The following is a 144179-nucleotide window of genomic DNA, read 5'->3' on the forward strand; positions in this document are numbered from 1 at the left end:
ATTATAGTTGGAAGAAAACCTTCAGCTATCAGGTGCAACCATTTCCTCAGTGATTATGTTAGTACAGTACAGTACTTTAATAAATTGAGATGGAGAACTCAGCAATTGACTCCATAGTTAAACTGCTGTCACATCTAGGATATTTTTTTTTTTTGTAACAAGAAGTAAGAAACTATCTCTTTATAATCCAAAAGTATTACTTTGTATCTTATACAATGAACCATGGAGAAGAAGTTTTGGCTCTTTGTGAGAAATCCTTTCAGATATTTTTCTGTAATGTCAAGGCTAATGATTTCTATATATTTTTTCAATTCAAGGCTGATTATTACTAATTTTTTACACAACGCAGGTTTTAGTTTCTAATCCTCCAATTTTCAAGTGGAGCACTAAAATCTCATATTTGGGAATCTCACAGCTTCTCAAGTCCGTGTGTGTGTGTATTTTGGGTGTTTTAACCACTAGACCTGAGATGGTGAACCTATGGCACAGGTGGCATGCCTAGCCATATTGGAGGACACACCAGGGATTGTCCTATATCAGCCCCAACTCACATGCGTGCGCTGGCCATCTGATTTTTGCCTTTCTTTACAGCAACCTTCACTCTCCCCAGGTTTCAGGGCAGCCTCCTGAAGTCCAGGGATGGCAAAACATGGACCAATGGGCCAACCAGAAGTTCATTTCCGAACTTCTGGTTGGCCTGTTTGGCCATTTTTCACTGTCCCCAGGCTTCAGGAGTCTGTTGTGAGACCTGTGTACATGCATGATGGGGGCAGCAGCATGGGGGTTGTGTGCATGTGTGAAGGGAGGGATCTTGCATGTGGGCATGTGGGCATGTGTATGGACACACCTTTTTTGGCACGCCAAAAAAGTGTTTGCCATCACTGCACTAGACCTGCAGTGTTTCCCCCAAAATAAGACCCTGTCTTGTATTTTTTTGAACCCTGAAATAAGTGCACTTATTGCCATGCATTCAAAAGCTCGATTGGGCTTATTATCAGGGGATGTCTTATTTTGGGGGGGTGAAAGAATAATTATCAGAACATTCGCTTGAAATCATTGTGAATAAGAAAACAGGGACATATTTATAACAGTTAACACTTAGGTCAACAGGCTAACAGTTCTCTCTCTCCATCTTGTTTAAAAAGTTTGAGTATATAGAAGCAGTAGTGCATTGCTACTGGTGTGGCAGGGGATGGCACAGTGGCTGCCAGATTGTGCAATTTGCGTGAGACTACTACCAGTGCCGGTCCTATGGGCGCCGCCATCTTTTTTTCCCTTTTTTTTTCTATTTTTGCTTTGTGCACATGTGCAGTAGCAAAATCTTAGGAGGGGACCCGGGTATGTGCAAGATTTGGCAATTTTTTGCTTCTGCACATGCACGCAAGCAAAAACTTCCTGAAATCTCTCTCTCTGGTGTGCGCATCCCCTCATAAGATTTTAGCGTGGCTTTACTTCTGGCACATGCACATGCACAAAAACATACTAAGGGGGCACAAACACGCATGTCCGCGTAGAGGATGCATGTGCACAAGACAACCAAAGCTGTGCACACAGCGCACCAGTAGCGGCCGATGCTAGAAACCCACCCCTGTATAGAATAAGGTGACCAGACATCCCGCTTTTGGCAGGACACTTCCGCTTTTGAGCAATTTGTCCCGTGTCCTGTGGCGTTTTTAAAAAGTTCCAATTTTTAAAAAATGGGATGTCTGGTCACCTTAGCTTTGGAGACTATAATGTACAATAATTTAGTGTGCATTCAAAGCGACAATAAAGTTATTTCTGCTTTATGTATGATCTGTATGATCTGTATGATTGTTTTTATATTAAGGGTTTTAATTTGTTTTAAGTATTGGATTTGTATTGTTTCTTGTTGTGAGCTGCTCCGAGTCCTTGGAGAGGGGCGGCATTCAAATCTAATAAATTAAATGAATGAATGAATGAATGAATAAAAAAATAAATAAATAAATAAATAATAATAAAAAAATAAAAAAATAAAAAAATAAAAAAATAAAAAAATAAAATAAAATAAAATAAAATAAAATAAAATAAAATAAAATAAAATAAAATAAAAATAAAATAAAATAAAATAAAATAAAATAAAATAAAATAAAATAAAATAAAATAAAATAAAATAAAATAAAATAAAATAAAATAAAATAAAATAAAATAAAATAAAATAAAATAAAATAAAATAAAATAAAATAAAATAAAATAAAATAAAATAAAATAAAATAAAATAAAATAAAATAAAATAAAATAAAATAAAATAAAATAAAATAAAATAAAATAAAATAAAATAAAATAAAATAAAATAAAATAAAATAAAATAAAATAAAATAAAATAAAATAAAATAAAATAAAATAAAATAAAATAAAATAAAATAAAATAAAATAAAATAAAATAAAAATTTCTAAAATTTCTTATGCTTTCTAAAAGTACTACGGGGAACTCCGGGAGCTGGAAGTCCCCACACACCTTTAAAGCCGCCAAGATTGAAGAAAAAGACGACGTGAGGGAACGCGAGAAAACCCATGTGACTTCCTCCCCCCTCCGCCTCTTCAAAGAAGATGCCCCTTGCCTGCCCGGCCCTCCTGCTCGTCCATGTGGGGGCCTGGAGCCTCCCAGCAGATGGCGCCGAAGCTGCCATCCTCCTCAGCAAGTAGCCCTGCACTGTCCAGGCCATGAGGAACCACACCACCACTCGCGACCGCTGTCCTAAAGGTATTTTTACACACACACACACACACAAAGGTCGTCCGTCTCTCCCCCCCCTCCCCCCGAGCAATGGTGTTCCTGCTTTAGCTAAATTATAATCTGGCCACTTTAATATAGAACAGACCTGGACATGAGGCTGGCTGCAGGCCGCATCCGTCCCACCTGCTGTCTGACCGATCCGTGGAGGTCAGGGTCCGCTCCAGTGCGAGGATGAAAGAGCTCACCACGTCTGCCAGGACTCCTCTGGTTACTGCTTTCCTGGTGAATCATGAGCAAAGCGGGAACTGGAGGAGTCCCAGCAGATGCGGTGAGCTCTTTCATCCTCGCAATGGAGCAGACCCTGACCTCCTACTGAGAGCGTCCGAGCACAGAAACCATGCAAACACTCCAGCACAGTGACTGTGGTGCACCGTGTTGCTGTATAGCAAACAATTAGGGGTCTGTAGAGTGGGTCCGGGTGTTTAGGTCAGGCCAGGGTCTGGGTCTTTACAGTATTGGGTAGAACTGAGTTAATGGGGGGGGCAATAGCCTAGCTCTGTTAAAAAGTGCTATTGCTAACATGTTGTAAGCCGCCCTGAGTCTAAGGAGAACGGCGGCATAAAAATCGAATGAATGAATGAATGAATGAATGAATGAATGAATGAATGAATAAATAAATAAAATAAATAAAATAAATAAAATAAATAAAATAAATAAAATAAATAAAATAAATAAAATAAATAAAATAAATAAAATAAATAAAATAAATAAAATAAATAAAATAAATAATAAATAAATAAAATAAGTAAGTAAGTAAGTAAGTAAGTAAGTAAGTAAGTAAGTAAGTAAGTAAATAAATACATACATAAATACATACATAAATAAATAAATAAATAAATAAATAAATAAATAAATAAATAAATAAATAAATAAATAAATAAATAAATAAATAAATAAATAAATAAATAAATAAATAAATAAATAAATAAATAAATAAATAAATAAATAAATAAATAAATAAATAAATAAATAAATAAATAAATTAGTCTGGCCCTCTAAAACCATCCCAATTTTCTCATGCGGCCCCATGGCAAAATTAATTGCCCTCCCCTGGTATAGAAGGATATAGATAGATAGATCTTAGATGACAGCTCATACATTTTCCAGAGCAAGGAAGCCTTTGACAGGTATCTCAAAACGGACATCGATATTCCTGTTGCTGAAAGGGGGGAAAAACCCCTTCACCTAACCCTGCGTGAGGCAGCTTTGCGCCAGGTGATCCCATGTGCTGCTTTTGTTCCTTTGCTCATTTTTTCCCCCAGCCTGACAATGGAGGGATTCAGCAGGTGTTAAATGTTTAACAGGCCTCAGGATCACACCTGGTGTAAAGAGCCCCCTCTCCCTATAGGGCTGTCAGATGGCAGGCAGCAAGAGTGGGTCCTTCTCTTGTGCTTGGAGGTAAGGCAGAGGGTCATTGCCCGAGAGCTGTGCTAGCTGAAGGTCTCCTCATAAATGAATGTCTGAGTCTCTATACTGGGAAGGGAAACGCCACATACCAGTGATGTCAAACCTTTTTTTCCTTGGTGCTAAATAGTGTGGGTGTATACTATTGCCCATGCACGAGTGCCCACACCCATAATTCAATGCCTGGGTAAGGCAAAAACAGCTTCCCCCATTCTCTGGAGGCCCTCTGGAGGCCAGAAATAGCCTGTTTCATGTTCTGTCGGGCTCTCTGGTAGAATCCTCCCAAAAATGCACAGATACATTTTCAGACACACACGTTTGAAAATTTAAAACAATGTTCTTTATACCAAAAATGCAAATAAACAGAGCACTCTTTTTGTATAGCAAAGAGCACTAATCTCCAAACAACTTGGTAATTTGTACAAGTCCCTTATCAGTTCTGAGATACTTAGCTTGCAGCTCTGAGGCAATTCACAGTCCTTCTTCTTTCACAAAGTGAAACACACTTTGCTCTGGGTTAGTTTCAAAGCGGGGGGAAATCAGCACACAAAGATCAAAGTCAGCAAAGCAGGCACGAAACACAATGATCAGATAATCCTCCACAATGGCCAAACCCACAGGCTGCTCTTTATAGCAGCCTCACTAATTACCACAGCCCCACCCAACCACAGGTGGCCTCATTTTCTTGGATAATAATCTCTCAGTTGTTGTTGCCTATGCATCGCTCTCTGCATGGGTGGCTGTATCATTAACTCTTGTTCTGAATCCAAGGAGGAGCTAGATAATTGATCTCCTTCTGAGGTGTCTGCCACACTCTCCTCCTCCTTGTCACTCATGTCTTCTTGGTCAGAGGAGCCTTCATCAGCAGATTCCACACGGGGCAAAACAGGCCTGCAGCATGTGGATGTCTCCCCCACATCCACAGTCCTTGGGGCAGGAGCTGGGCCAGAGCTAACCACAACATTTCACAACTTCTGGTGGGCCCAGTAGACTTGTGTTTCACCCTCCCCAGGCTCCAAAAGCTTCCCTGGAGCCAGGAGAGGGTAGAAACACCCATCCCCATCCCCCGGAAGCTCTCTGGAAGCCAAAAACGCCCTCCCAGAGCCTCTGTGCAAGCCAAAAATCAGCTGGCCGGCACACACATGCATGTTGGAGCTGAGCTAGGGCAACATCTTGCGTGCCGGCAGATATGGCTCTGTGTGCCACCTGTGGCACCCATGCCGTAGGTTCACTGTCACTGCCATATACAATGTTTGGTAAAAAACTGCTTAATCAATTTAGCCAAAATCTTAAAACATATTCTTCAAGGTCCAGTTACATGAACTTGAGCAGTAATGATTGGTTGTCCCTTTCAGATGATTTTGCTTTAGGTTTAAGCATCTTCAAGACCGCCTTCTACCACATACCTCCCAGCGACCAGTAACAGCCCACAGGGTTGGTTTTCTTTGGGTCCCATCAGCTAAACAGTGTCAGCTGGCAGATCTGCAGGGGAGGGCCTTCTCAGTGGTTGCCCCAACTCTCTGGAATCAGCTACCTCCTGAGATCTGCACCAGCCCCACCTTATTTGCCTTCTAGAAAGCCATAAAGACCTGGCTTTTCTGACAGGCCTGGGGCCGTTGACCTCGGGGGATGATTAGCAAGGTCAGCCCATGAATGTATGAATGGCTGTGGCTATTTTAAATTGAAACTTTTAATATGGATCTATGCTTGCTTTAGTTGTGAACCGCCCTGAGTTCTCAGTTTAGCTAACTGAGAAAAAAAGGAAATAGGTTTAGAAGTTGAATGATAAGGAGGTAGTAAAACTAATAAAGGAAAGCCATTTCTGAATTAAAGTTGTCTTAGGTTGACTTCACACATCGCCCTGAGCCATTTCATGGGTTTGTTTAATCTTGATTTAGCATACGGTTTGATTTTATCCATTGTGGCTTGTTCAACAAATTGAATAAACCAACCATGCTCATAACAATATGAAGTGCTTAAATTTAATTAAGGGGATCAGAATTGGCTTCCCTGATTTTAGCATGTTACAAAAGCGACTTCTCAATTCCCTCCTCCCAAAAAAAGATACATAGTCTATCTATAATAAGTAGTAGCCTCCAACCAAATATTAACCAAAACTGCTGAGATTTTAATATCAGCCAAAGCAAATCATCACCTATTTTAGCCTAGCTAATTTAACTACTACAGTAATCCCTTGTGGGGGATGCATTCCAAGACCACCTGTAAAAAATGAATTTCCGCAAAGTAGAGGAAAGATATTTTTTTATGTATTTAATGAGTATTTGGACTTTTAAAACCCACCCTTTGCATTAAACAGTCAATCTATGTTTCTCAGCTGGAACTACATGTGATAACCTACCAGTTTCTTTAATAGAGTACAGTAGTACTGCAGAAGAATTTTATGAATTTTTAATGGATTTAAAATGTTCAATGGATTTAAACCCCCTTTGAAAACCCGTGAAGTAGCGAATCCGCAAAAGATGAACCGCAAAGTAGCAAGGGATTACTGTATATCTCTACACCTTATTTACTTAATAATGTATAGAGCTATATAGTAAGGTATAATAAGTTATACTGTACTGTATTTGGCAGCATGGAATCTTGAAACTAAGTGGGTGGCATATAGATTAAATAAATAAAATTTGTTTGTTCTATTTACTGGAGTCACATCTAAAACCCCACTTGTTAAAGAAGAGATCCTTGACTAGGCCTCTCCAAAAATGTCAATATCAACTCTCAATGGTCAAAGGGACTATCCAAGGCATCATTGCTTTCATTAGTATTATCAAAGTTGCATTTATTAAATTATTTTCATATGATAAATGTTTGGGGGTCGATGAACTCTCTGAAGCTTCACAAAGGGGTCGATGAATTGAGGAATTTGGGGATCCCTGCCATAGACAAATGCTAATGTTGTGTGTGTTCTCTCCGTAAACCTTCTTAAAAATCAAGTTTTTGAATCAAAATAAATATTTTATTTACAGATATATTATACGCAATAATAAGATTGTTTAAAATAGAACACATCAAATTAACTTGCTAGGACATTGCCTATTGTTGTGCAAATCATCTTAAATCTGTCACTTGCATCAAGGATGAGGGTGGGATCATTCCGATTATAGATCGGGGATGTCAAACTCAAGGCCCACGGGCTGAATCCGGCCCATGGGATGCTTAGATCTGGTCCGCGGGGCTATCCTGGAAACAGTGAAGGACCGGTTCACCGTACCAACAGCTCGCCACCACAGATGTCCCCTGACATGAGTGATGTCAAACTGACCACGCCTACCCTAGCAACACCCACCCAGCTCCTCGTGATCAAAGACAACTTTGATGTGTCCCAAACTGAAATAGAGTTTGACACCCCTGCTCTCCATATATTTCATCATAATTATTTAAATAAAATAACCTGATTGTGTTGCCAGACTTTAGAAATTGAATTATTATTGTCCTCACGATAACTGGAACAAATCTGAGGCGTATGCATCCTCAATGGGAAACTCACTTGTATTTTAAGTGGAAACCTTTGCTCTGCTATCAACTCTTATACATGAAGAAATTGGAAAATGGTTTCTAAACAACTGCGTGAGGGCCAAAGAGAGAGGATGTTCTGTCGGGCTCTCTGGTAGAATCCTCCCGAAAATTCACGGGTACAAATTTCAGACACACACACGTTTGAAAATTCAAAACAATGTTCTTTATAACGAAAATTCACTTAAACTAAGCCCTCTTTTGGTATAGCAAAGAGCACTAATCTCCAAATAAACTGGTAATTGGTACAAGTCCCTTATCAGTTCTGAGATACTTAGCTTGCAGCTGTGAGGTAATTCACAGTCCTTCTTCTTTCACAAAGTGAAACACACTTTGCTCTGCTTTAGTTTCAAAGTGGCGAAAAAGCAACACACCAAGGTCAAAGTCAGCAAGGCAGGCACGAAACACAATGATCAGATAATCCTCCACAATGGCCAAACCCACACGCTGCTCTTTATAGCAGCCTCACTAATTACCACAGCCCCACCCAACCACAGGTGGCCTCATTTTCTTTGATAATAATCTCTCAGTTGTTGTTGTTGCCTATGCATCGCTCTCTGCATGCGTGTCTGTATCATTAACTCTTGTTCTGAATCCAAGGAGGAGCTAGATAATTGATCTCCTTCTGAACTGTCTGCCACACTCTCCTCCTCCCTGTCACTCATGTCTTCTTGGTCAGAGGAGCCTTCATCAGCAGATTCCACCCAGAGCAAAACAGGCCTGCGGCATGTGGATCTCTCCCCCACATCCACATTCCTTGGGGCAGGAGCTGGGCCAGAGCTAACCACAACAGAGGAGATGGGGGAAATCTTTATTAAAATGATGTGAAGGCAGAGAACATTGCTCTCTTATTGTAAGTTGTATACAAGATGTACCTGTGACAAATATAAACGAATAAACTGATAAAATCATAACTGATGCAATGAGTAGGATGACAGTTGCTAACAGCCATGAAATCCTAGTCTGAGTAAAACCGGTTTTCCCACCCGCAAAAGCCTTAAAGGAAGGACACTGATATCCTACAATCACAAAGTTCCTGGGGCGTGGAGAGTTGACAATAAACCTGGATACCTGCTCACATCCTCTTAAAGAAGAAACAACAGTGTCTGAAAAGAGACACCTTCTGTGAAAAGTAGGTATGAGGAAAGTGAAGTAGACCCAGAGACAGGGTTTTGAGCAATCGGTACTTTTATTCAGCTCAGAAAACAAGTGACAGCTCAGCAAGGTAAAGTGACAATTCAACGAGTACCGACTGACTCTGGCTGGAGAAACCGCTCCTTTTATATATTTGCGGTTCCCGCCAAAGCCAGAGCCGGCCGCGTCTGAGCCAATCAGGAGCGACTTCCTGCTTGGGCTCAGACAGCGCTGAAAGAGGAACAAACTATTTACAGAGTTACAAGGTAGCCATTACAGGATACAACACCCCTCCCCTCATAGTTGGACACATCCATCAAGAAAGCCATGTGACAAAGTCGTCCAATCGGTGGGGCCTCTGAGGAGCTCGTGCTGACCTGCGCAGTTCAATTTCTCCTTCGCCACCGACTGTGGAGGATGGCTCGCCGCTGTTCTCCCGGTGTTGCGGACTTGGCCTGGCGGGCCCAACGAAGGCTTCGGAGGACGAGGATGGTTCGGCGTCGCTGGATGGTTCCCCCTGGCCCGATAAGTCTCTTTGCGTGTCTCTTATTTCGGGCAATGTACTAAAGTCTGTTGAAGGGGGAGAGTCCATGTCAGCGGTTTGTGGCAATTGATTTTCTGTTCGCTTCCGGATGTGGTCTATGTGTCGTTTCCACAAACGACCATCCTCTAGTTTAACAACATAGGTCTTAGGTGCATTTTGCTTAACAATAATTCCCTTCATCCAGTTTACATTTCCATCAAAACTTTTTACATATACATTTTGTCCCAAATACATTTCTCTTTCAGGTTTTGTACACATTTGGTTATTATTAACACAGAACCTTGGGTTTAACCTGTCTAGTGGTGACCTCAACTTCCTTCCCATCAATAACTCTGCAGGGCTTACATGTGTGTGCGAGTTAGGGGTAATGTGTTGGGTGAGTAAGAATTGGTCCAAGTTCTGTTGCACATCTCCAGGGCCTGATCTGCGCAATGCCTCCTTTGCCACCCGTACGTAACGTTCTGCCAATCCGTTAGCCCAGGGCGAATAAGGCGAGATGAGGGCATGCCTGACCCCTAGGCCATCTAGGAACAATTCGAATTGCCTGGCTGTTAGCTGTGGCCCATTGTCAGACACTAAGAGATCTGGGCAACCATGGGATGCAAACAGTCTGCTCAATACCTTGATAGTGGCACTTGTGGTTATGTTGTTCATTGCTATTATTTCCAACCATTTGGAGAAAGCATCAACCACTATTAAAAAATACTGAGACCCCACTGGGCCAGCAAAATCAATGTGGATTCTAGACCAAGGACCAGCAGGCTGTTCCCACTCAGCCGGAGTTGTTTTGGGGGGACTGGGTCGTGACTCTTGGCACGGATCACACTTTGAAACCCAATTTTCAATATCAGCATCCAGCCCTGGCCACCATAAATGCCCCCTTGCCAGGCTCTTCATCCTGACAATCCCAGGATGACCCACATGTAACATTTTGAGTACCTTTCCCCTTAGGCTTTTGGGAATGATCACTCTATCCCCCCACAGTAAACAACCTTTTACATACGATAATTCAAGTCTTTTGTTTTTAAAATCACACAATTCAGGTTTCACAACATCATTTTGCCATCCCTTTAGAACACAGTTCACCACTTGTTTAAGGATTTGATCTTGCTGCGTGTGTGCAGCTACCTCTTTTGCTGTGGTTAGTGGGTTTTCCTCGAGTTCTATCATTAACACATCTGTGGAAGGAACAGGGTCTTCCACTAAGTCTGCTATGGGGCATCTGCTTAGGCCGTCTGCATGATTGATTTCCTTCCCTCCCTTGTGGGTGAGCTCATACTGATACCCTGAGAGGAAAAGAGCCCATCTGATTAGTCTTGGAGACATGAAAGGTGGAGTGGGCTTGTTGGGGGCTAGCAGGCCTAGTAAGGGTTTGTGGTCAGTGACTAGCTCAAAGCTTCTTCCAAAAATGTAATTGTGAAACTTCTTTACCCCTGCCACTAATGCTAGAGCCTCCTTGTCTAACTGGCTATAATTCCTTTCTGTGCTGGTCATGGTTCTAGAAAAAAATGCTATTGGGGCCTCTGTCTTATTAGGTAGAACGTGAGCTAGGACTCCTCCTATGCCGTACGGCGAAGCGTCGCACGTGAGCCTAATGGGTAGTGAAGCACTATATTGGACTACTACACTTTTAGAGGTTAATAAATTTTTAATTTGAGAAAAAGCTTCACGTTCAGTTTTCCCCCATGTCCAGCGGGCTTCCTTCTGGAGTAAACGATGGAGAGGCTCTGCTACTGTTGCCTTCTGCTTTAAAAAAACGGAGTAAAAATTAAGGAGGCCCAAAAATGCCTGCAACTCATTCTTATCTCGTGGCTCTGGGGCTTCTCTAATTGCTCTCAGCTTCTCTGTTGTGGGGTGGATACCTTCCTTATCTATTTTATATCCTAGGAATTCTATACTGTTGGTTCCCCAGACACATTTATCAGGCTTGATTCTTAAACCTTTGTCCTGTAACCTCTTAAGTACTTCCCTTATTCTTTTGTTTACTTGTTCCTGGTTTTCCCCTGCAATTAAGATGTCATCAAAGTATGGAATGGCCCCATTTACCCCTGACAATAGGCGTTCCATAATGCTCTGGAATATTCCTGGGGCTATGCTTACCCCAAACTGTAACCTCGTGCATTTGAAAGCCCCCCTGTGCGTTACAATTGTTTGAGCGTTTGCTGTTTGTTCATCGACCGGAAGTTGCTGGTAAGCCTGCGCCAGGTCGATCTTTGCGAACCTTTTCCCCTCCCCCAGGGAGTGTAGCAGTTGTTGCACAACCGGGATGGGGTAGGGGTGGTGTTGGAGTGCCTTGTTTAGGGTCGATTTGTAATCAGCGCAAACTCTTAACGAGCCATCTGGCTTCAGAGGGGTAACTATGGGAGTTTCCCATGGCCCCTGCTCCACAGGGACCAAAATACCTTGGCTAATGAGTTTGTCCAGCTGTATGTCTAGTTTGGGGAGGAGCGGCAGGGGGACCCTGCGAGGTTTTAGTCTGATCGGTGGGACCTTGGGGTCAATAGAGAAAGATATAGGGGGCCCCTTATACAATCCCAGTGTGGGGCTGAACACCTCAGGGAACTCTTTCACAAAGTTAGGCATATCATAACAGTTTACATTACACACACCCGAAATCTCGATCCCCAGTGGTTCCATCCATGCTAAACCCAGAAGAGAGTGTTTGGCCCCTGTTACAATAAGCATGGGAAGGGTACATTTAACATTCTTGAATGCGATAGGTACATTTGCTGTTCCCAGGACCGAGATTACTCCCCCCTGAAAGTCTCTAATCACCAAAGAGGTTTGATTTAGGTCAGCCTTAGATACATTAGGCATATACAGTTTAAATTTTTCCCAGGGCATGATGGTATATCTAGAGCCCGTGTCCAGCTCCATTGAGCAAGGTTGGTTATTGAGTAACAGTGATATAACAATTTTAGCCCCTTTTTTGGTTGCCGTGTTATTCACGGAAAATTGAGAGTTACCTCTATAGTAGTCGCGGTTAGCGGTTGAGTAGTTCCTTTGACCCGCGTTGCGGAATGGTCTCCTTTCTCGCGCTTGGGGGGTCTGGTTTTGAGGTCGCTGGTATTGCGGTGTGGCAAATGTTTCCTCTGGCGCTGTTGCTCTGCATGCGATGGCGATGTGGCCTCTCCGGTTGCAACGGCGGCATGTAGCGTCTCGGAAGGGGCATCGATGGCGCTGGTGATTTCCCCGGCAGCCCGCGCAGGGGGCTGGGTGAGTAGCTCTCAGGTGTCTCGGCTGGTCTTGCACCAGGAGGCAGTTGTCTCCGCTGGGAATTTGTTGGCTGTTGTCTGTTTCCACGGCGCTGGGAGACGCGGAGTCGATTTTTGCAATGAGTTCTCGCCTTCCGTGCTCTTTCAATTCTCTCGCCGCTGCGTCGGCTGCTTCTGCGGTTTGCGCCAGTTTAATCACGGTTTGTAGGCTCGGCTCTTCTTCGGTGAGGAGTTTATTTCTCACCGTGCTGTTTTTCATGCCGAAAACCAAGGCGTCGGTGAGGCGAGCTTCCGGGTCTTTAAACTTGCATTGGGCAAGTACCGTTCGAAGCCGCGTTGTAAACTGGCTGATCGACTCGGTTTCCCTCTGAGCCATCATGTGGAATTGATGCCGAAAAACCATGGCTGGTTTGGTCGGCTTGAAATGGCTCGCCAGTTTTTGTTGTAGGACGTCCCACGCTGTGGCTCTTGCTTGTTCCGGTTCGGTGAGAGTTTGGGCAAGTCTACGGATTTCTGCGCCGCAGTAGTTAAGGAAAATAGCCCGTTTGCGATCGGCTTCGGCGTCCTGCATTCCCGCCGCCTCGAGGAAGATCTCGAAGGTGGCCATGTACTCGTCCCATGTCGATTTCTCGGGATCGAAGAGTTCCGGAGCCTGGCCGATCTGGATTTTGTCCATGTTGCACGCGAAGTTTCTTCCGTCCGTTCGTCGCCAGTGAAGTAGACCCAGAGACAGGGTTTTGAGCAATCGGTACTTTTATTCAGCTCAGAAAACAAGTGACAGCTCAGCAAGGTAAAGTGACAATTCAACGAGTACCGACTGACTCTGGCTGGAGAAACCGCTCCTTTTATATATTTGCGGTTCCCGCCAAAGCCAGAGCCGGCCGCGTCTGAGCCAATCAGGAGCGACTTCCTGCTTGGGCTCAGACAGCGCTGAAAGAGGAACAAACTATTTACAGAGTTACAAGGTAGCCATTACAGGATACAACAGAAAGGATTTTCTATTAAAAGAGAAGGTGGTTTATGCAAGAGGGGATGGTCAATATATGGAAAACCTTACAAAAATTAGAAAAACAAGGACATCCTTTTCCAGCAGGATTTTTCTAAGCTTTTTATCTTGATGAACGTTACTCGACTGTTTTATTTCTTTTTGCAGCATAGATTAACCTTTAAACACAGAGTATGATCAAGAATAGTCCCCATAATATATATGCTAATGTTTTAACACATTTTTCTTCTGTTATGATTTTGGGGAAGCTTCAATATTCAAGATTCATTGGGGGCCTCATGAACTAAATATTACTTGGTTATTGATATTGTCCTGATCCTGGTATTAGAATACCAAATTTAAACCAACTTCTATAACATAATTTATTTTGCAATAATTAGGGTCTCTTGGTTTTAGGCTTTAAGACATAAGACTATGATATCCTTTATCTTTTAATTTACAAATATACAGTATAACTACTACGTATAAAACCTCATCCTTCCATTCTACAGTTTATAGAATATATGTGATGACTTTGCAGTACAATATACTGATAAACCTTGAACGTTTCAAGAGTTAAACTTTATGTATTTACTTAGCTTAATGTTGCATTGTTTTTTTTTCTTTCAGTCCATGTACACACACACATCCTGTACTTTTCTTGAGTCTTGGTCACAATTATTTAGTATCGAAGAACTGCCAGTGCAACTTATTACAGTTATTGGATAGGGCAATTAAAAAAATGAAAGGAGCTGCTTCTGGATTTATAGCATTTAATTTGGGAAACAGATTCTTTTGTCTTCCAGGATTCTGAATATGGGCAGATCTATAGCCATATGACAGCCACATTTGCTCTGGGGGGGGGGGCTTTTGGCTCTTCCCTAAATTGCAAAAGTTCAGCAGATAAAAGAGAGCAGGGCTGTGACAGAAGACATTCAATTATTTAATTTCTTGCTACTGCATGTGGTTAAAGCTATAGGAGCCCATCAGAGAAGCAGCAAGTGACAATCCTAGCCACTGAGAGCAGCATTAAAGAGACATTATAGTAGCCTGGGAAACCAGGGGCTGGTGTGCAATTAAGGAGGGGATGAAAAGTAAAAGCTACATTGTACATAGAGGAAGGTAACAGGGAGGGCTGAGAAGTGCACATTCTGGAAAGAAAAGATAGATTGTTACAGGATTGCCTGCTTCAATGAGCTCATGGTGCGTATAGTTGCCAGCTGACTCAATGCAAACGCAAACAACTTTGGCAATTCAACCTGAACAACTTTTTGACTTGTAGATTTTCACTTTAGAAGTTCACCAGGGGACACAGTTGGGTTCACACAACACAATAGGCCAGTGGTTCTCAATCTAGGGGTCGGGACCTCTTTGGGGGGGTCAAATGATGGTTTCACAGAAGTCACCTAAGACCATGGGAAAAAAACAAATTCCCCCTGGTGTTAGGAACTAAAGCTTCTATTCTGGCACCTTGGAACATATTTTTACAATCCGACCAATCAGGCGTTTACCTCTGACCTTCCTGCCAATCAGCTTAAAGCTCTGTTGGGAGAATTGGCATTAGACTTATGGTTGGGGGTCACCAGAACATGAAGAACTGTATGAAAGGGTCGCAGAATTAGAAAGGTTGAGAACCATTGCTTTAATACTATAGGTAGTCCTTGACTTATGATTGTAAGTTGTGATGGTTATAAATTGGGCCATTAAAACTAGACTACTATCTGGCTTAGGATACAGTATATGAACCTAGCAAGAAAGATGATACTTTTTATTTAGTGAAATTTATTATTTAGATACTGTAAAAGGCAAAGTACAGAGGGGGGACTAAATGGAAAGTTCTCCAAGGCAGTGTCTATTTCACAACAAATGAGGTTTATTCCAGATGACTTTCATAAAGGAAAGCTCAGTCTAGAACAACAATTTAAATCATGGTTGCAAAGGGCCTTTGTTTTGTTTTTACTTCATAGTCTTTATGCCAGTGGTTCTCAACCTTTCTAATGCCGTAACCCCTTAATACAGTTCCTCATGTTGTGGTGACCCCAACCATAAGTCTAGCGCCAATTCTCCCAGCTTTAAGCTGATTGGCAGGGAAGTCAGAGTAAACGCCTGATTGGTCAGATTGTAAAAATATGTTCCAAGGTGCCAGAATAGAAGCTTTAGTTTCTAACACCATGGGAAATTTGTCTTTCACAAGCGACCCCTGTGAAATGGTCATTCGACCTCCAAAGGGGTCATGACCTCCAGGTTGTGAACCACTGCTTTATGCTATTAGGACATAGTTAAATTGCCAAATACTCATTAAATTTAGGAAATAGAAATCAGAAATAGTCAGAGAGCTAAGCCAGCAGGCCAAATCTTTGGCAATGATAATTGCGGCAGAAAAACTGAACAGCCTTAATGCTAGAAGCGGTAAAGATGGGAAGCAAGGTTTACTACTAGAGTGCCAATGAAATATCCTCTCCGTTTTTCAGAAGCAGCATTAGAAAACAAATTTGGGGCAAGGAAGTGGTTTAAAATTTCTGAAGATTATGTATGCCTTTCACCCATCAGAGGGAATGCAGCTTAATTGCATTCATAGAATTAACATCCAGTGGCAATGAGTGCATTATTGGAAGATGTGAAAGACCAAGACGGACAGCTAGTCACAGAGAAATTCTACGCAGTGACTCAGAATTGACAATTACTGATGGCATGTAAAGAATAACTTGACTCCCAAAACATCTTAACATCCAAGTTCTGTGATTATATTATTTTGAATGGTCACAAATGATCAGGTGGGTTATTGTAGCGAGGTGAAAGTGTGATATGACTTGGTCCTGGGCTTCTTTTTTTAGATTGAAATTCTCTTTATCCCAGATAGATTAAATCATCTTATTCTGTACTATATAAATGTGAGACAGTAAGCCAATGAAATAAAGGTGTGTGTGTATGTGTGTGTGTGTGTGTGTGTGTGTGTAACACTGTAATACCAATGGCTTTTTCAGGAATTCTCAAGGTTTACTCATTCTGGATGTACTTTAATTGCAGGTATATTTTCCTATTTCTACTTTCTGTTTCAGAACCTTTTTAGAGTTGTCACTATGAATTATACTAAAATGGAACGTGTCCACCCAATTTTCTTGGCAAGGTTGTTTCAGTAAGGTTTGCCATTGACTGCTTCCTAGGGCTAAGAGTAACTAATTGACCCAAGGTCACCCTGTTGGCTGTTCGCCTAAGATGGGACTAGACTTCTCAATCTCCTGCCTGATGCCTTCACCATTATTATTATTATTATTATTATTATTATTATTATTATTATTATTAATATTTTTATTGATTTTTAACAATTTTTATATCACACAACATAAAACAGTGCATAGTGAATTGTGCCCACCACCCCGACACACACACATTCCCCACCACCAAATTGGGGGTGTTTCTTGTATAGTCCACTTAACCCAAGAGCAATATACAGTATCTGTTTACATATTATAGAGTGATTCCAATTTATTTCTTGTAGCTTGGTCTCGGATTCTGCTCATCATATATCTTCTTACCTTGTCCCACTGTCCCATCAGCTGTCCCAACTCAGTTTCATTATTATTATTATTATTATTATTATTATTATTATTATTATTTAGATTTGTATGCCACCCCTCTCCGAAGACAATAGCAAGCTAGCTCTCAAATAAAAGCAAGGAGGGATAAATTCTCCAAATAAGAAATTGTTTTCTATTTATATCTGAGAACCTTCCTATTTTTCTGGCCAAAATGCAGCAGTATGTAAAAAAAGGTTGAGAGAGTTTGATTTGTATGTGAGCAATGAAACTCATAGGGAGACACCCAACAAAATCAAAAGTATTATATTAACGCCAATGTGGTTTCACTCAAATAAATTAGCTTCAGCCTAAATTATTATTATTTTTAATAGGATTATAGGCTCGGGCAGGTCAATCATTCTCTCGTGATAGTCAAACTCCACTGCTAAAGTAAATTACATGAGAAAGTGCTAGTAGTATGTAGAGTGCAGAAGTTTTTACAGTGAAAGGCAAATTCTCTGAAAAGGTTGAATGCAGCCATTGTTTCCAATGCTCATGCAATTCTATTTGATTCCATTTGAGCTGCGATGGCATTTTGCCATCAATCATGTGCTCCAAAGGTGTGTCTACTCCATGCCTCGAAGCATGAAGTGATGTCCAGCACAGGCCAGATTGATGATTGAACCACACCGAATATTCTCTGATCCTTTAAAAAAAATCCAGAAAAGAATCCTTTGCTCCAAGATCCTTCCTTTGACATCATTTAGTATTAGCAAGTAGATTACATAGATGTGCCCATGACTTTATCCCTATTTCAACATGATTTGAAGGAAACCACTTTTTTTTCCTTTATAATGCCGGTACACCACAGCACTCTGAAACATTTGATAACAGGGCAAGTTGCTTCGAGAAGGGCAGCATAGAAATCTAATTAACAACAACAACAACAACAACAACAACAACAACAACAACAACAACAACAACAACAATAATAATAGAAATCTAATTAATAAATAAAGCAAACTCCATAGAGAGAGCTGAAATAAAATTGTGAAGCACTATTTTAAAACTAAAAAGGAATAAAGGACTGTTTCTGTGGATGACCTGTTTTTTAACCAGCTCCAGGAAGCCTATTTCCTTCCTGGTTAATATTATCTCTTATAGTTGCTATAGCCTTATATTCACGCACAATTGTTAAACTTCATTGTTACCTGGCGATCACAGTAACTAAGGAAAGTATCCTCTACATTTAACATCTAGTGAAACCTGTTCTTGGCAAACTAGGCCAGAAGCCTAAGCTGCCCCCTGCTGGGGTTAAAACCGAACAATTGCCACACAAAAATAAAAGCAGAATCACATATGTTTATAATATGAAAGGCAAAAAGCTCAATCTCTTTCCTTTGACACAATTAGAATCATTTTTCCTGCGATACAAAATGACATTTTATTTTGAATGTTATATCCAGGAGAAGGCCCTCTGCCTTTATGGTTTTGCACAGAGCAAAATCAGATCAGATTCTACTGCAAACGTCATTTCTCCTTGGACCCAATTCTGTAGAGGCATCTTCCAGCAGGGATATGAATCACAAAGGGCCGTCTTCCCACCAGTAATATCCACAGTGATCTTCCAGAATCTTCTGTGAGCTCCTACGGGGCCAAGACAATGTGCCGCTGCCCTTCGCTGGAAGTATTGGTCCCTTGTATTGTAGATGCTCTGTGCATCGAAAGGATGGGACTGACACCTCTGAAAGACAAAAATTCCTTTGAAAGTTCAGAACTTAACAACCATTGTAAATTATTTTTTAAAATGTCTCTACTTGTTAAAGAACAAGGTTGGGCAAGTGCAGAAAGGGAGTACTTCTCTGGCAGGTGAATGCCTTTCTTTCACAAAATTGTTGCGTGAGATTTTCCTTCAGCCTAAAGAATGTGTGAATTCATTATCCGTTCTGTAGGTCTCACATCTTTACCCACTGAATCCATGGTCCTCACTTAAGCTTCCTTCCCATTTACAGAGAGTCCTCAATTTCTTCAACACATTTCTACAACACTCCGTGGCCTGTATTGGCTGCCGATCAATTTCCGGTCACAATTCAAAGTGTTGGTCATGACCTTTAAAGCCCTACATGGCATTGGACCAGATCACCTCCGGAACTGCCTGCTACCTCACAAATCCCAGCGACCGATAAGGTCCCACAGAGTTGGCCTTCTCCGGGTCCCGTCGACTAAACAATGTCGTTTGGCGGGCCCCAGGGGAAGAGCCTTCTTTGTGGCGGCCCCGGCCTTTTGGAACCAACTCCCCCCAGAGATTAGAATTGCCCCCACCCTCCCTGTCTTTCATAAACTACTCAAGACTCACTTATACCACCAGGCATGGGGGAGTTGAGATATTCCTTCCCCCTAGGCCATTACAATTTATGCATGGTATGTTTGGTTTTATAATAAGGGTTTTTAGTTGTTTTAGTATTGGGTTGTTACATGCTGTTTTTATCATTGTTGTTAGCCGCCCCGAGTCTATGGAGAGGGGCGGCATACAAATCCAATAAATAATAATAAAATAATAATTTACAACCACAATTGAGCCCAAGATTTCTGTCGTTAAGCAAGAGAGTTGTTCAGAGAGTTTTTGTAAAACCTTCTTTACAACACGGTTGTTAAGTGAATCACTGCAGTCGCTAGGTTAGTAACACAGCTGTTAAGGGGATTTGGCTTCTCCATTGACTTTGCTTGTCAGACGGTCACAAAAGGGGATCACATGATCCCGGGATGCTACAACTGCCATAAATATGTCCAAACTTGACTGCAGGAAATACAACTTCTGCAACAGAGTTGTCAATGCCTGGAATGCACTACCTGACTCTGTGGTTTCTTCCCCAAACAAACTCCCCAAATTTTAACCTTGGGCTGCCTATTGTTGACCTCAACCCATTCCTAAGAGGTCTGTAAGGGGCGTGCATAAGGGCGCCATTGTGCCTACCATCCCTGTCCTAATGTACCCTTTTATTTTTATTCATATTCATTTCATGTATTCAACTCATGTTTATATTCCTATGTACTAATATGTTTTTGACAAAACAAGCAAACAAATAATAGTTATGAGTCAGTTGCAAAGGATCTGAATTTTGATCATGCGTCCAAGGATATGATGCAAGTGTCATAAGTGTGAAAAATGGACATAAGCAGTATTGGGTTCCTTACCGGTACGAGCCACTCTGAGCACTGGCAAACTGCAATGCGCGCACAGCTGGCGGGCATGCGCGCACACACACCCAGTGAGATTTTGCTTCTGCGCATGTGCCGGAAGCAAAATCTTGCGAGAGGATGTGCATACGTGTGAGATTTTGCTGCCATAAGCAAAAAATCACCGAAATCATATACACGTCCTCTTGCGAGATTTTGTTTCCTATGGATGCGCAGAAGCAAAATCCTGCCAAGACACGTCCGCCTGCACACCGATCTCCTGCATCGCACCGCAGTAAGTAGGAACCTCCGCCTGGACATAAGTCACTTTTTCAGTGCTATTATTATTATTATTATTATTATTATTATTATTATTATTATTATTATTATATCACGCAGTCCTAGGTGCTTGGGAAGTGCCCGACTGGTGATGAAATATGAAATCCAGCATAGTGATCTCGTTTGCTGTGTTGTAATATTATTATTATTATTATTATTATTATTATTATTATTATTATTATTATTAATTAGATTTGTATGCCACCCCTCTCTGGAGACTCGGAGCGGTTCACAACAACAAAACAGTACAAATCCAATGGTTAAAACAATTTAAAACCCCTAATATAAAAAACAATCATACATCTCATACAAACCATACGTAAAGCGGAAACGGCCCAGGGGAATCAATTTCCCCATGCCTGGCGACAGAGGAGGGTATTAAGGAGTTTACGAAAGGCAAGGAGGGTGGGGGCAATCCTAATCTCCGGGGGGGAGTTGATTCCAGAGGGTCGGGGCCGCCACAGAGAAGGCTCTTCCCCTGGGTCCTGCCAGACAACATTGTTCAGTCGACATGACCCAGAGAAGGCCAACTCTGTGGGACCTAACCAGTCACTGGGATTCGTGCGGCAGAAGGCGATCCCGGAGATATTCTGGTCCAATGCCATGAAGGGCTTTATAGGTCATAACCAACACTTTGAATTGTGTCCGGAAACTGATCGGCAACCAATGCAGACTGCGGAGTGTTGGTGTAACATGGGCATACCTAGGGAAGCCCATGATTGTTCTCGCGTTATAACTTAGAACGGTCACTAAACAAACTTTTGTAAGTTTCTGGTTACTTTCCTTTCCTCTGCACAGTCCTTTTCATGGACTCCTTGGGATTTCTTTTGTACCGTATACATGTAGTGCTCAACTTAATGACCACAACTGGGCCCAAAATTTCTGTTGCTAAGTGAATCATTGGTTAAGCGAATTTTGCCCCATCTTACGACCATTCTTACCACAGTTGTTCTAACTGAATCTCCGCAACTGATAAGTTAGCAACCTGGTTGTTAAGTGGATCTGGCTTCCCCATGAACTTTGCCAAGCAGCTGAATTTAGATCACGTGATCATGGGGATGATAGGAAGGTGGCAACTGTGGAAAAACAGTCATGAGGAAAATGGAGGGGGGGAGAGTCACTTTTTTTAGTGGCATTGTAACTTTGAACAGTCACTAAACGAACTGTTGTAAGTCGAGGGCTACCTGTACAGCCCAATGTACTGCAGGTAGTACAGGTACCTGTACTACCTGTACTGCACAAATCCCAGCGACCAGTTAGGTCTTCTCCGGGTCCCGTCAACTAAACAATGCCGCTTGGTGGGACCCAGGGAAAGAGCCTTCTCTGTGGTGGCCCCGGCCCTCTGGAACCAACTCCCCCCAGAGATTAGAATTGCCCCCACCCTCCTTGCCTTTCGTAAGCTACTTAAAACCCACCTCTGCCATCAGGCATGGGGGAACTGAGATCCTCTTTCCCCCTAGGCCTTTACAATTTTATGCATGGTATCTCTGAATGTATGTTTGGTTTTTACTTTAATGGGTTTTTAATTGTTTTTACTATTGGATTATTGTGTATACTGTTCTATTATTGTTGTTAGCCGCCCCGAGTCTCCGGAGAGGGGCGGCATACAAATCCAATAAATCAAATCAAATCAAATCAATAAAGAGCAGGAGGCAGCCAAAGAAGAAACACAAGAGAAGCCGATGCAGAAAGACATTTCAACCACTCCTAAACTCACCCAAACAGGCACCAGCTCTGCTCCTCTACTCAATGACATTTTAATTTCGAACCAGCCCTTTCAAAAGCCAGGAGCCCTTATCCCCTCCACTGCTGATCTACTCACTTTTGGGAGAAAACAGGAGAATGTGCAATGATTCTCGGCCGTGCTGTCAGCACTACTTCCCCACGGCTGGCCTCCACCAGAATGTTCTGGAGGGTGTTATCCAGCACCATTTCAGCCACATTTGCAAAGGCCGGCATCCTTAAAAAAGAAAGCACATTTCAGATCTTCACGCTCACTGATGCTGGGGTTTCCTATTTTGCTGTCACGGGACTGTGCCCACAGCACCGTTCATAATGACAGAGTCAACAGTGCAAACTCAGCCAAGTATGCATCACCCAAGATCGTTTCTTTTATTTATTCTAGGCTGCCCTGCTCCAGGGGATTCAGGGCAGTTTACAGAATGTTTTGGGGTGGAAAAAACCCCAACCCTGACCTTGGCGTGCTTAAAGTCAGCTACGTGGGAAATATATACAGTGATCCCTCGATTCTCGCGGGTTCAAACTTCGCGAAACGGCTATACCACGGTTTTTCAAAAAATATTAATTAAAAAATACTCCGCGGTTTTTTTTCTATACCACGGTTTTTCCCACCCGTTGACGTCATACGTCATCACCAAGAGTCACTTCTCTCTCTTTCTCTCTCTTTCCTGTCATTCTCTGCTTCAATCATTTTCTCATTTCTCTTTTTTCTCCCCTTTTTCTCCCCCTCTTGCTCTTTCTCTCTCTCTCCCTTTCTCACTCTCTCTCTCCCTCTCTCCTTTCTATCTCGCTCTGTCTGTTGCTCTCTCTCTGTGAGAACGCCTGCCCCGTCTCGCCTGAAGCCCCCTCGCTGACAGCTGGGACGAAAGTGCTCTCAGCTAAGGGACTGCGAGAAGGGCGGGGCGGGCATTGTCAAAGCGCTCAGAGCGGCTAGCGACCGAATGAGGAGGACGAGAAGCCGCAGCTGCCAGCGCTGCTGCAGGAGGACCCGTGCCCCAAGAAAGCCGGTGAGAGGGGCGGATCGGGCGGGCGGGGGGTAGCGGCGAGGGGGTCAGAAGCGCTGGGGTGGCCAACATTCAAAACAATCTTTGCCGGCCTCCGCACTTTCGTCGCTCCCCACCCCCAACTTCAAGCCCGGCTCCTTACGCGGCCTTGGAAAAGGGTGCGCGGGGGTAGTTTTTGGCTGTCCATAGCCAAAAATGGTGCATTTACTTCCGCATCTCTACTTCGCGGAAATTCGACTTTCGCGGGCAGTCTGGGAACACAACCCCAGCGAAAATTGAGGGATCACTGTAATGAGAAACTAAATTGATAAATAAATAAAATAAAAATGGGCTACTCATGAGAGATACTTTGGCAGTGCGTAAGAGTAAAGAATGTTTACAATTTGCTTGGCAATGTTCTATATTGAATGATTTGGAAAACCTCATCCAGGATTATCATTGTAAGGAGATATGATTGAAACATTTAAATATGTTAAAGGGTTAAATAAGGTCTAGGAGGGAAGTGTTCTTAATAGGAAAGTGAACACAAGAACAAGGGGACACAATCTGAGGTTAGTTGGGGGAAAGATCAAAAGCAACGTGAGAAAATATTATTTTACTGAAAGAGTAGTAGATCCTTGGAACAAACTTCCAGCAGACGTGGTTGGTAAATCCACAGTAACTGAATTTAAACATGCCTGGGATAAACATATATCCATTGTAAGATAAAATAGTATAAGGGCAGACTAGATGGACCATGTTTTCTGCCTTCAGTCTTCTATGTTTCTATGTGTCTATTATTAATAGCTTTTAACAATAGCACTTAGACTTATATACCGCTTCACAGCCCTCTCTAAGTGGTTTACAGAGTTGGCATATTGCATCCAACAATTAGGATCCTCATTTTACCAACCTCAGAAGGATGTAAGGTTGAGTCAACTCTGAGCAAGTCAGGATCAAACTCCTAGAAGTGAGCTGAATTAGCCTACAATATTGTGCTCTAACCACTGTGCCACCAAGACTCTAATACAGTGGTTCTCAACCTGGGGGTCAGGACCCCTTTGGGGGTTGAACGACAGTTTCACAGGGATCCCCTAAGACCCTGGGAAAAGACAAATTTCCCATGGTGTTAGGAACTAAAGCTTCTATTCTGGCACCTTGGAACATATTTTTACAATCCGACCAATCAGGTGCTTACAGTGGGGTATCCCTCTGACCTTCCTGCCAATCAGCTTAAAGCTCTGATGCAGTGGTTCTCAACCTGGGGGTCTGGATCCCTTTGGGGGTTGAACAACCATTTCACAGGGGTCGCCTAAAACCATGAGAAAAGATAAATTTCTAAATTACCAAAGCTTCTATTCTGGCATCTTGGAATCTACACTGCTCAAAAAAATAAAGGGAACACCTAAGAGGTCAGTAAGGGGTGTACATAAGTGCACTAGTGTGCCTTTCGTCCCCTGTCCAATTGTCTCTCCTAATCTCATATATCATATATCTTTTCTTCTTTTCATATAACTTCTCCTCTATTTTTATATCTTTTCTTTATCTATAATACTTCATGTCTATTCTCTTCAATATGTATTGTGTATTGGACAAAATAAATCATTAATTAATAAATAAATTAATTGATTAATTGATTAATTGATTGATTGATTGATTGATTGATTGATTAAATGATCAATTAAATAAATAAAAATACTTTGCCTGAACTTTCAGTTTAGAGAGGTTCAAATTGCCTCACCTGATAATGAATTCTTTCTCTTCCCGGGACTGTTCCTTGCGAATAATGACACTTAGGTTCTCTGAAACAAGTGAAGTGACTCTGGGAGATATGTCTTCACCATCTGTCCTACTCTTAGCACTGAACTCCGGGGAAGGAGTTTCTGGAGAGGTGCCAGAAGGTGGAGACTTCTTTTGTTTTGCTGACTTTTCACTCCAGAATTGGTAGAAGTAGGGTATGGGCTCTGTGAGGCTTCTGGCCACTGCTTCTTGGAACTGTGTCTCCTCCAACAAACCCCTGGAATATCAAAAAGGGGCATATATTGGAATTTAGTTTAAGGATCTTAAGATTTGTTGCATCATTGCCCATAGGCACCTGAAAAACTGGTAATATAAAAGCTAATGCATTCATCTATCTATCTATCTAATCTATCTATCTATCTATCTATCTATCTATCTATCTATCTATCTATCTAGCTAGCTAGCTAGCTAGCTAGCTAGCTAGCTAGCTAGCTAGCTAGCTATTATCTATCTATCAATCATCTATCATCTATCTATCTATCATCTATCTACCTACCTACCTATCTACCTACCTATCTATCATCTATCTATCATCTACCTACCTACCTACCTTTATCTATCTATCTATCTATCTATCTATCTATCTATCTATCTATCTATCTATCTATCTATCTAATCATCTATCTATCTAATCTATCTATCTATCATCTATCTATCATCTATCTATCATCTACCTACCTACCTACCTTTATCTATCTATCTATCTATCTATCTATCTATCTATCTATCTATCTATCTATCTAATCATCTATCTATCTATCTATCTATCTATCTATCTATGTATCATCTATGTATCATCTACCTACCTACCTACCTTTATCTATCTATCTATCTATCTATCTATCTATCTATCTATCTAATCATCTATCTATCTATGTATCATCTATCTATCATCTACCTACCTACCTACCTTTATCTATCTATCTATCTATCTATCTATCTATCTATATATATATATATATATATATATATAATCATCTATCTATCTATCATCTATCTATCATCTACCTACCTACCTACCTACCTTTATCTATCTATCTATCTATCTATCTATCTATCTATCTATCTATATATATATATATCTAATCATCTATCTATCTATCATCTATCTACCTACCTACCTACCTTTATCTATCTATCTATCTATCTATCTATCTATCTATCTATCTATCTATCTTATATCTTATCTATCCATCCATCCATCCATCCATCCATCCATCTATCTATCTATCTATCATCTATCTATCTATCTGATTGATGGATTTCTAGGCTGCCCTTCTCCAGGGGAATCAGGGCAGCTTACAGCATAAAAAGAATACAAAATAAACAATTGTAAAATCAACCCTAAAAGATACATTTGGAAATCCAAACATTTAAAACCTAATCTTAAAAAAACCAAAACATTAAAATCATTCAACTGACTTCATTTCATCATAATGATACTATTTGGCTGGAGCAGAGTGTCAGCGCTTCAACGGTCCCAGGCCTGCCAACAAAGATGTGTTTTTAAAACCTTTGCTAAAGGCTAGGGGGGTGGGAAAAGTGTGAATCTCTGGGGGGAATTGGTTCCAAAGGACTGGAGCCACTACAGAGGAGGCCTTTTCCCTAGTCCTCACCAGGCGACATTGCTTGGCTGTCGGGACCTGGAGAAGGCTGACTCTGTGGGATCTGACCGGCCGCTGGGATACATTAAGATGATTCATTTATGTGTCAGGGATAAAAGAAGGAAAAATGACTGGGAATCATCCCTACTTTTCCAGAGATACAGGCCAGGCAGACAATGGTTGCACTGAGTGATAATGACTGGCCCAAAGTCCTCCAGTGAATTTTATTGATGGAGCATGAAATTGAATCTGTATGGTTCATATCAGTTTGGTACACTGGACCTGGACAAGGAATCCAATCTCAATCCTATCAGGTCTCGCATTTCTCATAAATGATTTAAATTAACCTTCCTGATGAAGCTTCTGAAGGCATACAGGAATAATTGAAAAATAAATTATTTTCATCATACCATACATTTGATACAAATTCTAAGCCTGCAATCTATATATATTTATAACATACGTAGCTATATACAATAAGGCAGTGCATATATACCATCTAAATATTTCAGGACTTTTGATAGACAAGCCACCTACTTGATCACCATAGACAGCATGTCTGTCAGTAGCTCAGCTTCTTGTTCTGTGCAATTTTCTAGATCCATCCAGGTGGCATCTTTTATAGATCCTCTTCCAGTTTTGCTCGAAACTGAGAATACAGATGCCCTACGTACAGAATCTTTTCTTGTTTTCTTCATTTGACTGTAAAAAAAAACCCCATTAAAACTATATCTTAAAATGATCTTTCTACAACCAAGCAGGTAGGATTTGTCCTTCAGCTCTGTTTATTAGATATCCTCATACTACAAAGGCAATCAGATTGTTTTCCCCATTCCAATATTTCCACATTAAAGAAGCAATATATAAAACAGGTTTTATTCATAATAGTACAACTGAAGCAAAATTAAAGCAAGTGCAGTGGTACCTCTGCTTAAGAACTTAATTTGTTCCGTGACCAGGTTCTTAAGTATAAAAGTTTGTAAGTAGAAGCAATTTTTCCCATAGGAATCAATGTAAAAGCAAATAATGCATGCAAACTGATTAGGAAAAAAATAAAAGCTCAGAATTTGGGTGGGAGGAGAAGGAGGAAGAGGAGGAGGAGGACAGTCACTGCCGAAGGAAGAAGGTGAGATGAGGGAAATAAAAAAAATCCAAAACTTTAATGCTTAAAAGAAAAAAGAGGGACCCTGAGGAGGCAAGGAGGAGCATGTGCCTACCATACACCTGGCACGAGGCTGCCTCCCATACACTGCGCCAGAGAGAGAAACCCAGGTGGGCAAGAGGGAGGAACCTCCTGCTCCTTTGATTGAAAGGCGGCTGCTGCTGCTACCTGCTTCCTCTTCCTTCCCATGCTGAAGTGCTCCCCTCTCCTCTAGCTTGCTTGCTTTGTAACTGGCGCCATTCCTTCACTGTGGTGACTCCTCGGTTTGGCTGAAGTCGACTGGATTTGGCTGAGGCGAAGCCCCCCCTTTTGCTTTTCCGTACCCAGATTCTCCAGGAGGCAATCTCATGCCGGGTGTATGGGAGACAGCGTGAGGGAGTCACCACAGTGAAGTGGTTTATTCCCTCTCCAAGCGTCCAGAGAAAAGAAAATGCTTTGTTCGCTATGGACTGCCAAAGCCTACTAAAGCGCTACCAAAAGCCTCCTCTGGCAGCCCAGAAAAGTCCAAGATGGCCGGTATTAAAGGGGAATGGCAGGAAACTGGCTGGGCCTTCGTGCCGCTCTCAAATTTCCTGGGAAATTTTTCCGGGCTCAGGTTCTTAAGTAGAAAATGGTTCTTGAAAAGAGGCAAAAAAATCTTGAACACCCAGTTCTTATCTAGAAAAGTTCTTAAGTAGAGGCGTTCTTAGGTAGAGGTACCATTGTACTAAGTGGTTTTCGATGGGATTGTTGATGCTCTAGTCTAGCAGATTAGTTGCATTCTTGCAAGCATTTCATTACCAAACTAGATAACATCATCAGTGCTAAAACCTAAGTGATTTCACCTATCATAAAACATGCTAAATCAGATCAGCACATCTGGTAAATTGACTACAGTTAGTCCTAGACTTACAACAGTTCGTGTGATCACCCTTTTCAACCTTCGGACAAGCGAAGTCAACGGGGAATCCAGATCCACTTAACAACCATGTTAGTAACTTAACAAACGCAACAATTCACTTAACAACTGTGGCAAGAAAAGTCATAACATGGGGCACACTCACTTAACAAATATTTCACTTCGCAACATAAATTTTGGGGTTCAATAGTGGTTGTAACTCAAGGACTACCCGGATTGTGCCTTGTAAATTTATGGCTTGGTCCAACACAGAAATCTAGCCTATACGGCAGGGGTCCCTAAACTTGGCAACGTTAAGACTTGTGGACTTCAACTCCTAGAATTCTGGCTGGAGAATTCTGGGAGTTGAAGTCCACAAGTCTTAATGTTGCCAAGTTTGAAGACCTCTGCCCTATGGTATATTGAAGAATTCCATAATAAACTGTGGCTTAGTGTACGGCATATCAGAATACCTCCGGGACCACCTTCTGCCGCACGAATCCCAGCAACCAATTAGGTCCCACAGAGTTGGCCTTCTCCAGGTCCCATCGATTAAACAATGTCGTCTGGCAGGTCCCAGAGGAAGAGCCCCGACCCTCTGGAATCAACTCCCCCCGGAGATTAGAACTGCCCCCATCCTCCTTGCCTTTCGTAAACTTCTTAAAACCCACCTCTGCCATCAGGCATGGGGCAATTGAGACATCTCCCCCGGGCCTATACAATTCACGTATGGTATGTTTGTGTGTGTGTCTGCTTTAATAATGGGTTTTTTAAAAATGTTTTTAAATTATTAGATTTGTCTTGAATTGTTTTATTGTTGTTGTGAGCCACCCCGAGTCTATGGAGAGGGGCGGCGTACAAATCTAATGAATAAATGAATGAATGAATGAATGAATGAATGAATGAATGAATAAATAAATAAATAAATAAATAAATACATCCAGCTATAAATAAATAGATTACGAAGAGCATCACATAAAATCTCTACGTGGAGAATCAGCAGAGATCCAACATCTCTAACTGGAGAAGTGACAACTGGAGAAGGCAAGGAAAACAATGCGTCTTACCGGTAAAGGAAGTGCTGGGGCAAGTCACTAGAGAAGTTGGACAAGAAATCATCGATTGTGTGGGACCTGGCTGTAAAGCCGAGGTGCATGAGAAAGGGCTTGGGTAATTCGGGCTTGGGCCAAAACCTGCTGGCTTCCTTGTCTCTTCCCTTCCTCCTCTCACTACGGCTGGCAGGGGCATTTGGCTCAGTGATGTTCTTAATAGGAGGAAGAGTCTGTTGAGAAGAAATTAAAACAAACCATTAAGCAACAGGAACCATCTACGAGGGTCGCCCAGAAAGTAATGCACCACTTTTTTTTTCTCAGCCTAAAGTAATGGTATGAATGCGAAACTTTAGATGTACATTATTTGAATTGTCAGGATTCCATGTGTAAATTTTGCATTTCTTCAGACAGATAGTGTAGCTGCAGCAGTGTTTTGAAATGGCGTTTGTAAATGATGTATGTTACAAGCAGTGTGTCATCACTGAATTTCTCACTGCCGAGAAAGAAACTGTTAGGAACATTCACCAATGTTTGTGTACAGTTTATGGAGAATCTGCAGTCAACAGAAGTACAGTTATTCACTAGGCACAGAGGGTGAGGCCATTAGAAGACGGTTCGGCAGAGCTCCAAGGCTTCGTGACCAGAACAAGGAATGGTACCGATAGGGCATACACACCCTTGTGCCTCGCTGGAGGAAGGACATAGAACGGGATGTAGATTACGTGGAAAGATAGAGAGTGTAGAAGAAACATAATTCTTTCTTGTGTGTAAGTTTCATTGTGTTCAATAAATAATTGTTGCAGGGGGAAAAATGTGGTGCATTACTTTCTGGGTGATTCTCGTAATTATTTTAACTTGTAACATTCAAGCATCTTGCTAAGTACCGTAATTAAATGGGAGAAGATAACAGAAGGAATGGGTAGATAGGTAGGAACTAATTTCATTTCATTTCATATGTCTTTCCTATTTTTAGAATTGCCCAGGCATTATATGCAGGCATTATTTGAATTGCCCAGGCATTAAATGCAGCTCATTTCCTCCCTTCTCCCTCCCTCCCACAATGCCCTAGCTCAGAGGTCTTCAAACTTGACAACTTTAAGACTTGTGGACTTCAACTCCCAGAATTCTCCAGCCAGCCATGCTGGCTGGAGAATTCTGGGAGTTGAAGTCCACAAGTCTTAAAGTTGCCAAGTTTGAAGATCTCTGCGCCCAGCTGATAGGCTTCCTACTCCAAATATCTTTGAAGGGAGGTTTTTGGTTTTTTTAAACATTCTTCTCTTTGTATGCTCTGCAAAATGTTTTGCTTATTTTATTGACCCCTCATATTTTTTTAAATCAACATTTTCCAAATTTTCTTTTGCTGTTCTTATATGGGGAAGATACCCACTTTGGGGGGAAAGGTTTTTGCCTTCAACTGCATCTGATCATGCTTGCTGGGCACTCTGATATTCTCTTGGAGAACCTTTCTGGACACTGTAGCTGAGATTTTACTATCATTGTTTTGTAAACATTGCCAAACATTTAGAGACTGACTTTCTTGACCCTTGTTTTCAATCTTCTTTTCATTAATCTTTTTTTTAAAGCTTGATCTTCTGAAGTCACATTAGATCAAGTTGGACGTTTTAGATACACCTGAAGATTTTTTTTAACCTCCCAATTGGTTTAAATACACCTCTGAAAGAAAATACTGGACTGTACTTAGCATTCGGATCAGTGTTATAGTGTATAAAACATTGAAAATGCTCCTCTTGTTAGCTTTTTGAATAGATTTTGAGTGCTTATAGCATCTAGGAATTTGATTTCTTAGTTGTCCAGAAGATTCATATTTCCAGAATAGAATAGAATAGTATGGAATGGAATAGAATAGAAAAAATAGAATAGAATAGAATAGAAACATACAAACATAGAAGACTGATGGCAGAAAAAGACCTCATGGTCCATCTAGTCTGCCCTTATACTATTTTCTGTATTTTATCTTAGGATGGATATATGTTTATCCCAGGCATGTTTAAATTCAGTTACTGTGGATTTACCAACCACGTCTGCTGGAAGTTTGTTCCAAGCATCTACTACTCTTTCAGTAAAATAATATTTTCTCAGGTTGCTTTTGATCTTTCCCCCAACTAACTTCAGATTGTGTCCCCTTGTTCTTGTGTTCACTTTCCTATTAAAAACACTTCCCTCCTGAACCTTATTTACCCCTTTAACATATTTAAATGTTTCAATCATGTCTCCCCTTTTCCTTCTGTCCTCCAGACTATACAGATTGAGTTCATTAAAGTCTTTCCTGATACGTTTTATGCTTAAGACCTTCCACCATTCTTGTAGCCCGTCTTTGGACCCGTTCAATCTTGTTAATATCTTTTTGTAGGTGAGGTCTCCAGAACTGAACACAGTACTCCAAATGTGGTCTCACCATCACTCTATATAGCGGGATCACAATCTCCCTCTTCCTGCTTGTTATATAGAACGGAATGGAATGGAATGAAATAGAATAGAATAGAATAGAATAGAATTTTATTGGCCAAGTGTGATTGGACACACAATGAATTTGTCTGGTGCACATGCTCTCAACTATGCTTACATGAAGGGAAATTATGTTTGTTTCTTTTTTTCTAATTTATTTTCTATTCACAGGTCAGCTTTAGCCTCTTGGTGTGGGACAATAGTATGTGCTGAGTACTAACCTGCTTTAGTGGATTGATATGGAGATCAGTAGAAGATTCTGCTCCATTTTGTGGCTTCTGCTTTATGTCAGTCTGCCTACAAAGCAGATCTGCTCCCATTATGTGCTTCCTTTCTTTTTTTCAGAGGTCATGTCACAAAGATAACTGTATCCCACTGGCTATATCACGTTTCCATAATTTATGCCATGTTTTTTCCTTACATCAAACACTGTCCCTATTTTTAGTATTTGCATATAAACACTTATATTATATCTCATCCTTTGATTTGTCATGGCACTGACTTTTAACCTTATGATCTTATGTCTTTGGTGAAATAAAGAAATATGCCTGGACTATTTACATTTCCTGCTCAGTTTCTGGAGCAGAGGCTGACAACAAGGGATCTCACTATTTCTCCATAAAAGCATATAACTAATTACCTTATATTTTTTAATCTTCGTAAATACTTTAGAAAACTTTGATAATCCTGGTACATTTGGAGCTCCCTAAAGAAAGAAAAAAAAGATAATTGTAACAAAAAGTTATAGAATTGGAACAGATGTGATATACACCTGAGTGAAGCAAGTTAACCCATGTACACAAAACTGTAGGATGTGACCTTTAAAAAAAGAAGAAGATTGCAACCCTGAATAAAGAAACCTAAACCTTTCTTTCTTGACCGGTCACTTCTCCACTCAAAGTGGACAATCTCGTTTACTCCTTGTGGTTGTCTAGGTGAGGCTGGAGAAAAATCAGTGATGGATTCTATTGCCTTTACAGGAAAAAAGTCAACTGGGCACTCCTTCTCCTGCTGGTTTCCCCCCATAACACCAAGCTATGCATTTACAGTGATACCTCATCTTACAGACGCCTCGTCATACAAACTTTTCGAGATACAAACCCAAGGTTTAAGATTTTTTTGCCTCTTCTTACAAACTATTTTCACCTTACAAACCCACCGCTGCCGCTTGGATGCCCCACCTCCGGACTTCCGTTGCCAGTGAAGCACCCATTTTTGCACTGCTGGGATTCCCCTGAGGCTACCCTCCATGGGAAACCCCACCTCTGGACTTCCGTGTTTTTGTGATGCTGCAGGGGAATCCCAGCAGGTGAATCCCAGCAGCGCAAAACGGGCGCTTCGCTGGCAACCGAAGTCTGGAAGTGGGGTTTCCCATGGAGGGGAGCCTCAGGATAATCCCAGCAGCACAGAAATGGGCACTTTGGCTGGCAAAAGGGATGAATTTTGGGCTTGCACGCATTAATCACTTTTCCATTGATTCCTATGGGAAACACTGTTTCATCTTACAAACTTTTCACCTTAAGAACCTCATCCCGGAACCAATTAAGTTTGTAAGATGAGGTATTACTGTACTGTGAAAATTCCCAGGGTTTAGTAAACTATTGACATATTACTGTATACAGCAGGGGTGTCAAACTCAAGGCCCAGGGACCAGATCCAGCCCATGGTGCTCAGATCTGGCCCAGAGAGCAGCCCTGGAAACAGCAAAGGACCAGTTTGTGCTGCCTCCACCAGTGGAAATGGAGCTTGGGTGGGCCACCCACAGCCTCCCAAGCTCTGTTTTCATTGGCGGAGGGTTGTAGGAGGCCATCGCAGCCAAAAGCAGAGCTCAGGAGCCCCTTTTTTTCTGGCAGAGTGCTTGAACCGCCATAGGCGTCCGGACACAAGTGATGTCAAGTTGGCCACGCCTACCCTGGTCATGCCCCACCCAGCCTCTTCCTTGAGGTCATACACAACACTGAAGCATTTCCTCAATGAAATCAAGCTTGACACCCCTGATGTACAGTATTTTGAACAGGTTGTACTCTTCTCTCTACCATGGCCCAGGCCTGTTAATTCCAAAATCCTTGTAAAGATATGTCCTAATAGAAAATAAATCTACTTATTTAACATTGCAACCATTATAATTTCATTGTATTTTTATGTCATCGGGTTGGCTCTGACTATGGGCATTTTAAATTTGAAAGATTGATGTTTCAAATTTATTGTGCATGCTTTATTAGTGATATTTTAAATGTATTGTGTACACTTTAAAAGTTATATAACTGTTGTGGTTAGCTCTGGCCCAGCTCCTGCCCCAAGGACTGTGGATGTGGGGGAGACATCAACATGCTGCAGCCCTGTTTTGCCCCTGGTGGAATCTGCTGAAGGCTCCTCTGACCAAGAAGACATGAGTGACAGGGAGGAGGAGAGTGTGGCAGACAGCTCAGAAGGAGATCAATTATCTAGCTCCTCCTTGGATTCAGAACAAGATTTAATGATACAGCCACGCATGCGGAGAGCGATGCATAGGCAACAACAACTGAGAGATTATCAAAGAAAATGAGGCCACCTGTGGTTGGGTGGGGCTGTGGTAATTAGTGAGGCTGCTATAAATAGCAGCCTGTGGGTTTGGCCATTGTGGAGGATTATCTGATTGTTGTGTTTCGTGACTGCTTTACTGACTTTGACTTTTTGTGTGCTGATTTTCCCCGCTTTGAAACTAAACCAGAGCAAAGTGGTTTCACTTTGTGAAAGAAGGAGGACTGTGAATTGCCTCACAGCTGCAAGCTAAGTATCGCAGAACTGATAAGGGACTTGTACAAATTACCAGTTTGTTTGGAGGCGAGTGCTCTTTGCTATACCAAAAGAGGGCTTAGTTTAAGTGAATTTTCATTATAAAGAACATTGTTTTGCATTTTCAAACGTGTGTGTGTCTGAATTTGTACCTGTGAATTTTTTGGAGGATTCTACCAGAGAGCCCGACAGAACATATATTATACCATGGATGTTTTAATTTTTGTGTAAGGTGACATGAGGCATTTATATGAAGTTAATGGCATACACATTCAACAAATAAAAAAATTTTATTTATATTTTTTATAATTATACTTAGAACTTCCAATACAAATAATAATATAACGATACAAATGGAACTAAGATAATAATGTATATGATTATACATGTTTCAATGAACTGAATTAGAACCAATCAGTTCCCCACAGGGAATTTCCTAGAGAACTCATATAAATTAGTGAGAGTAAGATACCACTTAGATTTTCTAGTTTAGCAACTCAAAGGACTTGGTTGGCCTTAAGAAAAGTATGTAGCTGAAACCTGAACACTATTTTTGATTAATGTTTCTCTGATATATTTAGAAAATACACTGCTCAAAAAAAATAAAGGGAACACTTAAACAACACAGTATAACTCCGAGTAAATCAAACTTCTGTGAAATCAAACTATTTGGACCGGGACTCACTGCTCACAGTCACTCATGCCCTCATCACCTCGAGGCTCGACTACTGCAATGCTCTCTACATGGGGCTACCTTTGAAAAGTGTTCGGAAACTTCAGGTCGTGCAGAATGCAGCTGCGAGAGCAATCATGGGCTTTCCAAAATATGCCCATGTTACACCAACACTCTGCAGTCTGCATTGGTTGCCGATCAGTTTCCGGTCACAATTCAAAGTGTTGGTTATGACCTATAAAGCCCTTCATACCACCGGACCAGACTATCTCAGGGACTGCCTCCTGCTGCACGAATCCCAGCGACCAGTTAGGTCCCACAGAGTGGGTCTTCTCCGGGTCCCGTCAACTAAACAATGTCATTTGGCGGGACGCAGGGGAAGAGCCTTCTCTGTGGCGGCCCCGGCCCTCTGGAACCAACTCCCCCCAGAGATTAGAATTGCTCCCACCCTCCTTGCCTTTCGTAAGCTTCTTAAAACCCACCTCTGCCGCCAGGCATGGGGGAACTGAGATACTCTTTCCCCCTAGGCCTTTACAATTTTATGCATGGTATGCCGCCCCGAGTCTCCGGAGAGGGGCAGCATACAAATCCAATAGATAGATAGATAGATAGATAGATAGATAGATAGATAGATAGATAGATAGATAGATAGATGATAGATAGATAGATAGATAGATAGATAGATAGATAGATAGATAGATAGATAGATAGATAAATAAATAAATGTCGGTATCTATGTTTGGTTTTACAATAAGGGTTTTTAACTGTTTTAATATTGGATTGTTATATGCTGTTTTTATTACTGTTGTTAGCTGCCCCGAGTCTACAGAGAGGGGCGGCATACAAATCCAATCAAATCCAATCAAATCAAAATCAAACTGTCCACTTAGGAAGCAACACTGATTGACAATCAATTTCACATTCAACTTTTTACAGAACAAAGTATTCAATGAGAATATTTCATTCATTCAGATCTAGGATGTGTTATTTGAGTGTTCCTTTTATTTTTTTGAGCAGTATATATTCAAAAAAACATGACTCATCGAATACAGAATCATAAGACTAGAAGAGACCTTGGAGATCTTCTGGTCCTATCCCTGTCTAAGGCAGGAGTCCTTAAGCCATCCCAGACAAAGGATGTCCAATATTTTCTTGGAAACCTCCCAACTGCAATGTATGGCTGTGAAAGTTGGACTATAAGAAAGGCTGAACGCCAAGGAATTGAGGCCTTTGAACTCTGGTGCTGGAGAAGACACCAGTGAGTCGTTTGGACTGCAAGGCGATCAAACCGGTCAGTCCTAGAGGAGATCAACCCTGACTGCTCTTCAGACCACCAGATCCTGAAGATGAAACTCAAATACTTTGGCCACCTAATGAGAAGGAAGGACTCACTGGAAAAGAGCCTGATCCTGGGAATGATTGAGGCCAAAAGAAGAAGGGGACGACAGAGAATGAGATGTACCATTATAGCAAACTACTTTTTACCTTGAAAGGTTCATCTGAGTCCTTCTTTGAATCCATGTCTTTCTCAGTGATGGTAAACTCCACAGCTTGGCGACTGTTTTCATTTTCCCATTCATGCAATTCTTTCTCATATTGATGTAAGGAGTTTTGAGTAAAAATCTACAGGGAAAATGCCTCGGATTAACATTTTTCAGCTGGGATTTTTGTTACTGTTAGTCACACCTTACGTGCCTTCTGAAATTTAATTTCTGACCAGCTTAATAGTTTATAGAAATTACTGGAAATAACTATCTCACCAAAGAGAAAACAAAACCATTACATGCAGAATACTTAAGCCAACATGTTTAGATGACAGGAAAGAGGAAATGAAACCATGCATGGTCAATCATGCATTCTAACTGACGCTTCATGGAAAAATATAATTTGTGTTAGGTGTACATTATTTCTAAGTTCTTGAGGCTTCTATGCAGATGTTTCCTTGACAAAAGCCATTCAGCCTTAATTACCCTATTACATAAATCCTGAATTAGTTATTGATTAATTTTAATGAACTGATCAGTGACAAATTTCAGTGCAGTCTCATATTCTTTAGAACGATAGCCTTCCTATTTGGCACCAAAACCTCCTACATTAAATATAATCAACCAAAAATCCCTGGCTTTTGGTATTAGAGGAAACGTCGATCTAAGGCAGTGTTTTTCAACCAGTGTGCCGAGGCACACTAGTGTGCCGTGAGACATGGTCAGGTGTGCCGCGAAGCTCAGAGAGAGAAAGAAAGCAAGAGAGAGAGAAAGAAAGTAAAAGAGAGAAAGAGAACAAGAGAGAGAGAGAGAAAGCAACAGTGAGAGAAAGAGAACAAGAGAAAGAAAGCAAGAGAAAGAAAGAAAGCAAGAGAGAGAGAGAAAGAGAGAGGGAAGGAGAGAGAGAGAAAGACATAGAAAAAGGTAGGGAGAGAGAGAGAAAGAGAGCAAAAAAGAGAGGAAGGAAGGAAGAGAAAGAAAGAGGGATGGGGAGAGAAAAAGAAAGAGGAAGGAAGGGAGAGAAAGAGGGAGAGAGAAATAGAGTAAAAGGGAGGAAGAGAGAGAGAGAAATTTTTTTTGTCCAAACTTTTTTTAGCCCCACCCCACCCCGCTCAATGTGCCCCAGGGTTTCGTAAATGTAAAAAATGTGCCGCGGCTCAAAAAAGGTTGAAAATCACTGATCTAAGGTATCCACTACGTCTCACCTCACAGATCAAATCCACATTGTAGAAGCATGGATTTTCCCCAGCATTCAGTGTAAGAACACAATGAGTGCTCTCTCCAGCCTGCACAATTCCAGTTTGAGGTATGATCTTCAGTGCCTTGAAACAAAACAATGGATTACTATATCATAATATATCAAGATTCAGGCAGCCCTCATCCTTCTGTCCTTCCACGAGGCTCTAAAGATTGTGGCATCAGCCTATGTAGAATGCAAGGATCTCAAATGAGATATGTGTTGTTGGGTTGGCCTGAGCTGCTTCTGTTATTATAATTATTGTTATTCCATTATCTTGTTTTTTATGTCTACTATGTTATATTGTATCACATAACATCACATTATATATTATATATTTAAGCCATTTCGTGTTTCTTTGAACCGTAACTCACTCAGGATCAGTCTTGTAAATTGGGTGGCCAAATAAAACAATGAAATTAATAAATGAGTGCATAAAGCATGCAACATACTACCTTCACATTAATAATAATAATAATAATAATAATAATAATAATAATAAGAACAACAACAACAACAGAGTTGGAAGGGACCTTGGAGGTCTTCTAGTCCAACCCCCTGCTTAGGCAGGAAACCCTACACTACTTCAGACAGATGGTTATCTAACATCTGTTTAAAAACTTCCAGTGTTGGGACATTCACAACTTCTGGAGGCAAGGTGTTCCATTGGTCAATTTTTCTAACTGTCAGGAAATTTCTCCTTAGTTCTAAGTTACTTCTCTCCTTGTTCAGTTTCCACCCATTGCTTCTTGTTCTACCCTCAGGTGCTTTGGAGAATAGGTTGATTCCCCCTACTTTGTGGCAACCCCTGAAATATTGGAACACTGCTATCATGTCTCCCCTGGTCCTTCTGTTCATTAAACTAGCCTTTCCCAAAAAACAATTATCTTTGTTTATCTCTCTGGAAATAGACTCTTTCCTCCTGATATTAAAAAAAAAGTTAGCATAGTTGACTATAGCCACAGTAGTGGAATACTGATTGATTGATTGATTGATTGATAGATTGATTGATTGATTGATTGATTGATTCATTCATTCATTCATTTATTTATTGGATTTGTATGCCGCACCTCTCTGTAGACTTGGGGTGGCTAACAACAATGATAAAAACAGCATGTAACAATCCAATCCAATACTAAAACAACTAAAAAACCCTTATTATAAAACCAAACATACATACAGACATACCATGCGTAAATTGTAAAGGTCTAGGGGGAAAGAATATCTCAGTTCCCCCATGCCTGACAGCAGAGGTGGGTTTTAAGAAGCTTACGAAAGGTGAGGAGGGTGGGGGCAATTCTAATCTCTGGGGGGAGTTGGTTCCAAAGGGCTGGGGCCACCACAGAGAAGGCTCTTCCCCTTTGATTGCTTTGGAGTCATAAAATATAACACTGCAATTGGGTCATCCTGTTCTCTTTAGCAAATATTTACCATATTAACTTTTGGAGATTTTTGCATTTGTGGCCAACCCAGATCACAAGTTTGTGTTGATAAAATTAAAGCCAATTGAACAAGTCTTCTCACATTGCCATTGAGGAAACTTGAAAGGAACAGATTTCCCAGGAGAAAGACAAGGAAGCCAAACAAAAAACAAAAACCCCCAAACCCCCCAATCATGCAGATGAAACTCACCACCGTGGCAAGAGAGATCCCAGGTATGTGCCAGGTAAAAATGATGGCTTCATCCTCGGAAGCATTGTTGAGGAAAAAAAGGCGACTGCATTTGCTGTAAACAGGGATATTGCCAAGAACTATCCGAGGTTGAGATAAATATACTGCCTGGAAAGAAAATAAACAGAATGAACTGCTGCCCTAATAAATAAGAATCCCTTTGTTTTCTTGGCCTAACCAGTGGAAGGAAACTAGGTGACCTACAGTGGTATCTAGAGCCTATAGCTAATGGTAGGTGTTTATGGGGCATTTCATGCATAAACTACGGTGAAATGAATGGGATCGAGGGAAAATATACTGCTCAAAAAAATAAATGGAACACTCAAATAACACATCCTAGATCTGAATGAATGAAATACTTTCACTGAATACTTTGTTCTGTATAAAGTTGAATGTGAAATTGATTGTCCATCAGTGTTGCTTCCTAAGTGGACAGTTTGATTTCATAGAAGTTTGATTTACTTGGAGTTATATTGTGTTGTTTAAGTGTTCCCTTTATTATTATTATTTTTTGAGTAGTGTATTATTCTGTAGGCAACATAAATGGATGGGTAGAAATTAGTCAAGAGAGTACAGAAAAAGTCATAAGGTCTTCAGACAATGGAGAATAATGAGAATTATGCCTGGGGTCATATTTACATACAAAAATGGGTGATTATTTCAAATAAGTCATTTAAGCATAAGTCTACTAAGTACAATATATTGGAAAGGACTGAACCAAAAAGCATGATTGATTAGAATGTTTACAATGAAAGAAAATTAGTGAAGGATACAAGGATATGAAAATGTTCCGAATGTTGAACAAACTTGTACTTAAGAGTGGATTAGGAAAACGTGAACATAGAAGAAAAACAAAGAGAGAAAGTAGAATGACTGCCAGATGAGAAAAATATGGATCCTTGAGAATGCATTAGATCTTCCCACAGAATGAGTAGGAATAGGATGTGAAAATTACTTGAAACAGGGCAAAAAAGAAATGTTTGAGTCCAATAGGTTACGCAATGTAGCAAAAGTAACATAGAAACATAGAAGATTGACGGCAGAAAAGGACCTCATGGTCCATCTAGTCTGCCCTTATACTATTTCCTGTATTTTATCTTAGGATGGATATATGTTTATCCCAGGCATGTTTAAATTCAGTTCCTGTGGATTTACCAACCACGTCTGCTGGAAGTTTGTTCCAAGCATCTACTACTCTTTCAGTAAAATAATATTTTCTCACGTTGCTTTTGATCTTTCCCCCAACTAACTTCAGATTGTGTCCCCTTGTTCTTGTGTTCACTTTCCTATTAAAAACACTTCCCTCCTGGACCTTATTTAACCCTTTAACATATTTAAATGTTTCTATCATGTCCCCCCTTTCTCTTCTGTCCTTCAGACTATACAGATTGAGTTCATTAAGTCTTTCCTGATACGTTTTATGCTTAAGACCTTCCACCATTCTTGCAGCCCGTCTTTGGACCCGTTCAATTTTGTCAATATCTTTTTGTAGGTGAGGTCTCCAGAACTGAACAAAAGTATTCCAAATGTGGTCTCACCAGCGCTCTATATAGCGGGATCATAATCTCCCTCTTCCTGCTTGTTATACCTCTAGCTATGCAGCCAAGCATCCTACTTGCTTTCCCTACCGCCTGACTGCACCGAATAAAATAAAAGTATTTTATTTTATTTTGGCTCCAAAGACCAAAATGATTGCAGTTAACAAACAGAGTAAATGATTGCAAGTTATATATAAAAGTCAAAGAAGCATAGTGGCATGGAGATTAAACCGAGAAGTTTAAAGAACAAAAGGCAATGTAGAAAGCAATGAATGGATGTTGTGGAAGCAAGGACAATGGGCATAGGCAGGGGTGGGCTACTTCCCGGATCGGTTGGTATGGGGGGAATGCAGTGGGGTAGCGAAAATGGAGCTCCACCCCAGAGCACCCAATTTGCACTGAAAGATGTTGAAAGAAAATGCAGGGCGTCCTGCATAAGCCATGCCCGTAGTGTGGTAGTTAAAATTTTGGTAGCCCTTCACTGGGTATAGGTATGATGGAAGAGTATTCTGGGGGCAGTGAAATTGGAACTCTATTTTTGCTCTACCCATGATATTTTTTTTGGGAGGGGGGGGAGAACCTCTGACTTTCAAAAGAATGCATAATACATCCAAACTTTCTATTTCATTCATTATGGCTTTCTACTACCCTGCCAGACTCAAATGCACCAGGATTTACCATTGCAAAATACAGTATTTCCATTTGTCAAACCTTCCAGCCTCAACCATAATAAGTATAAGCATCACTGCTGGGACTGACTGGACAGCACAGAGATAATGGCTCTGCTAGGCAAACTCTTTATTGATTTTATTTTGATTTTAATTTATTGGATTTGTATGCCGCCCCTCTCTGTAGACTTTAATCCAATTCACACATATTATGGCCCAACGTGGATTCCTTGCAGGTAAAACAACTTGATGTTGTTTTCATTTTAATCATGTGATATTTATGTTTGAAATCTCCCACAGGATATTTTAGCAACCTCAGGAGCTTTATGTCTCTGGAGATCCAGTCATCCAGTTGTCTCAAAGGCAACTGGACTGGGTTATTTTTTCTTCTTCTTTCCCTTGAGGAGGTAAAAGAATATATTTCACTTGTCATCCAAGAAGCTTCATCAGTTGTGACTTGATGAATGGCGGGGGGATGGGATGGAAGAATATTGGATTTTATTTATTTTTATTTTATTTATTTATTTATTTATTTATTTATTTTATTTTATTTTATTTATTCATTTGTCCAATACACAAATACATAGGAAGAAAAATAGACATGTAGTAATATATATAAGGGTAAAGTGAACTTAGAGGAGAGGATATATGAAAGAAAGAAAATATATATGATAAGTGAGAGAAAGGAAAGACAATTGGACAGGGGACGAAAGGCACACCAGTGCACTTATGTACGCCCCTTACTGGCCTCTTAGGAATCTGGAGAGGTCAATCGTGGAGAGTCTAAGGGAGAGCTACCCGGTGCGGGCCACACTGTGCACCATTAGTAAAACCAGCGATGCGCGCACTGCTGATTGACTGGCGGACGGGTGGGCGTATCCTGGCAAGACTTTGCTTCTGTGCATGTACAGGAAGCAAAATCTCGCGAGAGGATGCGTGCGTGTGAGATTTTGGTGATTTTTTGCTTCCGTGCATGCGTGGGATTAAAAAAAATCACAGAAATCGTGCGCCCATCGTCTCACAAGATTTTGTTTCCTGCACATTTGCAGAAGCAAAATCTCATCGGGGCGCACACCCGTGCACCCACCACTTACCCAGAGCTTAGCAGCGGTAAGTAGGAACCCCCACCTGGGGTGGAAGGATAGATTATGACAGGATGGGAGGGGGAGGAATGGAAGGATTCTACAGGCAGCCCTCAACTTATGATCACAAATTGAGGCCAAAGTTTGTGTTGCTAAGTGAAAGATTGGTTAAGTGAGTTTTGCCCTATTTTTTTTTTTTTGCTGATAATTGAATTGCTGCAGTTGATAAATTACTAAGATGGTTGCTAAGTAAATCTGACTTCCCCATTGACTTTGCTTGTTAGAAGGTCACAAAAGCTGATCACACGACCCCTGGATGCTGCAACTCTCTTAAATCTGAACCAAGTTGCCAAGCACCCGAATTTTTATCACTTGACCAAGGGGATGCGTTACGTGTGAAAAAACAGTCATTGAGTGACTTTTTTCAGTGCCGTTGTTAACTCTAAGTAGGAGCTTCGGTGGTGCAGTGGTTAGAGTGTAGGACTGCAAGCTACTTCTGCTGATCAGCAGCTGCCAGCAGTTTGGCAGATCAAATCTCAGTAGGCTCAAGGTCAACTCAGCCTTCCATCCTTCCAAGATCGGTAAAATTAGGAGCCAGATTGTTGGGGGCAATAGGCTGACTCTCTGTAAACGGCTTAGAGAGGGCTGTAAAGCACTGCGAAGCGGTATATAAGTCTAAATGTTATTGCTAAATGCTAAATGCTAACTCTGAACATTCATTAAATGCACTTAAATGTATGCCAAGAGCTACCTTTATTTCAACCAGAGGACTGAAAAGAAATACAATCCTTCCATACCCTCCCCTCATCATCCTATCAGAACCTAGCTTTCCATCCTCCCACCAGCCAATCACAATTGATGAAGCTTCTTGGACAAGGAGCAAAATGTCTTCTTCTTCCTGAAGGGAAAAAAAATCCAGTCCAGTTGCTTTTTTGAAAAAATAAACCTACCTTTGAGTGGGTTATCATCAATTTAACACCCTTAGCTTGTAAGAAAAGCATCTGATTGAAGAGGTCACCATTCTCAGTTTTACAAGGCTAACACCACTTTCTGCTTATAAGTGGACACAACAATAATTCTGCGTAACAGTTCAACAAATATTGAAATTACAGTAAATTTGTTTCATTGGGAGCTGCCAGTATGATAGCAAGGAATAAATTCATGCAGGCCGAGAGTCACAAGGTTGTGTTCTCCAGTGTGTGAGACAAATACCTGCTGGTACATTTTCTGGTATCCTATGGATGGCTACAGAACAATACCAGCAGCAGTGCATTTATCTCTCATTCGATTGGTCTTAGCATGCCTGGCTCATCACTGAAGAGGTCATACTGGACCTTCTCAGAACACATAAGAGCCTGCACAATGTCCAGTTTGACCAATAGGATACAGCATGAAAACTGTATCCCTGCCAGATGCTCATCAGATAAGCAAGGACCAATTATTATTTTTATTTTAAAAAGGGAAAAAGAGGCATTACTTGAGATAAAACAGCATCATATAAGAATGGCTTTCCCAGTGCCAGTGGCTCACTTACTCCTACTGGCAATCTGAAATCCCTGTTAAACACTCTCTTGTGTGATACTGGAACAAGTAAACTCCCAGATTTACCAGACCAGGTACTGCTAATTTGGCAGAGGCTGGAGTTGTTGCAGCAGATACAATTTTATCAAATTGTGCGGTTTCTCCCATAACTTGAGGGTCAAAGCCTACTCCTTGAAAGGTAATTAAAGCAGAATCTCCATCAAGGATATGGATAGGTACGTCCACCTGTGCAAAGAAAAGAAAGAAAAGAAAACTGAAGCTAAAAGAACAATGGTCATAATAAAAGAGGGATTGAAATTAACTCTTCTATCAATTTATCATTATTATTTATTAGATTTGTATGCCGCCCCTCTCCGAAGACAATTTACTTTGGGGGACATCCGTGTAGCACATCTTGGGGTGCTTGGAGATAAATAAAAAGCAAACCCTTTTGTAAACTCCTTAAAACCCACCTCTGTCGTCAGGCATGGGGAAATTGATTCCCCTGGGCCGTTTCTGTTTTATGTATGGTTTATATGAGATGTATGATTGCTTTTTATATTAAGGGTTTTTAAATTGTTTTAATCAATTGGATTTGTACTGTTTTATTGTTGTGAGCTGCTCCGAGTCTTCGGAGAGGGGTGGCCTACAAATCTAATAAATAAATGAATGAATGAATGAGTGAGTGAGTGAGTGAGTGAGTGAGTGAGTGAGTGAGTAAATAAATAAATAAATAAATAAATAAATAAATAAATACTGTTCAAATCAAGATGAAGAACTGAGATCAGGAAAGTTGAGTCACTAATAGATTGGGTAAATAAAGGTAAGATGTCTGTTTCAGTTCAGAAAGGATTCTTAGTCGTTCCAATTATTTTTTTAGGTATTACAACCTAAAAAATAATTGGAACGACTAAGAATCCTTTCTGAACTGAAACAGACAAAGAGCAGTTTTACTTCTCTGAACAAAATATCAGAACTTAATGGAATAAGAGTCACCAGAATGTAACTTCTAAAGCTGGACAAAATTGGATTTGGCAATTCAGATTATTTAGAATGTTCCTGTGTGTGTACAGAAACAGTTTTTCACTAATTCACTAATGCTGAGAGAATGTGGAGTGAATGGAATGATGGTTGGGGTTTTTTATGGTTTTCTGGGGGGTTTTTTAGACTTTTAAATTAGTTAATTGGATTTAAGATATTGTGTACTGTATATTCTATATGTTGTGAGCTGCCCTGAGTCCTTGGAGAGGAACGGCATTGAAATCCGAAATAATAATAAATAATTCAGTTTGGAAATTTGGATCAATCTAGTTTCATTCCATAAACTCAGATTTTTCAAATCAGACCAATGTTGAATCAGATTTCACATGATTCATGAAGGGTGAATGGGATAGTGGGATAGCTAGAGGGCAACTAGCATGGCAAGGAAGGGAAGTGCTTATTCTTAAGGATAATAACCTTACCGAGTACATTTTGGCTTCCAGTGGGCAAAAGATCCATTCAGTGTGGGCTGTTAATCCAGGGCCAATCTCTCCCCTTGGATTCAGACAGGTAAAAACTGCATGCTGGTAACTGTCTTTCTCTATCTGCAGGAGGGCATCCATCTGAATTTCATAGACTGCAGTGGTAGAACCTCCATTATACAATTCATAGATCTGCAGGAGAGAGAAACCAGTTCCAATTGGTCTGTTGGCAAAGACTATTAAATATTTTCTGACAAGATGACTATAGGTACACAAATAGCTTCATCCTGTATAATTCCAACCTCTTATTTCTCTTATATAACCATTGTTAGGGGACAATTAACTTGGCAGATATGAATATTTAATATTAATAGGGATATTAGAAGATTTATAGAAACATAGAAACATAGAAGATTGACGGCAGAAAAAGACCCCATGGTCCATCTAGTCTGCCCTTATACTATTTCCTGTATTTCAACTTAGGATGGATATATGTTTATCCCAGGTATATTGAAATTCAGTTACTGTGGATTTAGCAACCACGTCTGCTGGAAGTTTGTTCCAAGCATCTACTACTCTTTCAGTAAAATAATATTTTCTCATGTTGCTTCTGATCTTTCCCCCAATTAACCTTAGATTGTGCCCCCTTGTTCTTGTGTTCAATTTCCTATTATAAACACTTCCCTCCTGAACCTTATTTAACCCTTTAACATATTTAAATGTTTCTATCATGTTCCCCCTTTTCCTTCCTGTCCTCCAGACTATACAGATTGAGTTCATTAAGTCTTCCCTGATAGGTTTTATGCTTAAGACCTTCCACCATTTTTATAGCCCATCTTTGGACCTGTTCAATTTTATCAATATATTTTTGTAGGTGAAGTCTCCAGAACTGAACACAGTATTCCAAATGTGGTCTCACCAGCGCTCTATACAGTGGGATCACAATCTCCCTCTTCCTGCTTGTTATACCTCTAGCTATGCAGCCAAGCATTCTACTTGCTTTCCCTACCGCCTGACTGCACTGTTCACCCAGTTATGAGCAAACCATCTGTGGATGCAATAAGAGCCAAAAAATAGTCACATTTTGCCACTCTTATTGTTACAATGTAGTCTCAAAAATGAGTCCTTACACAAGATTAACCAGGTTTATGTTTTGCTTTTCTTCAACAGCCCTATAGGCATTAAGAGGCTGCTTAATCGCTTGGACTTCTTTGAACCATCAAGGAGAACTATGGGATCAAGGCACCAAGAGAGGCTGCAGAGGCACAATTTGGTCCAAAGCTCTCACCGTACACCCATTCCAAGCAGGAATTAAGACCTTGGTGGAACTGCCTACCGGATTCCCAAGGGGAAAATCCAAACACGAACACCACCCCTAAATTATTCAGTTCCATTCATTGGAGAAAGAGTGGATGGATCCTACCTCCCTGCAAAGATGGAGGAAACAGCACCAGCAAATCAAAAGCAGTCAAAGAAAGAAGGCAGGCTTTTGATGACTCACTTGTTTAGGAGAATTATATGTGCCAATTGCAATAGGCGTGAACATATGTTTAGCTGAAGTAAAGTGAATGTAGTGGCACCCCAGCTTCATGGTCACGCCAATGAAATTCAGCTGCAAACACAGAATAAAAAGAAAAGAGGTGAAATAAATGAGTTATTATTTATTATTATTATTTATTAGATTTGTATGCCGCCCCTCTCCGTAGACTCGGGGCGGCTCACAACAGTGATAAAAACAATACATGGTAACAAATCTAATAATTAAAATCTAAAACAACAGTTTTACATTAAAAAGTCTAAAAAGAAAAAAAACCCAATTGATAAAATACATACACACAGTCATATCATGCACAAAATTACATAGGCAAGGGGGGGATTGTTACTTGCACCACACAAGCTGTACTCATAGCAACCACAAGTCACGTCTTTCCCCATTGTCATTCTTTAAAAGGTTGAAGCTAAAGTTAACATGTAAATGGAGCAGCCCATCAGTATTCTCATAGCTTCATCCTGTATAATTCCAACCTCTTATTTGTCTTATAAACCATTGTAAGGGGACAATTAACTTGGCAGATATAAATATTTAATATTAACTAATAGGTATATTAGAAGAGTTATAGAAACATAGAAACATAGAAGATTGACGGCAGAAAAAGGCCCCATCCTCATTAAATCTCACACCACGCGTTGGTGTGGACACAAATCTGGGTGTTCGTCTTTTTTCTTTTTCTTTTTGAAATTCTGAATTCCTGGAAGATGGGGGGAAATACACAAAGGGAAAGCAGTACGTCCACAGAAATCTTGAATGTGTAATGGGTATCTAATAGTGGGTCAGTAAAGAAGGAGGGAGGTATCCCTGGGAAATAATAAGGGAACTGGATTTTAACTGAAAAATTAGGGAGGCCCAAAGTGAGAAAGGCAACTTTACCACCTTGGAGATCAAGGAGATGGTGAAACCACTAATGGTACAAAATGGAATTATATCAATTAAAAATCAGCACTGTGGTTTCTATTTTTCTCAAGAAAGATACCCAAATTGGGATTAGTTCTCCTTTGTCTCCATCCACAAACCACAGAGATAGAATCGTATTCTCTCGACTGTCACTATCACCCAGAGAAAAAGCATCTCGCAGCCGCGAGAGCCATTGTGGGGCTTCCTAGATTTGCCCACGTTTCTACCACTCCGTGGCCTGCATTGGCTGCCGATCAGTTTCCGGTCACAATTCAAAGTGTTGGTTATGACCTTTAAAGCCCTACATGGCATTGGAGCAGAGTACCTCCGGAACCGCCTGCTACCGCACGAATCCCAGCAACTGATAAGGTCCCGTACAGTTGGCCTTCTCCGGGTCCCATCAACTAAACAATGTTGTCTGGCAGGCCCCAGGGGAAGAGCCTTCTCTGTGGCAGCCCCGGCCCTCTGGAATCAACTCCCCCCGGAGATTAGAACTGCTCCCACCCTCCTTGTCTTCCATAAACTACTCAAGACCCACCTTTACCACCAGGCATGGGGGACTTGAGACATCTTTCCCCCAGGCTCTTTATATTTTATGTTTGGTATGTATGTGTTGTCTGGTTTTTAATATGATAGGGTTTTATATATTTCTTTTTAATATTAGATTTGTTTCACTATAATATTGTTTTTATCATTGTTGTGAGCCTTCGGAGTGGGGCGGCATACAAATCTAATAAATTGAATTGAATTGAATCATATCATAAAGCAACACATTTTTCAATTAGTAGCTACTAAATAGAAAATTCTGCTATCATATTATTCAACCCCCTCCCATAGTGCCTGGAGTAGTAACTATAGTGATGCTTATGGATGAAAAACTAAAGGTTTCAGATATGTTATGGGAAGTATGTGAATCATAAAAAGGGGGACTCTGTGTCCAAAATAAAGACGTTTCACCTCACCAGTGCACTGCCTCCTATAGTGATAGCAGCCAAAGAATTTAGTGTGGCCTTAAGGAAGAATAGTATAACTTCCTTCTGGGGAGTTTATGAGCCTCCGCACTTAATATCATACCAGAATTTCTCGACCATGGGATACTTTTAATAGGACTGGGAGTCGGTCCGTGCCAACGAAATCATGTCTGTGGAAGGAAAAACAAATATAAGTATTTTTTTTTAATGCATAAATGAAACCATTCCAAACTCTTTTAACTGATGAATCCTATATCAAATAAGAGATCAGGAACAATTCTTTCCCTGTTGCAGAACTGCTCTGTTACATAAAGAGCCCCTTGGGCATAAAGATAGCATTGGATAAGAAAAAACAATGTAAAGTTAACTTACAGCTGCCTTAGGTTCCAAATAAATTCAAGAATTGGAAACATGAATCCAGGAGAAGGTAAAATCCTGCAGACTTTGCTTTGGGAATGGTGTTGGGAGAACTTTGTTGGAATTTTGTACTTCAGATGATAATAACAGGGCCCCAAACTGTGAGCTAAGTTGTTGTGGCCTATCTAAAATTGACATTTGGGTGCGCTCAGTTTCTACATGAGTAAGGAACTGTGGTACACGAATACCTGTAAGATAGTTGTATGATTTGCTCTTGCCCTGGAGGAAGCTTTCCTGACTTGGGAGAGATGGTAAAAAGCTGATTGTCCTGAATGCGCATCTGATGCAATTCGTTGGGATCAAATTCAGTACTTTCTGCCCAATATTCCATGTCAATCTTCTGGTCAGAAGGAAACAGAAAATCCCTACAGAAGCAGTTAATTCCCAGAAAAGAAAGAAGAAAATGAAACGCTCCAATCTTTAGGAGACAGAATTGCATTAAATGCCAAGAGATGTCCCAGCTGACAAATGTTCTCATTGCTAAGCAGGTTCTGGTCATTCTATTTTCTGTTGATGAGTATCAATGGTCCATTCTTATCTTATATGGCATCCAGACTATGATCAACCAGATCCAGGACCCCAAGGAACTTTACAACATCTCTCTACAGTACTTTACAGAATCATAGATAGTAGCCATCTAATCTATTTTCCTTCTCAAAGCACCTTGCTACAGTATTCTCACTAGCAAACCTCTTTTAGCAATGAAGAGCCTATTTCTATTTCCCCAAATAACTTGTTCCATTCTCTTTTCTAAGAATATATGTTTTTTTATCTTTATAAAACCTAGATTTAATCTGGGCATATTGCCACCAATCTATAGCAATACCTGACTCCAACAAATCCTGATTTGTTTTTAAGTTCCACTGATTATCTTCTAAATCCTTATATTTCCATATCTTGCCCTCCTGTATTAAGTTTGGGTGGGTTATAGCTTCGATAGGAGATATCTATTCTGGCAGGACTAAAAAATAATCTTTCTTTATGTCAATCCAAACATCTATAAGTGTTTTTCTGATTATATGTCTTTTAAAATAAGAATGCGTTCTATATTTTTCACAAAAGCATGCCAACCCAACATTAAGTCGTGACCTTCTAAATTTAATAATCTTCTATTTTGTAGGGTAAGCCACTCTTTAATCCAAGTTAAGGATGCAGCTTGATAGTACAGTTTCCAGTTCGGGAAGGCTAGACCTCCTCTTTCTTTTATGTCTTCTAATGCACACTGCTTTATTCTAGGTTTTTTATCTTGCCATATAATTTTTTTTGTTATTTTCGTTAATTCTTTAAAAAATTCTTTTCCTGGGTTTATTGGAATTATTTGAAATAAAAACAAAACTTTGGGTAAAATATTCATTTTAATTGTAGAAATTCTATCTAACAACGATAGTTGCAGGTTATTCCAAGTTACTAAGTCATTTTTAATTTTCTTTAACAGTTTATTATAATTGTCTTCTTTTAATGACATGGATTTTGCTGATATCCAAATAACTTGTTCCATTCTCAAATCTTACATTCACAGCCACTCTCTGAACACCAGACATATAATTAATCACCACTGAAGGCACAATTCTAATAGAATTTTTCTTTAATGGAAGTTCATGAATTATGCCTCAATATTATTTATAAATCCAACCACTTGGCCTGTTAAACAAAGCAAGCATGAGGAATAACATTTGTGCCTAACTGCAGAGAAAACTTTCCCCAAATTAAATCCATACCATTTAGATTCTTATCTGATCCAGCATAATTCAAGTGCAGAAGGAAGAGAGTGCAAAAATTCTGAACTCTAAAGAAAAGCTATTCCTGGTTAAGCCAGTGGATTACATACCAGTTTACAGGTATCGTTCCATTGTTTAGTATCATCAGCACAACCACAGAGGATTCACATCCAACTGGAGCAGCTCCAAAATTGAAATCCACCATGACGGGTGTGTAAACTGGGGGGATTCGCTGAGTGCTGCATGTTGAAGAGGAATGAAAAGTGAGAAGAACGGAGGAGGAATTGTTCCTTGGTGGTGCAGTGGTTAGAGATTATTTATTTATTTATTTATATTATTTAATTGTTTTGTCAAGTACATATTAGTGGTATACAAAGATATAATAACATTTATATACATGATACTAATAAAAGAGAAACATTAGGACAGGGGACGGAAGGCCCCTGTCCTAATGTTTCTCTTTTACTTAGACCAGGGCTAGGCAAAGTTGGCTCTTCTATGACTTGTGGACTTCAACTCCCAGAATTCCTGAGCCAATCATGCTAGCTCAGGAATTCTGGACGTTGAAGTCCACATGTCATCGAAGAGCCAACTTTGCCTACCTCTGTACTAGACGAAAGGTAGAGTTAGAGTACTGCAAGCTACTTCTGCTGATCACCGGCTGCCAGCAATTTGGCAGATCAAATCTCAGTAGGTTCAAAGTTGACTCAGCCTTCCATCTTTCCAAGATTGGTAAAATGAGGAGCCACATTGTTTGGGGCAATATGCTCTGTAAACTGCTTAGAGAAGGCTTTAAAGCATTGTGAAGCGGTATATAAATCTGAATGCTATTACTATTGCTATTGTTCCTATGTTCAATAGTCCCATAATCTGGCTTGTTTACATGTTGTATTTTTTTATGTCCTGCTTGAAAAAGAAAAAAAAAGGAAAATAAAGTATTGGCTGCAGTCTATGGTGTAATCAAAAGTGTTTCTGTAGGGAGGAACTAAAGAGTGAGCAATCATATATCAGTACATAGTGGAATACATTCAATTTGAAATTATAGAAATTAAAATGAATATGATTGATGAAAATAAAGTGGAAAAACTGATGGGAAAATGGGACGGGGTCAGAGGTTTTATGGCTAGTAGAATGACCAAGCCATAAAGAACAAATTGGAATCACTCTACATTTTGTAAATATGTTGATTTTCCTGGTTTTAAAATATTATAAATTAGTACTGTATTTGTCATTTGATGGAGGGACCGAATGATTGTTGCTGGGAGCACATATCACTGTGCACTGTTTTGTGTTGTGTGTATTTGTTTATATTTAAAAAATCAATAAAATTTATTTTCTTTTTAAAAAAAGTAATCGATCATCAAAGCTGACAACAGCCACAGCTTAGAAAAACTCAAAGAAGCAGTGCAAGATCAGAAGATTTGGAACAACTTGGTCCATAGATTCCCCAAGAGTCGGACATTAATGAATGAATATCATCATCCCCATCATCACCAACTAAAAATTAGAAAGAAAAATAGGATTCTTAACCTGTGTCTGGTAGGCACTCGGAAAGTGAGCTCTTGCGGGGTCGGCTCTCGATCCAGATATTGGTTCAGTCTCTCCAAAGAAAAGAGCCTCCAGAGGTGTAACTTGCTGATACCAGAGGCACTGCCTGTCCCACAGGCATCAACGATGCAGATGGAAGGGTAGATGCCATTCGCTACCACACAGCAAACAGGCAGCTTTTCCCCAAAAGGGTTGGCAGCTTGCAAGGGAAGCAAGAAAACAGTCAGTACATAAACCTTATCATCCAAAATACAACCATGTGGCATTTGGGAATGCAGGAAATGGTAAGGAAGGGACTTGGTTTTCAGATAAATTGCTTGTAATTAATTAATTGATTGATTGATCAATTTATTAATTGGATTTGTACGCTGCCCCTCTCCGAGGACTCGGGGTGGCTCACAACATATCAGAACAATATACACTGCTCAAAAAAATAAAGGGAACACTTAAACAACAGAATATAACTCCAAGTAAATCAATCTTCTGTGAAATCAAACTGTCCACTTAGGAAGCAATGCTGATTGACAGTCAATTTCACATGCTGTTGTGCAAATGGAATAGTTGTGCAAATGAAATATTCAATGAGAATATTTCATTCATTCAGATTTAGGATGTGTTATTTGAGTGATCCTTTTATTTGTTTTGAGCAGTATACAATATACATATCTAAAACATCCAATTAATATAGCTAAAAAACTTTAAAAACTCTAATAACATTTAAAATCATCTATTCCCATTCACATAGCAAGACGTACTACACTCGTTGGCCAGGAGGCTAGGGTCTCAAGGCCCCAAGCCTGGCGGCAGAGATAGGCCTTTAAACTTTTAGGGAAGGCGAGAAGGGTGAAGGCAGTGCAAATCTCTGGGGGGGAGCTGATTCCAAAGGGCCGGGCCCCCCCAAAAAAGGTCCCTAGGTCCCGCCAAATGACATTGTCAAGTAGACGGGACCTGGAGAAGGCCAACTCTATGGGACCTAACCGGTTGCTGGGATTTGTGCAGCAGAAGGCAGTTCCGGAGGTAATCTGGTCCGAAGCCATGTAGGGCTTTATAGGTCATAACCAACACTTTGAATTGCGTCTGGAAACCAATCAGAAGCCAGTGCAGTCCGTGGAGTGCTGGAGGAATATTGGTATGCCTTATGATCTTATGTCTCCCTTCTGTCTGGTTTATATCAATTAAGACAGTAGCCAACAATATCTGTACTTCCCTTGATGAGTTCTTCGCATTCTTCCCCACCAAGCACAAATGGGGGGAAATGGAATCCGTTCTATTTTTATCTTCAGTCCACATATATTGCATATAAGACAAATTAATCACTGGATTAAATATGCACGTCAGCAAATATCAGCAGCAAGCCAGTTTCTAAAATAGGGGCCTCCAGCCTTGGCATCTTTAAGACTTGTGGACTTCAACTCCCAGAATTCTTCAGCCAGCATATCATAGCTGGCTGGAGAATTCTGGGAGTTGAAGTCCATAAGTCTTAAAGTTGCCAAGGCTGGAGGAGGGCTTATATTATAAAATAAATGCAAATAAGTGGCTGAGGCACTTGTTGAAAACCATGAGGAAACCAGTTTGATCTACTGGCTGAGGCACCAGGATAAAAATTGGGAAGCTGTGAGTTCTAGTTCCGCCTTAGCTATGAAAGCTATCTAGGTGACCTTGGGTCAGCCAACCCACCTCACAAGGTTGTTGTTGTTCTTATAAGGACAATAGGAGGAAGGAGAACTAGTAGGTACATTAGCCACCTTGAGTTATTTATAAAAGTAACAAAGGTGGAATGTAAGTAAAGTAACTAAATAATGAAATGACGCCCTCCGTAAGGAGGGAAAGACTCAAAAGATAATTGCAAACAAAGTTGGATGTTCCCAAAGTGCTGTATCAAGGGACATCAATAGAAAGTTCTGTGGAATGGGAAAATGTGGAAGAAAATATTATTTTACTGAAAGAGTAGTAGATGCTTGGAACAAACTTCCCGCAGACATGGTTGGTAAACCCACAGTAACTGAATTTAAACATGCCTGGGTTAAACATATATCCATCCTAAGATAAAATACAGGAAATAGTGTATGGGCAGGCTAGATGGACCATGAGGTCTTTTTCTGCCGTGCAGAAGCAGCAGGGATGACCGCAGCCTGGAGAGGATTGTCAGGAAAAAGCCATTCAAAAGTGTTGGGGACTTTCCTAAGGAGTTTCACCTGAATCTTACCTTTGGGAGTGGAAATGGCACAATAGATTGTCCATGTGTAGCGCAGCCGGTGAGCTGGTTTTAGAGTTACTTGCAAGTAGATCTTTCCCCGAGCCCAAACTGTCCCTTTGTAGTGATCAAGATCTATTGCTGTCAATGGGAAGTGAGAGGGGGAAAAAAGAAAACCATGGAATTATTAAGGGCAGGCTTCCATCAGTCCAAATAATCATAGATTCACGTTCCAAATATGGTAAATACCTAAGGGATCACTGGGAACTCCCTCAAGATCACATGGTCCAGTGATTGCTTGTTCCACACTAAGGACGTATTTTAAGCAGCAGGACCCATTGTTAAATAGAACAAGGTTACATGAGTGCGTGCTACCAACCAGGATGTTGCCAACGTCTATCTGTTTCTCTTCTGCCTACAAGCCAAATAACAGAGAAAGGTATTAAAAGGTATCTTTTATAAATTATGTCACCTAGAATACTGCATCCAGTCTTGGTCACCACACTACCAAAAAAACCCCAACCATTGACACTCTAGAGAAAGTGCAAAAGAGAGCAACCAGGATGATTAGGGGACTGGAAACAAAAACATACAAAGAGAGGTTGCAGGAATTGGGCATGCATAGTCTAGTAAAGAGAAGGACCAGGGGAGACATGATAGCAGTCCCTGTCTTATTGTCTTTTTTTGTTACTTTTTATCATTACTTATCTAATGTTTTATTTGTACAAATTAGCACCCTATAATTGTTTGACTGACTAACTAGATAGATAGATAGATAGATAGATAGATAGATAGATAGATAGATAGATAGATAGATAGATAGATAGATACGTAGATACGTAGATAGGTACATAGGTACATAGGTACATAGATAGATAGATAGATAGATAGATAGATAGATAGATAGATAGATAGATAGATAGATAGATGATAGATAAATAGATAGATAGATAGATAGATAGATAGATAGATAGATAGATAGATAGATAAATTTGGTTCTCCAAAGCGCCAGAAAGCCAGACAAGGAATAACGGATGGAAGCTGACCAAGGAGAGATTCAACCTGGAAATAAGGAGGAACTTTCTGACTGTGAAAGCAATCAACCAATGGAACAGCTTGCCTGCGGAGGTTGTGAGAGCTCTAACACTTGAGACTTTCAAAGGGCGATTGGATTGCTATTTGTCCGAAATGGATTTAGAGACTTCTGCTTGAGTGGGGGGTTGGACTAGATGACCTACAAGGTCCCTTCCAACTCTAATAATCTCTAATCTAATGTCAGAAGTGCCAAACTGGATTTCTTTGAGGGCTGGATCAGCATTGTAGTTCTCCTCCACAGGCCGACTGGGGTGGGGAAGTGGAAAGGGGGAGGAGAAGACAGCTTTGCTATTTCTAGGACAATTCCACAGCCCAAATTTAAGCACCAAGTAGACCAGATCTGGCCTACGAACCTTGAGTTTGACCCCCCTGCTTTATGTATATGTACATACTTTCTGGTGTTAATCATACTAAAGGAAGAACGATGTCAGTATTTTTATTAAGACACGGATTCAATTCAATAATAGATCCAATGGGTATCTTTCATTAGACTGCATGGCATTATGGAGCAGCTATATCCACTTAGTACACTCCATAGATCTTCAATGGCTGTTCTAATGGCAGCTTCAAGTTTCAAGTTTTATTGGATTTATATGCCACCCTTCTCCGAAAATTAGGGGCGGCTAACAGCAATCATAGACAGTATACAATAATACAATAAAGCTATCTTCTTTAATGGGGCTCTATTCATCTTTCGCAGAATAGATGTTGTCACTTACCGCTATGGTGCCAAACGATCCCTCCCCAATAACTCGCAGCATGTAGCGGACACTCTTTGGAGTCTTGTCATCCAGCATTTCTTGGTCTCGCCAAACGATCACCCAGCTCCGCAGGAGGTATTTGGTTTGATCAGCAGGAGTGAAGGTCCACATCTGTGCCTGAAATCATACGCAGAAGAGGAGGCCAAAGGACCCCGAGATCACTCCCTTTCAGAATGGACCAATATGTTGTTAGGAGCCATAAAGGGACTTAAAGAAAGCTTCCCTTTCTCTCTCACTGCTCTTATCTTGCTTTTTTAATGTGTAGAACTGTAACCGGACGAATGCATTATTTAGCAAAGCTGGCTGAGGAATTCTGGGAATTGAAGTCCACAAGTCTTAAAGTGGCCAGAGTTGGGTACCCCTGATATACAGTGATCCCTCATTTTTTTGCGGGGGATGCGTTCCCAGACCACCCGTGAAAAATGAATTTCCGCAAAGTAGAGGAAAGATATTTTTTAATGTATTTAACGAGTATTTGGACTTTTAAAACCTACCCTTTGCATTAAACAGTCATTCTATAATGTTTCTCAGCTGGAACTACATGTGATATCCTACCAGTTTCTTTAATAGAGTACAGTACTGTAGAAGAATTTTATGAATTTTTAATGGATTTAAAATTTTTAATGGATTTAATGGATTTAAGCCCCCTTTGAAAAAACCCATGAAGTAGCGAATCCGTGAAAGATGAAGCACGAAGTAGCGAGGGATTACTGTATACTGTTAGTAGTTATATAATAATATTATTATATTTGGCTCAAGGAAGACTGTGAGCCGCGCTGAGTCTTCAGAGAGGAGCAGCATACAAATCCAATGGATGGATGGATGGATGGATGGATGGATGGATGGATGGATGGATGGATGGATGGATGGATGAATGAATGAATGAATGAATGAATGAATGAATGAATGAATGAATGACTGTGAAAATTTTCCTACTTACTAAAGCTTCACTGGGTAATAGGGTCCCTTCAGCAGGTTGGACAGACAGAAGCTTTTGGTCAGACCTCTGGATTTGCCATCTGAAAAGCATAGGTAGTCGGGTACAGTTTTTGATGGTGAAAGTACGTGATGAGCAAGTTCCCACACAGGTGGGTTTGAAGTACAGGTTGCCGTCACCTTCCAAGAGTAGCGCCAGAGGCTCAGCATTGCTCTGAAGATAAATCTCCTGATGAAGCAAAGATCAAGAGACATAATGAGCCAATGTTGAAAACCATCTATGGAGATTCAATTGGGTCCTACCAGGCATGCGCAAGAATGAAAAAAAACCCTGGACTTACACAAGAAGAAAATTCATACGCAATGTAGTCAAATCATTTCTAATACTATAAAGTTTTTGAAATGCCATTAAACATACCATACCATAACACACCTACATGGCATTGGGCCAGAATACATCCGGAACCGCCTTCTACCACACGAATCCCAGCGGCTGATAAGGTCCCACAGAGTTGGCCTTCTCCGGGTCCCATCGACCAAACAATGTCATTTGGCGGGCCCCAGGGAAAGAGCCTTCTCTGTGGCGGCCCCGGCCCTCTGGAATCAACTCCCCCCAGAGATTAGAACGGCCCCCACCCTCCTTGTCTTTTGCAAATTACTCAAGACCCACCTTTGTCCTTCCCCTAGGCCATTACAAGTTATGTATGGTATGTTTGTGTGTATGTTTGGTTTTTATAATAAGGGTTTTTAGTTGTTTTATTAAATTGGATTGTTACATGTTGTTTTTTTTCATTGTTGTTAGCCGCCCCAAGTCTGCGGAGAGGGGCGGCATACAAATCCAATAAATAATAATAATAATAATAATAATAATAATAATAATAATAATAATAATTTTCAGAGTATAAGAGAGGCTGAAAATTTGGATGAATCTTATACTCCGAATGTAACTTTTGCTAAGCTTTTTTCAGCCCTAAGGAGGTGCAAACATTATCTTCCATGCTTTGCTAGCTAAGTGATCACCTTTAAATGATCAGATTCAGTTCTGCTCTATGATCTGGATGTCATCAGGGTAGATAAGCCTATTTCTTCCTTTTTCTAATGAACTGGTAAAAAACAAGGAATTATATTTGCAGACATTGTTAAGCCTCACCTCTCTTCCCCTTTTCTTTAAATAAGGAAGCAGGGAAAGGGATGATAAAATAACACATTGCCCTAAGTGCAGGAGTTACATGAATTATTGATCCTTGTTAAGCTATCTAATAGTTTCTATGTTGTTATGGAACAGCAAGAGTGCATTCAGCTTTAAAGGACTTAACAAAATCAAATTAAATTATAGGAAAATAAAGCTACTCAAGAAAGGGTGCCAAGAAGATGGTCACGATAGCATAATAAAATGGGGCAAAAAATAGAAAGGGAACTTGGCATTTCCTCGCTTACCCGTGTGAAGGAGGAGCAGAAATTGAGATTCAAGAGCAAGGTGTGCTGTTGTATGGTTGTTTCTGTGGGGCAAGTTGAAAGGAAAAAGATCTGATGGGCTCCTGGAATAATGTATCCACAGATGGGCTTGATCAAGACAGAAGGGCACTTTTCTCGGCCAATGTTAAAACAGATGGCTGTCGTGCCTTCATTGCGGAGTAGCATGCTGCGGTATGTGGTGACATTCCGACATACTGGAGGAAAGACCTGGGAGACAGGAAGAGATTTGGATTGGCAAAACGGACCCTCTGTGATTTTCCTCTGTAACTTTTGTACTTTGAAGGAACTTTTACTAAAAAGGAAGGTGGAAAGTCAATTGACCACATGGAATTTATAGCACCTTAGTTCAATTTGCAAGCCAACTCTCATGCATCAACCAGCAAAGGGCCAAAATATAAGTCTCAAACCTGCCCAGCTGTTCCGTAATTTCAAACCATCACCTGCACAGAAATTAATGGTTGATTAATTAATTATGGGAGAGGTCAAGGATTATAACAGATTTGGAAAGGACCTTGCAGGTCATCTGGACCAACCCCTTGCCCAAGCAGGAGACCCTGGATCTGCCTGCCTCTACCTAGGATTGAACTCACAACCTCCTGATTGGGAGGCAAGAGCTCCACCTCTAGGCCATGGAAGCTGGGTGATTTGGAATGATTTGGAAGCTAACATATAAGGCTCCAATCAGATTCACCTTTAGTACACTGCATGCTAGGTTGCCATGTTTTGACATGCATTCATCTTTCTGACACCTGGTCTGAATATAAATACCATATTTTTCAGAGTATAAGAGGCTCCGCTGCCTGGGATTGGCCAAAAACGGGGTGCATGGAGGCTGAAAATGGGATGCACCGAGGCCAAAAATATAAGAGGCTCTGTTGCTGGCCGGGGTTGCACAGCAGGTAGAGGCCACTGAAGCTGACTGTAGATCTGCAGGTCAGCGGTTCAAATCTCATCACCGGCTCAAGGTTGACTCAGCCTTCCATCCTTCCGAGGTGGGTAAAATGAGGACCCGGATTGTGGGGGCAATATGCTGGCTTTGTTAAAAAGTGCTATTGCTAACATGTTGCAAGCTGCCCTGAGTGTAAGAAGAAGGGCAACATAAAAATAAAATCAATCAACCAATCAATCAATCAATAAAGGTGCATGGAGGCCAAAAATGGGATGCACAGAGGCCGAAAACGGGGAGCATGGAGGGGGTGATAGGTGGCAGTAATCCCCAAAGCCTAGAACAGCTGATAGGTGGTACAGTGGTACCTCGAGATACGAGTTTAATTCGTTCCGGACCTGGGCTCTTAAGTCAAGCAGCTCTTATCTCGAACGACTTTTCCCCATAGGAATTAATGTAAATAATTTTAATTGGTTCCAGCCCTCAAAAAACTCACAAAGTTAGTCTAAATTATGCAGAAAGACATGTTTTTAATGAAGAAATGTACATGTACATATAAATGAATAATGAAGTTTCTTTCACTTAACTTGTAAACTTTCTTAAACTTTTAAATTTACATATGTTCAACTTCTCTGCCACCCAATCTTGTAGGACAGAGGTCCCCAACCCTTTTTGCACCAGGGACCGGTTTTAAGCGATCAAGAGAGGAATGGGTGAATGAATGGACGGAGGGTGGGAAGGAAGGAAGGAAAGAGGGAAGGGACAGGAACAGAGGAAGGAAGCAAGGAAACTTATGAAAGGGGAGAGTAAGAGAGGAATGAGTGAAGGGAGGGAGGGAAGAAGGTGGGAAGGAGAAAGAAAAGAAGAAATAGAGGAAGGGAAGATAAAAGAGAGAAAGAAAAAGAGCAAGAAAGAAAGCTGCAAGCACCCCCCCGAGCCCCCCAGGCCGGCTGCAACCTTTTAAAACACGCGCGCCGCTTCGCAGCTGTCTCCTGAAGCCGAACGCGGAAGTTAGCGTTTGGCTTCAGGAGACAGCTCCTTGGCGCTTGTATCTCGAATTTGGGCTTGTAAGTAGAACAAAAATATCTCTCCCCTCCCAGCTCTTATCTCGAGTTGCTCTTAAGTAGAGCAGCTCTTATGTCGGGGTTCCACTGTATTCCAAGAGGCCAATCCAACCGCCAATCAGCTGCTTGTGCTAAATCAGGCTGTGCTGAAGCTGACCAGGCTGTTTGCTGTTTGCTGCAAGGAGGCAAATTGATGGGAGACAGAGGCTGAAGGGTGGGGGCTAGTGGGTGGGTGGGGCTTCGGCAATATTTGCTCTATAAGAGGCACAGACATTTACACCCACTTTTTTGGCTGGAAGTGTGTCTCATACACCAAAAAATACGGTATACAGTTTCAAGTCAGTCTGCATCTTCTTCAACTTTCATTTTTCAAACTTACCTCACCTTAACTTCAACAAGCAAGTATTCAGTGCTTTATTTCAGTTTTACACTACTTTTAAAATATGAGGGTGAAGATTCGTTCTCCGAGCTTGTGGGTTGGTTTCCGAGTTGAACAATAACTTGGCATTTTTAACACTGATGAAATCAGTTTGATCCAGTGAATCAAATTAATTCGTTACATTTGGAATCTCACAACATGTTTTAGAGTAGTGTTCCCCAACCTTGGCAACTTGAAGATATCTGGACTTCAACTCCCAGAACTCCAAATATCTTCAAGTTGCCAAAGTTGGGAAACACTGTTTTAGGGAAACACAGAATTTCTAAATGGAAACAGCAGGACCGGATCTCTTTAAGACACTATAAATAAATAAAATGCTTCCCCAACAAGTAAGTGACTATCCTTGAGAAAACTGCTTGTGGTCCACAGACATTTACCGGGAATGACAAACATTCTTCACCTTGTGACAGTCCAAGATGAAGTGTGGGATGAAGTGCTGTCGCCCAGGTTCAAAAGTATGTCCACGCAAGCGGATGGTCAAACTCCAGGATGGACACATAGTGACGGGCTCCTCCACATTGTTGTAGTGTCTCAAGACCTACCAATGAAAAGCAACAGAGCAAGGGAAGCCTTTTGATTTGTGCTTTAGAGTGATGTTAAACAAAAAGGTTCCAAGTCAGAATTCCAAGGCAGGAAGAGGACAGAACAAGCCCTTCAACAAATATCCTGCTTACTAAATTTTTTAACCAGTTCCTTTCTACCCTCCCTTTAGGAGGAGATGGCTAGCTTTGAAAAGTGTTCGGAAACTTCAGATCATGCAGAATGCAGCTGCGAGAGCAGCCATGGGCTTCCACAAATATGCCCATGTTCCACCAACACTCCGCAGTTTGCATTGGTTGTCGATCAGTTTCCGGTCACAATTCAAAGTGTTGGTTATGACCTATAAAGCCCTTCATGGCACCAGACCAGATTATCTCAGGGGCCGCCTTCTGCTGCACGAATCCCAGCAACCAGTTAGGTCCCACAGAGTGGGCCTTCTCCGGGTCCCGTCAACTAAACTATGTTGTTTGGCGGGACCCAGGGGAAGAGCTTTCTCTGTGGCGGCCCCGGCCCTTTGGAACCAACTCCCCCCAGATATTAGAATTGGCCCCACCCTCCTCGCCTTTCGTAAACTTCTTATAACCCACCTCTGCCGTCAGGCATGGGGGAACTGAGATATTCTTTCCCCCTAGGCCTTTACAATTTATGCATGGTATGTCTGTATGTATGTTTGGTTTTTATAATAAGGGGTTTTGTAGTTATTTTAGTATTGGATTGGATTGTTACATTGTTGTTAGCCGCCCCGAGTCTATGGAGAAGGGCGACATACAAATCCAATAAATAAATAAATGGCAGTTGACTTTTGACAGGAAGATAATCCACATACAGTGGTACCTCTACTTACGAACTTAATTCGTTCCATGACCAGGTTCTTAAGTAGAAAAGTTTGTAAGAAGAAGCAATTTTTCCCATAGGAATCAATGTAAAAGCAAATAATGTGTGCGATTGGGGAAACCACAGGGTGGGTGGAGGTCCTGTTTCCTCCCAGGAGATTCCTAGAGAGGCCCCACAGAGGCTCCTTCCCGCCTGTTCTGCCCGTTTCCTTCCAGGAGATTCCTAGAGACACCCCACGGAGGCTTCCCCCTGCCTTTTCCGGTTACAGTTTCGGAGGCTCGGGTTTGTAAGTGGAAAATGGTTCTTGAGAAGAGGCAAAAAAATCTTGAACACCCAGTTCTTATCTAGAAAAGTTCGTCAGTAGAGGCCTTCTTGGATAGAGGTACCACTATATTAACAGCATATTTCACATCAGATAGCCAGCCATACCAAAGCGACATGGGAAATTATCCACTCTAACGGAATGAGAAGCTTTGTATGCTAAAGGTCAACATCAAGGTTGACTCAGCCTTCCATCCTTCCGAGGTGGGTAAAATTGAGGACCCAGATTATGGGGGCAATATGCTGGCTCTATTTAAAAGTGCTATTGCTAACATGTTGTAAGCCGCCCTGAGTCTAAGGAGAAGGGCGGCATAACAATTGAATGAATGAATGAATGAATGAATGAATGAATGAATGAATGAATGAATGAATGAATGAATGAATAAATAAACAAACAAACAAACAAACATTTTGAACCTCAATTTCTACCCACCTTATAGAAAGCAAAGCCTTCCAGTTCTGCTGCATATAAAGTATTGACCTGAGGTGGCTTGAAAGTGATGCGGAAAGCCATACTCTTCAGAGATGGGATGTCGCAACTCTCTGGCATCACCTGGAAAGGACTCTCCGGCTTTCTTGTCCATATAACGGTGACTTTCCCCTTTGTGTGGTTGGTCACAGAGAAAGGAAGTGGCTCTATCTCTCGAAGACTTGCACAGCAGCCAAAATCGAACTCTCTGATGCTGAGGCTGACATGGGGAGGATATATCGTGAGATCACTCCATACACCATCGTGGAAATATTCAACCAGGGGTTCAATGACAGGGTACTCCTCGGGGGGTTTGTCCTGCAGTATCTTAAAAACAAAACATCTGCATTTAGCCACAAGAGAAACTGCTCATTCTACCTAGGTTAAAACATATGAAGAACAATTGCTGGAACTGGGCATGTCCAGTTTAATGAACAGAAGGACCAGGGGAGACATGATAGCAGTGTTCCAATATCTCAGGGGTTGCCACAAAGAAGAAGGAGTCAACCTATTCTCCAAAGCACCTGAGGGCAGGACAAGAAGCAATGGGTGGAAACTAAACAAGGAGAGAAGCAACTTAGAACTAAGGAGAAACTTCCTAACAGTTAGAATAGAGTAGAGTAGAGTAGAGTGGAGTGGAGTGGAGTGGAGTAGAATTCTTTATTGGCCAAGTGTGATTGGACACACAAGGAATTTGTCTTGGTGCATATGCTCTCAGTGTACATAAACGAAAAAGATACATTTGTCAAGAATCATGTGGTACAACACTTAATGATTGTCATAGGAGCCAAATAAACAATGAAGAAACAATCAATATTAATAAAAATCTTAGGATACAAGCAACAACTTACAGTCATACAGTCCTAAGTGGGAGGAAAAGGATGATAGGAATGATGAGAATAAACTAGTAGAAATAGAAATGCAGACTTAGTAAAAATTTGACAGTGTTGAGGGAATTATTTGTTTAGTAGAGTGATGGCGTTCGGGGAAAAAACTGTTCTTGTGTCTAGTTGTCTTGGTGTGCAGTGCTCTGTAGTGACGTTTTGAGGATAGGAGTTGAAAAAATTTGTGTCCAGGATGTGATGGGTCAGTAAATATTTTCACCACCCTCTTTTTTATTTGTTTTTGACTTGTTAATCCATGGAACAGCTTGCCTCCAGAAGTTGTGAATACTCCAACACTGGAGGTTTTAAAGAAGATGTTGGATAACCATCTGTCTGAAGTAGTGTAGGATTTCCTGCCTAAGCAGGGGGGTTGGACTAGAAGACCTCGAAGGTCCCTTCCAACTCTGTTTTTGTTGTTGTTGTCGTCATCATCATCTTCTTATTGAAAGTAAGGGAATAATTGTTATCCCTGTTAACAGTGGTGTTCCCCAAGCCAGTGTTTTAGGACTCTTTATTCTTTACATAAATGACATTTGTGATAATATAAAAAGCAACTGCATTCCCTTCACAAATGATGTAGAACTATTCAACATCACTGACAATACTACAACCCTTCAAAAAGACCTTGACTATATATCAAAATGGTCAAACACATGGCAACTTCTAATCTCAATCAACAAATGCTAAGTCTTACACATTGACAAAAGTAATCAGAACACAAATACAAACTAGATGATCATGACCTTGTTGATGATCCTCACTCAGTAAAGGACCCTGGAGTAATCTCTAATGATCTAAGTGCCAGAGACCATTGCAACAGCATTGCTAAGAAGGCATTAAGAGTGGTTAAGCTCATCTTGTGTAGCTTCTTCTCTGGTAATATTGTACTTTTAATCAGAAAATACAAAATATTTGCTAGACTAATTCTCGAATACAGCTCATCTGTCACTACATATTGGACATAAATACAATTGAAAATGTCCAGAGATATTTCACAAGAAGTGTACTACTGTACATTCCTCTGTTCGCAACAGAATACCCCATGCCACCAGATTTGAAATTTTGGGCGTAGATAATTTAGAACTATACCGCCTTCAATCTGACCTAAGCATAACACACAAAATTATCTGCTACAATGTCCTATCTGTTGATGACTACTTCAGCTTCAACCACAACAATACAGTAGCCCACAATAAATATAAACTTAATGTAAACTGCTCTAAACTTGATTGCAAAAAATTCAACTTCAACAAGAGAGTGGTCAATGCCTGGAATATATTAACCTGACTCTGTGGTTTCTTCCCCAAATCTCTCTAAAACTTTAACCTTAGACTGTCTACCATTGACCTTAACCCATTCCTAAGAGGTCTGTAAGGGGCTTGCATAAGCGCACCATCGTGCCTACCGTCCCTGTCCTATTGTATTTGTAAAATTTCCTGTACTCATAACCATGCTTGTACTTCTTATATATTCACAATCATGTTTATACTTTGCTTGTAATCCTATACATGCTTGACAAAATAAACAAATAAATAAAATTATATGTATCCATGTCCATAGGGAAGCTCAGGTTATTCAACGGCGGGCTAAAATCCTACCAAATTTAACAGATTGAATTTTCAGAGGATATCCATATTTGTAGGATATTCTGGGAATTATGATGATACAATACATAGGCATTGGTAACCAATTAATATGTTAGGCTTCCTTTTCAAGAGAAGCCAGGCTGAATAAGTCTGTTTCTCATAAAACATCCTTTACCTCTGGTGGGAGAGTAAGAGCTCCATTCTCATCTACCAGCAGCTTGCCTTCCTTCAGCATGGTGCCCAGGATGTCTGGTGGGAAAAAGGTCAGTCCTCTGGCTATATGTGTCCTGTACCTGCCCAGATCCTTCAGTTTCAGAGGGTTTGGGCTTGTGGTTTCTGTGTGGCAGGTCCCAACCAGATCTAGGAACAATGGATCCTGACACAAGAACACAAGAAAGAAAATAGCAATGGCATTTCATTCCACCCTTCATTATGAATTTTGTCACCCATACAATTGAGCACAGGACAACATGCGAGGTTCTCTGCTTACAAAATGCAAAACAACTACATAGTGTTGTAGAGAAAATAAACTTAACAAACAAAATGGAGGTTGCACCTTTTTCCTACCTGTGCCTTGGACATGACCAGGGTCAAACCCAACTCTTCCCTTTGCCAATCCTATCAGACCCAAATTTTCCCCAGATAAAGCTCAGATAAACCAGAGAGAAGCTTCCCTAGTCAAACTGTATTACAGCCCAAGGAAGCCCCGATAAGGGAATTCCAACATAGTAACAAGATGAGAAATCCCAACCTTCCATCCTCAATCAGCCTGATGATTCTATCTCCTCAACAGTGAACTTTTCCAGTTCTGCTGCCAAGGACCGGGACAAGGCCCTGCCTAACACACACACACACACACACACACACACACACACGACACACACAAACACACACACACACAAATTGCCAGCAAATCAGATTCCCAGGATTTCCTGCTTTATAGTCCTCAATTTCTATACAAATCATTTCTTTCCTATTATTCGGAATCCCTCATTCTTGTAAAGCAAGCACCCAATCCTTGTTGCAATAAACATGGATCTCCTCAGTGCTGTCTCTCTACTTCCAAATTTTTCATAATAAGGCACACACAAAAATTAAACATATTAGAGCCAGAAAAGTAGAAACATAGAAACATAAAAAGATTGACGGCAGAAAAAGACCTCATGGTCCATCTAGTCTGCCCTTATACTATTTCCTGTATTTTATCTTAGGATGGATATATGTTTATCCCAGGCATGTTTACATTCAGTTACTGTGGATTTACCAACCACGTCTGCTGGAAGTTTGTTCCAAGGATCTACTACTCTTTCAGTAAATCATATTTTCTCGTGTTGCTTTTGATCTTTCGCCCAACTAACCCCAACTCTGAAGGAAGTAGGTCCATACTATCAATATTAGAGCCACTGTGGCACAGTGGTTAGAGTGCACTACTGCAGGCTACTTCTGCTGATCACCAGTTTGGCAGATCGAATCTCACCCGGCTCAAGGTTGACTCAGCTTTCCATCCTTCCAAGGTGGGTAAAATGAGGACCCAGATTTTGGGGGGCAATAAATGCTGACTCTGTAAACTGCTTGGAGAGGGCTGTAAAGCACTTTTAAGAGGTATATAAGTCCAAATGCTAAAAATTCAAATCAGAGTCAGTATTTTTATTTAACGTAGAAATGTTATACAAAGAAATGAAATAGGAGCTACTGGCTTGAGATTCTAGGAACATGTCCTACAGTAGAACCAGAGTTGCCTGGACAGAATTATTCTATCTGCTCAATGAAATTGTACTCAACCGCCCTGTAGTTGACTGGGAGTGCACAATTCAGAGACCAGTTTCAGGGCAAGATGTATCCTAACTCTCTTACCTGATGATGTACAAGGCAAGCCACACGCCGGTAACATATAATTGGGTGAGTAGGCTGGAAAGTCACCTTCAGCGTGATTGTTGACATTCCATTCAAGACCCCATGAGGACGGTCAATGGAAAACACACTCTGGGAGCAATCAATGTCGAATTGATAGTAAGCTGGAACATCGGAGTTGTTACTGATGTCTAATGGCTGGTTTAAGTATTCACCCAGGTTAATGCAGCTGAAGTAAACAGAGGGATGCTGAAAAGTGACTGCAGGGCCTAGAATGACAAACAGGTCCAATTTTCATTTTCCTAATTTTTCTCTATCCACCTTTTCTATCCTATGCATGATTTTATACACTTCGATCAAGTCCCCCCTTAAACGCCATCTTTCAAGGCTGAAGAGACCAAGGCGTTGCAACCTGGTTTCATAAGGGAGGTGCTCCATTTCCTTGATCATTCTTGTTGCCCTTTTTTGCACCTTTTCCAGTTCCATTCTATCCTTCTTGAGGTGCGGTTTTCCAGTCACTACACCACAAAGAAACAAACAGGCTCCATACCTTTGCATGATCCTGTCACCTTCAACACAGAATGGATGCTACTTCCCAAAGGCACAATAGTAAGGTAGTCCACACTTTTCACACCCACAGTGTGTGGGCTAAACCTAACAGGGATGACTGATGTGCCACCAGTTTTAACAATGGCTTGGGTAACGTCGCAAGAAAAGACACGGTCGCGAAGCATTGGCTCCTTTGTCCTGTCAATCCTGAATGGAGCATGGACCTGTCAAGAGACAGACAGTTAGTTCTCGCCCCCACCAGCAAAGAGGTTTGGTCTACATTGGGCAGCATAGGCCAAGAAAGCCTGAAACAAATTTTATCTGAAACTTTATCTTTTAAAAAGCAAAAGAGTAGTCTTTCTACACCAATGCCTAGCTGGAAAAGTAAATGAAAGAAGGTTGGCAGCTGTTGTGGATATATATTAAGAACCACTGACATACTGCTTCTTTCCATTGTTTACTTTCTAAAGACTGAGATGCCTAACAGGTGAAGCCAATGATTCAAGTCTATTAATGAGCCGGGGTGGCGCAGCAGGTAGAGTGCTGTACTGCAGGCCACTGAAGCTGACTTGTAGATCTGAAGGTCAGTGGTTCAAATCTCATCACCGGCTCAAGGTTGACTCAGCCTTCCATCCTTCCGAGGTGGGTAAAATGAGGACCTGGATTGTGGGGGCAATAGCCTAGCTCTGTTAAAAAAGTGCTATTGCTAACATGTTATAAGCCGCCCTGAGTCTAAGGAGAAGGGCGGCATAAAAATTGAATAAATAAATAAATAAATGAAGTCATTCTTACTCTCAAGGATGACTGATCTGAAAAAAATTTAGAGAGGTGCTTTTGCAAAATTTCAGGCCTGTAAGTGGGAAAAAAGCTGCAATTTGTAATTTGTCCACACAATGCTATTACCCTCTCTTCCTAGCACATTTCTGAGCAGGTCAATTAACTAAAGCAAAGGCCGGCCACTGTCTTACCCCCAATAAAATTATAAAAAAATGGTCCATTATGTTCACGTGAATTGTCCACATAGCAAGAGAGATGACCCTAAAAAACTGATAGTTGGAGAAAGACTTTCATCCTCCGTATTTCTCCCTTTACAACAGAGATAGATGACTTCAGGCCCATTTTCTTGAGCATCCAAAACCTCTTCCAGATTATATTATCAACATTCAGCACTATATTTGGGGTTTGCCTCTCCTAAAATTGTAAGTATAGTGAATCTGTTAAGCTTCCACCTACTTTATTACACCGATTTTATTTTTTAAAATTGATCTCACAAAAACTCCCAAAGAAGTCAAACATGTGACCCTGTTCCTCACAGATATGTTGCCACAGCATTTGCCGGCATGCCTCATTTGGTGTTTGAAGATACCTCTGTCCCCCCCACCGCCCAAAAAGTTGTGGCCTGTACGCAGTTAGATTAGATTAGATTAGATTTATTGGATTTATATGCCGCCCCTCTCCGCAAACTCAGGGCGGCTCACAACAATAATAAAAACAGTACATAGTAACAAATCCAATTCCCACCAATCTAATTACAATTTTAAATTTAAAAAAAATCATAAAACAATCCCAATATATATAAAAAACAGGCACACAGTCAATCAATCGAACGGCAAAGCAACATGGGCAAGGGGGAGATGTTTTAGTTCCCCCATGCTTGATGACAGAGGTGGGTTTTAAGGAGTTTACGAAAGGCAGGGAGGGTGGGGGCAATCCTAATCTCAGGGGGGAGCTGGTTCCAGAAGGTCGGAGCCCCCACAGAGAAGGCTCTTCCCCTGGGTCCCGCCAGACGACATTGTTTAGTTGACGGGACCCGAAGAAGGCCAACTCTGTGGGACCTAACCGGTCGCAGTGATGGGCTACCAAAAATTTTACTACCACACTGTGGGCATGGCTTATGCATTTTCTTTCAACGTCTTTCAGTGCAAATTGGGTGCTCTGGGGTGGAGCTCCATTTTTGGTACTCCACTGCGTTCCTTCCCGTCCTGCCTGTATGGATAAAATCATTCGCTTCAAAAGTAGAAGGAAAGGAAACATGTCCCTATGAGAAGAACAGGCCACATTGGATAGAACAATCTCTTCTTCACATTCAAGAAACACCTTTCCATACCACAGATACATTCAGTATCTCCATTTCTTTCTCCGCAGTGGTGTCAACAGCAACAGAGCCAAAGGAAAGCACATCCTGGAACTTTATAAGCTTGATATCTTCATGGGTGTCTTCTGGCACGTTGACCAGCAGGTGGGGATATTTACCTAGGGGGAAAAAAATACTGTTTTTAATGTTGGAGATGCCAGTGTTCTGAATTTATGTCGATTTTGACATTTGGGTCACTGCACTAAAAGGTGTGGCGCCATTCCTGCTTCAACCTGAAACGTGTTACAAGAAAAATATTCTGGGTATTTTAATTTCCTTTGTAGATTTTCCTAACATAAGTTTTATGGCAAAGGGCCAAAAGCCTTCTAAATTGTGGGCAATTGACTACAAAACATGGACAAGGGAGACATCAAACTTCCTATTAAAAGAAAATGAAAAAAATAATGACAGCTGTCATTTTCTTGCAAGAAATTAATCAGACATGAGAAAAACTTGTCAGTTTTTAGCTACAGTGGTACCTTTACCTAACAACGACTCTACTTAAGAACCTTTCTAGATAAGAACCGGGTGTTCAAGATTTTTTTGCCTCTTCTTAAGTACCATTTTCTACTTAAGAACCTGAGCCCGGAAAAATTTCCCAGGAAGTTTGAGAGCAGCACAAAGGCCCAGCCAGTTTCCTGACATTTCCCCTTAGTTTCTCTCTCTGGTGCAATGTATGGGAGGCAATGTAACACCAGGAGATCGCTGACCATTTCAATAGCTACTTCTGTTCAGTTTTCTCAAAAGACACCTTACAAAATAATACTATAGAGGGATATAGCATTGCTTCCAGCTGTACAGATTCAGCTCCAGTGATCTTAGAAGCCGATGTCTTAGAAGAACTTGAACGACTAAAGATAAATAAGGCAATGGGTCCAGATGGCATCCACCCCAGAGTTCTTAAAGAACTCAGATCTGTCATTGCTACCCCCCCTGACTTATTTGTTTAACCAATCCCTGTTAACAGGAGAAGTTCCTGAGGATTGGAGAATGGCCAGTGTTGTGCCTATCCACAAGAAGGGCAGTAGAGAAGAAGCTGGTAACTACAGGCCAGTTAGCTTGACATCAGTTATAGTTAAAATGATGGAGACTCTACTCAAAAAGAGGATAAATCAGTACCTAAAAAACAATAACTTATTGGACCCAAATCAACATGGCTTTACTGAAGGCAAATCATGTCAGACTAATCTCATTGATTTCTTTGACTATGTCACAAAGGTGTTGGATCAAGGTGGTGCCGTGGATATTGCCTATCTGGACTTCAGCAAAGCCTTTGATACGGTTCCACATAAAGAGCTGATAGATAAATTAGTGAAGATTGGACTTAATCCCTGGATAGTTCAGTGGATTTCAAGCTGGCTGAAGCATAGACATCAGAGAGTTATTGTTAATGGCGAGTATTCTGAGCAGAGGCAGGTTACAAGCGGTGTGCCACAAGGGTCTGTTCTGGGTCCTATTCTTTTTAATATGTTTGTGAGTGACATAGGGGAAGGTATGGTAGGGAAGGTTTGCCTATTTGCCGATGACTCTAAAGTGTGCAATAGGGTTGATATTCCTGGAGGGGTCTGTAATATTGTAAATGATTTAGCTTTACTAGATAAATGTTCAAAGCAATGGAAACTGCAGTTTAATGTTTCCAAATGTAAAATAATGCACTTGGGGAAAAGGAATCCTCAATCTGAGTATTGCATTGGCAATTCTGTGTTAGCAAAAACTTCAGAAGAGAAGGATTTAGGGGTAGTGATTTCTGACAGCCTCAAAATGGGTGAGCAGTGTGGTCGGGCAGTAGGAAAAGCAAGTAGGATGCTTGGCTGCATAGCTAGAGGTATAACAAGCAGGAAGAGGGAGATTGTGATCCCCTTATATAGAGCACTGGTGAGATCACATTTAGAATACTGTGTACAGTTCTGGAGACCTCACCTACAAAAAGATATTGACAAAATTGAACGGGTCCGAAGACGGGCTACAAGAATGGTGGAAGGTCTTAAGCATAAAACATATCAGGAAAGACTTAATGAACTCAATCTGTATAGTCTGGAGGACAGAAGGAAAAGGGGGGACATGATCGAAACATTTAAATATGTCAAAGGGTTAAATAAGGTCCAGGAGGGAAGTGTTTTTAATAGGAAAGTGAACACAAGAACAAGGGGACACAATCTGAAGTTAGTTGGGGGAAAGATCAAAAGCAACGTGAGAAAATATTATTTCACTGAAAGAGTAGTAGATCCTTGGAACAAACTTCCAGCAGACATGGTTGGTAAATCCACAGTAACTGAATTTAAACATGCCTGGGATAAACATAGATCCATCCTAAGATAAAACACAGGAAATAGTATAAGGGCAGACTAGATGGACCATGAGGTCTTTTTCTGCCGTCAGTCTTCTATGTTTCTATGTTTCTATGTGTATGGGAGGCACGTGCTCCTCCTTGCCACCTCAGAGTCCCTCTTTTTTTTTTAAGCCTTAAAATTTGGGATTTTTTTGATTCCCCTCACCTCACCTTCTTCTTTGGGCAGTGACTCTCATCCTCCTCTTCTTCCTCCTCCTCCTCCCACCCAAATTTCAAGCTTTTATTTCTTTCCTAATGGGTTTGCACACATTATTTGCTTTTACATTGATTCCTATGGGAAAAATTGCTTCTACTTACAAACTTTTCTACTTAAGAAACAGGTCACAGAACGAATTAAGTTCTTAAGTAGAGGTACCACTGTACAACATTTATGCATGATGATCAGGAAAATAATATTTCTTAACAATTTGGAAATATCCTGAGTAAAGTAAAGGCAATACAATGATATTGCAAGGGAAACAGAGAAATAAATGTATTTTAAAAACCAAACTGAAATTTAACAGCCATAAGCTATGTTGCATAATAGGACAGGACTACACATCTTCCCAAGCTCCTTGGTTTTTAACATTGTAAATAATGTTAAACCCGCGAAATTCCCTCGATTTTCACGGGTTCGAACTTCGCGGAAAGTCTATACCACGGTTTTTCAAAAATATTAATTAAAAAATACGTTGCAGGTTTTTCCCCCTATACCATGGTTTTTCCCACCCAATTACGTCATATGTCATCGCCAAACTTTCGTCTCCCTTTAATAAATATTTTTTTAATAAACTTTAATAAATAAACATGGTGAGTAATAATCTAAATGGTTGCTAAGGGAATGGAAAATTGCAATTTAGGGGTTTAAAGTCTTAAGGGAAGGCTTGTGATACTGTTCATAGCCAAAAATAGTGTATTTACTTCCACATCTCTACTTCGCGGAAATTCGACTTTCACGGGCGGTCTCGGAACGCATCCCCCGCGAAAAGCGAGGGAACACTGTATTGGCAACCATACATGTAACCCCTAATGCAGGGGTGGGCTACCACCCAGATGGGGGGGGACGCAGTGGAGTAGCAAAAATGGAGCTCCACCCCAGAGCACCCAATTTGCACTGAAAGATGTTGAGAGAAAATCCAGGGTGTCCTGCATAAGCCACACCCACATTGTGGTAGTAAAAAAATTGGTAGCCCTTCATTGCCCTAATGCATTGTTTGTCCTTGGTAGGTGGAGATGAAATAGGATATATATGCACACACAGACACATATAGACTTAGAATGGAAGATGCAATTCCATTCTTCTATAGTGATGCAGGCAGAAATTGATATCAAAGGAACAATTTTGACAAGAAATGAGGTGGGGGTGATGGACAAACTAAGCTCTTCAGCATATCTAGATGAAGGTTAGTCAGCTGAAAGTTAGAAAGATGAATGGAGCTCCCAGGAGGCTAAAATTTCACTGAAGACACCTATAAAAAGTTGTGTTTGATACTTCTAAACCAGTCTGCATTGGTTGCCGATCGGTTTCTGGTCACAATTCAAAGTGTTGGTTATGACCTACAAAGCCCTTCATTGCATCAGACCAGTATATCTCCGGGACCGCCTTCTGCCGCACGAATCCCAGTGACCAGTTAGGTCCCACAGAGTTGGCCTTCTCCGGGTTCCGTCGACTAAACAATGCCGTTTGGCGGGACCCAGGGGAAGAGCCTTCTCTGTGGCGGTCCCGACCCTCTGGAACCAACTCCCCCCAGAGATCAGAGTTGCCTCCACCCTCCTTGCCTTTCGTAAGCTCCTTAAAACTCAGGCATGGGGGAACTGAGATATTCTCCTCCCCCTAGGCTTACAAAAAAATTATGCATGATATGTCTGTATGTATGATTTGTTTATTAAATTAGGGTTTTTAAATTAACTTAAATATTAGATTTGTTTATATTGTCTTATTATTGTTGTTAGCCGCCCCAAGTCTACGCAGAGGGGCGGAATACAAATCTAATAAATAAATAGATAGATAGGTTGATAGATAGATAGATAGATAGATAGATAGATAGATAGATAGATAGATAGATAGATAGATAGATAGATAGATAGATAGATAATACATGTTCTTACCAACAGCTTTCAGTTTAAGAGTCTTCTGCTCCTGATAGTCTCCATAGGTGCATGTTGCTGAAATATCATACACTAAAGCCATCTCAGGTTGAAAAGTCACCTTCATTATGCATTCTTCACCGGGTTCCAACATGCCACGAGAAGGCAACAAAGAAAAAGGTTCAGGCACCTCCCAGCTGAAGCATGCCATGAGATCTCTACAAAAAAACAGTCCATCAATCAAAGGTTCTTTATCAAAACTAAACAGTGTTTCTCAAAATGTTGTATTATGTACATATGTATTTATTTTTTAGTAACTGTATGCTACCACCTTTTTTGCAAGACTCTGGAGAGCTCATAGCAGCAAAATCTCATTTAAAAATGTGTGTTTCTAACAGACAGGAAGCAGCAGGTGAAGTTAGGCAAAATCACATCAGATACCTGTACAATTAGCACGGGGGGCCCCAAGGGTGTAAAAATGGTGGTAGACTTTAAGAGAAACCCTCCCATTCTACCACCTCTTACAATATTAGACAAAACAGTATCAATATTAGAGACCTTCAAATTTCTAGGTTCTTTCATATCTCAAGACCTAAAATGGTCACCTAACATTAAAAATGTGATTTAAAAAAAGCAAAACAAAGAATGTTCTTTCTGCATCAACTCAGGAAGCTCAAACTGCCCAAGGAGCTGCTGGTTCTACAGAGAAATTATTGAGGCGGTCATCTGCACTCTATCATTGTCTGGTTTAGTTCTGCAACCCAACAAGACCGACACAGACTTCAGAGGATAATCAGAACTGTAGGAAAAATAACAATTGCTGCCAACCTGCCTTCCATTGAGAACATGTATACTGCACAAGTCAAAAAGAGGGCCATGAAAATATTTAATGACCCCTCACATCCTGGACATAAACATTTTCAACTCCTACCCTCAAAACGACACTATAGAGCACTGCACACCAAGACAACTAGACACAAGAACAGTTTTTTCCCCCGAATGCCATCACTCTGCTAAACAAATAGTTCCCTCACCATTGTCAAACTATTCACTAAGGCTACTATTACTATTAATCTTCTCATCATTCCTATCACCCATCTCCTCTCACTTATGACTGTATGACTGTAACTTGTTGCTTGTATCCTTACGATTTCTATTAATATTGATTACTTCATGATTGCTTATTTGTACCTTATGGCAATCATTAAGTGTTGTACCTCATGATTCTTCACAAACGTATCTTTTCTTTTATGGTCCATATGTGTCCAATCATGCTAAATAAATGCAAATTTTCCTTCCAGTAAAAGACAGCTATTTTGTAATCCAATGGCAGCTCTATCTATGCCATGTCCTCAAAACTGTCTTGAGAACTGAATATGTCTTCTACCTTTATAAGTCTGGAAACTGAAGTATTATGGACTTTATATAGTCAAACAAAGAATTCAATTTGCCTGTTGCTTCCTATTATGGGTTTTAATAGCTCTCAAAACTGCTGGTTTTGATAGCACGTTCTCAATTCCCTTCAGCAACCTTTCCCATCTGCCACAAGTCAGCTGAAAATTTTACTCTAAAATACCTGAAGGCCAGGTGCCATGCCGGGGAAGCCATTTTACACTATCTAGAGCAGAAATGAGGAATATTTCTGTATCTCATAAGATCTGGTGGCAACCCAAAAGTAAGCAACTTTGAAGGGCATAAATTTAAAAAAAGTGCACCTACCCATTATTGTACAAAGAAAAGGAGGATTCCACAAAATGATTGACAGCACAGGCAGGAAGCTGGATAATTTGTGGGAAAAGGAGTTCAAAGTGTGGTAACTTAGCTAGCAGTGCAACAGAAAATTCTCCTTCTGGCTTTTCGAAAAGGATGCTGTCTTCATATTCCCTCTGAATAAGAACAGAAGATGATCAGTTTGAATTTGTGTCCCCTTTCAAATGTAGTTAAGATGGAAATCTCCTTATTATGCATAACTGACGAGGGGACTCACGGATGAAAGTACCTGATGAATTTCTGTGTAAATTATTTCTTCATGTTTTTCAATGTAAGATTTGAAATGCTTAGAGAGTAAGATTGCTGCGTAGAAATATTAAAACTAAAAGCATGATGAAGCATAAAATGAATATTAAAACTAAAAGCATGATGAAGCATAAAATGAATATTAAAACTAAAAGCATGATGAAGCATAAAATGAATTAACAAATAAGCAGATTCTGTATTAAAATATCTTCCATTTAAATACCTCTTTTGACTATTGGCCCAAAATGGGAAGAGACCAGTTTGAACTTCATTTAGAATTGATAGGACAAGATAGTAATAAGGTAAATAAAATAAATAAATAGTAACAGTATTCTTTACTTATATCTATGAACAAAACAAACCAGCTGCTTGTGCAAAACTAAAATGAGGTTTGCTTCTCTTTGCCTTAGTATAATGTATAGTATAATACTGCACGAGTCAAAAAGAGGGTGGGGAAAATATTTACTGACCCCTCACATCCTGGACACAAACTGTTTCAACTCCTACCCTCAAAACGTCGCTACAGAGCACTGCACACCAAGACAACTAGACACAAGAACAGTTTTTTCCCGAACGCCATCACTCTACTAAACAAATAATTCCCTAAACACTGTCAGACTTTCTACTAAATCTGCACATCTATTCTACTAGTTTTTCTCATCATTCCTATCACCCATTTCCTCCCATGTTGACTGTATGACTGTAACTTGTTGCTTATATCCTAAGATTTTTATTAATATTGCTTCTTCATTGCTTATTTGACCCCTATGACAATCATTAAGTGTCGTACCACATGATTCTTGACAAATGTATATTTTATTTTATGTACGCTGAGAGCATATGCACCAAGACAAATTCCTTGTGTGTCCAATCACACTTGGCCAATAAAATTCTATTCTATTCTATTCTATTCCATTCCGTTCCATTCTATTCTATGTGTAAATAGAATTGGTGAATAAGCAGTAGCTTCCTTAGAAAAGTACATTCCAAAATATTTTTTCTAATAGGATTTTTTCCCCCTGCAGTTCTGCTCAGTATAGTGTGGCAACAGGGCACGTGGTTTTACTTTGATTTCCTGGGTTATTCCTGGGTCTGCTTTTTGTTTGTTTTGTTTTTGACGCAGGCATGTATGTGTAGCACTGTATTATTCAGCATTATATTATTCCAGTCCAGTTATATTATTCCGTTATACTATTCATTTCAGTGCCCCAAATCTCTTTGTCTGCCAAGTTGGGCAACGAGATCAGAGGAATTGCTGCTGTCATTTTAAATACTTATGACTCTGGAATAAGTATAAGCGTGACTTACCCTTTCCAAAGGGCGGAAGATAATTGGCAAAGTTAAGGCCATTCCAGGGGTCAGAATAATTGGCTGTGGGAAAATGGTGATGAAGAAACGTGTAGTGGGAGGTCTGCAATGAAAGGAGCACAACAAGCATAAATGAAGTGATGCTGGAGAGATTCTGTGTCAACAAAGCAAAAAAAAAATTACACAATAAATCACATCAATTATATGGAGCATACAAAAAACAGGTAGGCAAAATTTTAAGAAATTGAAATATTCAGAGACAGGAAGATAACAATAGTATTTCCAAAGCTGTTAAAATGGAAACTGTGGGTAACCCAGCACTGAAAAATATAGGAAACCAAACAAAAGATAGTAGCAAATAAAGAAAGAGCAATTTTGCATGGCAGCTTTTGTGAGTGTCCTGTCCTGGGCCCAATGGAAAATGAATCCAGTTTAAGAATTCAATCCTGGATTTCAATCTGATCCTCCACTATAGCAACGATGCTATCCATGTTTCCCAGAAAATGTGTTCCAGTCCTTACTGGTGGGTTGCCCTGCCTATGCACCCTTCCCACTAGGACTGGGAAAGATAATGCTAACTGCTTTCCTCTACGTGGGTGGGTTTGGAGAATATGTGTTTTCCCACCACTGGCCTCATCATAGCCCCATCAGCTTTGAACCACTCTCCTGCCCTGTCAGCAATTTGCCCCAGAGGCTCTTTTGCATGGATGCTTTAAGTTGCTTGCCTCTTGGGCAAAAATGAGCTTGAAATGAAGCTGGCTTAAGAAACAGCTCTCCTACTTTGACAATAATGCCAACTAGGTATTTTTGCCTGATGGCAGTCATCACAGCCGCCAATTCCATGCATGTAGATCACATTTTATGAACCTTAACAGGTTTTTCGGCATGTCTGCCAGTGATCCATAAAGGTGGAACACCAGGTTTCCTTTTTGCCTGTCAGGTGAGATAGAAAAAGGGATTTGTCAGAACTCTATCAATTTCACTTGTTTGTTTGCTTGCTTGCTTGCTTGCTTGTTTGCTTGTTTGTTTGTTTGTTTGTTTGTTTGTTTGTTTGTTTAAAAAAGCTTTTCATGATTCAACTTATTAAGGGGGGGAAAAGTTTAAGTGTTCCACCATTGTACCATAGAGGCACGGAGGACAATGACCAGAGAGGAAGGCTTGACGCCATCACTATGCAAGCTACTAGTTGGAGTGGAGCTGAGATGGGTTCTTCCCAGTTTGAACTGAGAAGCAAGCCACAGTGGTGATGTCTGGCGATGTCACCGAACCAGTTCTATTGGTGCCGGTCTGTGGATGCCGCCATCTTTTTTTTTTAATTTTATAAAATATTTTTTAAATCCCCCCCCCTGTTTTTTTCCTTCTGCACATGCACAGAAGTGTCTGGCACAGCACATGCATCACCATCTTGTTTTTGGCATTTGGGGGGGTGATTTCTTTTATATTTTTCGGCACTATGCATGCATGCGCATGCCTATGAGGTATGCCCATATGGCACGGGAGGAAACAAATAAGGAACCCCACCCCTGGCATTCTTCTACACTGAAACAAAGCACAATAGGTAGATCATATGGCCCTACTTGAAGAAAAATCTGCTACGGGGCAAAAATAAAGAAACATGGATAGATATTGCTATGGCAGTAGGATGGGTTAAGTTAAGTGAGTGATTGTGAATTCTTGGCCTCAAGAATCAGTTGATGGAATATCCTCATGCTGTGACATGCAAAATAAGCAGATAAGCTCCAAATTCTTTGTTTTAAAAGGAATAAGATAATAATTCTAGACTTCTAGACTTAACACTCAGGAAAAATCCCATTGACATCTCAAGAAATTACTACATAAAATCAGGTTGGACAAGACTTAAACAATAAGATTGGGACCAAGCAATGTGAAAAATTATCTGGATTTATGCAATGGGCTATCGTACTCCCATTGTTTAACCCTGATTGGTTGAATAATCAACAGTTGCCAGGATATATGCCTTGTATAAAACCAGAGAATATAGTCCATAAACCATAATGTCTAGCAAGGAAGCAACCAAAACCAAGCAAGTCATAATGTGCCTTTGCACAAAAGAGAAACGTAAGTTGATGACACTTAAACTAGCTGCTGAGATTCAAGAGATCAATATTCGATTTCAAAAGTATTTTTCTTGAATATATTTTTGTGTTAGGTGAGGAACAGCCCAAAGAATAACAAATGGTAAAAAGTAGGAAAAACTACAGAATAGCAAAGGAAAGCTGCTTTTACCATTGCATGCTATACCAACCTGAACTTCAGCTTCTGGGGTTTCAGACAAACATTTCTTAATGTTAGATGTTTTGTGAATTCTCTTCCTAGAGACCATCCTTGCCACTTGAGAGTCTCAGCTACTTCAATACCCCAGAAAATATTCTTCTTGGGTTTTCTCCCAGAGGAATCTATAGACGTCTGGGAAGCCCCCTTCAGCGTCTGAAGAAGTAGAAAAATCAAGTTATGGCTTAGCTTATTATCTCATCTGAAGGCTGATAACCATTTTTATTCAACCAATTAACACAAAGAACAATACCCTCCCACTAACGTTTCCCAACAGCTAACCTGGGTTAGTTTAGATGATATGAGTGAAAATGGATTTCAACATAATGGCAATTAGAAATCTTGTTGTTGTTAGTTGCAAAGTATTGTCCAAACCATTGTGGCCCCATGGGCAACATTTCTTCAGGCCTTCCTGTTCTCTACCATCCTCTGGAGTCCATTTAATCTCATGGCTACTGCTTCAGGGACTTAATCCAGCCACTTGATTCTCCGTTGTCCCATTCTTCTTTTGCCCTCAATCTTTCCCAGCATTAGGCTCTTCTCCATTGAGTCCTTTCTTCTCATTAGGTGGCCGAAATATGTGAGTTTCATCTTCAGGATCTGGCCTTCTACAGAGCAGTCAGGGTTGACTCAGCCTTCCATCCTTCTGAGGTGGGTAAAATAAAGTCCCAGTTTGTTGGGGGCAATATGCTGTATGAAGCGGTATATATAAGTCGAAGTTTCCCAGTATTGCTTTTCCTATTCTTTTATTGACTATGAAGTCTACTCCAGGTATTCTTGCCCACAGTAGTATACCTGATGGTCATCTGAATTAAATTCACTCATTCCTGTCCCTTTTAGTTCACTGATTCCCAAGATGTCAATGTTCAGTCTTGCCATCTCTTGTTTGGTCATGTTCAGCTTGCCTTGATTCATGGATCTTACATTCCAAGTTCCTATGGAGAAAAGATCTTTACAGCATCAGACTTTCCTTTCACCATCAGATACATCCACAGCTGAGCGTCCTTTCGGCTTTGGTCCAGCCACTTCACTTTTTCTGATGCTACTAGTACTAGCTCTCTGCTCTTTCCCAGTAACATATTGGACACCTTCTGACCTGAGGGGCTCATCTTCCAGTGTCATATCTTTTTGCCTTTTGTACTGTCCATTTGGTTTTCATGGCAAAGATACTGGAGTAGATTGCCATATCCTTCTGCAGTGGATCATTTTTTGTCAAAGATATCTGCTATGACCTGTCCATCATGGGTAGCCCTGCATGATATAGCTCATAGCTTTGTTGAGCTATGCAAACCCCTTTGCCACAACAAGGCAGTAATCATGAAGGGGATTAGAAATTTAGTACTAATTAAATTAGAAAACTTACACACCTGCTTAGTACCACTGGTACAGAGTTTTTGAATGGAATCTTTTTTGGCTGTATATCCATGCAGATGAGTGAGCATTTCTGCATCTGAGAAAATGAAAAGCAAAATCGAATTATACAAAATCATTGAGCATTATATATGCTAGCCACAAGAGACTATATACTACGGTATATATAACTATAGAAGGCCAAATCCTTAACAGAATCATTAATGTAATTTTACAGTGGCTGAGGGGGTATCTTAGATTGGCTCAGAATTTAGAAATGGAGGCAGACTGGTTTCTCCTTGTAAATGGGTTGTCTTAAATTCAGGACAATGGGTTGTCTTTCTACAGAAGGTAACAATACGATTTTACTGAAAATATGGTCCCGACTGCTTCTTTCCAGAAAATATTTTTTAAAACTACAGAAATGTTTTTAACACCAGACAACAGCAATTGTTTACTTAGAAGTAAAACCTAAGATGTTCAGAACTGTTCAGATTCTATTCACATATTTCTGAATTCAAATATCATAGTCTCAAATAAGCTACAAAAAACAGGAGCTTTTGATCATTTTATAATATAATCTCTCAATTCAACAGTACAAAGTGAAAAAGGCATTTGATCAAGTCATAATATAGCTCCAATTTTAGACCTTTACTTGAAAATAACTCCTATTAAGCTTGGTCAATTTAATGATCCAATTGTTATACACAAAATGTTCAAAGTCAGTATTATTTATTTCCAAATGCTTTCCAATTCATTTCTAAATACTTCCCAAACACCTCATTCCCACCCCGAGTTTACACAAATCAAAAGAGGGAACTACCAGCGGATGTTTTTCTGAAGTTCACCATGACCCTGCCCCTCCTTGGGAGATCCAGAATATTCTGGATCTTCTAGAGGATAAAATATTTTCAAAGGAATTGTCAGCTTTTATTAAGCAGAGCAGAAAGCAAAAAGTTGTTGGTGGGTTAAGGTTATGCAGCGTACCATTAATGCAAAAAGAACACCCCACACTGGCCATTTGATGACACCCCCTATACAAATTGTAACATCTGGAACACAAAGGTTAGGAAAAAATGGATAAACAATGCCTGGTCAAGAACTACTTTGGGAAGGCAGGCTACTCCTCCTCCAGACTGCAGGAATTCAGAGAATGCTTTCCTGCCATCTAGTGTTTCTCCAAGTGTTTGCAACCAGATACTGTATAGTAATTGTAGCCAAAGATATTCCAAGGCCCCATCAATCAGTTTCTATCCATTGGCTGCTACCTTGTGTGTGTGTGTGTGTGTGTGTGTGTGTGTGTGTGTGTGTGTGTGTGTGTGTGTTTGTTTGATTGATTTTTATGCCACCCACTCCCTAGGGACTCACAACAAAAAATAAACATCCAAAATACTAAAAAACCTATAAAAAGTTTTAAAACAATTAAAATAAAAGACACCTGCATGCATGCTCGATGTAATGGATACAATATATGCATGCACATGTATAGGCACAATTAAAATACAGACACCTGCATGCATGCCTTATGTGATGGGTACAGTATATGCATGCACATATTATAGGCATACATATTGTGTTATGAAAAAATAATAGGAGACCCAGCATCGCATCTACCCCACCCCCTTAAACCTTTAGTGGGCGCTGATGATCGTGGGTGCTGGAAGATCCTACCAGGAACTCCACCTTCGCCCAGCTCAGGAAAAGAATGCTTCAGAACAGAAACACAAGATCAAAGAAGCTGAAAAACACGAGACGCCGGCGTTGCTACGGAAACAATACGCGGAAGTAGCTGACGGTTTCCCGGGCAACCAAGAACGGCAGCCGAAGAGGAACAGTTTTCCTCGCCGCCTGCCTGCTTTAACGCGAAAGAGCAAGCGAGAGCGAGTAGCCTTTGGAGGGGAAAGAAAGAGACGCAACCAGACTTCGCGGGGGAAACAGTCTCGGGAATGGGGCGGGCGGGCCCTTAAACCTAAACCTAAAAGAGATGGATGGATGTCTGACCAAATAAGTGGATTTATTGTACTCGATCTTCTTTTCCAAAGCAAGTTCGGTTTGCTCTACCTGATTTCTTCTATTAGTCTGACATTGCTGCCTTAGATGATTTATATTAAGTTGCAGGTCTTCCTTCTCCCTCCTTCCGCACTTTAAAAAGAATCGTCATAATCTTAATCTCGACATGTCTGTTTAGGAGGAGTCTTTCTTTCCTCTCCATCTTCCTTCTTTGTTTATTTAAAATTCAAATTTAAATTCATTCTAAATATTTTCTGTTAAGGTAAAAGATTTTTTAAAAATGAATTTGAAAAGCTATTCTTAGGATGCCCTGTGGGAAAAGGAGAATAAATAGTCTGTTATTTTAAAAAAAACCTAGCATCTTCTCCCACATATATTCTTGTAGAGTCATTATGCAAAATGGTCAGATTTTGGCAAATTATTAGTAATGATAATTAATATTTATATTGACAATGAGTAAGTCATCTATATCAGTCATTCTACTAATTAGTAGAATCTCTTGGTGTTTAGCCTTAAAGAGATGTGTTGGTGTATTCTGTACAGCCCAACATATGGACTGAGCAGACACTGCTAACCTTTCTCAAGCCTCAGACAATCTTAGACAAATCAGTCTTGGAATACAGTTTTGTACAGTGGTACCTCAACTTACGAACAAAATTCGTTCCGTGACGGGGTTCTTAACTAGAAAAGTTTGTAAGAAGAAGCAATTTTTCCCTTAGGAATCAATGTAAAAGCAAATAATGTGTGCGATTGGGGAAACCACAGGGAGGATGGAAGCCCTGTTTCCTCCCAGGAGATTCCTAGAAAGGCTCCCATGGAGGCTTCTCCCCACCTTTTACGGCCCTGTTTCCTCCCAGGAGATTCCTAGAAAGGCTCCCATGGAGGCTTCTCCCGGCCTTTTCTGGTTACACTTTCGAAGGCTCGGGTTTGTAAGTGGAAAATGGTTCTTGAGAAGAGGCAAAAAAATCTTGAACGTTTCTTATCTAGAAAAGTTCGTAAGTAGAGGCGTTTGTAGGTAGAGGTACCATTGTATTGACAAAATCATAATGTGTTTTATCCTGCCTAAGTTTCAGGTCCTAGAAAGAAATTTCTGGATCCTAGAAACGCCCTTGTAAGTGCCCTTGGGTTTGAGGTGGACTGCAAAAGATGTTTCTTTAATATGGCATGTCTGTTTACTTTCTGAGTCATGGTGCTGTGTGACATTAAATCAATCCCGTTCCCTCTCTCTCTCTAGTGCCATTGCTCCCCTCAAATTGGACAGGGGCCCAGATATAGCAGAAATGTTCATAAATTAGAGCCATTAAATATCGTGCTTTCTGCAGTATCAGGGACCCACAAACAGACTGAGTGGGAGCTGAATGCCGCTATCTATCACTTTAATGGGTGTACTCTGGAAATTAAACCTGTCACAGCCCATCAAAGGGAATGTTTCAGCTTGTGACATTCTGATATGCTCATTTCTTGCACGTCTTTCTCTGTTTCTTGCCACCTTCCCCGTGTGCTTCCACTTAACCCATGACCTTTGATACTTTGGAGCTCTGAAGTCAGGCCACAAGGTTGGTTCTAAGAATGCGAGTGGCCCTGAGTCTTCCATCAGATTCCAACAAAGCCTGTCGTTTGCTCTCAGAAGGGGATAAGCAAAACTCTAGGAAAAAATAATAAGTAATCCTTATCCTGATTTAGGAAAAAATGAAAAAAAAATCCATAGAGATATTACTTTGATTAGCCAACTACTTTTATGGCTTCTTTTCTGAGAACGTTTTATCATGCAGAATGTTTATAAACCAGGGAAAAGGCAGGATGAAAAAATTTGGCTACTTTTTCAATCTGTGCCTAAACTTTGGAATGAGAGCTGTTGCACACATGCAAATTGAGGGTTGGAAACTTCAAGATAGTGTTGGAAACGCTGATAGGTGAGGGAAACAAGTGGATCTTTTTTGTCCCATTTAAAAAAAAACCTTTTCAAATTGGTGGCGGCATCTAGCCAATGTTAGTTGATCTCAAAAAAATGCCAAAGAAGGTCAGACTTGTTCAGCCCTCAATGGGAACTCACCAAGAAGTCCCAGGGCTCTAAGGTAAAAGAGGAAATCAAATCATTGTGGAGAAAAAGACAGACCAGTCTTCTTTTATCTCCCCATCCCAAGCTATACTGCTCAAAAAAAATAAAGGGAACACTCAAATAACACATCTTGGATCTGAATGAATGAAACACTCTCATTGAATATTTCATTTGCACAACTATTCCATTTGTACAACAGCAAACTCAAACTCAACCCAGACAAGACGGAGTGGCTGTGGGTCTTGCCTCCCAAGGACAATTCCATCTGTCCGTCCATTACCCTGGGGGGGGAACTACTGACCCCCTCAGAGAGGGTTCGCAACTTGGGCATCCTCCTCGATCCACAGCTCACATTAGAGAACCATCTTTCAGCTGTGGCGAGGAGGACGTTTGCCCAGGTTCGCCTGGTGCACCAGTTGTGGCCCTACTTGGACAGGGAGTCATTGCTCACAGTCGCTCATGCCCTCATCACCTCGAGGTTCGATTACTGCAATGCTCTCTACATGGGGCTATCTTTGAAAAGTGTTCAGAAACTTCAGATCGTGCAGAACGCAGCCGCGAGAGCCGTCGTGGGGCTTCCAAGATTCGCCCACGTTTCTTCAACACTCCGTGGCTTGCATTGGCTGCCGATCAGTTTTGGGTCACAATTCAAAGTGTTGGTCATGACCTTTAAAACCCTACATGGCATGGGACCAGATTACCTCCGGAACCGCGTGCTACCGCACGAATCCCAGTGACCGATAAGGTCCCACAGAGTTGGCCTTCTCCGGGTCCCGTCGACTAAACAATGTCGTTTGGCGGGCCCCAGGGGAAGAGCCTTCTCTATGGCGGCCCCGACCTTCTGGAACCAACTCCCCCCGGAGATTAGAACTGCCCCCACCCTCCCTGTCTTTCGTAAACTACTCAAGACTCATTTATGCCGCCAGGCATGGGGGAGTTAAGATATTCCTTCCCCCTAGGCCATTACAAGTTATGCATGGTATGTTTGTGTGTATGTTTGGTTTTATTATAAGGGTTTTTAGTTGTTTTATTAATTGGATTTCTACATGCTGTTTTTATCACTGTTGTTAGCCGGCCCGAGTCTGCGGAGAGGGGCAGCATACAAATCCAATAAATAAAAATAAAATAAATGTGAAATTGATTGTCAATCAGCGTTGCTTCCTAAGTGGACAGTTTGATTTCACAGAAGTTTGATTTACTTGAAGTTATATTCCTTTGTTTAAGTATTCCCTTTATTTTTTTGAGCAGTGCATAAAGGAACTTGAGCTAGTTTTGGCTAAGTCTTTATCTTTACATCCAAAGTGTTTCCGTCTCATGTTAAAACCTTTAGTTTAGCTAGTATAACTCAAGTTGAAGCAGCCTTCACCAAACTAGGGAAACAGAATTTACGAAACGAAAGGAAGCTAGATTTTATAAATACAGGCAATTATTTGGACTTATGCCAGAGTATAATTTTATTTCTGCTAAACTTGAAATACTAATATCCACCCATCCTGGAGATTGAGAAGTTCCCTGAGAATGGGTTACAGCATGAGTCCAAAAGTTCCAAAGGCTAATCCTCTGGTCCCAGTGACAGACTAAGATTCAATCCTGCAACATTATCCTGGGACACGTATACAGTCTTTGCCTTTATTCGCAGTAATACCCATGTCTTACTGGGATGAAGAGCCAGGACTTTGTATTTACCTGGAATAATCTGAGCTATATAGAAAATAGTGGGAGTGGGAGAAGGAGGAATGCTGGAATTATTTTCAGGAGTGATCCCAACTGAAAATCTTTTCCTTATCATTAGATTTTTATTGAGAGAGAGAGAGAGAAATTTTAACTCAAGATGGTGAGCATCCTACTATTCCTATCTGTCTCCTGTTGTTCCCCATAACAACAACTTGGGAGATGAACCTTAGAACATAGCTCTAAGGGATTGGCTCGAAGTCAACCTGCCAATTTTCATGCCCAAGAGAGGATTAGAATTCACAGCTTCCTGATCTGTAGGCCACACCTTAGCCACTGCAGCAAACTGGCTCTCATCACCTTGCAAAACCCTTACTCCTCTAGTCCCTCATCTACCAGGGGGATGTACAGTACGTCTACCTGTACTATGTTCAAAAATATATTGAACCACTTGTTATTCTTTAATGGGTTGAGATAATCACACACAAGGCTAATTAGACTGATATTTTTAAAAATACTTTCAATAGAAAGATAAGCATCTACCATTTGCTCACTAGAAGGATTCCCCTTACAGTGGAATCCATGCTGGCTAGTGATAATAAAAATATGCTGCATATTGGGAAAGCACCAAATTGACTAAGACTTGTGTAGATTTTTCATATAACCCAGAGAAGGGAGAGCTTAACAAAAACCAAATAACAGTGGAGAGCTTTTCCTCAAATATCTAAAGCAATGGATTGAAAGAGACTGAATTTAAAATGACAATGAGAAACCTTTTCCTTCTCTTTTTGTTAAACTTACTCAAAATCAGGCCGCAATAATTGAGAAAATAAAAAAGGCCATGGGGAAATTGCAGAGTTGTTGTATGTAATTCTTGGTATCATTCAAGTCAGTTCTATTAAATCCAAGGCAGTGGGACAACAAAGTCTTTGCTGCAGGTATTGTCTGCACCCTCTGTGTGTCAGTATTGCTCCACAGAGCCAGGATTTTCAAAGAGAGCGAGAAAAGAAGGGAAGGGAGGAGAGGGGAGGGGAGGAGAATTCTGTGAAACACAGTTTGAAAAACTCTGGCCTACATGTTCAGTGTGTTTTGATCTGGAAGAGTGGACAAACCTGTTACCATTCTGAAATACTTCTTTAAGTCACCATCCTTATAAAGCTCAAAGATTATTTTCCTACTTCTCTTTCCTAAAGTAAAATACAACTTACCAGTTGTCCCCCCATTTCATTTTCTAATCTCCATATTTGTTGTGGCAACAAGATGTCCATATAGTATTAAAAGTATTGGAACAGAAACTTGTATCAACTTTCCTTAATCTGATGCTTTCTGGATATTCTGGACTACCATTATCATCATCAGTCAACATGCTTCATGTTCTAGGAAGCCACTTTTGAGCTGAGCTATGACTTCTCCCTTAAATCCCTTCTCGACTTTGTATATTCTTCCCATCTTTTTATACTTCTAACTAGAGCTCCTTTATCTTGAAACCATAGAGCTTTGAAGACATGTGTTTACATTTCATAAAATGAATTATTTTAGCATTAAGATGGTAACTTCACTTCCTGCAAAGTGAAAAATTCTAATTCAGTAGGATCCTTCCAAATAGTTGCTTCTGTTGCATGATATTTGGGACAAATTAACACAAGCTCTTAAGACATTCTCACAGCGGATTGTAAAACACCCAACTGTCCCGTATAGAAAAAGATAAATAGGATTGGATTATATTTATAATATCTTTGGAAAATCTTCTGCTATAGACCAGATTGGATAGTTGGAAAAAAACTTGGTCCTGTGTAGCTAGAATTAACCCATTTGTCCCTTTCTTCAGTTTTCCTGTTCTTAATTGTTTTTTGTTATTGTCTGCTTTGCCTGCTATTTTTTAATGTACTGTACAGTACTGTCCATGTAAAACTTTGCTTTTCCATATCTCTTTTCTAATCTTTATATGTTTCTTGTAGTCCAGTTTTGTCTCTTCAGTACTCAGTAAATCTTCATGGTATACTAGCTTACTTGACTTTCAGATATTCTTTCAATGCCCTCTTTACAGTAGTTCACTTTCTTGCTACGTTCCACAATCCATCTATTTTCCTTGTAAATAGAGTCTGTCGACATCACTGTGTGGATGAAAGGCATGATTCATTGTCATTGGGTTTTTTTTAAATCTTCCTAGCCAAAGCTTTTAGTTCTGCTTGAGTCCACACCACTATTTCAACTGTATGTCTGTATATTTAATTGCCCAGGCATTAATTGGCCTCTGCTGAGTTTGGATTCTAAGATCTTCACTCTCAGGATATGCAGTATTCACTTCTAACCTTCCTCTTTCTTTCTTTCTTTCTTTCTTTCTTTCTTTCTTTCTTTCTTTCCTTCTTTCTTTCCTTCCTTCCTTCCTTCTTTCCTTCCTTCCTTATTTCTTTCTTTCTTTCTTTCCTTCCTTCCTTCCTTCCTTCCTTCTTTCCTTCCTTCCTTCCTTCCTTCTTTCCTTCCTTCCTTCTTTCTTTCTTTCTTTCCTTCCTTCTTTCTTTCTCTCTTTCTCTCTTTCTCTATCTCTATCTATCAAATTTAGAAATCGCCCCTTTCCTGACAGACTCAGGTGTACAGCAATAAAATTTTCAGATCGTGCAGAACACAGCCGCGAGAGCTATCTTGGGGTTTCCAAGATTCACCCATGTTTCTTCAACACTCCGTGGCTTGCATTGGCTGCCGATCAGTTTCCGGTCACAATTCAAAGTGTTGGTCATGACCTTTAAAGCCCTACATGGCATTGGACCGGATTACCTCCGGAACCGCCTGCTACCGCACAAATCCCAGCGACCGATAAGGTCTCACAGAGTTGGCCTTCTCTAGGTCCTGTCGACTAAACAATGTTGTTTGGTGGGCCCCAGGGGAAGAGCCTTCTCTGTGGCGGCCCCGGCCCTCTGGAACCAACTCCCCCCGGAGATTAGAATTGCCCCCACCCTCCCTGTCTTTCGTACACTACTCAAGACTCATTTATACCGCCAGGCATGGGGGAGTTGAGATATTCCTTACCCCTAGGCCATGCAAGTTATGCATGGTATGTTTGTGTGTATGTTTGGTTTTTATAAATAAGGGTTTTTAGCTGTTTATTATTGAATTGTCACATGCTGTTTTTATCATTGTTGTTAGCCGTCCCGAGTCTATGGAGAGGGGCGGCATACAAATCCAATAAATTATTAATTATTATTATTATGTGGTTGATGTTGTCAACTTGATGGATTCACCATGATGCATGATTGATGGGCACTCTGAAGAATGCTCCAGAACATGGGGATCTAAAAAGAAGATGGACTCAAGATCTTTATATAGAAACTAACCAGTGGTGGGATTCAAAAATTCTATTACCGGTTCTGTGGGCGTGGCTTGGTGGGCGTGGTGTGGCTTGAGGGGCGTGGCTTGGTGAGCGTGACAGGGGAAGGATGCTCCAATATTTCCATTCCCTCCCCACTTCAGGGAAAGGTTACTGCAAAATCCCCATTTCCTCCCAATCAGCTGAGACTTGGGAGGCAGAGAATAAATGGGGGCAGGGTCAATCAGAAGTGGTATTTATTTCTCCAAACTACTCAAAATTTCTGTTACTGGTTCTCCAGAACTGGTCAGAACATTGTGGTTACTAAAAATTATGGCTTAACCTAAAAAGAATTCAAATTTATCATGAAAGCGAAGTTTCTCTTACTATTATGTACTCAAAAATATATAAAGATGACACTAGAATCACTTTTCGGAGTTATATTAAGAACTCTGATGCCTTGGAACCATACGATGATGAAAGGAAAATATATATTCAGTTATCTAGTACAGTCCTTGACTGTGAAGCTGGATTTTATCTAGGGGGAAATCATTTTGATTTGCAGATCTTTTTTGCTGGCAAAACAATCAAATAAATTATATTCCCTAATTCACATCAAAAATGTCTGTGGACAGAATTCCTACCATGGCTTTTGTCGCCCCAGACCTCATTCCCTTTTTTGGAATCTTTTCTGAGCACTGTATGGTAGAGGGCCCCTACTTGAGTACTTAATATACTCCTTCCTTCCTTCTCAGATCAGCTCCCTGTCATCTCGCTTTCCACCTGTTCTGTTTATCTTTTCTGCAGTTATAGTAGAATCTAGCAAATAGAGGGAGAGGTTTCTGTCATTCTTTCAGCCAGGACTGTCAATACACTATTTCAAATCTTTAATTGAGCCTTAATCGAAAAGGGCTGAAATAGTAAAGATCTGTTCCGATATTTCAGACTAGAAACCCTTAAGATTGAAATAGAACTTGGTTCCATCTCAACCATGAATATTAATCGTGTATGGATGGTGCATTGAAATCGTGATGTTTCATCAACGCTCCGTGGCCTGCACTGGCTGCCGATCAATTTCCGGTCACAATTCAAAGTGTTGGTAATGACCTATAAAGCCCTACATGGCATTGGACCACAATACCTATGACACCGCCTTCTGCCGCACAAATCCCAGCGGCCGATTAGGTCCCACAGAGTTGGCCTTCTCCGGGTCCCGTCGACTAAATAATGTCGGTTGGCGGGGCCCAGGGGAAGAGCCTTCTCTGTGGTGACCCCAGCCCTCTGGAATCAGCTCCCTCCAGAGATTCGAATAGCCCCCACCCTCCTCCCCTTCCGTAAAATGCTGAAGACTCACCTCTGTCACCAGGCATGGGGATGATTACCTCCCCCTTTCATTGTTTCTCTGACCTCTGTAGTATGATTAATTGGGTTGAGTGTGTACGAGTGCGTAGTTGTGGTTTTATGATATTGATTATTTTATATTAATGGTTTTTTAATTGACTTTTTAAATTTTAATATTAGATTTGTAATGTATTGTACCATTGTTATGTTGTGAGCCGCCCCGAGTCTTCGAAAAGGGGCGGGATACAAATCTAATAAATTATTATTATTATTATTATTATTATTATCATCATCATCATCATCATCATCATCAAAGCAAATCCCAGCTCAATGTTCCATTGAAGTCATCATCTTTATAGCCAGACAAAGGGAACACCCAGGCAAAGACTGCTTCTATTCCCACCCACCACAAACCCCCAATACAGTTACAGAACAATTACACGATAAATATATTCCAAACACACATAAATTAAGCAGCACAGTTTTACCAGGGCACTAGCCCAGGTAGAGTCCTTCTTTTCTAAAAGTTTATGAGCAGGAGAAGAGCACCAGACTAATGTCGATGATGGCTGAGTCTAGAGCCAGTTCCTGGAAGCTCTCGCTGTCTTTCTTCTGGGGCTCAACCACATCTGCTCATAGCAGCACATTCCTCTCCCTGTGGGTGGCGCTCTCCACTTCCTCTTCCTCTTCTGAGCCCGAGGGGTCTGAGCTGAAGCTGAAGGTGTCGGCATCACGGTGCAGGAATGGCACACTGGCCCTGTGGTTCTTACATTCGTCACCACAGCTCTCATCTTCGTCCTCTTCCTCTCGCGCCTCTCCAGGTAGCAGTTTCTCTGGGGCCTTGCTGGCCCCTCTCGGCTTCTCCACCTCAGCCTGGGTTACCTGCTCCTTGGCCTTCCGACTTCGCTTCCACTTCATCCTGCGGTTCTGGAACCAGATTTTCACCTCGATGAAATGAACAGGAAAAAGTCAGTGACCTTTGAGAACTCTCCCAGCTTCTATACTATCCTTGAGGAAGCAGAGATCAAGGGTGGAAAACGGCCTTCTCTGTAAATTATTTATTTATTTATATTTATTTATTTATTTATTTATTGGATTTGTATGCCGCTCTCCGTAGACTCGGGGCGGCTAACAACAATGATAAAAAACAACATGTAATAATCCAATTAATAAAACAACTAAAAACCCTTATTATAAACCAGACATACACACAAACATACCATGCATAACTTGTAATGGCCTTGGGGGAAGGAATATCTTAACTCCCCCATGCCTGGCAGCATAAGTGAGTCTTGAGTAGTTTACAAAAGACAGGGAGGGTGGAGGCAGTTCTAATCTCCGGGGGGAGTTGGTTCCAGAAGGCCGGGGCCGCCACAGAGAAGGCTCTTCCCCTGGGCCCCGCCAAACGACATTGTTTAGTCGACGGGACCCGGAGAAGGCCAACTCTGTGGGACCTTATCGGTCGCTGGGATTCGTGCGGTAGCAGGCAGTTCCGGAGGTAATCTGGTCCAATGCCTTAGCTGCCAATGACTTTAAAAAAACAACAACTCAATATTGTTTCATCAAGGATGGATTCCTCCCATTAACCACTCCCCTGCAGGGACCAATGGACAAAAAAGTACTTACATTCATTACTTATAAAACACCTACTTTGGGTCAGCTTCTGCAGCCCATAGAAATCTCTCTGCAAGACCGTCTTGTAGGTTCATCAAAGAACATAGACCAGGGGTCCCCAAACTTGGCAACTTGAAGACTTGTGGACTTCAACTCCCAGAATTCTCCAGCCAGCTATGGGAGTTGAAGTCCACAAGTCTTCAAGTTGCCAAGTTTGAAGACCTCTGATGTAGACCATCTGCATTTCTGAATTGTTTTAATACAGTAAATGCTTTTCCATTTATCTCTGCATGATACAAGTCTCTGTTTTGAAGAAATTGAATGAATGAGATATCAACTTTCTGGAAACAATTTTGACATTGGCTCTAAAATGTAGAGGACTAGTTTATCTATTTATAGCTTATTTACTTATATATATTAGCTTATCTGCTTATAGCTTATCTGCTTATATATATTATATAAGCATATTAGTAATTACGTACATGCCATATTTTATTTTACTACATGTCACCGTTTTCATTCTGTGATTTCTAGATATAGAAATACCTATATCTTTATATGCACTAACAGGGCAATTCTTGCTTGTAAAATTCAAGGGGCAAAAGTTCATTTTGCTTCTTTATTTTTCAGTGATATTATAGTTTCCACAAGCTAACTTATTCCTTTAAAAAAAAAATCCTTCCATGACTATCAGCAGATGGCAGTACTAGCAGACTTTGGCTCTTTCCCCAGATCATATCATTAGATCTGATTAGTGATATCATCAGAAAATGCCAAGGATGCAGATGGAATGGGAAGGTTTTTTTAAAAAAAAAGTCTGCCTAAAAAAAAGATAAGCCATTTTCATATTGTTATCAAAAAGCCATCTGCAAGTCTCCATGAAATCCCCTGGAGTTGCTCTTGACTCAAGGGAGATAATACATTGTAAAAAGTACAAGCTAAGGTACAAGATAAAATAACAATAACCAAGACAAGTAAAAGGACACCGAATATCCAAGCCAGAAAATAAAAATATTTTATATAAATTTTATTGTATAGATTATTGATAATTGTAATAGAGAATGATTTATTTTTCCTCCTCTTAAAGTATAAGTTTACATATTAATCTGAATTTTTTGTTGTTATTTTTGTTGTTTTTGTGTTTTTGTATTGTATTGTCTTTTTGTTTTTGATATATGTATTTTTTTAAAAAGAAGCTTAATAAAAACTATTTAAATATATATTTAAATTTGACACAAAAATATGTAACCCTTCCCTGGTACAGAGCTGAAGGGATTGGATACTGTAGCCTAGAGGTTAATCTTCTGTCTTACAAGGCAAAGGTTGCAGATATATATATATAAATAAAAGGTACAAGCAGGAGTGGGCCCTGCCCGGAATGGGTGGGAATGCCGTTCCAGTAGTGAAAATGGAGTTGTGCATGAAAATCCATTACTGCTGGACCGTGCATGCTCAACCGGCACAATTCCGGTGAAAATCACCATTATTTTTTTTTGCTTCAGTGCATGTCCACAAACAAAGAAATTGGCAATTTTTGCCAAAATCTCACCGCCGGGAGGACATTCATGCAAGATTTCGGTTGCTGCGCATGCACGGCAGCCGAATCTCACCGCAGCGCCTAGAGTGGCAGCAACAGCGGCAGGCCTGAGCTCCGGCCACGTAGCCTGCTCTCTGCTCTCCTGCACCGCAGGCATCTCTCAGTGTACATGGTGATGGCGCCCCAAGGAAGTTGTGGCCTTTGTGAGCAGCGCTGTTCTCCTGAAGACTACGACTTGCTCAGGGTGCCATCACTGCGCTGAGAAATGCCTGTGGCATGGAAGAGCAGAGAGCAGGCCATGCGGGCCGAGCTCGGGGCCACCTGGCTTGCTCCCTGCACTGCATACCATCTTCTCAGTGTGGTGAGGGCGAGGCAGAATCTGCAGGAGGGCTCATGAGCAAGCAGTGGCATGGAGTGAGGCCTCAAAAGGTAAGGGGCGGACAGTCCACGTGTGACGGAGCCCTCAGATGGGCCGCAAACGGTGAAGCTGCTGCGAGTGGCAGGGCAAACGGACAGGACACGAGCGGTGGAGTTCGGAACAGAGGTGGGGGTGGGGTGGGAGAGGTCACTTTCCTTATTTTTTCTGATTTTCAGTCTTTTTTGCTCCTGCGCAGAAGCAAAAAAAAGCCAAAAATCAGTGACAACTTGCATGTGCAAGTGTCCTTGTGCAGGATTTGGCTTCTGCACATGTGCAGGAAATCGAATCTCACGCTGGGAGCACACATGCATGCCGGGAGGAAGTGCCCATGCCAGCCGCGTTCCAGGAGCGCCAGCAATGGTGGCCCATTGCTGGGTAAAAACAAGGTACAAGGTGAAATATATTTCTTGTATTTTGTCCCTGAATCTAAACTCCCCTGACAATGCAAGCAAGACACTTCTCTTTCCTGAGTGATACCTGGGTCTCGGTTAGCATCAGCGATGTGGCCACTTCAAATCGTTTGGGCCGTGAAAGATACTTGTTGATCTTGAACTGGTTCTCCAGCTCCAGAAGCTGTTGGCTGGTAAAGGCTGTTCGAGGTCGACGGCATTTTCCCATCAGGTTGGTTGGTGGGGAAGCTGAAAAGAAAACACTAAAATCAGAGTATGGTCCACAACGAAAGGACTGGGAGCACCCAAGTGGCACGTGCCCAGACACAGCCTTTTAAACCTCCTCCACTATTGACCTGGAACAAAACTCCGTATCATTGCCTAGGTTTCTACTATGCAGATGTTTGCAGGAGACATCAATACATGCAGAAGCCTACACATTTTTTTTAATGTTGTGGTAAACTTATTACTAAACACCATCTGTTGGGTTTCTACCACTACCACATGCTTGCACTGTCTTCTAAATAGATCCTATGGTTAGGTCGCAATTAACTGACCAGTGTGTCACCTTTTGATGACCAAAAGAGAGCAAGTGCTCTGTGGCCTATATAGAGAATTGCAGAGCAGATGGCCCCTCCCTTCGGACTCTTCACCCTTCTTTCTCCTCACACCTCCTTCTACATCCCTATGCTCCATTGTCCTTGGCTGAGGGCACATGTGCAAGATGGACAATCCAAAACAATCTCTGCACATTATTATTATTATTATTGTTGCTGTTGTTGCTCCTGTTCCTGCTGCTGCTGCTGTTATTATTATTATTATTATTAGTAGTAGTAGTAGTAGTAGTAGTATTATGAGTATTATTATGATTATGAGTATTATGATGATGATGATGATTATTATTATTATTATTATTATTATTATTATGACAATCATTAAGTGTTGTACCACATGATTCTTGACAAATGTATCTTTTTCTTTTATGTACGCTGAGAGCATATGCACCAAGACAAATTCCTTGTGTGTCCAATCACACTTGGCCAATAAAATTCTATTCTATTCTAATTATTATTCTAATTATTCTTATTATTCTTATTATTAATTAGATTTGTACGCCGCCCTTGTCCGAAGACTCGGGGTGGCTCACAGAATACAAAAAACAACACAACAACAAATCTTATTCATTAAAATTACTACTAAAATCCCATATATATTAAAATCAATCGGCCAACTCATTCACAACCACACATTAATATCATAAACATCCAGAAGCATCCAGAGACTATTAATATGGACTGGAATATAAGTTTTACTACCTGCATTCTGCAATGAATGTTACTGATGGAATCAACAGAACTGTGAGGAAAGATTGTACTTTTCATCTTTACGAAGGAGTGATCATTTACTGCTAACAAATGGGGTTCTCAGCCACCTGTTGATTTCTTGCCATGCTGAATCCACTGCAAATTAAGCCAGCTGAACTCTGCTAATATTAATAATATGAATAGTAACTAATACCCAACACCATCAAGGGCCTGTATGCCATCCTTTATTCACTTTAACAATCTAAAACTTACACTGTTTATATATGTTAATGTAGAATGTATTACAGTTGAAGTCTGATGCCAGTTTGGACCAGTTCAGGTGAATCAATTGTTCCGATGATCATTTTCCCCCATCCACCTGTCCCTGCCCTATCTTGTTCTATATTTCTTTCTTTGTTGGCACAGCCAATTTCCACATCTCTGTTTTAAAAGGTAAGCAGCTGAGCTTCCAATTGCTGTATTTTGAATGCTGCACGTAAGCGTGTTACACCAACGTGCAATCACAAGTTGTTAAACCGGTTGCAGCCCACCACTGATGTATTACCAATAAAGGAGAAGCTAGCACTCATGATGTCTCATCGTTAGGGTATTAAAACATCTGCAAGGAAACAAGCAAGCTCAAAAATCACCAAGGACTCTTCTTGTAGAGCAGAGGTCCCCAACCTTTTTTGCACCAGGGACCGGCTTTCAACTAGACCAGTTTTCCATGGCCCGGTGGGGGGGGGGAGCTAGCTGTCAGCGGCGCCGTAAAAGGGGCGATCAAGAGAGGAATGGGTGAATGAATGGACGGAGGGTGGGAAGGAAGGAAGGAAAGAGGGAAGGTACAGGAACAGAAGAAGGGTGCAAAGAAGCAAAGAAAGGTGTGAAAGGGGAGAGTAAGAGAGGAAGGAGTGAAAGAAGGGAATGAGGGAGGAAAGAAGGGAGGAAGGAAAAGGAAAGCAAGAAATGGAGGGAGGAAAGGAAGGGAGGAAAGGAAGGAAGGAAGGAAGAAAGAAGGAAAGAGGGAAGGGACAGGAACAGAGGAAGGAAGCAAGGAAACTTATGAAAGGGGAGAGTAAGAGAGGAAGGACTGGAGGGAGGGAGGGAAGAAGGTAGGAAGGAGAAAGAAAAGAAATAGAGGAAGGAAAGGTGTTGTATCCTGTAATGGCTACCTTGTAACTCTGTAAATAGTTTGTTCCTCTTTCAGCGCTGTCTGAGCCCAAGCAGGAAGTCGCTCCTGATTGGCTCAGACGCGGCCGGCTCTAGCTTTGGCGGGAACCGCAAATATATAAAAGGAGCGGTTTCTCCAGGCAGAGTCAGTCGGTACTCGCTGAATTGTCACTTTACCTTGCTGAGCTGTCACTTGTTCTCTGAGCTGAATAAAAGTACCGATTGCTCAAAACCCTGTCTCTGGGTCTACTTCACTGGCGACGAACGGACGGAAGAAACTTCGCGTGCAACATGGACAAAATCCAGATCGGCCAGGCTCCGGAACTCTTCGATCCCGAGAAATCGACATGGGACGAGTACATGGCCACCTTCGAGATCTTCCTCGAGGCGGCGGGAATGCAGGACGCTGAAGCCGATCGCAGACGGGCTATTTTCCTTAACTACTGCGGCGCAGAAATCCGTAGACTTGCCCAAACTCTCACCGAACCGGAACAAGCAAGAGCCACAGCGTGGGACGTCCTACAACAAAAACTGGCGAGCCATTCAAGCCGACCAAACCAGCCATGGTTTTTCGGCATCAATTTCACATGATGGCTCAGAGGGAAACCGAGTCGATCAGCCAGTTTACAACGCGGCTTCGAACGGTACTTGCTCAATGCAAGTTTAAAGACCCGGAAGCTCGCCTCACCGACGCCTTGGTTTTCGGCATGAAAAGCAGCTCGGTGAGAAATAAACTCCTCATCGAAGAAGAGCCGAGCCTACAAACCGTGATTAAACTGGCGCAAACCGCAGAAGCAGCCGACGCAGCGGCGAGAGAATTGAAAGAGCACGGAAGGCGAGAACTCATTGCAAAAATCGACTCCGCGTCTCCCAGCGCCGTGGAAACAGACAGCAGCCAACAAATTCCCAGCGGAGACAACTGCCTCCTGGTGCAAGACCAGCCGAGACACCTGAGAGCTACTCACCCAGCCCCCTGCGCGGGCTGCCGGGGAAATCACCAGCGCCATCGATGCCCCTTCCGAGACGCTACATGCCGCCGTTGCAACCGGAGAGGCCACATCGCCATCGCATGCAGAGCAACAGCGCCAGAGGAAACATTTGCCACACCGCAATACCAGCGACCTCAAAACCAGACCCCCCAAGCGCGAGAAAGGAGACCATTCCGCAACGCGGGTCAAAGGAACTACTCAACCGCTAACCGCGACTACTATAGAGGTAACTCTCAATTTTCCGTGAATAACACGGCAACCAAAAAAGGGGCTAAAATTGTTATATCACTGTTACTCAATAACCAACCTTGCTCAATGGAGCTGGATACGGGCTCTAGATATACCATCATGCCCTGGGAAAAATTTAAACTGTATATGCCTAATGTATCTAAGGCTGACCTAAATCAAACCTCTTTGGTGATTAGAGACTTTCAGGGGGGAGTAATCTCGGTCTTGGGAACAGCAAATGTACCTATCGCATTCAAGAATGTTAAATGTACCCTTCCCATGCTTATTGTAACAGGGGCCAAGCACTCTCTTCTGGGTTTAGCATGGATGGAACCACTGGGGATCGAGATTTCGGGTGTATGTAATGTAAACTGTTATGATATGCCTAACTTTGTGAAAGAGTTCCCTGAAGTGTTCAGCCCCACACTGGGATTGTATAAGGGGCCCCCTATATCTTTCTCTATTGACCCCAAGGTCCCACCGATCAGACTAAAACCTCGCAGGGTCCCCCTGCCGCTCCTCCCCAAACTAGACATACAGCTGGACAAACTCATTAGCCAAGGTATTTTGGTCCCTGTGGAGCAGGGGCCATGGGAAACTCCCATAGTTACCCCTCTGAAGCCAGATGGCTCTTTAAGAGTTTGCGCTGATTACAAATCGACCCTAAACAAGGCACTCCAACACCACCCCTACCCCATCCCGGTTGTGCAACAACTGCTACACTCCCTGGGGGAGGGGAAAAGGTTCGCAAAGATCGACCTGGCGCAAGCTTACCAGCAACTTCCGGTCGATGAACAAACAGCAAACGCTCAAACAATTGTAACGCACAGGGGGGCTTTCAAATGCACGAGGTTACAGTTTGGGGTAAGCATAGCCCCAGGAATATTCCAGAGCATTATGGAACGCCTATTGTCAGGGGTAAATGGGGCCATTCCATACTTTGATGACATCTTAATTGCAGGGGAAAACCAGGAACAAGTAAACAAAAGAATAAGGGAAGTACTTAAGAGGTTACAGGACAAAGGTTTAAGAATCAAGCCTGATAAATGTGTCTGGGGAACCAACAGTATAGAATTCCTAGGATATAAAATAGATAAGGAAGGTATCCACCCCACAACAGAGAAGCTGAGAGCAATTAGAGAAGCCCCAGAGCCACGAGATAAGAATGAGTTGCAGGCATTTTTGGGCCTCCTTAATTTTTATTCCGTTTTTTTAAAGCAGAAGGCAACAGTAGCAGAGCCTCTCCATCGTTTACTCCAGAAGGAAGCCCGCTGGACATGGGGGAAAACTGAACGTGAAGCTTTTTCTCAAATAAAAAATTTATTAACTTCTAAAAGTGTAGTAGTCCAATATAGTGCTTCACTACCCATTAGGCTCACGTGCGACGCTTCGCCGTACGGCATAGGAGGAGTCCTAGCTCATGTTCTACCTAATAAGACAGAGGCCCCAATAGCATTTTTTTCAAGAACCATGACCAGCACAGAAAGGAATTATAGCCAGTTAGACAAGGAGGCTCTAGCATTAGTGGCAGGGGTAAAGAAGTTTCACAATTACATATTTGGAAGAAGCTTTGAGCTAGTCACTGACCACAAACCCCTACTAGGCCTGCTAGCCCCCAACAAGCCCACTCCACCTTTTATGTCTCCAAGACTAATAAGATGGGCTCTTTTCCTCTCAGGGTATCAGTATGAGCTCACCCACAAGGGGGGGAAGGAAATCAATCATGCAGACGGTCTCAGCAGATGCCCCATAACAGACTTAGTGGAAGACCCTGTTCCTTCCACAGATGTGTTAATGATAGAACTCGAGGAAAACCCACTAACCACAGCAAAAGAGGTAGCTGCACACACGCAGCAAGATCAAATCCTTAAACAAGTGGTGAACTGTGTTCTAAAGGGATGGCAAAATGATGTTGTGAAACCTGAATTGTGTGATTTTAAAAACAAGAGACTTGAGTTATCGTATGTAAAAGGTTGTTTGCTGTGGGGGGATAGAGTGATCATCCCCAAAAGCCTAAGGGGAAAGGTACTCAAAATGTTACATGTGGGTCATCCTGGGATTGTCAGGATGAAGAGCCTGGCAAGGGGGCATTTATGGTGGCCAGGGCTGGATGCTGATATTGAAAGTTGGGTTTCAAAGTGTGATCCGTGCCAAGAGTCACGGCCCAGTCCCCCCAAAACAACTCCGGCTGAGTGGGAACAGCCTGCTGGTCCTTGGTCTAGAATCCACATTGATTTTGCTGGCCCAGTGGGGTCTCAGTATTTTTTAATAGTGGTTGATGCCTTCTCCAAATGATTGGAAATAATAGCAATGAACAACATAACCACAAGTGCCACTATCAAGGTATTGAGCAGACTGTTTGCATCCCATGGGTGCCCAGATCTCTTAGTGTCTGACAATGGGCCACAGCTAACAGCCAGGCAATTCGAATTGTTCCTAGATGGCCTAGGGGTCAGGCATGCCCTCATCTCGCCTTATTCGCCCTGGGCTAACGGATTGGCAGAACGTTACGTACGGGTGGCAAAGGAGGCATTGCGCAGGTCAGGCCCTGGGGATGTGCAACAGAACTTGGACCAATTCTTACTCACCCAACACATTACCCGTAACTCGCACACACATGTAAGCCCTGCAGAGTTATTGATGGGAAGGAAGTTGAGGTCACCACTAGACAGGTTAAACCCAAGGTTCTGTGTTAATAATAACCAAATGTGTACAAAACCTGAAAGAGAAATGTATTTGGGACAAAATGTATATGTAAAAAGTTTTGATGGAAATGTAAACTGGATGAAGGGAATTATTGTTAAGCAAAATGCACCTAAGACCTATGTTGTTAAACTAGAGGATGGTCGTTTGTGGAAACGACACATAGACCACATTCGGAAGCGAACAGAAAATCAATTGCCACAAACCGCTGACATGGACTCTCCCCCTTCAACAGACTTTAGTACATTGCCCGAAATAAGAGACACGCAAAGAGACTTATCGGGCCAGGGGGAACCATCCAGCGACGCCGAACCATCCTCGTCCTCCGAAGCCTTCGTTGGGCCCGCCAGGCCAAGTCCGCCGCACCGGGAGAACAGCGGCGAGCCATCCTCCACAGTCAGTGGCGAAGGAGAAATTGAACTGCGCAGGTCAGCGCGAGCTCCTCAGAGGCCCCACCGATTGGACGACTTTGTCACATGGCTTTCTTGATGGATGTGTCCAACTATGAGGGGAGGGGTGTTGTATCCTGTAATGGCTACCTTGTAACTCTGTAAATAGTTTGTTCCTCTTTCAGCGCTGTCTGAGCCCAAGCAGGAAGTCGCTCCTGATTGGCTCAGACGCGGCCGGCTCTAGCTTTGGCGGGAACCGCAAATATATAAAAGGAGCGGTTTCTCCAGGCAGAATCAGTCGGTACTCGCTGAATTGTCACTTTACCTTGCTGAGCTGTCACTTGTTCTCTGAGCTGAATAAAAGTACCGATTGCTCAAAACCCTGTCTCTGGGTCTACTTCAAAAGGTAAAAGAGAGAAAGAAAAAGAGCAAGAAAGAAAGAAAGAAAGAAAGAAAGAAAGAAAGAAAGAAAGGCAACTTCAAAGAAAGGCTCACTGAGCATCTCTCACTCTCTCTCTCTTTCTATCCCTCTTTCTTTCTTTCTCTTCCTTTCTCTCTCTCCTCTTCCTTTATCTCCTCTTTCTCTCCCCCCTCTCTCCCCCTTTCCCTCTCTCTTTCTCTCTCCCTCTCTTGCTATCTCTCCCCCCTTTCCCTCTCTTTCTCCCTCTCTTTCTCTCTCTCCCCCCTCTCTCTTTCTCTCTCTCTCCCCCTCTTTCTCTCTCTTCTTCTCACTTTCTCTCTCTTGTTTTCTTTCTGTCTCTTTTGCTTTCTCTCTCTCTCTCTTTCTCTCTTGTTTTGTTTCTCATGCTCTTTCTCTCTCTTGTTCTCTCTCTCTTGCTATCTCTTTCTCTCCCCCCCTTTCTCTCACTCTCTCTTTCTCACTTTCTCTCTATCTTGCTGTCTGTTGCTTTCACTCACTCTCGTTCTCTCTCCGTTCTTCTCAGCGGTGACGCGCGCACGCCCTGCCCGCCTCACATTTGCCGAGAGGACTTTCGCCCCGGGCTCTCAGCAAGGGGGTTTGCATGAGAGGCGGGGCCGGCGGAAGGTGATATTCAATGTCGGGGGCGCACGGGCGGTCTTGCGCGCGCTCCCTATCTCCCTGCTAGCCCACTCGGAATACGTATTCAAAATAAGAAAAGCCTTTGCCGGCGAAGGCTTTTCTTATTTTGAATACAGTATTCCGAGTGGGCTAGCAGGGAGATAGGGAGCGCGCGCAAGACCGCCCGTGCGCCCCCGACATTGAATATCACCTTCCGCCGGCCCCGCCTCTCATGCAGCCCCCTTGCTGAGAGCCCGGGGCGAAAGTCCTCTCGGCAAATGTGAGGCGGGCAGGGCGTGCGTTCCGGGTGCGGGAGGAGCTGCGGTGAAAGGCAGGAGGTGGCAGAGGAGCAGAGGGGGCAAATCGGGCGGGCGGTGGGCAGCGCGGAAAGGCCGAGGGGGCCCTGGCGCCGCGGACCGGCTGAAAACCCCCAGCGGCCCGGTGCCGGTCCGCAGACCGGCGGTTGGAGACCCCTGTTGTAGAGTGTATGATTACTGTAAATCAAAATATATTTAGTTGCTTTAGGACATGGGTGTGAAATTCGCATTGTCACGGCAGCATCATGTGACATATCATGATTTTTTTTTGCCCTGCACTAAACTGGACACGAGTGTGGCCAGTGCGTGACACATCAAGCCAGTGAATGGCTGCAAAAAAATTTACTACCAAACTAAGGGCATGGCTTATTTTGTGGGTGTGACTTGATGGTTATGTGACTGGGTAGGAGTGGCTTGCCAGCCATGTGACCATGTGGGAGTGGCTTGACAATCATGTGACCGGGAGGGTGGCTTAAATATCATGTGACTGGGTGAGAGTGGCTTACTGACCAAGATAAGTTTTCAAATAGGTGTTTGGACTCTTTTTCAGTTGAATAGCCACAAAAAGGACAAATGATAGACAGCATTATTTGTTGAAGAGCCCAGTAACATTTTAAGGTTTTGTACTGAACCCACAAGGTTCAGTATGATAACAGATTAGGCAAGTAGCTCAAAATTTTAAATTGCTATATTATCAGTACTAGATAATGTTGTGGTTGGCTCTGGCCCAGCTCCTGCCCCAGGGAATGGGGAGGTGGATGCAGGGGAAAATCCAACATGTCACAGGCCTGTGTTATTGCCGACAGAATCAGATCAGAGTTTAGTTTCCTCGGACGAAGGAGAAGGTGGGAGTGACTCAGCAGAGGAGGGCTTGGCACACAGCCAAGGCAGTCAATCTTCCTTATCTTCTATAGCTTCAGATGATGACATTTTGGACCCATGCAAGTGCAGAAGAGACCAAGTAAGAACTTATTACAGGAAATAAGGGAGGCCACCTGTGTTTGGGTGGGGCTCCAGTAATTAGGGCTGCTGCTATAAATAGCAGCATGTGGGTTTGGCCATTGTGGAAGAATATCTGTTGCAGTTTCATCAGGAATCTTGTGTGCTGTACTTTGTTGCTTTTTCACACCTTTGAAACCAAAGCAGAGCAGTGTGTGTGTGTGCGTGTGCGTGTGTGTGTGTGTGTCTCCCTTTGTTGGAAGAAGAAGGGGTGTGAAGTTTCTCCACAGCTGCTGGCTAAGTACTTAATGACTGCTTAAGGGAAATTGTATAGGCTACCTGGTTGTTTTGGGAAGAGTGCTCTTTGCAATACAAAAAGAGTGCTTAGTTTATTTTGATTTTTGTGATAAAAAACATTGTTTTGAATTTTCAAACCTGTGTGTGTCTGAAATTTGTATCCTTGAATTTTCGGGAGACTCCTATCAGAGAGCCCAGCAGAACAGATAATGATTAAAATGATTAAATTGTTTATGGGTAAAAACATACTATTTAATTATTTCCTATTTTAAAAGTAATTAAGGATCATACTAAGATACTAGAGAAGGAAGGACAATAAAAAAATTGTGCATAACACTGTGGGGACAGCAGCCCATTATTGCATCCAGCCCATGGGTCACAAGTTTGTCAGCCCTGCTCTAGGAGGTCACACAATATAAGAAGTTGACTTCTCAATATTTCACTTTCTTCCTAGTGATAGAGAAGGATATTTCAGATATATCCCTCACAACTTTGAACCCAATATACTGCTATCTCCAGTTGGTATTTATACACATAAAAAGCTTCTGCATTGCTGTTGATGCTGTTACTTCATACTTAAGTAATGCTGCCGCCATATCTAATAGCATTTGGATGCTACCATTGGTTATAAAAGGCCAATTGGGCATTAACATTGCAACCAGTTGTGTTTTTTGGCAACTGTTAAATATACATTTGTCAAGAATAATGAGGTACAAGGCTTAATGGTTGTCAATAAGGTACAAATAAGCAATGAAGAAACAATCAATATTAATAAAAATCTTAAGGCTACAAGCAACAAGATTTCTGCAACAAAACCAATTGCAACAAAGCTAATTCCCTTTGGGATGTCTTTCATTTGCAGAAGAGACGGAGTAACGACTCGGACACCAGAGCTGGATTTAAACTTGGGTCATTTTTATTATAATAAATTTGCATAATTTAGTAATTAAATTAGCATGAATTAGCATAAATTTGCATAAATCAACATATTCAACTATGACCCGGAAACAGTGGACCTGCAGGGTCAAACAAACACTTCCGGGGCGGAAATGACGTAAAAGGTCAACATTCCTGGGCAACTAAGGGCGTAGTCAATGCTGGTCCAGGTGAGGGACCTCTCCCTCACCTGAGACCCTGCCATGCACTCGCATGAGGGGGGTCCCGCCGGCTCACCCCTACCCTGGGACTTCAATAGCGGGACCCAAAGACAGGTTCCCCCCAAGTGCGCAGGTAGCACCCACCATGGGCTTGGAGAGAACCTGTCAATCATCCCCAAAGATGCCCAAGGGAGAACGCGCAGTTGCTGAACCACCACCCAGATTTCCGCCCCTAACCTGCCTACCCAATGACCAGAGGTAAGCCAATTAACCTAATTAAATGCAAGCACCCCCTAACCGCACATCCATCTCCCCAGTGTGGAATGGGCGAAAAAACAGCCCGGCCTAATGGGCGAGGCTGCAAAAAATTCCCATTCGGCCCCCGAAGGCGACCCACCAGGCACACTGCAAAATAGGGAAGGGCGGGTGGGTGTCTGCTCTTCGGCTGGGTCCGGGGCGAAAAGGCCTGCTTCCAGGCCTGCTGCCCTTAAATAGGGCCAGCAGGCCCCGCCCGGACCCAACGTCATGCCCAGCCACGTGGGCGAAGCCTTCCCGGCCGAAATCTCGCCTTGCGAGATTTCGGCCAAAAACAAGATGGCGGCCGCCATAGGAAGGGTCCGAGTCTGCCCGGCCCTTCCGCAAAAGCGCCGTGGGGCCGGTAAGTCAGCCGGCGATATTGCAGAAGAGACGGAGTAACGACTCGGACACCAGAGCTGGATTTAAACTTGGGTCATTTTTATTATAATAAATTTGCATAATTTATTAATTAAATTAGCATGAATTAGCATAAATTTGCATAAATCAACATATTCAACTATGACCCGGAAACAGTGGACCTGCAGGGTCAAACAAACACTTCCGGGGCGGAAATGACGTAAAAGGTCAACATTCCTGGGCAAGTAAGGGCGTAGTCAATGCTGGTCCAGGTGAGGGACCTCTCCCTCACCTGAGACCCTGCCATGCACTCGCATGAGGGGGGTCCCGCCGGCTCACCCCTACCCTGGGACTTCAATAGCGGGACCCAAAGACAGGTTCCCCCCAAGTGCGCAGGTAGCACCCACCATAGGCTTGGAGAGAACCTGTCAATCATCCCCAAAGATGCCCAAGGGAGAACGCGCAGTTGCTGAACCACCACCCAGATTTCCGCCCCTAACCTGCCACGGAGCGGGGGTCAGATCTCTATCTTGGCCCCCCGACTCCCCCCTCTATCTGCGCCAGCTCACGCAGAGACCGCTGCAGGTCCTGTAAGAAAATGGCGTTCCCCTGTTCTGACAGGTGAACGCCATCGGCCCGGTAAAGCCACGGCCGATCTACGGTGATGAGGGGATGGGCCACTACAACCCCACCTAATTCTTTGACTGTTTTTCCCACGGCCTTATTCACCCTACGCCTGACCCGGTGTATGGCCCTAAGGGAAATGGCGTCCCTCCAAACGATCCTTGGGAGGATCTCTGACCACACCACTTGCGTGGTGGGCCATACCGTGCGAAGCCACCGCAGGTCTTCGCGCGCCTGGACGATCAACGGTAGACCGCCAAGCAGGCACAGGTCATTGCCACCGAGGTGCAAGACCAGCCATCTGGGTGCGGCTATGGGTTGCCGACCACCCAGTCCCATCTGGGCGCGACCCTGGGTAGCCGCCCGCCCAGCAGCGCCGGGTACCACCCTGAGATGCTGAGTACCCAGCAACGTCAGTAGGAGCCCCTCCCACCGCATACCCCTCCGGCCCATCCAAACAACATTGACCCACCGTCCCAACGACAGCTGGGTCCCGATGGCGCTTCTGGCTGCTGAGCGGCCGGCCCAGAAGACCATGCTGTGGCCACACAGCAGCGCCGTCGGTTTCTGCCTGGACTGGGAACCTGGAAGAGGACACACACAGAGAGGTTACCTAGCCTAAACCCTGCCCAGAATCCTCAGCGGGCCTAACATAACCCAAATATGCCGCTGACCGCCAGCGGCCGATCTCCTGAATCCGTTGGGCCGGGAGACCAGAAAGTGCCGCGCTAGTGGCGGCGCCGATACGGAACGAATGCGTTCCGTAGCCGGCGGGATCCATGCCTATCTGAGACATTGCCTTAGACACTATCGCCCAGAATTGATACCGGGTCAGGGGGGTGCCATCCTGGTGTACAAAAAGGTACCCACGCCCTGACCCCCGCAAGTCACAAAAACGCTGCAAAGCAGCCACCGGACAAACAGACTGATCGGTGGCTGCGCTAAGTTCAAGTCTAACCCCTCTGTGTAACTGATCTGTCTTGGAGTGTCTCACCAAAAGGGAGACACCCCCCTGTCTAAAGGTAAGATCAGCAAGCTGGAAAGCGCGGAGCGACAAGTCAGACTGCGAGGAGGCCATTGCCTCGCTGACCCTGAGGGCCCCAAAAAACATAACACAAGTCGCTGCCCTAAAAAGACGGGCCTCATACAGAGAGGCACACAGACTGTCAAATGTTTGATTAATCAAAGACAGCTGCTGAACCGTCAGGGCCTGACGAGTGTCAGAAGGGAACCCCTGTCGCTCCCGCACCCAGCCTTCCAGCATCCTCCGGATGCGAAAATCACCTGAAAAATCACTAAACCCCCCCGCCTTGGACAGAAAGGCGAGGCCGGCTAACCTAGACCTGATAGTCCTGACTGAAAGGCCACGCCCCTTCAGCAGGACACAGAATTCAGCTAGGTGCTCAACCGGGACAGGCCAGCTATGGGGGTAACCCCTACCCTGCCTGAAATCCCCAAACTCCTTACCTGCACGCTGGTAAGCTCGCAGGGTGCCAGGAGCTACAGATAAGGCGATCGCCCTGGAGGCCTCGTCCCTCCAGCTCTCGGGAGCCCGCCCAGGCTCCACAGGTGGGCTGGAAACACCTCTGGCGACTCTCGGGCCCACGGGGCCAGGGTCCGAAACCTGGACAACTGACCACGGGACAAGGCATCAGCCACCCCGTTATCTAGCCCCGGGACGTGCCTAGCCAAAAACAAGGCGTTCAGAGACAAGGACCTGTGCACAAAATGGCGGACAAGCCGCATTACCCTGTCGCTCCTGGAGGACAGGGCATTCACAACATGGACAACCGCTAGATTGTCACACCAAAAATGCACAGTCTTGTCCCTAAACTGCTCTCCCCAGAGCTCTAAGGCCACTACCAAGGGGAAAAGCTCCAAAAAGGTCAAGTCCTTAACCAAGGAACAGGCACTCCATTCCGGAGGCCATGCCGACCAGCACCACTGGTCACCTAACACTACCCCGAAACCGCAAGTCCCTGCGGCGTCAGAACACAGCTGCAGCTCCGCTTCCAAAAGAAGCTCCTGCCGCCAAAAAGACAACCCGTTAAAATGGTCCAAAAACTCCCGCCACACGCAGAGGTCAGCCCTGACCCCAGCGCATAAGCGGGTACGATGGTGGGGCAAACGTAGCCCCTTCATCGCATCATACAACCGGCGAGAAAAAGCCCTACCAGGCACCACTACCCGACAGGCGAAATTAAGGATCCCGGCCAACTCCTGGAGCTGCCGAAGAGTAACCTTCCTGCAGCCCAAGACCGCCTCAAGCTTGGTCCTAATTTTTATCAACTTGTCCAGGGGCAATCTGGAAGATTGCTCCTCTGAATCCAATTCAATACCGAGGAAGGTAATCCTGGTGGCAGGGCCTTCGGTCTTCTCGGGGGCTAAAGGCACCCCCAATTGAGCACAAAGGGCTTCGAAGTCCCGCATCAAAGCAAAGCATTGCTCCAATTGCGCAGGCCCGGCCATCAAGAAATCATCAAGGTAATGAACGACCGAACCCAGGCCACTACGCCTCCTGAGCACCCATTCCAGGAAGGTACTAAAGCTCTCAAAAAGGGAGCAGGAAACAGAACAGCCCATAGGCAATGCCCTGTCCACATAAGACCCACCTTCGAAATGGAAGCCCAGAAGCTCGAAGTCGCCTGGGTGAATGGGGAGGAGCCGGAATGCCGACTTAATGTCGCATTTACCCATAAGGGCTCCCACCCCATACTCCCTAACCATGGCCACGGCCGCATCAAAGGATGCGTACCGGACTGAACAAAGCTCGTCAGGAATGAAGTCATTCACTGACTCCCCTTTTGGAAAAGACAAATGGTGAATCAACCGAAATTCACCACTCGCCTTTTTGGGGACCACCCCCAGGGGGGACACTCTAAGATTCGAAAAGGGCGGCTCCGGGAAAGGCCCGAGGACCCTGCCCTCAGCAACCTCCTTTCGAATCTTAGCCCGCACAATGTCCTCATGTCCGACAACCGACCTGAGGTTGTCCGACATGAAAGCCTTCCTAACACCCACATAAGGGATCCTAAATCCCTCTGAGAAGCCCCTCAAGAGCAGCTCGGCTCTCGGGCGAGGGTGGTAGTCGACCAACCAACCCTCGAGCACAGACACATTAATTGGGCTGGGCCCCTTTTCCCCCAGCTGGTGGGGGAGGTTTTCCTGGACCCCCACCCTTCTTCTCCGCCCCTTTCTTGGGGCGGGGACAGACTGAAGCTGCATGGGACCCCCCACAATTCCCGCAGGCATGCTTGTACTTACAAAAGGGATGAAAACACGCCCCTTTTGCAGCAAACTCATGACAAGCGGGCGAGGCCCCCTTGCCAGCCACACCAGGAGTCGCCTTGGCCGGTGAAGCCGCGCCAGGCTCCTCCTCCATGAAGTGCCCACTATCAGTACGCTCACACCCTTCCTTTCCAGACATATGCGTGGCCCGGAACCAAAGGTCCGGAACCACCATATCCCATGGCAAGTTAGGCTCTACCGCCATCCTCATACGAAAGCCCTTATCATAATGGCGCCATATGGTGCCCTTATATTCGAAGTGGGCCCTGGCAATCAAATCTATATACTTAAACATGGCAGAGGCCATAGCCGGCTGCCTTTGAATCACCACAGACCCATAAGTAAGAAAGGCATACAGCCAGGAGCTGAAGCATTTCGTTACTTTGGTTTTCTTCGTTTTCTCCCCCGGGACAATCTCTTTCTCCTGCTTAGGAACCTCTCGGTTCAAAAGCGAAAAAAGATCCACGTATTCTCCCCGCCATATAGCCTCCTTCACCGAAGGGTGAAGGTGGCATCCTAAAGGGGTGGACGGCAACCCGCACGGGATAGCCCCCGCTTTAATGCAAGCCAACGGGTCCCATACCGAGTTGGCCGCCACACCAAAACCTCCCGCACCGTGGGGGTAGGGCAAGACGGGGAGCGGGGGCATGACAGCAGGGGCCGGAGGAACCCACCCCCCTGCCCCGGGCACCGCAGGTATCCCCGTAGGACCTGGCCCGGGCAGCGGAGCAGGGCCGGCCGCCGGCGGCCCCGAAGGAGGAACCGGCTGTGCCCAGACCTGCCCGCAGGTGCCCGTGGAGGACCCCAAAAAACTAGACCCGCTCCCAACCCCCGCCGGGGGAAAACCCGGGGTGGGGGAAGGAAGAAAGGACAGCGGTGTAGTGTGTGGTGCAGCCTCACCTGCCCCGTATGGGGTTGATGACATCCACGGGTGGCCCATTGTTGCCGGGCCCGGGAAAGCCGCCATCGGCCCTGCCGGGGCCTGTCGTCCAACCGGAGCCATCTGCCCAGCCTGGGCCGCCGCAGGATCTCTCCCCAACGCCGCAGGAACTTGATCAAGGGACCCTCCGGAGCCCGCGCCGCTTCTCCACTGCTCGAGCTCGTCGAGCCTCTCCAACACCCTGGCCCAAGACATGGCAGGAGAAAGAACAGGTTGAGGGGCAGGAGGCAACGAAACCACCCCCCCTTGCTCGGGGACCACCCCCGTAGGCCCCTCCCTACTGGCCCGAGCCCGGGCAGAAGGCCTAAGGGCCCTCCCGGGCCGCGCAGCCGGCGGAGCCGTAGGGGCAGTGGCAGGCATCTTTTTCGGAGCCATCCAACTTCTTAATTCTAGTATGCAGGGAGCAACCTAAACTACTGCCTAGGATTGAACTCCCCACCGACTGAGTGGCAAGCAAAGGTCCCCCACCACTGGGCCCTACCTAGCCAATTACTGGAAGGGGAGAAGCCCTTGACAACCCCTAGGCCCCTTCCCTTAGGCGCCACAGAGAAAGCCTCCCTCCACGGGTAGGCCTGAAAGGCCTGAAATCCGGCCTCCAACCAGCCCAAGACCGGGGACCCCAGAAACCAAACCGCCCCACCGCGCCCTCCTCCCGGCCGGGAGGAGGTTACCAGTCCCCCTCGGGCCCGAGGGGGATCCTCTGGAAGGAAGCTCCACGAGTCCTGAGGATTGGAGCCTCGATCAGCAGATTCGGTGAAGAGACAAAGAAAACTTTTTCGCTCCCTCGGGCGGCCACAAAATGGCGGCCGCGACACGAGGGCAACCCAAAATGGCGTTGGAGCAGCACTCAGCCGAGTGTCTGCTCTTCGGCTGGGTCCGGGGCGAAAAGGCCTGCTTCCAGGCCTGCTGCCCTTAAATAGGGCCAGCAGGCCCCGCCCGGACCCAACGTCATGCCCAGCCACGCGGCCGCCATAGGAAGGGTCCGAGTCTGCCCGGCCCTTCCGCAAAAGCGCCGTGGGGCCGGTAAGTCAGCCGGCGATATTTTGTTCAACTGCTGTTTGCTGCTTCGCTCGTATTTTTCTTCAGCCTGAGAGTTGGAAGGCTGAACTTTATCCAGCCTTGAACAGCTTATCTCTCAGCTAATGATCTTATAGTGTTGATATGGTATGGTAATCAAATAAAGGCAGCCTCATAATAATTTATTTTTATTTCTGTTATGATTTACAGTATATCTTGCTTTCTGGCAAATAAGGCAAAGCTCTCTAGAGGAAAGATGGCATTCAAAGGCAACACTGGTATGTATATAAGTACATTTTCTTCCTGGCAGCATGATTTCAGGGGTTTAAAATAACATTATATATCCTAAGTTTGAATACTTCATTGGGCCTGAAAAAACGTCAGATTGTGTCTCCTTCATGCATCAGAACCTCTCTCTCTTTTTCATAGAGCGGTCATCTGGATCTTTTAGCTCAGTTTTTATTTCTATAAATACTATCCTGTCACTTTCACATAAAAAGGGTCAAATTTTATTGACTGATGATACCACATAATCAGTTAAAGAAGTAAAACAGAAAACCTACCCACTCTAAATACTTTGCATATATTTTGAATGGGTAGGTTTTCATACCTCCCACCCGTCTTTCTTTCTTTCTTTCTTTCTTTCTTTTTTCTTTCCCTCCCTCTGCCTCTCCCTCTGCTTCTCCACCCCCTCCTCTCTTTTTCTCTCTCCCTCCCTCCCTCCCTCTCTCTCCCTCCCTCTCTCCCTCTGCCTCTTCCTCCTCTCTAACTCCCTCTCCCTCCTCCTTCTCTCTCCCTCCCTCCCTGCCTCTTTCTCTCCCTCCTCTCTCCCCACTCCCTCTCACTCTCCCTTCCCTCCCTCTCTCCCTCTCCCTCTCCCTCTTCCTCCTCTCTAACTCCCTCTCCCTCCTCCTTCTCTCTCCCTCCCTGCCTCTTTCTCTCCCTCCTCTCTCTCCATCCCTCCCTCTCTCTCTCTCTGCCCCTCCATCTCCCCCCTCCTTCCCTCTCCCTCCCTCCCTCTCTCTCTGCCTCCCCCCTCTCTCTCTCCACTTCCTCTCTCTGTCCTTCTGCCTCCCCCCCTCTCTCTCTTACACAGTGCTTTTTGTAGGGAGTAAAAAAAAAATCAGTCTGACTAACCCTTTCATTTACCTCCCTAATAACTCACTACAATAACACATGAATGTCTTTGGTAGCATTTCTTTCCTACCGGTGGCATTTAATTAAGTTTACCAGGCTTGGCAGACTGTATGAAGAGACATAAGCTTGATATGTTGAGCTGTTATGATATGTTTTCCTTCCGATAATGGTTTTATGACCCGGCTGATATTAACCTGTGTGATAAGCTATCAGCCCTTGCTTTAGAAATTGCAATCAATTCCGTTGGTGAAATTAAACCGCCTTTATTAGCATAAGGTGTATTTAATTACCTCCAGCTGTTGCAGGGTGTGATAAAGGCAGCCTGCCTCCACAGGGGCTTACCTGGCTGGCTAATAAGCTGTTATCAGAGCCTGTTGCTAAATGGGTAGACTGAGGGTGGAGGAACAAAGGAAGCTTTGAAGGAAGGCTGCAGCTTGCCCTACCTGGCCAGAACAGGAAGGGTGTGCTTGACTCTACCACTATTGCCCATTTTATGGGCTGCCTCCTGGATTAGCTTTTACAGCTCTTGGCTAAATAGAGAATAAGCACTGGGAGCTGAATTGGAGAAACCTCCGGAGAGTTCGCAACAAAGACACAGCCCTCTTTGATCAGCGAATGTGTTTAATGGGTCTGGTGCAGAAGGAAACCACCAAACTATCAAGAAAGGTTCCACGCTGCAAGAGAAGGCAGGTGCCACAAGACTTCACCCATCATCACCATTGAGTGACCTCTGAAGCTTCAGAAATCAGCCTCTTGTATTTAGGGAAAGGAAACTATTCAAAAATTGTAATCTGAACTGAAAGATGTGGTGACCCTTCAGTGGCTTTCATCTCTTCATTATTCAATTGATTTAAAAAAAAAAAAAGACATGCCCCAATCACCCTCCAAATCACAGATCACCAACCTGTGGTCCATAGATCACTAGATAAAATTTTGGTGGTCCTTGGAGAAATCTTGGCCCCTGGGTCAGATATGGCCTAGAGCAATTAATCCAGTCCAACAGAAGGAAAGAGAAGGGAAGGGAAGGAAGCGGAGGGAAGGGACTACAGCTACAGTTCTGGAATATGGGACTGAGTTTCCTAACAGCATCAGCAAGCCACCAAATAAGTTCCAATTATTTTGTAATAATTACACTACTTTTAATAATTTTGTTGCAATTAAACAACCTTGAAAGATTTTGTTATGATTAAATAAACATTAATGACTTTGTTATAATTAAATAAGCATTTATAATTTTGTTATATTAAATAGGTGCATTTCATGTTAATAAAATGGAAGATCTCTGATAATTACTTTACAAATGTTTTTGTCTTTTAAAAAAGATATATCAGTAGTCTGTGGGATTTAAAATTATGAATTTGATGGTCCATGGGATTTAAAAGTACACTACTAAAAAAATAAATAAAGGGAACACTTAAACAACACAATATAACTCCAGGTAAATCAAACTTGTGTGAAACCAAACTGTCCACTTAGGAAGCAACACTGACTGACAATCAATTTCACATGCTGTTGTGCACATTCAACTTTGTACAGAACAAAGTATTCAATGAGAATATTTCATTCATTCAGATCTTTGAGTGTTCCCTTTATTTTTTGAGCAGTGTATATATAACATTGTTGGTCCTTGAGGTCCAAAAGATTGGGGACCCCTGCTCCAAATAATTCATGAAAATTCTAAACATTTCTTGTGCATGAGATGGCTCTGTTCACTTTTCATCATCACCCCCCCAAGATAGACCTCACTGTCCCAAAAGAGAAAAGTGGCCTTCACCTGTCCAAAGCGTCCCTCCCAGGAAACCACTGGTTGTTTTGATCATTGCTTTAAAACGATAGTGCCTAAATTTGATAGTTTCAATCATTGCTAGCACCTGGCAAACCTTGTCTGCACCCAAAAGTTTAAACCAGATCTAGATTTAATGGGAATCCTTTTTAAAATTAATATATACAACATGTATATATTCAACAACATTGACAGGTTGTTCTGCGAGCCAGGCAGCTGCAGCCGCAGCCGCTTCAAAGGTAAGCGGGAGAAAGAATAGCGAAGGCCTGAGATCGGTCCCCTTGCCTCTTTCGCCCCGTCCTGGGCCCGCCCTTCCAACGAGAAGCTCCCGGGGGAAAGTTTCTTTTCATTTGCGCCGACCTCCTTACATCGATGGTATCAAACCAGAGCCCGCTCGGCATTTGAACCATCTAAACCCCAAGCGACCGGCCCCGCCTCTTCTCTGGTTGCCTGGGAATATCCCGTCTTGCCAAAGGGCGTTTTGGGTCGCCTCTGAACGTCTATGGAGATGCCCAGCCACTCCATGTCACGGTTGCTCCAAAAGTACTTTTTTTTTTTCAATATACAAACTGGACTTTCTCTGTTTTTCTTCGAAGACGTTTCGCTTCTCACCCAAGAAGCTTCCTCAGCTCCGACTGGATGGTGGGGAACCTGAAGAAGCTTCTGGGGTGAGAAGCGAAAGGTCTTCGAAGAAAAACACAGAAAATAAAGTTGCCTCTTGAAAAAAGCCCCCTTTGAGGGGTCGACACTGAATATATTCAGACACAGAGCGAGAGCTCGAATTTAATAAGGAGAACGTTCTTGATTCAACCGTCCCATTTTTTAGAAAAGCACTGGGGTGTTAATTGTTTTATTGACGGACGGACGGACGGACGGACGGACGGACAGACAGACAGACAGACAGATAGATAGATAGATAAGATAGATAGATAGATATAGATAGATAGATTAGATAGACAGACAGGATAGACAGACAGACAAGATAGACAAACGGACGGATGGATAGATAGATAGATAGATAGACAGACAGATAAGATAGATAGATAGATAAGATAGATAGATAGATAGATAGATAAGATAGATAGATTAGATAGATTAGATAGATTAGACAGACAGACAGACTAGACAGACAGACAGACAGACAGATTCACCAGATTATTAGCAATATCCGCACTCTTAATTTTTTTCTGGCTTGTTTATGCCACCATTGAAACTGCTGGGACGGGGAGTGAGGAGGGAAGCCCTTCCCGTCCGATGGGGAAGAGGACCGGACTCTCATGTCACCAGTAGTCGAGTTTAAAACCCGGAGGAAGCTTGACTTCGTATAGCCTCGCGGATTTCAGCAGGCCTGGGTGAGAGATTTCAGCGCCCCAAGTTAACTATTTATTTACTTTACGCATCGATCGTGTTCTACCCCCACCCCCACCCCAGACTCCGGCGAACCAATGAATCCCTGCCTATTCAACTTTAATGTAAAGGAGCCCCTTGCCCCAAAGGCTGGAAATAAGCTGGCCGTCCAAATCAGGGATCTCCAACCTTGGCATTTTTAAGACTTGTGGACTTGGTTCCCAGAATTCCTCAGCCAGCAAAGAAAATAAACTACCCCCTCGCTCCTATCCAATATATACATACATATATGCCTATATGTAGCATATTTTTGCTGATATTGAAAAGGAAGGGAGAGTAGTATGGATCTATTTCGAGCTTTATTATGCTCTCATCTGCTAGCTATTCTGTTTTAACTTTGCGATCCTCTTCCCCATCGGACGGGAAGGGCTTCCCTCCTCACTCCCCGTCCCAGCAGTTTCAATGGTGGCATACACAAGCCGGAAAAAATTAAAAGAGCGCGGATATTGCTAATAATCTGGTGAATTTATGGTTATGGTTTAATTGGATTTGTATGCCGCCCCTCTCCGAGGACTCGGCGCGGCTCACAACATATACAAGAACAATAATAAAACAATCCAATTAATATACGTTTAAAAAAGCAATCCTTAAAATTCTGGTTTTAAAAAACTTCCATTAATGTTCACTCAACAATCATACTAAAAAACTTTCGCTGGTCAGGGGGAAGATCTATTTAATTGTTGGTTTTAAATTGTTTTAGATTGTTTTTAAGGGGATTTATTGTATGATTTACCTTTTTTTGTTTGTGAGCTGACCAGAATCCCTCGGGAGTTGGGTGACATACAGATTCGAATGAATGAATGAATAAAATGAATGAGTAAATAAGTAAAGTGTGCACACTATTCGAAGGGGGGGAAATATTGGAAATTGAATCCAGGCAAAGCATTCCAGCGAACAAGAGAGGAACGAGATCCTAATTGGAGTGATCAGCTAATTTCCTCCCAGGACTCCCATCCGTCTCGCAACCATTGAAAAACCAAAGTGGCCTCCAGCTGGCTGGCCGGCTGTCTCTCCTTCCTCCTCCCCTTTGTCGCCTTCTGTCACGCTCCCGTTTCTTGAATGGCATTAACCGGGTCAGCCCGCCCCTAACATGGCCAGGCGCCCAGTTTCATTGACCGGCTAACGAGGCGTGAGAATCCACCCTTGTCCCTGCGCGCTGGAGCGGAAACTTTACAAGGGGTTTACACTGAGAACAATTTCTTCTCCGCCGTTCTTATGGCATGGCGCGGGGGGGGGGGGCTGTGCAACCTGAAGCCTCCCCGCCACCGCCGTCCGCCTGTGCGCTTCTCTGTCTCCGGCCCAACTTTGGGATCTCCCATGTACCCAATTTCACTCACGATCTAAGGAGTCCTTGGGAATTTGCTTGGGGAAAAAATATATATATTGCTCAAAAAAATAAAGGGAACGCTCAAAGAACACATCCTAGATCTGAATGAATGAAATATTCTCATTGAATACTTCGTTCTGTACAAAGTTGAACTGTGTTTTGTACAAACTTTCATAGAAGTTTGATTTGCTTGGAGTTATATTGTGTTGTTTTTTTGAGCAGTGTATATATTTTTGGCTAAGATGTTAGTACCCCACGTTTGTGCAAACTCTCAACCGTTCGGCTTAAGGATCCGAGGTTGAGCCAAAAGACTTCCGAGCTTGTAAAATAGCCGGAAGAAAATCTACCTACAAATATGACTGGTAGTAGTGACAACAAGCACAAACGTGTGTACATGTATTTCCATAAACTTTTAAAGACCCACCTCTGCCGGCCTGGGGCCATTGAAATTTTAACACTTTGCCCCACCCAATGAATGGATGAATGTGTGATGGATGATGGATGAATCTGTGGTTAGCTTTTAATAATGGGGGGTTTAATCTGTAAATTTTATTTAGATTTCTACATGTTATGAGCCGCCCTGAGTCTCAGGAGAAGGGCGGAATAGAAATCAACCAATCAATCAATCAATCAAATGAATGAATAAATGAATGAATAAATGAATGGACATATTCTCCCAACCCCCACCTCTACTCACCAGGGCAATAAAAAGGTTTAAATGGACGGACCACCCAGGTTTACGCCGACAGGGCCAATGAGTTTCTGAAATTCACCGTTAAGGTGTTAAAGAGTTTCTTTCCACTGGGAAAAAAAAATCAAAGTTTGATGTCAGGCAAACGCCATCATTTCTGTTCGGCCTTGCGATGTTGCAGCCCAAAGGATGAATTACAGAATTGAAAAAAACTGGCTGATTTAGGTGATCTCGGCCTGCTAGTTTTGGGGACCACGAGCTTCTACAATTTTTTTAAAAAGTCCTTTATTGAACAAAGCTGCATCGCGAACCCCAGACTTCTGAACTGGGGCAGCTACCAGTATTAACAAGACATTAATCGGGAAATTCCTTCATCCAACCCCAAGCTGGCTTTGCAGTTTAGATTCCTTGCTTGCTATCCGCATTACAACACGAAACCAAAATCGGATCGTCGTTTTCCTCTTGTGAACCATAAGGCGTTGTGCACTGGATAAACTAGGGCCGTTTTGGAAGCGGCTAAGCCACCAGGTGGTTTGGTTTTAAACCACAATGTGATATAAGCTTCTGCCCTAACAGGCGAAGCGTTCCTAGCCGACTATGACTTAGGCAGCCCGAAGCAGTTGAATCAAAGCCGGCTTAGCGCGATGTGAATTGAGCCGCTGTTTCGCTTTTAGGCGGGTCTTTGGACGAAAACACGCGGCCCATTGAAGGGTCTTTTTCGGAGGAGAGGGAGGGAGAAAGAGAAAGAAAAGAGAGAAAGAGAAAAAGAGAGAGAAGAAAGAGAAAAAGAAAGAGAGGGGGGAAGGAAGGAAAGAGAAAGAGAGAGAGGAGAGAGAAGAGAAAGAAAGAAGGAAAGAAAGAAAGAGAAGAAAGAGAAGAAAGAGAAGAAAGAGAAAGAAAGAAAGAAAGAAAGAAAGAAAGAAAGAGAAAAGAAAGATAAGAGAGAGAAAAGAAAAAGAAAGAGAGCGCGTGAGAGAGAGAGAGAAAAAAGAAGGATAAGAGAGGAAAGGAAGGAAGGAAGGAGGAAAAAAAGAAAGAAAGAGAAAAGAAAAGAAAAGAAAGAGAAAAGAAAGAGAAAAGAAAAGAAAGAACAGGCCACAACCCATTAGATGTCAAGGTCCTCTTCCAACACGAGGGATCAACACCAGCAGCTTTGATGGGATCGGAGAGGGCCTTTTCCCTAGAGCGCGCGGCCCTATTCAAGGCCGTGGAAGGCAGCTACGTGGAGGAACCATCTTCGTGCAAGGTCGCCCTCCTCCAGCTCGGACTCCTGACCGCACGTGCCCAAGAAGACATTAAAGGAAATCCCTTCGGCCGCGTGAGACAGGACGAGACCTCTGGCTCAACTCATTGATTTGGTGGCGTTGCAGGAGGAGAAGGAGAGAGCCTGCGAAAAGCTTTTCTCTCCACTGGCATTTTCTCCTCCTCCTCCTCTTCCAAAACGGACGGTGAAGGGTAAAAACGATCGTTCCCATCAGCGTTTGTCCAGAAACTTTACAGAAATAAAAGCCCTGGAGAAAACAGCCCGGCCAATGTTAAAGAAAAAGCGAAAGAAAAAAAGGGGGGCTTAAAAATGAGCCTCAAATAGAAATATGCAACTTCTATGAGTGCATCTCGAATGATGACACCATCAGATGATGGCACAATATTGCAGTCTAAATTGGGGACAGGACAGGGACTCTGAAAAGTCTGGAAGATAGGTAGAGATAGAGAGAGATAGAGATAAACTTAGATAGATAATTAGATAGACAGATGATGATTAAATAGATAAATGATGATAGAAAGATGATGATTAGGTAGATAGATGATGATTAGATAGATACATAGATAATTAGATGATGATAGATGATTAGATAGATAGATAGATGATTAGATAGACAGATCTAGATAGATACATAGATAATAGATAGATAGACAGACAGACAGACAGACAGACAGACAGACAGACAGACAGAGACAGACAGACAGACAGACAGACAGATGTCATTGCGACCATTAAAAATGGGGTTGCTGGTGAACTGTTAAATTGATTAAATTGACGTACCTGAGAATGAAAACAATGAACGCTTATTTTAGCCCAGGGGAATGATGGAGGGGGAAATTATTCCGTTTTTAAAATAAACCTCCACGATTGTTCAGTTTGGATTCTTGTCAGACTAGCCAGTGTTTCCCAACCTTGGCAACTTGAAGATATTTGGACTTCAACTCCCAGAATTCTGGGAGTTGAAGTCCAGATATCTTCAAGTTGCCAAGGTTGAGAAACACTGAACTAGACAGACAGCATGGATGCAGACAGACTGACGTACCGGGCACAACTGACACACACGAATTTTAGGAGGAGTACTTTTAAAGCTACATTTTCGAGTTTGCAACCGCTTGCAAATTGGGCTTGGGGAGTACCAATTGCTTAAGTTCCAGATGCGACTCTCAGCACGTTCCCCCTTCCCAACCAACACGGTTGCCTGTAATGGGAATTATTTTACATTAGTGCTTGTAGACCGCTAAGCAGCTATCAAAAGTGAGCAGGTTTGAACACTTTCTAATTCCACTACTTGTTATTCGTTTGTTTGTTTGTTTGTTTGTTTGTTTGTTTGTTTGTTTGTTTCTCTCTCTGTGTGTGTGTGTGTGTGTGTGTGTGTGTGTGTGTATGGGTGGGTGGGTGGGTGGATTTGAACAACAAATACCACGCCCACAAGCACAGAGAGAATGGAAGCATTCCGATGCCAAGAAATTGCTCCGGGTGACAGATTGAAAAGAATGCTCACTCCAGTATTCCGGCGGACAACAGTGTTATTGAGAGGGGATGCGATTGGCCACCAATTTCTCAAAGTTCTGCCTAGAAACCAACCACCCGCCCTACTACATAGCTTAATAGTAAGGAAGGTTTATATTTTAGGGGGGAGGATCCATTGAGTGAAGTACTGCAAGCTGCTTCTGCTGATAACTGGCTTCCAGCAGTTTGGCAGATGGAATCTCAGTAGGCTCAAGGTTGACTCAGCCTTCCATCCTTCCAAGGTCGGTAAAATGAGGACCCAGATTGTTGGGGTGCAATAGGCTGATTTCTGTAAACCGCTTAGAGAGGGCTGTAAACCGCACAAATCCCTGCGACTGATCAGGTCCCACAGAGTCGGCCTTCTCCAGGTCCCGTCAACCAGACAATGTCGTCTGGCGGGACCTAGGAGGAAGAGCCTTCTCTGTGGCGGCCCCGGCCCTCTGGAATCAACCCCCCCCCAGAGATTTGCACTGCCCCCACCCTCCTCGCCTTCAGCAAAAGCCTTAAGACCCATCTATGTCGCCAGGCATAGTATATGCGGCCCCCTCTGTTCTGACCATTAATTGTTATGTGTGGGTGTGATTGAGTAAATTGACTCTTTTTTAATATTAAGGGGTTTTTAGTCTATATTTTAATTATTAGATTTATTATTGTTGTTGTTGCATTGTATGTTGTGAGCCGCCCGGATCCCCGGAGAGGGGCGGTATACAAGTCTAATTAATAATAATGATGATGATGATGATGATGATGATGATGATGATGATGATGATGATAATAATAATAATAATAATAATAATAATAATAATAATAATTTTTTAAAATACTATTGCTACTGTAGGTTTTTGCAAACGGAGGCTTAAGGGTTCAATCCCTCCTTCCCGGGAGAAGGAATCGAGATTCCAATTTTGCCTTTTTTTCACCCTTTAGTCCTTTCAGCGCTACCTCTCTCGCCCCAAAGAGGGGGAAAGAACCAGCTACCTCCAGGAGAACTGCGGGTGGAAAAGGAAGAGGCACAGAAGCCTCTCCAAAAAGGGTACCTGCCCTGGGTTTGTGCCTCGGTCGTCTTGGAGGTTTCCAGACGATCGGACGGATCGAAACCGCCTTTCTCCTCCAGCTGGTAACAAATTAACTGAGCATCCCGTAGCCCTTGCCACCCCCTTTAGCCCAGCAGACGGGAGGCCTTGGAAGGATGAAAGTTCAAACCCTTTTACAACTTCCCCTGCCTCGGGTCGGGTGATTGATGTGGGAAAAAGCGCCTTCGGGACAGCAGGAGGGAGGATGGATGGGGACGCGTCTCTCGGCTCGGTTCCCAGGTGGATGGTTAGAGCAGTGTTTCCCAACCTTGGCAACTTGAAGAGATCTGGACTTCAACTCCCAGAATTCCCCAGCCAGCATTTTCTGGCTGGGGAATTCTGGGAGTTGAAGTCCAGATCTCTTCAAGTTGCCAAGGTTGGGAAACACTGGGTTAGAGGAGCTTCAATCAGGTCACCTCTGCTGTCTCCAACACTTGCCGTTGCTTAAACCAGGGTTATCACTAACTTTTGGTCACCACACTACAAAAAAGACACTGAAACACTAGAGAAGGTGCAGAGGAGAGCAACCAGGATGATTAGGAGACTTGAAACTATACTGCTCAAAAAATAATAATAAAGGGGACATTTAAACAACACCATATAACTCCAAGTAAATCAAACTTCTGTGAAATCAAACTGTCCTCTTAGGAAGCAACACTGATTGACAATCAATTTCATTTTGTTGTCAGCACATTCAACTTCGTGCAGAACAAAGTATTCAGTGAGAATATTTCATTCATTCAGATCTAGGATGTGTTGAGTTTTGGGGTTTTTTGAGCGGTTGCAGGAACTGGCCATGGCTAGTCTGGCGAAGAGGAGGACCAGGGGTGACATGAAAGCAATGTTCCAATATTTGAGGGGCTGCCACAGAGAGGAGCAGGTCAGGCTGTTTTCCAAAGCATCAGAAGGCCAGATAAGGAACAACGGATGGAAGCTGACCAAACAGAGATTTAACCTGGAAATAAGGAAGAATTTTCTGACAGTGAGAACGACCAACCAACCAGTGGAACAGTCTTCCTGTGGAAGTTGTGAGGGCCGCAACAATTGAAACTTTCAAGGGGAGGTTGGACTGCCATTTGTCCGAAATGGTGTAGTCCAGAGGTAAGCAAAGTTGGCTGTTCTATGACATGTGGACTTCAACTTCCCAGAATTCCTGAGCCAATCATGCTACCTCAGGAATTCTAGGAGTTTAAGTCCACGTGTCATAGAAGAGTCAACTTTGCCTACCCTTGGTCTAGGGCAGTAATGGCGAACCTATGGCAGGGGTGCCACAGGCGGCACATAGAGCCATATTTGCTGGCACATGAGCAGTTGCCCTAGCTCAGCTCCAACAGGCATGTGTGTGCCGACCAGCTGATTTTGGGTTCACACAGAGGCTCTGGGAGGGCGGTTTTGGCCCCAGGGAGCTTATGGAGGGATGTGGGAGGGCTTTTTTACCCTCCCATGGCTGCAGGGAAGCCTTTGGAGCCTGAGGAGGGTGAATGGGCCCACCAGAAGTTGGGGGAAAGGCCGTTTCCAGTTTCCAAAGGGCCTCTGGGAGATGGGGAAGCAGTTTTTGCTTTCCCCAGGCATTGATTTATGGCATGTGCGATAGCGTGCAGGGGCGCTCTTTTGGCACTCCAGGCAAAAAAAGGTTCCACATCACTGGTCTAAGGACTCCCACTTGAGGGGGGGGGAGGTTTGGACTAGATGACCTACGAGGTCCCTTCCAACTCAAAGAATAATCTAAACTACGAAGTTAATCACCGTGGCTTGGTCTCTACCTCGCTTTAAGCCTTCTCTTTCATGAAAACATTGTTGAAGAACCCAATAGCGGTGGGTTCAGGCTTGCTGTTAAGCTGCGCGGTTGTTCCAAGGGAGAGCAATTGAAGGGGAGGCGATGAAACCAGGTTCGGCAAAACAACAACAACAACAACACAACCCTCTACTTGAAACAAGCGAAGTGAATCTCCCCCAAATAGCCAAAGAACTTTCCCCTAATTCCCCCTCCCCACTTTCTAAGCCGAACTGCTTTCTGCGGGATGAGGCCGGGTGGTTGAAGGGAGCTCCCGGGAGAGGCCAATCGCCTGTCGGAACGGGGCCTTTAAAACCTCGCGGAGTTCGCCACCCTTCATCCCGCCCTGCCTCCGAAACGGTCTGATTATTTTAGTTAATTAATTAATTTAGTTAATTAGTTAATTAATTAAATTTCTATGCTGCCCAACTTCCCAGGGACTCAAGGCGGTTAACAACGAAAACAAGCATAAATCCATATAAAAACATTATTATTATTATTATTATTATTATTATTATTAGTAGTAGTAGTAGTAGTAGTAGTAGTAGTAGTAACAATAATAGTAGTAGTATCATTACTATTACTATTATTGTTATTGTTGTTATTGTTGTTGTTGTTGTTGTTGCCTCGTGTCCCCCTTGGCTCGGCCTCCTTCAAGCCGGCATAATTAGTTGGCCATGCTGGTTGGGGATGGAAGCAGCTGTAGCCTACCCTTCCTAGAGAGTTGGACAGGAATAGGCATATTTACCCAGGAACATTTACCGGTCGGTCCGGTCGTATGTACCTCTTGGACTGCCAGGTTCTGTCTTTCCTTCCAAATCGCATTCTTAAGGCCTGGAAAGAATGGACCGCTCCGCTCCACCCTCCCTTTATGGACTGGTTAACATTCCAGATCTGCGACGGGCCTGGATCTCACCAACAATAGATGTTAGAATAGGGAACTGACAGGCCATATTACAGAGGCTGCGCTTAAAATCCCACCTGGGAACTTTTGATTTCCGTGGTTGGGGAGCTAACCTGGAAATGAAGCTTCTGGAAACCAAACGCTCATAAACTCCGGCATAAAGGAAAATATACATTTGTCAAGAATCACGAGGTGTTGTACCTCCTGATTCTTGACAAATCTCTCTTTTCTTTTATGGACACTGAGAGCATCTGCACCAAAGCCAAATTCCTCGTGTGTCCAATCACACATAAAGAATTCTGTTCTGCCCTGTCCTGTCCTATTTTATTCTATTCTATTCTATTCTATTATTCTGTTCTGTCCCGTTCCATTCCATTCTTTCCCACCCCTGGGGCGCAGAAGGGTTTTTTAAATTAAATTAGATTTCTAGAATTGGAAGGGACCTTGTAGGTCAGCTAGTCCACCCCCCACTCAAGCAAGAGTCCGTACACCATTTCAGAGAAATGGCAGTCCAACCTCCCTTTGAAAGTCTCAAGTGTTGGAGCTCTCACAACCTCCACAGGCAAGCTGTTTCATGTTCTCACCGTCAGAAAGTTCCTCCTTATTCCCAGGTTGAATCTCTCTTTGGTCAGCTTCCTTTAGTTATTCCTTGTCTGACCTTCTGGTGCTTTGGGAAACAGCCTGACACCCCCCCCCCACCCCTCTCTGTGGCAGCCCGGCCTCAAGTATTGGAAGACTGCTATCCTGTCTCCCCTGGTCCTCCTCTTTGCTAGACTAGACATGCTCAGTTCTTGCAGCCGCTCTTCGCTCGTCTCCAGTCCCCTAACATTGGAGTCTTGGAAGCCCACCCCAATCCGATCCTCTCTCCAGACAGAAAACCCAGAACATAAGAAGAGCCATGCTGAATCAGGCCAAAGCCCATCGAGTCCAGCATTCTGTGTCACTCAGTGGCCCACCAATTGTCCATGGGATCTTGAGCAGAAAGAGAAGGCAGAACCCTTCCTTTGCCTTGACCCCCAACAAATGGTACTCAAGGGAATCCTGCGTTTCAAGAACCTGCCAACTGTTCTCCAGTTCTGCCGGAAGAGTTGCGGGAAGGGAACGTCGCCCCCTCCCCGCCAGCCCCCTACTCTGGAGGAGACAACCGAAAAAGGGGTTTCCCCCTCCTCTTACTAAACCTGGCGCAAAGGTTTCTTCACCTAAACCCCGTTAGACGTGTTAAGGGTTATTACACCGTGTATAACCCGAAGAGTCCAGCGGTACCAGTGAGGTCAATATGCAAGACAAGGTAATCCCGGGTTTGTACGTTTCGATTTCTGAAGGTCCCTGGTTAGATCTTTCCACTTTCAAAAGACAGCCTTTTCCCAACCAGGGGAAGCCTTTCGCACCCCACAGACAAACGGGTCCCTAGAATAGAATAGAATAGAATAGAATAGAATAGAAGTAGAGTAGAATAAAGTAGAATAGAATAGAACAGAATGGAATAGAATTCTTTATTGGACGCACAAGGAATTTGTCTTCGGTGCAGATGCTCCCAGTGTGCATAAATGAAAAGAGACATTTGTCAAGAATCAGGATGTATAACATTAATGATTGTCATAGGGGTCAAATAAGCAACGAAGAAACAATCAATATTAATAGATATTAAAAAAGCGAATGACCTCAGTAAACGAATGACCTCAGTAAACTTAACCCAAGTGCGCCAATGACCTCAGTAAACTTAACCCAACACCTAAGCCCAACTGAGCCTTGGTGGTGCAGTGTTTAGAGTGCAGTACTTCAGGCTACATCAGCTGACTGACTGTCAGCTGCCTGCAATTTGGCAGTTCAAATCTTATCAGGCTCAAGGTTGACTCAGACTTCCATCCTTCTGTAAACCGCTAGAGTGTAAAGCACTATGAAGCGGTATATAAGTGCTATTGCTATTGCTAACTCGGTGGCACTTCCAGGTTGGTGGATCTCTCTCTCTCCCTCTCTCTCTCTCTCTCTCTCTCTCTCTCTCTCTCTCTCCCCTACCTACCTACCTACCTACCTACTTATTTAGCCAAGTAGGTATAAAAAGATATAGCAATGTTTATATACATGATACTGTACTAGTAAGAGACAAACATTAGGACAGGAGACGGAAGTCACTCTGGGGCACTTATGCACGCCCCTTACTGACCTCTTAGGAAACCTGTGAGCCGCCCCAGTCTTCGGAGAAGGGCGGCATACAAATCTAATATAATAATAATAATAATAATAATAATAATAATAATAATAATAATAATAGGGAGAGGTCAAGAGTGAACAGGGTAAAGTTTTGTGGGTTAGGTGATGATATCACAGTCTGTTAGTGAGTTCCATGCATCAGCTACTCGGTAACTAAAGTCGTATTTCCTGCAGTCCAGTTTGGAGGGGTTTCTTTTAAGTTTGCATTTGTTGTGTGCTCGTGTGTTGTTCTGGTTGAAGCTGAAGTGGTCGTCGTGATTTAATTCCCGTGCTGGAAGATCGCGACGGAAAGGTTCATCAGCGGGATGCTGAGAGGACCCTGGGGGTGGGGGGGTGGTGGGGAGGGGTCAAAGAAGTGGGTGGGTTGAGCGGGGTCCCTCGGCGAGCTTGTCACCGATCGCGGGTGATCAAATCCATAGATTCCGTAGACAGCAAACCTGAGGGAAGCCGAGCATCTATGCCTCCCTCCCGGCCCTTCTCCCCAACACACCCACCTCCAGTGGAAAACACTCCGAGGCCTTTCGAGGATTGCAAGATAGGGAGAATTCCTGCAGGCTGTTCTAAGGTGCCAATTCGAAGTTCGATTCCCCGCAGAAGCCACCTCCTCCTCCTCCCCGTCCTGTAATTGGGGGGGGGGGGGAGAGACGATCGGACTGTGTGGCCGCTCTTTGGTGTGAAACTCTCCCCTGCTCAACAATGTAAAACTATTTACTAAGTCTGCACTACTGTTCCGTTCCCATCACCCCTCCCCTCCCACAAATGATTGCTTGTAGCCTTACAATTTATATTGACTAGTTCCTAATATGAATTGGATTGCTTATTTGTACCCAGGCTATGATTAAATGTTCTACCTGATGATTCTTGAAAAATGTATCTTTTTCTTTCACGTACACTGAGAGCATCTGCACCAAAGACAAATCCCTTGTGTGTCCAATCACACTTGGCCAATAAAGAATTCTAGTCTGCATTCTATTCTATTTTATTCTATTCTCAATTCTTTTCTCTTCTCTCCTTTTCTCTTCTATTCTCTTCTGCATTCTATTCTATTCTATTCTGAACGTTATTCTGAATTCTGTTCTCCTCTCTTCTCCTTTCCTTTCCTCTTCTATTCTATTCTGCATTCTATTCTATTCTATCCTGAATGCTATTCTAAATGCTATTCTGAATTCTATTCTATCCTGAATTCTGTTCTGTTCTGAATTATTTTATCTTCTCCTCTCCTTTCCTCTTCTGTTCTGAATGATATTCTCTTCTCTACTCTTCTCTTCTGAATGCTATTCTGAATGCTACTCTACTCTACTCTACTCTATTCTGAATGCTATTCTATTCTGAATTCTGTTCTCTTCTCTTCTATTCTTTGCGTCCTTCGCCTTCCTTCGGGACGGTCAGCGCTTACCGTGGAAATCCGGGAAGCGAGGCGCCATGATCCCGGCTCGAATCCAGTGCTCCAGCGGGAAAGAGCCGATCCCCGCGGCTTTCAGAGGCTCGACCCCCGCCTGCGACAGCGGGGGGAAGGCGGCGGGGTAGGCGAAGGCGCCGTGCTGGCCGGCCAGAGCCGGGATGGGGTAAAGCGGAGGCGGGTAGATGGCTGGCAAGCCGCCGAGGGAGGCCGGCGGGGGCAGGCTGAGCAAGCCGGGCTTGGGGACGAAGGCAGCGACGGGCAGGGGGACCAAGCCCGGTGGGGCGCAGGGCGAAGGCGTCTCGGTGCGCAGGCAGGCGCCGGGGCTGCCGGCTGAGCTCTCCGGGGAGACGCTGGGCACCGGCCGCGCAGGCTCCTCGGCCAGGAGGGCGTCGATGCGGAAGTTGTGGGATTTCTCCGTGGGCTTCTGCATGCCGGCTTCGGGGCTGCCGCTTCGGCCCTGCTTTGCGGGGCCTTAATGCAGCTCTACCTTTTCCCGGGGCGGCGTCGTTGGGCGATGTGGCCGCTGCTCCAGCCCCTTCCTCGCAACTCATTCACACACACACACACACACACACCTGCCCGATCGCCTGGGCGCGCCACTGCCCCCCTCTTCTGCAAGCCGCTACGGCGGGGTGGCTCCTCCTTTCCCTCGCCTCCCCTCCTCCGATTCTTCCAAATCCCCTCCCCACCTGTCCCTTGGCTCCCCGCCCCTCCGGCCGAGACCCCCCCTCCAGGCTAGAGCCTGGGGTCACCCTCCCCATCCACCCCCAAATCTCGATTAGGAGGGTCGGCACTGGCATTTCAAACTGGAAAGCGACCCCCCCCCCCTCCCACTTGTCCCTAGGCGATCTTAAGGAGCTGGGGAGATCTTCTGCTTCGCAGCCTCTTAGGGTAGCAGCCGCCGCTCTCGAGGAATTAATAGCAATAGCAGGAATTAATAATTTAATTTAAATCAAGGGTTTTTAACTGTTTTCCTGTTTTAATCATTGGATTAAACTAAATAATAATTAAAAAAATAATAATTTGTATTTTGTATTCTTGTTGGGGGGCGCTCCGAGTGTTCGGAAAGGGGCGGCATACAAATCTAATGAATGAATGAATGAATGAATGAATGAATGAATGAATGAATGAATGAATGATAGAAATTAATTAATTATTAATTAATTAATTAATTAAAAGGAATTAATAGCATTAGCATTTATACAGCTTCAGGCTCCTTTTGCAGCCCCCTCTAAGCAGTTTGCAGAATCAGCGTATTGCCCCCCCCCCCAACAATCTATACTGCTCAAAAAAAATAAAGGGAACACTCAAAGAACACGTCCTAGATCTGAATGAATGAAATATTCCCAAGGAATACTTTGTTCTGTACCGAGTTGTATGTGCACAACAGCATGTGAAATGGATTGTCCGTCAGTGTTGCTTCCTAAGTGGACAGTTTGATTTCACAGACGTTTGGTTTACTTGTTATATTGTGTTGTTTAAGTATTCCCTTTATTTTATTTTATTTTTTGAGCAGTGTAAGTCCTCATTTTTTCCACCTCGGAAGGAAGGGAGGCTGAGTCAACCTTGAGCCGGCGGTGAGATTTGAACTGCTGAACTACGGCTAGCAGTTAACTGAAGTAGCCTGCGGTGCTGCGCTCAAACCACTGCGCCACCTATCCTATCCTATTATTCTATTCTGTTAAAACAGAAGAGGTTTGATTGGGTCTTCTCCGTTTTGAGTTTTTATTTTGTTTTAGCCGAAAAGCCCAATGCTTTTGGACTCGACCGCTGCCAGCGGAAAGAGATATGTGTAATACACACTGCTCAAAAAAAAAAAAAAAAAAAGGGAACACTTTAACAACACAATATAACTCCACGTAAGTCAAACCTCTGTGAAATCAAACTGTCCACTTAGGAAGCAACACTGACTGACCATCAATTTCACATGCTGTTATGCACATTCACCTTTGTACAGAACAAAGTATTCAATGAGAATATTTCATTCATTCAGATCTAGGATGTGTTCCTAGAGTGTTCCTAATATTTTTTTTGAGCAGTATATATAACTTAAGAATGTGCCTTGCAGCGCTAGGTTCCTATTGAAAGGCACCCTTATTGACGCAGGGGTGAAATCTGGCAGGTTCTGACAGGTTCCGGAGAAATAGTAGTGGAGATTCTGAGTAGTTCTGAGAATGGGCAAACACTCCCTCTGGCTGGCCCCAGAGTAGAGAGGGAATGGAGATTTTGCGGTAGCCTTCCCCTGCCATACCCACCAAGCCACGCCCACAGAACTGGTAGTAAACAAATTTGGGTTTCACCCCTGTATTGAGTCAGAAGCACAGAGGGCCAGTCCCATGTTGTCTAACGTAGGGGTCTCCAACCTTGGCAACTTTGAGCCTGGATGACTTCAACTCCCAGAATTCAACTCCCAGAAATTCTGGGAATTGAAGTCTGCCAGAGCTGAGAGTTGTGAAGGTTGGAGAGACCTCCTGGGGTCTAATGTCTGTATTAAAAATGGGCACAGAAGGCTCAGGAAGGTACAACCTGACACAAGGGCTGGGCTTTTCAACAGCTCCAAACTTGCTGCAGAGATATCAATATCTGTGAGAACTGGAATGTTTTTGCCTGGCTCAGTTAAAGAGGTCTCTGTAATTTCTCAGGAGATAAATTCCACCTTTGTTTTATTGGGAAACCCAGTAGTATGACAGATGGAGATTCTGGTCCATCTCAAATTACAGCAGCAGTACATGTATTATATAGTGTTGGTTATGACCTATAAAGCCCTTCATAGCATCGGACCAGAATGTCTCTGGGACCGCCTTCTGCCGCACGAATCCCAGCGACCAGTTAGGTCCCACAGAGTTGGCCTTCTCCAGGTCCCATCGACTAAATAATGTCGTTTGGCGGGACCCAGGGGAAGAGCCTTCTCTGTGGCGGCCCCGACCCTCTGGAACCAACTCCCCCCAGATATCAGAGTTGCCCCCACCCTCCTTGCCTTTCATAAGCTCTTAAAAACCCACCTCTGTCGTCAGGCATGGGGGAATTGAAATATTCCCTTCCCCTAGGCTTATAAAATTTATGTATGGTATGATTGTATGTATGACTGATCTCTTAAATTGGGGTTTTTAGATTTTTTAAATATTAGATTTGTTTACGTTGTCTTTTTATTGTTGTTAGCCGTCCCGAGTCTGCGGAGAGGGGCGGCATTCAAATCAAATCAAATCAAATCAAATCAGCCTGTAGTCATTGAAGGGCTATCAAAAATTTTACTACCACACTATGGGCATGGCTTATGCATTTTCTTTTAACATCTTTCAGTGCATATTGGGTGCTCTGGGGTGGAGCTCCATTTTTATTACCCCATTGCATCCCCCTTCCCATCCAGGGAGTAGCTCACCCCTGCCTGTGGTGCTGTGTCTCCTGGCTCTGGCAATGCGAGTGACAAGTGAGGAAGGGAATCTTACTGACTTCTAGGCTGTTGCAGATGGAAACATTGGCTGTCAAATTTAAACAGACCCATAACTCTCACAACCTGCTACAGGTGCTGAATCCCCATGCTCTGCTAAACCATAAACAAGGATGTACAAGCCACATTCACACAAATTGTTTCAACTTCTACCCTTAAAGTGACACTATAGAGCTCTGCATAGCAGAACAACAAGAACACAAGGATAGCCCCCCCATGCCATCACTCAGCTAAACAACTAATTCCCATAACACTAAGACTGTATTATTATTATTCTCATCCTTACTAGTACATATCTCTTCCCATTTAAGACTAGATCAAAGTTTCTTGTATCTTTACAACTTATATTGTTTTTATTGTTTCCTGGTATGATTTAATTGCTTATTAGTATCCTATGACTATCACTAAGTGTTGTAGCTTAGGATTCTTGACAAATTTCTTTTTTTATGGACACTCAGAGCTTGTGCACCAAAGACAAATTCCTTGTGTGTCTAGTCACACTTGGCCAATAAAAATTCCTATTCTATTTTCTCTAAGTTTATATAACATATGAAGTTGAAGAAAAATTACAACGGGTCTTTGCACATGGCTACACCCCTTGGTCTCCCCCAACCCATCCTCTGCTCCTTTCTGTGGAATTATTGTTGCCAATGGTTATAGGCTCCACCCTTCTGATTTGTCCACTACTTGTTGATCTGTGAACTACTGGCATTTGCCAGAACTACTGATATGTTCCCAACCCTTGCCAGCCAGAAACTTGATTTTTTTTTTTAAATTCCCACAAGGAAGTCCCTGTAGGAATGTGGAGCAAAAATAATTCTATTGTGGCTAATACTCTAATTGTAATCAGCGTTCTTTTCTATTTCTAGTTTTCACAGGTATTTAGGTAATTTGTCACCAATGCACCTAAATTCCACAAGTTAATATTGCACTACCTGCTCATTTGTTAGCTTCTATTTAGGGTTTTTTTTTTAAATCATTTTGTTTGGATTATATTCAAACTTTGGGGAGGTGTAATCTAGATCTAATCTAATCTAGGTGAAATGTTAATATATAGTGCTAGTCCATGTATGATACACTATAAGTAAATAAGTATAGTAATCATTTGGGGAGGTAATTCTCATGTAGTTCTAATACAATTAATAAAATTATTCTTTTTAAATTTAAAAAAAAACCTAGGAATGTCTATGGTGACTATCTCAGGACTCAGTTTTATTATCTGAACTGAACTTCACCTTTAGTAATACGATTAAAGCAAATAGATAAGTTTTTCCTGCATTATGCATAATTTTATAACATTTCATCAGTATTCTGTTCTTTTTTAAAACACATAATAAATAATTAAAAATGCAGTCCAACATATAAAATCTTTTTCCCCTTTAGCTCCAACATTACATTTTTAAAGACAAAGAAACAATGTATTATGGTGTTACATAGAAATAGATAGCCCTTAGATATTACAGGACTCTATATTCCTTCTGTTAGGTATAGACAATCAGATTCACATGTGCAGAATGCAAGCTATTTGCATATATTTTGCATATAATTTACATACAAAAGCTAACTATTTCTGCATATAATATGGGAGTCCCCCCCCCCCCCCCAGTTTAGCAGCCTGCTCTTGGGAACAAGTAGATGATGCCCTTAGGATATTGGTCCTAGCCCTTTTGTAGTTATGCAATAACTCCAGACTATCTCCCCAATTCACCTCTTCTCCTTGCCAGGCTGGGAATTTCCTAACTTTCTATTTTATTATTTGTTTGTTTGTCTTCTATGCTGCCCTTCTTAAAGTGACTCAGGGCCGCCTATCTCCTTGATAGGCAAGCCTGGTTTTAGTAGGTAGAGCTAAACAGCATTCAAAAGATCAAATTTTTCACCATTGCTACATTTTCTCTAATAATTCATCCTTTATATTGTTTCTTGGGAAGCCTAAACCTACTTCTGAATAGACCTGGAAAGAATTGCACTTTTCTATCCTAAGTGATCATATCTCTACCTAACTTGGACATGGGGCAAACTACAAGAATGTAAACATCTCAAAATGTGGACTGTGTGACATCAGGATGCAATCCTTGGCCTTTTTGGGTTTGTGGGCTTTGTTGTGACATATTTTTCAGCATCTACCTGGCCTGCTGAAGTCTATGGTGATTCAGAATAATCTTCTGACCTTTTGATGAATACTTGCTTGCCCTTTTTAATCTAATTGGGAGTTAATTTTACTGTAATAACATCACTGATATATTTTATCTTTCCAGGAAAGATGGCCTACTCAGACATTTTCAGCATTTAACTTTTTAAAAATAACAACTGATTTATTGATGTGAAGTAAGACTATTATTAATATTGAATTGGCTTAAATTGTGTTAAGTGATTATGGATATTATGAAAACATAAAGAGTAATGAATTGTGTACTAACTTTCACAAGGTTTTCAAATTTTAACTATTTCACCTTCAATCATTCCTTGCTGTAAGACTATCCTATTAGACAAGTACACAAGTAATAACATTTCAAATCAGATAGTTTTTCTCATTGAAACGGTCGAACGTTCTCTATTTGTAGATTTAGATATAATACAATTTTCTCTCAAATAAAAAGAAAGTTCATTGTTCATTGTTATTTTTTAAAAATCAATTGAGCTTGACTTGAGAGAGAGAGAGGGAGAGGGAGAGAGACTTATCTTTTAGCATCCAATTTAACTATAGCACATGGTTGAAGACTTGTGGACTTCAACTCCCAGAACTGAAACTCAAAAGATGAATGAAGTGATAAATAAATTATTTGCTATCATATTTCAGATGTAAAGGTATTTGCTTTGCCCATAGATCTTATCACTTAATTGATCTTTTGACTTATTTTCTTAAAATCAATTTTTTTTAATCAATCTGGGATATGGACTTGTTCTACCTTAAGTAGAAAATATTTCTTCAAATGTTGCTTTGGTCCTAAATTATTACTGATTGTCTAAAGCAGGGGTCTCCAACCTTGGCAACTTTAAGACTTGTGGACTTCAACTCCCAGAATTGAGAGTTTCAATTCTGGGAGTTGAAGTCCACAAGTCTTTAACCTTGTGCTATAGTTAAATTGGATGCTAAAATATAAGTCTCTCCCCCCCCCCACTCTCTCTCTCAAGTCAAGCTCAATTGATCTTTTAAAAATAACAATGAACAAATTGTCTAAATGCTAACCACCTCTGATCTTCTTTAGGGTTTGGCTTGGTTTGATTTTGTTTTGTTTTTGAGATCAGCCAAAGTCAGTGAGTACTCCCACCTGCTGTGCTCACAAAAAAATATTCAGCCAAGTTAGAAAAGGCTGGTATATCAATCCCCAGTTTTTCCCAGATTGTTCTAAAGCTGTGTGTGTGAATGCAAGTGTTGGGTGGGGTGTGTATGTGCATATTTATTTCCTAAATTATCAATTCCAAGCAGAGGTAGCATTAAGATGGTTCTCATTGGTTTGTGTGAACCATTTGCAGAAATTTGGCCAAGGTCGCCAAGCTTCTAACAATGGTCAGTTGGCCACAATCCCAAACAGGTCACCCAGTTCTTCATACATGTGCATCCCATTGCTTTGCAAGTCCAATGGGATGTGCATGCTTGAAAAATATGGTGGTGATGGCACAGCAGCAGCTTTTTCCACAACCTCTGGTACTTTTTGGCAGTCTGCAGCCAGCTACTGCCTCTTTGAGAGCCACTTTGCAGTTGCGGTGGCTGGCTGAGGGCCACTGAAAACTTGGTCAGTGTCTTACAGACTCTGAACCAGCTGCCACAGAAGATAAGTAGCCCAAACAAAGAGACGGTGGTAGGGGAGGAAGTGGGGCTGGACCAGGACCACTAAAGGGGGGGAAACGGGGGTGAAGGGAGGGTGATGGTAGATAAGGAAATTCCAAAAATGTTCCTACCTTTTCCTGTGGGCATAACTGTATATTATATTTATATTTAATTGGATTTTGTTGTGGCTAGCTCTGGCCCAGCTCCTGCCCCAAGGACTGTGGATGTGGGGAAGACATCCACATGCTGCAGGCCTGTTTTGCCCCCCCTGGTGGAATCTGCTGATGAAGGCTCCTCTGACCAAGAAGACATGAGTGACAGGGAGGAGGAGAGTGTGGCAGACAGCTCAGAAGGAGATCAATTATCTAGCTCCTCCTTGGATTCAGAACAAGAGTTAATGATACAGCCATGCATGCGGAGAGCGATGCATAGGCAACAACAACTGAGAGATTATTATCAAAGAAAATGAGGCCACCTGTGGTTGGGTGGGGCTGTGGTAATTAGTGAGGCTGCTATAAATAGCAGCCTGTGGGTTTGCCATTGTGGAAGATTATCTGATCGTTGTGTTTCGTGACTGCTTTACTGACTTTGACTTTTTGTGTGCTGATTTTTCCCGCTTTGAAACTAAACCAGAGCAAAGTGTGTTTCACTTTGTGAAAGAAGAAGGACTGTGAATTACCTCACAGCTGCAAGCTAAGTATCATAGAACTGATAAGGGACTTGTACAAATTACCAGTTTGCTTGGAGACGAGTGCTCTTTGCTATACCAAAAGAGGGCTTAGGGTAAGTGAATTTTCATTATAAAGAACACTGTTTTGAATTTTCAAACGTGTGTGTGTCTGAAATTTGTACCTGTGAATTTTTGGGAGGAGTCTACCAGAGAGCTCGACAGAACAGGATTTATATGCTGCCTCTCTCCAAGGATTTGGGGCAGCTCACAGCACATGTAGTAGACATAACAATACAATAAATCCAATTAATATAATTTTTTAAAAAATTAAAAATTCTAAAACATTTAAAAAAACATTCATTAACATTCATGACCCTGTAGGGGGTCATGTGACTAAGTGGGCATGAGTGACATCAAATTGGCCATGCCCACTTAGTCACATGCCTCCCCATCTAGCCACACCCACCGAATCATAGAAAGTTTTTTGAAACCCACCATTGGTTCCAGGTATTTCAATATTGACTCATCAACGATTCTAATTGTTATTTCTTCATTTGTGATATTTCTTCATTCGTCCTTTTTCCCCATATATTTACCAAAAGGGGAAGAGCCTTCTCTGTGGCAGCCCCGACTCTCTGGAACCAGCTCCCCCCAGAGATTAGAACTGCCCCTACCCTCCTTGCCTTTTGCAAACTCCTTAAAACCCACCTTTGTCGTCAGGGAAACTGAGACATCTCCCCCGGGCCTATACAATTTATGTATGGTATGCTTGTGTGTATGTCTGTTTAATAATGGGGTTTTTAAAATATTTTAAATTGTAAATTATTAGATTTGTCATGAACTGTATTTATTATGTTGTGAGCCGCCCCGAGTCTACAGAAAGGGGTGGCATACAAATCTAATAAAATAAATAAATAAATAAAATTATTTTGACTCGCGAGCAGTGACTGTGGGCATATACAAATGCTCGCCATATGCTCTTTTTTAAAAAAAACCAAAACAGATATGTGCTTGGTGTATTCCTCCAGAGGGGAAAAAATAGATGTGTAAAATTGTATGTCTGGGAGCAGGAAGAAGGAAATTATCACTCACCTTTAGTTAACTATGTTTATTCAAGATGATGGATCCTAGGGCAAGCCATAGCTATGAATTAGTTCATAATTGTTTCAAATGAGAAGATTAATCAAAATAAGCTATCAACAACACTATGTAGCTTTTTTTAAACTTTTCCTTCCTCGATAGGTTTGTTTATCTGTCTGTGCATGTGCATTTGTGTGTGTGTATTTATCCAAAAAAGTCATTTAACACCTTAGCTGTGCCAGAAAAAATTCTGCCAATGAAAAAGCAGAGCTGTCATTACCCAACATCTCTTTCCTTTCCACCAAGGCCATAAACATGAGAGGGAAATAAGCTTTTCATAAAGACAGGAATCAGCCAAACAATTAATTTTGTCCTTATCTCTTCTGGTGGTAATTTAGCATTTTCTATGCCCCCCCTTCCCTCTTGTGAGGGAGAGAATTGCATGGATCAAAGGTTAAAGAGTCCATGCGTCAATCTAAAGTCAACAATTTGCTCTGCATGAGGAATCTCTCTAAATAGCAAGTGAAGGTCTTTATGTTTTGCTGGGAAACCTGGAGGGAAGGCAAGGGGAAAAAAAAAGACGGCGGAATAAGTAAAATGTACCAAAATTAATCTATCTTACATTGGCAACTGAAAATATCTCCAAATTCTGACTGTCTCTTGGTGCTTGTACTGAGTAATTCTTCAAAATTATATTCGATTCTGGAATATTTTGCATATTATTCTATTCCCTCAGGCCCAACAGACTTTCTTCCTGCACTTACTGAAGAATCTTTCCCCAAAATAGGCTCTTCTGACCATTAAGACCTTTGAAAAGTGTTCGGAAACTTCAGATCATGCAGAATGTGGCTGCGAGAGCGTCCCCAGATATGCCCATATTTCGTCAACACTCCGCGGCTTGCACTGGCTGCCCATCAGTTTCCGGTCACAATTCAAAGTGTTGGTTATGACCTATAAAGTCCTACATGGCATCGAACCAGAATATCTCCAGGACCACCTTCTGCCGCACGAATCCGAGTGACCGATTAGGTCCCACAGAGTTGGCCTTCTCCGGGTACCGTCGACTAAACAATTATTTTCCTTTTCTGTCATGAGGGAAGAGTTTATTAATTTATATAACTGTGACAGGAATATTGTACAGGAAATCAGCTAGCTCACGTCTCCAACAAAGTTACTGATTAACAGCCTCCAAAATCCTTTAAACTCACAGCAAACATACAAATTAATTTAACAATTATTTCAGATTGTAAACACCCACAAGCAAACATACAAAACTCAATTAACACGGTGTAAACATAATTATAATGCTGCATCATATCACTTGATTTAATCAACCCCTTCTCCAAATCAACAGGTACACACACACACTCCACTCAGGTGTCACCCTAGAACCAGCACGCACACACATTCATAACCTCAAGACCTATGCCAAGGACAAACTCCCCTATAAAACGGCCCTTTTGTACCTCTTTTCTCTGATGCTACCCCCACCGGCACACCTCTTTGCACTGGAGAATAAGTAAATCTCCTTTCCTAACAGCTGTCTGGATTTCATTTTGATTTATTCTTGCACAAGCCCGGCTTGAGTTGGAACCCCAAATTATTTTCCTGACAGTCACAATTCACAATACTTCGCCTTAAGCACCCTCCAGACAACAGAAGCAAGCTAATCTAATGATGTCATAAATTAAGACCTACGGGGTCCCTGCCAGTCGTGATAAGATGGCAAAAGTACCTGGCCTCAAATGGAAAGGAGTTTAAAGGATTTTTGGCACAGTTTGGGGTGTAACAAGTATGATTGCTTACAAGTTACAAGTATGATTGTTTACCATCAAAAAATTGCTAGTGTCCCAAGCCAGAAAGCAGGTATTCTGAAATATGTGGTAGAGATTCAAGTGCGCAGGTGAGCTTAACATAAAAATGACCCCGGCAAGAGATTCCAGGAGCTGCCTGACTTAAAGACAAACGTTTCTTCATTTTAGAAACACATTGACTGCATTTATTGCATGCACTAATCCATAATGTGGTTTCTTTGGTTCTGTTGTACTGCATTTCAAGATCCAAGACAAAATAAAAGCCAAGAAGCATCAAAGATGCAACTGCTTTGAAGTTAATACAACTATTAAAGCAACTTCACCATTTTTCCCCTCCTAGTTTTATTTAGTAGTGAAGAGCTGGATGGTCACATGAGATTTGAAGGGCTTCTGAATCACTTTTGAAACATATACTGGGGAAAGAAATCTACACTTTAACAAGCGCCTGAAAAGGCTTAAATATTATGGTAAGCCAAATGTGGTTTTGCTTGGTTTGGGCTTAGCATTCAACAACTGCCACTTGAGCAGTCATGGGTCTTCCTAGATATGCCCATGTTTCTACAGCACTTCGCAAGCTGCACTGGCTGCCGATTAGTCTCTGAACACAATTCAAAGTGTTGGTTATGACCAGTGAAGGGCTACCAAAATTTTTACCAACACACTGTGGCTGTGGCTTATGCAGGACACCCTGCATTTTCTTTCAACATCTTTCAGTGCAAATTGGGTACTCTGGGGTGGAGCTCCATTTTTGCTACCCCACTGTGTCGATGTCATCGTCCCCCAGTCCGGGTAGTAGCCCACCCCTGGTTATGATCTATAAAGCTCTACATGGCACCGGGCCAGATTACTTATGGGACCATCTTCTGCCTCATGCATCCCGGTGACTGGTCAGGTCCCACAGAGTCAGCCTTCTCCTGGTCCCATCAGCCAGACAATGCTGTCTGGTGGGGCCTAGGGGAAGAGCCTTCTCTGCAGCAGCCCCAGCCCTATGGAAAAAACTTCCTCCAGAGATCCGCACTGCCCCCACTCTCTCGCCTTCCATAAGGTTTTAAAAACACACTTCTGCCAACAGGCTTGGGGCCACTGAGTTTCCAATATCTAGCCCTGGCTAATGATTGAATGTATGGTGCATGATGGGATGAATGTGATTGATGAATTTTAAGTATTGGGATTTTAAGATTGTGTTTTAATCTAGATTTCTAACATGTTTCTGCACTCATTTTTGCTGCAAGCCGCCCTGAGTCTCAGGAGAAGGGCGGCATAGAAATTGAATGAATGAATGAATGAATGAATGAATGAATGAACGAACTAGGCTTATTTCACCAATTAAAAAATTATGGCTTATCCCATGGTTATGGAACTCGCCATTCTTTATGTGCAGAACACATGGTTGGACCTAGCCACTCTTTAACCAGAGTTGGATTTGATAGCATTTACATAGAAACATAGAAGATTGACGGCAGAAAAAGACCTCATGGTCCATCTAGTCTGCCCTTTTACTATTTCCTGCATTTTATCTTAGGATGGATATATGTTTATCCCAGGCATGTTTCAATTTAATTACTGTGGATTTACCAACCACGTCTGCTGGAAGTTTGTTCCAAACATCTACTACTCTTTCAGTAAAATAATATTTTCTCATATTGCTTCTGATCTTTCCCACAACTAACCTCAGATTGTGTCTCCTTGTTCTTGTGTTCATTTTCCCATTAAAAACACTTCCCTCCTGGACCTTATTTAACCCTTTAACATATTTAAATGTTTTGATCATGTCCCCCCTTTCCCTTCTGTCCTCCAGACTATACAGATTGAGTTTTAATGAACTTTAATGGTCTTTCTGGCTTTTGCTGACCATTAAATCTGCCTTATTGTCCAATGGAGGGGCTAGTTAATACAACTGAATATTCCCATTCCATCCAAATCCAGAGAGTCCGAAATGATGCAAAATATTTTGGAAAAATGAAATCTTCCTCTCGTGGCTATTGGCTTTTTAGGGAATAACTGAGGAACAGCAGGGATAAGACCAGAAGAAAAAGTCCAAGGAGAACAAGGATATAGGACTGGGGACTCAATAGACAAGCTAGCTGGAAGGGGCGGACATCCGAGAGTGATAGATGCCAGCGGTGTTGATGAGTTCAGAGTCTGCAGGTCATCAATCAGGTCGAAGTCAGATTAAGGTGCCCAGGTTCTGATTAGCTTCATTTCCCACGGAAGGAAGGTGGGGGTCCATTCTCATCTGTCACAACTCAGCTGACAGCTCACTTGACCAGCAGTATGGAGGAAATAGGAGATGGGAGATGGAAAATGAGATTATTGCTTTCCTGGTCAGAAATAAAGAAAAGAAACAAGACCAGAAGAGGATTCACCTATAGTTGTATGGCATGGGGCAACAGCAACAGCAGGGTGGAATAAATGACAAATTTGAGGAAACTCAGAATAGAGGTGAGAGAGACAGTGTCCATAAAGATGAAATTAAATCTCCGGGACCGCCTTCTGCCACACGAATCCCAGCGACCAATTAGGTCCCACAGAGTGGGCCTTCTCCAGGTCCCATCAACTAAACAATGCCATTTGGCGGGACCCAGGGGAAGAGCCTTCTCTGTGGCAGCCCCGACCCTCTGGAACCAACTCCCCCCAGAGATTAGAATAGCCTCCTCCCTTCTTGCCTTTTG

General features: G+C 42.5%; 2 protein-coding genes across 5 annotated transcripts; both read right to left on the reverse strand.

Annotated features, from left to right (window-relative positions):
• Positions 1-18428: 18428 nt before the first annotated feature.
• Positions 18429-84674, reverse strand: CFAP65 (cilia and flagella associated protein 65). 4 transcript variants are annotated; one of them, XM_070729116.1, is made up of 33 exons: positions 84578-84674; positions 82924-83006; positions 81531-81712; positions 79265-79367; positions 77660-77826; positions 75962-76158; positions 71497-71642; positions 69391-69613; positions 68844-69109; positions 67165-67365; positions 64484-64846; positions 62756-62893; positions 59928-60173; positions 58495-58719; positions 57513-57671; positions 55948-56113; positions 55711-55839; positions 53487-53703; positions 52067-52195; positions 50427-50603; positions 49925-49991; positions 47900-48010; positions 46399-46590; positions 45023-45181; positions 40088-40234; positions 38424-38540; positions 37220-37357; positions 32927-32992; positions 29836-30050; positions 27267-27431; positions 25067-25342; positions 22425-22562; positions 18429-18830 (listed from the first exon to the last, which is right to left on the reverse strand). In XM_070729116.1, exons 2-33 carry the CDS (start codon positions 82996-82998, stop codon positions 18734-18736), a joined length of 5397 nt encoding a protein of 1798 aa, XP_070585217.1. In that variant the 5' UTR covers positions 82999-83006; positions 84578-84674; the 3' UTR covers positions 18429-18733. The 4 variants fall into 4 exon arrangements, with proteins under 4 accessions (XP_070585217.1, XP_070585223.1, XP_070585233.1 ...); XM_070729122.1 differs by having other exon boundaries at positions 84536-84609; XM_070729132.1 differs by lacking the exon at positions 84578-84674 and adding an exon at positions 82352-82491 and having other exon boundaries at positions 68910-69109; positions 82924-82966.
• Positions 84675-93924: 9250 nt separating this feature from the next.
• LOC139167826 (motor neuron and pancreas homeobox 1-like) lies at positions 93925-131156 on the reverse strand. Its single transcript, XM_070752862.1, has 3 exons — positions 130721-131156; positions 97338-97498; positions 93925-94236 (listed from the first exon to the last, which is right to left on the reverse strand). The coding sequence occupies exons 1-3, from the start codon at positions 131154-131156 to the stop codon at positions 93925-93927; spliced, it is 909 nt and encodes a 302-aa protein (XP_070608963.1).
• Positions 131157-144179: the final 13023 nt, after the last annotated feature.

Source organism: Erythrolamprus reginae, chromosome 1 (genome assembly GCF_031021105.1).
Source record: "Erythrolamprus reginae isolate rEryReg1 chromosome 1, rEryReg1.hap1, whole genome shotgun sequence".
Lineage (NCBI taxonomy): Eukaryota > Metazoa > Chordata > Lepidosauria > Squamata > Dipsadidae > Erythrolamprus > Erythrolamprus reginae.

What these genes read in the sequence shown, in the direction of transcription:
- LOC139167826 (XM_070752862.1), bottom strand. Translation starts at nt 131,156, where the DNA reads ATGCAGAAGCCCACGGAGAAATCCCACAACTTCCGCATCGACGCCCTC. An exon ending in TCGCTTCCCGGATTTCCACG is followed by an intron (nt 97,499 to 130,720) that starts GTAAGCGCTGAC and finishes TTTTCTTTTCAG; the next exon opens with CTTCCCCACCAACCAACCTG. An exon ending in TGATGCTAACCGAGACCCAG is followed by an intron (nt 94,237 to 97,337) that starts GTATCACTCAGG and finishes CATTTCATCGAG; the next exon opens with GTGAAAATCTGGTTCCAGAA.
- CFAP65 (XM_070729108.1), bottom strand. Translation starts at nt 82,471, where the DNA reads ATGAATCAAGGCAAGCTGAACATGACCAAACAAGAGATGGCAAGACTG. An exon ending in TCTTAAACTGAAAGCTGTTG is followed by an intron (nt 71,643 to 75,961) that starts GTAAGAACATGT and finishes TTTTCCCCCTAG; the next exon opens with GTAAATATCCCCACCTGCTG. An exon ending in AGATACTGAATGTATCTGTG is followed by an intron (nt 69,614 to 71,496) that starts GTATGGAAAGGT and finishes GTCTCTTGACAG; the next exon opens with GTCCATGCTCCATTCAGGAT.